Raw genomic sequence first — 144,179 nt, 5'->3', positions numbered from 1 at the left:
TAAATTTAAAAGTAGTTTGTGGAAAAGAATACTTCTAGGATTTTGATAGGGGTTGTATTGAAACTGTAGGGTCTTTCTTGAAAGGAGGGCAGTTGGCAGCCTGGCAGAGGTAAAAGACTTTGATCATCATGATAAGGTAGGGCTAATGTTGCATATACACATACGCAACATTACTACATGGAGAAGGAAATGGCAACCCACTCCAGTACTCTTGCCTGGAGAATCCCAGATGAGCCTGATGGGCTGCGGTCTATGGGGTCGCACAGAGTCGGAGACCACTGAAGTGACTTAGCAGCAGCAGCAGCAACATTACTACAACTGCTCCTTGGAAGAAAAGCTATGAGAAACCTAGACAGCATATTAAGAAGCAGGGACATCACTTCGCTGACAAAGGTCCGTATATTCAACTGTATGTTTTTTCCAGTAGTCATGTACGGATATGAGAGTTGCATCATAAAGAAGTCTGAGCACTGAAGAAATGATGATATCGAATTGCGGTGCTGGAAAAGCCTCTAGAGAGTCCTTTGGATGGCAAGGAGTTCAAATCAGTCAATCCTAAAGGAAATCAACCATGAATATTCATTGGAAGAACTGAGGCTGAAACTAAGGCTCCAATACTTTGGCTACCTGATGCGAAGAGCCCATTCTTTGGAAAATAATCAGATGCTGGGAATGATTGAATGCAGGAGGAGAAGGGCGCAACAGGGAATGAGGTGGTCATTTGGCATCTCCAACTCAATGGACATGAGTTTGAGCTAACTGTGGGAAATAGTGAAGGACAGGTAATTCTTGTGCACTGTAGTCTGTTGGATTGCAAAAAGTTTATGAAAATTTAGCAACAAAACAACAACAAACAAATGTTACATAAAAAGGAAAGAGATGAATATGTTTGGCACCCAGGTGGCTCATGGAGTACCTCTTTGTATTTCACTACTCAGTACTGATCATTAATGAACATTAGCCAAAGCCTATGAAAGGCTCAAATCTCTGAGGAATAAGGATCTAGGTCAACTCCCCACAAAAGTTACCTACACCAGCCACAGTGTTGATTTTGAGAAGAATCTGAAATGGTAATCCAGGAGGAAGATAGTAAATATCACATATATTTTACTGCCAGCTGTTAGGTTTAGGGTAGTTTGTCTCACTATTCTTCCCATTACACATTTTTCCAGTAATGATAAATCAGAATCTTGAAGGATCTGTTATGTAAGGCCAATTTATGTGAAGTGGAGTTGCACTGTAGCAACTGCTGTGGTACATCACACAAATTTTCCTTTAAGGATCAGGGTAGTTGTTCAGTCAATAAGTCATGTCAGATTCTTTGTAACTCCTTGAGCTGCAAGGATCAGGGAAGATCCCATTTTCTAGGAATGTTGCCAGCTAAAGTTGTCTTGTTTGAATATGACTTTGCAGATCATAACAAACTGTGGAAAATTATTAAGAGATGAAAATACCAGACCATCTTATCTGTCTCCTGAGAAAACTGTATGCCAGCCAAGAAACAACTGATAGAACCCTGTATGGAACAACTGACTGGTTCAGGATTGAGAAAGGAGTGTGAAAAGGATGCTTGTGGTCATCATGTTTATTTAACTTATATGGACAGCACATATAAGTTCCAGGCTGGATGAGTTACCAGCTGGAATATAGATTGCCAGGAGAAACATCAACAACTTCAGACATGCTGATGAGGTTGCATGGCAGAAGCAAAGAGGAACCAAAGAACCTCTTGATGAGACTGAAAGAGGAGAATGAAAAACCTGGCTGAAAACAAATTATTAAAAAACTAAGATCATGGCATTCAGCCCCATCATTTCATGGCAAATAGAAGGAGAAAATGTGGAAAGAGTGACAGATTTCTTCTTCTTAGACTATAAAATGACTGCAGATGGTGACTGCAGCTATGAAATTAGAAGATGATTGCTTCTTGGCAGGAATGCTATGACAAACCTAGACAGTATATTAAAAAGCAGAGACATCACTTTGCCAATGAAGATCCATGTTGTTGAGGCTATGATTTTTCCAATAGTCATGTATGGCTGTGAGAGCTGGACTGTAAAGAAGGCAGAGTGCCAAAGAATTGATGCTTTCAAACTGTGATTTTGGAGAAGACTGTGATTTTGGAGAAGACTCTTGAGAGTCCCTTGGACAGCAAGGAGATCAAACCAGTCATTGGAAGGACTGATGCTGAAGCTGAAGCTCCAACACTTTGACCGCCCGATGCAAAGAGCTGACTTATTTGAAAAGACCCCAATGCTGGGAAAGATTGAAGGCAGAAGGAGAAGAGGGTGATAGAGTATAAGATGGCTGGACAGCATCACTGATTCAATGGACATGAACTTGGGCAAACTCTGGGAGATAGTGAAGGACAGGGAAGCCTGGTGTGTTGCAGGTCATGGGGTCATGAAGATTCAGACACAACTAGGTGACTGAACAACAAAATTGTCTTTCTCTCAAAGAATTGTCCTCAATCAAAGGGAACTGCCTACACCAAAGTAACACCCATTTGAAAACAAATTCATGTGGGTGTAAAAAAGTCTGTCCCCCTTGTTTCAATTTTGAACCTATTTGAATTTCAATTCTTGCTTCACATCTCTCTTGCAGAAGTCTTGATTCCAATGGAATCACAGTTCAACCTTTTTCTCAACAGGATCTTGTTGCTGAGATTCTCTTTCATCTGTTGCTGTTGACAGCATTTTTCAGTAATATTCTTAAACATATAAACCTTTTCTCAAGAGACTTCCGGGGAATTAGGTCTCATAAAATCTTTTCAGTTATTTTGAGAACTAATCAATATATTAGAAAGAACATAATTTGCACCAACCAGTCCATTCTGAAGGAGATCAGCCCTGGGTGTTCTTTGGAAGGAATTATGCTAAAGCTGAAACTCCAGTACTTTGGCCACCTCATGCGAAGAGTTGACTCATTGGAAAAGACTCTGATGCTGGGAGGGATTGGGGGCAGAAGGAGAGGGGGACAACAGAGGATGAGATAGCTGGATGGCATCACTGACTTGATGGACGTGAGTCTGAGTGAACTCCGGGAGTTGGCGATGGACAGGGAGGCATGGTGTGCTGCGATTCATGGGGATGCAAAGAGTCGGAGATGACTGGGTGACTGAACTGAACTGAGCATATAGGAGCTAATACTAAAATAGTATACATACACAAGTGAACTTAATTTGCTTTTATTAATTTTATTCATACTTTTACAAAGTACGCTATATATTGTTTAAGCATCTTATAAATATCTGAAAGGTACTATTTTGTAAAATTAGAAGATTACAATTGCTCTCATTAAAGTTCAAGTGTCTTATTTTATAAATTATATTGCCACAAACATTTATCGAGGGTCAATATTTATCAATTTTATTACATTTGAAGAAACATACTATCTGTGTTCACAATGACCCTATGAGGTAGAAACTATTACTGCCCCCATATTACAGATGAATATGGGGGTAAAAGCAAAAACAGAGTTTTCTCTAACTCTTCATACACTTAATAAGGTGACTGGCCTTGAACCAACTCACTAATCAAAAGTTAGCAATTTTTTTTTTTCCGTATAGAAACATAGAGTAAATATTTTAGATTTTGCTGGCTGCATACAGCCACTGTAACAGTCTTTAAAAAAAAATTCCCTACACTTGAAAAATGTCAATATATTTCTAAGTTAACAGGCCACACAAAAACAGGGAGAAGGCTGAATTTGTCCTACAGGCTGTACTTTGTAATCTTTGTGCTATACTGAAAGAAACTACTTTCCTTGCCCCTGGTTACTTGTTATGACAGATCCTAGAAGAAATATTCTAACTTCACTATTGAAAGTTCTTTCTACTGATGTATTTGTTGTCCCTGTAAAACTAGAAATAAAAACTGCTGTTGAGTTGCCTTCTACTTATTATTATAAATATACAGTAATTAAGTATACAATGCTACAATGCAACTAGAAGTGTTTAAGAGTTGAATGCTAAATATTTATTTGAAATTTTTTCAAATAAAGATGAAAATATGAGCAATGTCAGCCTTTATTGTAATATATGTGCTTTTATTTAACTAAAAGCATAGCCTGATGCTGAAAACATAAGCCAATTTATTATATGATAGTATGTCTACACAGAGATAGATTTTTAATCATAAAAATCAGCAGTTTTTCAAATTAACAACTTCAAGAACCATTTTCAATTAGCAATAATATCTTACAAGCATCCAATTAAATCTAAGTTAAATATTTATCTGAAACATTAAGCATGATGGAATGTCCAATAGGTAAGGTGAAATATTTACATAGTCTGAAGATTTCTGCTGGAGAAAAAAGTAGCTTTGTCCTCAGAAAAGCAAATTTTATCTTATGAACCTAATTTCTGCTAGGCATACAACTTGTATTTACTACTAGTTGATAATATATTAAACCAACAGTCCAATCAAATTGACTTCTATATTTGTAGTATGTGTCTACATACGTGGGTGTATGCATTCTAAGTTGCTTCAGTTGTGTTTATGACTTGCAACCCTATGGACTGTATTATCACCCCATGTCTTGTGACCCTATGGGCTGTAGCCCACCAGGATCCTGTCCATGGCATTCTGCAGGCAAGAATACTGGAGTGAGTTGCCATGCCCTGCTTCAGGGGATCTTCCTGACTCAAGGATCGAACCTATGTCTCCTAAATCTCCTGCATTGGTAGGCAGGTTCTTTACCACTAGTGCCACCCAGGAAGGCTTGTTTACACACTCTGTGTGTGTGTGTGTGTGTGTGTGCATATATATATATATATATATATATATATATATATATATATATATATATATATATCTGTATATACACAGATTTTGCTAGTGGTGGTAAAACCTGCCTGCCAATGCAGGAGATGTAGGAGACATGGGTTGGATCCCTAGGTCAGGAAGATCACCTGGAGAGGGGCATGGCAACCCACTCCAGTATTCTTGCTTGGAGAATCCCATGGAGAGAGAAGCCTGGCAGATTCATAGGATCCTACAGACCATGGGGCTTCAAAGAGCTGGACATGACTGAAGCAAATTGGCACACACTGCATATATAGAGTTAGACAGTTTATATATATATATATATATATATATATATATATTCAAGGGAAACACTTGAACACAATGATAAGAAAGCCTATAATTAACTATATGCCACAATTTTATTCATCTGTGTACTATGTTAAAGAATAGCAATTATTTTGTAGTAATGCAGTAGAATGGTAAGTTAGTTGATTATTTGTTGTCATTCAGTGGCTCAGTCATGTCCTACTCTGCAACCCCATGGCATGTGGCATGGCAGGCTTCCCTATACTTCACTATCTCCTGGAGCTTGGTTAAACTCATGTCCATTGAGTTGGTGAAGCCATCCAATGGTCTCATCCTCTGTTGTCCCCCTCTCTTCCTGCCTTCAATCTTTCCCAGGGTCTTTTCTAATGGATTGGCACTTTGCATCAGGTAGCCAAAGTATTAGAGTTTCAGCTTCAGCATCAGTCCTTCCAGTGAGTATTCAGGATAGATTTCCTTCAGGATTAACTGGTTTGATCTCCTTGCAGTCCATTGGACTCTCAAGTCTTCTCCAACATCACAATTCAAAAGCATCGATTCTTTGGCACTCAGCCTTCTTTTATGGTCCAACCCTAACTTCCAAACATGACTACTAGAAATGTCATAGCTTTGACTATTCAGACCTTTGTCAGCAAAGTAATGTCTCTACTTTTTAATACATCATGTTTGCCATAGCTTTTTTTTTTTTCCCAAGGAGCAGGTATCTTTTAATTTCATGGCTGCAGTCACTATTTGCAGTGATTCTGGAGCCCAAGAAAATAAAGTCCGTCTTTCGTTCCATTGTTTCCTCATCTATTGGCCATGAGTGATGGGACCAGATGCCCTGATTATCATTTTTTGAATGTTGAGTTTTAAGCCAGCATTTTCACTCTCTTCTTTCACCTTCATCAAGAGGCTTTTTCATTCCTCTGCACTTTCTGCCATAAGGGTGATGTCATCTGCATATCTGAGGTTATTGATATTCCTCCCAGCAATCTTGATTACAACTTGTGCTTCATCCAGCCTGGCATTTCATGTGATATACTCTTTATATAAGTTAAAAGAGCAGGTTGACAATATATAGCTTTGATGTACTTCTTTTCCAATTTTGAAACAGTCAGTTGTTTCATATCCTGTTCTAATTGTTGCATTTTGACCTGCATACAGGTTTTTCAGGGGGCAGGTAAAGTTGTCTGATATTCCCATCTCTTTAAGAATTTTCCACAGTTTGTTGTGATTCACACAGTCAAAGGTTTTAGCATAGTCAATGAAGCAGATGTTTTTCTGAAATTCTCTTGTTTTTTTTTTTTCTATGATCCAATGGATGTTGGCAGTTTGATCTCTTGTTCCTCTACTTGTTCAAAATCCACTTTGAACATCTGGAAATTCTCAGTTCACACACCTTTGAAATCTAGCTTGGAGAATTTTGAGCATTACTTTGCTAGCATGTGAAGTAAGTGCAATTGTGTGGTAGTTTGAGCATTCTTTGGCATTTTGTTCCTTTGGGATTGGATAAAAAACTGACCTTTTCTAGTCCTGTGGCCACTGATGAGTTTTCCAAATTTGCTGGCATATTGAGTGCAGTGCTTTCAAAGCATCATTATCTAGGATTTGAAATAGCTCAACTGGAATTCCATTACCTCCACTACCTTTGTTCATATTGATGCTTCCTAAGGTCCACTTGACTTTTTTTTAAATTTTTATTTATTATTTTTATTTTTTAATATAAATTTATTTATTTTAATTGGAGGTTAATTACTTTACAATATGATGTCTGGCTCTAGGGGAGTAATCACACCACCATGATTATCTGGGTCATTAAGATCTTTTTTGTATACTTCTTCCATATGTTCTTGCCCCCTCTTCTTAATATCTTCTGCTTCTGTTAGGTCCATACCACTTCTGTCCTTTAGCGTGCCCATCTTTGCATGAAATGTTCCCTTGGTATCTCTAATGTTCTTGAAGAGATCTCGTCTTTTCTATTCTATTGTTTTTCTATCACTTAGGAACACTTTCTTATCTCTTCTTGCTATTCTTTGGAAGTCTGCATTCAGATGGGTATATCTTTCCTTTTCTCCTTTGCCTTTCACTTCTCTTCTTTTGTTAGCTATTTGTAAGACCTCTTCAGACAACCATTTTGCCTTTTTGCATTTCTTTTTCTTGGGGATGTTTTGATCACTGCCTCCAGTACAATGTTATGAACCTCCATGCATTGTTCTTCACACACTCTATCTACCTGATCTTATCCCTTGAATCTATTTCTCACTTCCGCTGTATAATTGTAAGAGATTTGATTTAGGTCATACCTGAATGGTCTAGTGGTTTTCTCTACTTTCTTCAATTTAAGTCTGAATTTTTCAATAAGGTGTTAATAATCTGAGCCACAGTCAGCTCCCAGTCTTATTTCTACTGACTGTATAGAGCTTCTTTGTCTTTGTCTGCAAAGAATAACCAATCTGATTTTGGTATTGACCATCTGGTGATGTCCACGTGTAGAGTCTTCTCTTGTGTTGTTGGAAGAGGGTGTTTATTATGACCAGTGTGTTCTCTTGGCAAAACTGTGTCAGCTTTTTCCCTGCTTCGTTTTGTACTCCAAGGCCAAACTTATGGTTAGTTGATTATACCACCATGTATTAAAAGAAAGACCTATTATGTAAATGTACTAGTGAAAGGAACATACTGTGATTTGGAAAAGTGTTTGGAAGTCATGTAACCTAACCTAATATCCAAGTTAATCCCTACAGTCACCTTCTTTTGCAAATTCATAAACAGCCCAAAGAAAAATAATTCACTGGAAAACATATTCTGTAATCCATAAAGAGAACTTGAAATTCTGGAAGACAATCAAACAAGCTTATTCCCTTCATTTCAGTATTTATTCCAACTCCACTGTTTCATTCTAGTAATCTTGAAAAAATAACAAGAATAAAAAGTATCCATTTATATGTTTATCATCCACAGTCTTTGGTGGTGATGTAAAATCCACACAGTATTATTATTTTGATCAATATTATGTCAGAGCAAAATTCATATGGAGGGAATGGAGAAATTTCAATTCTGAGAGTGATTTGCAGCTTCATTAGCTCCATAAATCTCATCATACTTACTTGATGGATCATCATGCATCAGTTGTGACAAGCCCCAAGCTCTGTAAACATTCATTTTCATCTGTGAAAACATAACTTGAAATTAGAGGATCTTTATGAAAATTTCCAGCTCATAATTCCCAGGGATGTACATCTGACTTAAAATTCATGAGCGGTTTTCTAATGGAGAAGTCTCTCAGTGTTGAAATGGAGATATAATTCTTTTCAAGCTCCTAGACAAAAGCTGAATCTCGGTGACTTCACTTCCTCCATCAGCCTGATTAGGTCCGTACAATCTTATCCAAATAGGCAAGTAGGTGTGTCCATGTAAGGATCTTGCTCCTTATAACTCATCTAAAGGTAACTCATGCCACTCACATGTCTGAGGAGCTTACTGACAATTTAAGTAAAGTACATTCTCTTTGGCAATATTTAGAAGTATCATGTTATTGTAATTAGACTTTCATTAGCATAAATTACAAAATGCACACTTCTATGCATAACTATTACTCAAATCTAGGATTCTTTATTTCTGTAGCCCAGAAATAATAGGACTTCCTTGGTGGCTCAGATGGTTAATCGTCCGTCTACAATGTGGGAGACCTGGGTTCGATCTCTGGGTTGGGAAGATCCCCTGGAGAAGGAAATGGCAATCCACTCCAGTACTATTGCCTGGAAAATCCCATGGACAGAGGAGCCTGGTAGGCTACAGTCCACGGGGTCACAAAGTGTCGGACATGACTTGACTTGAGTGACTTGACTTTAATGCTTCATTGGTGGCTTTCTATACCACCCCTGGGTTGTTTATTCCTGACACTTGTGTGTCTAATTTTCTATCTTTTAAAAGGCAATAGAGTGTGGCTAGGAACATGTTTTTGAAATTATAATCATTCTCAGATAACAACTTCAATCAACTCAATCATATAACATAAAAGACAGGAAGAGCATAAAGTCAATACTTATATATGAAAAGCAAGAAATTCTCATAATTTCAATATTAAAGACTTAAATGACATCTACATGCTAAATTAGAAAAAAAAATTTTCTTAGTGTTCCTTCTCTGAATATAGGCATTTGAGAGTAACCTAATATATACAATTTTATTTTCATAAAAGAATCACCTCTTGATTTATATTTTGCAATTATCTTAAAATATGTATTTTATTTCCCATTTCTAAGTAAAACTGCACTGATAAGATTTTTAATCTTTCTTAAGATAACTATGTTGTTCAAAAATTGTTTTTGGAGCAAGAGCACTCTGAAAATGTTACCCAGACTTCTATATCATGTTACTTTATATATTTTCAAAAGTTCTCAGACTTTGGCCCAGGCTATGCTATGTATTATTCCAATAAGCCTGAAATTTTCCTGATTGAAATAGTGTTATTTATGATATTTAAAAAGGGATATATTTTATCCAGGAGGATATGATTATCTTCTCTGTATCTTTTGGTGTACATTATAATCAGACTTACTGGTGCCACAATTTATAAAATACTTATAAACCTAAGAAGCAAATTCTGAATGACTGCTATAAGAAATTGTCAAGCAAAAACTTTTTTTCTAACTAGTTACTAATCCCATAAATGGTGTTTGAAATAAGATAATGACCAAGGAAAATGATAATACAATTCCTCCAAGCTATTTTTCATTAATAATTTTACCAGCAATTTTTCACTGAATGATGAAAAACAGTATGCTAAATTAAGGATTTTTTCATAAAATCTCAATACAGATAGAAATTTATTATTAAATGCTTTAAAATATTTTAAATGCTTTATGATTTCAAGGAATTGTATCAAATTATATAAGGAAGATAAATAAGTTGAGCATTATATATTAATGTATTAATATATGCTGTATAATTATTATATATTATGTATAATATTGCTAATATACTTTCACAAATTTTAACATGTTTAAACCCGTTATTTGATAATAACCTAGTTTTATTTTAGAGTTACATGCATGTGTGCTAGGTTGCTTCACTCTTATCCAACTCTGCAATGCTATAGACTGTAGCCCACCAGGCTCCTCTGTTCATGGGATTCTGTAGGCAAGAACACTGGAGTGGGTTTCTGGGTACTCCTCAGAAATTCCCAACCCAGGGATTGAACCCTTGTCTCTTTAAGTCTCCTGCTTTGTCAGGTAGATTCTTTACTACTAACACCACCTGGAAAGCCCATTTTATCCTTGAGTCTATTTATGTGTTAAGATAAGGCTAACATAGAAATTTGCTGATTTGTATGATTAAAGTAAGGTAAAGTAGTTTGCATATGGATATAAAGACAAAACATTTCAACAAGAGAGAGGTATGAAACCCTGGAATTTGCCAACACTAAATAGTATATGAAAGTCTAGTGTGATACAGTTCATGGGGTCGCAAAAAAGAGACTATTTAGCGACTGAAAAACAAAACAAAACAAAAAAACAATACTATACGCAGAAAATCAGTGACAAAGGAGTTCAGTTCAGTCACTCAGTCGTGTCCTACTCTTTGTGATCCCATGAATCACAGCAAGCCAGGCCTCCCTGTCCATCACCATCTCCCGGAGTTCACTCAGACTCATATCCATCGAGTCAGTGATGCCATCCAGCCATCTCATCCTCATCCCCTTCTCCTGCCTCCAATCCCTCCCAGCATCAGAGTCTTTTCCAATGAGTCAACTCTTCGCATGAGGTGGCCAAAGTACTGGAGTTTCAGCTTTAGCATCAGTCCTTCCAAAGAAATCCCAGGACTGATTTCCCTTAGAATGGACTGGTTGGATCTCCTTGCAGTCCAGGGGACTCTCAAGAGTCTTCTCCAACACCACAGTTCAAAAGCATCAGTTCTTCGGTGCTCAGCTTTCTTCACAGTCCAACTTTCACATCCATACATGACTACTGGAAAAACCATAGCCTTGACTAGACTGACCTTTGTTAGCAAAGTAATGTCTCTGTTTTTTAACATGCTATCTAGGTTGGTCATAACTTTCCTTCCAAGGAGTAAGCGTCTTTTAATTTCATGGCTGTAATCACCATCTGCAGTGATTTTGGAGCCCCCAAAAATAAATTCTGACACTGTTTCCACTGTTTCCCATGAAGTTCTATGTTCTATTTCCCATGAAGTGTTAGGACCACATGTCATGATCTTAGTTTTCTGAATGTTTTCTGAATGTTTAGCTTTAAGCCAACTTTTTTCACTCTCCTCTTTCACTCTCCTCTTTCACTTTCTTCAAGAGGCTTTTTAGTTTCTCTTCACTTTCTGCCATAAGGGTGGTGTCATCTGCATATCTGAGGTTATTGATATTTCTCCTGACAAACTTAATTCCAGCTTGTGCTTATTCCAGCCCAGCGTTTCTCATGATGTACTCTGCATATAAGTTAAATAAGCAGAGTGACAATATACAGCCTTGATGTACTCCTTTTCCTATTGGGAACCAGTCTGTTGTTCCATATCCAGTTCTACCTGTTACTTCCTGACCTGCATATAGGTTTCTCAGGAGGCAGGTCAGGTGGTCTGGTATCCCCATCTCTTTCAGAATCTTCCACAGTTTATTGTGATCCACACAGTCAACAGCTTTGGTATAGTCAATAAAGCAGAAATAGATGTTTTTCTGAAACTCTCTGCCTTTGTCCATGACACAGCATTAGGTACAGTTAATCTTCGTTTCCAAGGTCAGTTTGTTCCATTTCTTGGCCAGTTCTTGTAATTGTGGCAGCTTATATCATGGCTATAGTCTGCTCATCATGTAGTTAACTCTTTCCACCTGTTGGGGTTTTCAGTATCTACAAGATCGTTCACAGGGTATCATTCAGAATGTTATCTACATCCCTGGAGAGGGAACTAAAGTTTCTTGGCTATGCTTAATGACTAAACTTTAATTTGGTCTCTTTGACTGTTTTCCTCTGTTTCTGCATGTTCTTATTTCTCTGATTCAGCGTATTCTTTGGCTAAACTTTTCCACAGACAAAAGACAGGCAGAGGACATGAGAGGGGGCATGGGGAAGGACCATGGAGTCCTGCTCCATTTCAAGAGGAACTCCATATTCTTTCTGTGTGTGCTAATCCAATTAAACTGTGACTAGAGCCATGCTGCAGCAAACATGGATGGGGAGGAATGGACTTAATACTCTCTCCAGTTTAGCCTATTGCTTATGTTATCACATTCAGTGATTAAAAAGAATCCTTGAGTGATATTTTCATTTTGGCAAGTTGTCTAATTTATTCCAATATTTGGCAGCTCAGTTCTCTCCAGCTCAGCTGAGCCCTGCACAGGAAACTAGCCAATTTTTTTTTTTATTGAAACATTTACGCTAAATTTGGAAATTTTCTAATAAGATGCCTGGGAAAAATGAAGATAGAAAGCCTTGATTATTACTAGCTGTGCTTAAGAAATAAGGAGGGGAATTCCCTGGCAGTTTATTGGTTAGAACTCCAAGATTCCACTGCAGGGTCATGGGTTCATCCCTGGTTGAAGAACTAAGATCCTGCATGTCCTGTAGTGCAGACCAAAAAAAAAAAAAAAAAAAAGAAAAAGAAAAAAAAAGTAACAAAGAGCTTCATACCAGAGTTTCAGTCTATTATTCATTGATGAAACAGATGCTACTAACATGTCACCTGTCTCAACACACAGGGAAGATGACATAGTATATGAGGAACACAGGAAGAGCTAATTTGGAAGATGAAGTCAGGGTGAGAATAAGGATCAGTTTCTTTTTAAATATTATTTAATTTTGTAACATCATGTAAAGCAGAAAATAACTTAATTAATATTTTAAAATATAGACTTATGTTCCAAAAATGATTTAACACCTATAAAATATATTTCTCTCTGCAAAACTCTCTGCTTAAACATTTGTGGGCAGTATTTCCTTGGTCTTCATGTGAGTTTTAGAAATGTATAAGTAAATTGTTTTATGTTCCCAGAGATCAAATTGCCAATATATGCTGGATCAATGAAAAAGCAAGAGAATTCTGGAAGAATATCTATTTCTGCTTTATCGACTATGCCAAAGCCATTGAATGTGTGGATCACAATAAACTGTGGAAAACTCTGAAAGAGATGGGAATATCAGAGCATCTGACCTGCCTCTTGAGAAACCTGTATGCAGGTCAGGAAGCAACAGTTAGAACTGGACATGGAAAACCAGACTGGTTACAAATAGGAAAAGGAGTACATCAGGGCTGTATACAGTCACCCTGCTTATTTAAATTATATGCAGTGTATCATGAAAAACCCTGGGCTGGAAGAAGCACAAGCTGGAATCAAGATTGCCAGGATAAATATCAATAACCTCAGATATGCAGATGGCACCACCCTTATGGCAGAAAGTGAAGAAGAACTGATGAGCCTCTTGACGAAAGTGAAAGAGGAGAGTGGAAAAAGTTGGCTTAAAGCTCAACATTCAGAAAACTAAGATCATGGAATCCGGCCCCATCACTTCATGGCAAATGGATGGGGAAACAGTGGAAACACTGGCTGACTTTATTTTGGGGGGCTCCAAAATCACTGCAGATGGTACCTGCAACCATGAAATTAAAAGGTGCTTACTCGTTGGAAAGACTGTAATGACCAATCTAGACAACGTATTAAAAAGCAGAGACATTAATTTGCCAACAAAGATCCATCTAATCAAGGCTATAGTTTTTCCAGTAGTCATGTATGGATGTGAGAGTTGGACTATAAAGAAAGCTGAGCACTGAAGAATTGATGCTTTGGAACTGTGGTCTTTGAGAAGACTCTTGAGACTCCCTTGGTCTGCCAGGAGATCCAACCAGCCCATCCTAAAGGAGATCAATCCTGAGTGTCCATTGGAAGGACTGATGTTGAAGCTGAAACTCCAATACTTTGGCAACCTGACAAGAAGAGCTAACTCATTTGAAAAGACCCTGATCCTGGGAAAGATTAAAGGAAGGAGGAGAAGGGGATGACAGTAGATGAGATGGTGGGATGGCATCACCGACTCAATGGACATGAGTTTGAGTAGGCTCTGGGAGTTGGTGATGGACAGGGAGGCCTGGCCTGGTGTGGTCCATGGGATCGCAAAAAGTCAGACATAACTGAGTGACTGAACTGAACCGAACCTGTTTACAAATTAAGTTATCCACTGTTTTACTTCCTATTTTATAAGCAAAATACAAAGCAAATTATGGAGACACAAATATACAATCATGATTGCACTATTAGACTAGATATTCACAAGTTATTGAGCAATCCCTACTCCCCTTCTTTGTTTTGCTTGCTGTTCCTTATACTCTAACAGAATTTGACAGAAAGACAAATTAAAACGTAGATATTTGGGTCACTTTTCCAACCTCTGTTAGCTAAGTGGCTGCTGTTGTTTACTCACTATATTCTGCCCTACTGTTTATGAGGACACAAAAATGGAACATAGAAACAGCTGGTTAGGAAAAAGGAAGAAATAGCTAGATTTTAGCATAGTAAACAAAATATGTCCTTATTGTTTATTTTGTCAGGAGTTATCAGAGAAAAGAAAAATAAGAAAGAAAAGTCAATGAAATGTGGCATGCATTACACCTGTCGATATTAAATTGTAAATAAATAAATAGGCACTAGGGGAAAAGAATAAACACTGTTTGCCTTTATACACTATGGTGCACCAGAAATGTGATAGTATAATAAATGCATAACTGCATGAATTATAGGATGAACTAAAATGAATTTATTTACACATTTTTGAAAGTGATTACTGAAGTCTTTAATGTAATTATAAAATGTGTTAGGAAATTCACCTGCCTTCCTTTCCACCCTAGTCTTTAATGTTTTTCTGTTTGATCACTATCCTCCAGTCACAATGGTCATTCTCAAACCTATAACCTCTTAATCTGGAGCTCACATACCATCTGATTCTGCAATTCTCTCTTAGTCCTGTATACAGAAGAATCCTCCCATGGGGTCACTGATAGGCAGAATTCTAAGATGGTCCCCAAGATTTCTCACCCCTCCCCACCAGTGTACATGCCTGCATAATTCCCAGAACTGTGAATTAATTTGAGTGACTACCTTCACAACATGATGTTACCTGGCACAGGTGACCTTAAAATGGGAACCTTACCCAGGTGACTTAATCACATGGGCCTTCTAAAAGGGGAGTTTTCCTTCAGCAAGAAGAGGAAGAGAATATCAGATTACAATTTCACAAAGCAGCAAGTATCACAAAGTGCCAAGTGGGAAAAAGTAAAACAATGATATAATATAAAATAAAAATAATTTATATGAATTGAGAAGATATGTTTATGCAGCATCAGTGCATGCTTTAAAATAAAATACATAAGCAAAACAAGGAACATTAAACCCATTAGAATATCTGCATATAATCAGGAGGTTTGGAGTTGGGAATCCAAGTAAAGGGATAAATCAAAAACAAGAGAGGGGCTTTGCAAAGAACGTAATAACAATTTTTTATGAACTGAAAGATTTTGATTAACTTAGCTTCCAACACATGAAGCGGGGGAAAAGGGAGAGTCAAAAACCAAGAGTCCTACCAGTTTTTATCTCTCTAGGACTTTTACTTACACTCATGCTGTTTTTGTGAAAAACTACTTGCTTCTAAGAGTCAACTTGAATATTACTTTCTCATAAAAGACGCTTTCTCCTTGGAAGAAAAGTTATGACCAACCTAGATAGCATATTCAAAAGCAGAGACATTACTTTGCCGACTAAAGTCCGTCTAGTCAAGGCTATGGTTTTTCCAGTGGTCATGTATGGATGTGAGAGTTGGACTGTGAAGAAGGCTGAGCACCAAAGAATTGATGCTTTTGAACTGTGGTGTTGGAGAAGACTCTTGAGAGTCCCTTGGACTGCAAGGAGATCTAACCAGTCCATTCTGAAGGAGATCAACCCTGGGATTTCTTTGGAAGGAATGATGCTAAAGCTGAAACTCCAGTACTTTGGCCACATCATGTGAAGAGTTAACTCATTAGAAAAGACTTTGATGCTGGGAGGGATTGGGGGCAGGAGAAGAAGGGGACAACCTAGGATGAGATGGCTGGATGGCATCGACTCGATGGACGTGAATCTGGGTGAGCTCCGGGAGCTGGTGATGGACAAGGAGGCCTGGCGTGCTGCGATTCATGGGGTTGCAAAGAGTTGGACGTGACTGAGCGATCGAACTGAACTGAACTGAGAGGTTTTCCCATATGTTCCACTGAAGTTGCTTCCCTCTATGCAAATAGACATTTTTTTGGCATATTGCATTTTTCTTTTCAAAACACAGAACACACTTGTTATAACTTGTGTTTAATGTGATTATTTTAAATATCTACTCTTTGGTAACTTCTGTGAGAGAGGGGACTATATTTCTTTGGTTAGTGATAAATTTATCTATTAATCACGGTGCTTAAAATATATATTTTGAATATATTCAAGGAATAATTTAGTACATTTTGGGCAACCCACTCCAGTATACTTGTCTGAAGAATCCTATGGACGGAGTAACCTGACATCTATAGTCCATAGGGTCACAAAATATTCAGACACAGCTAAATCGACTGAGCACTCCTAGTCTTCCCTGGTGGCTCATTAGGTAAAGTATATGTGTGCAGTACAAGAGCCATGAAAGAGGCAGTTTTGATTCCTGGGTCAGAAAGATCCCCTGGAGGAGGAAATGGCAACCCGCTCCAGTATTGTTGCCTCGCAAACCCATGGGCAAGAAGAGGCTGGTGGGCTACAGTCCAAAGGGTCACAAAGAGTCAGACATGACTGAGTTTATACAACAATGATGGAATGAGTCAAAGCTGTCTCTACCTCCCCTTTCTAGGAGTAAGTGATTTTTTTTCACTTCCTAAGAATGACTTTCATATTCCATCTGCTCTCTTTTGTTTACCTCAGGAAAACCTTCCTGTGGGCTGACGAATGTGAGTCTTGAATCCAAAGATCTAGTGTTACTGTTAATAAGGACCATTAAACCACTGACAGCCACGGGAAGTTGTGTTTTGGTGCCTCATCTTTTCTCTGTGATGGCAATGGATTTGGATGTTGAAAGGACTATTTCAGATACTTGTTGTTTAAAATTTAAAATACATTGCCATGATGATGTATTTCTAAATCTGCCCTTTCATATTTTCTAGTTCTTTACAATGGTTAAAAGTTTTGTTATGGTCTATGCTGGAAGCAATCACTCGTGCTATTGATAAGCCCATTATTTACTATTCCAGAAATATTTTCAGTACTGTTTTTTTCTTATTATCCCATTTACAATCGCACAAGTGCTTCTTTTTCCCATAAAACCAATTAAATAATATTTCAGATTAAACAAAGCCTAAAAGATACAATCTGGATTGCCACATGGCTCCAGAAAAGAAAATAAATAAATATGTATTTCCTAATTTGGATTTTGGATACAAATGGATGTTAGCATAAAAATAATGAAAAGAAATCTCAAAAAAATTATTTTTTTCTCAAAAGTAAACAACCAGAAATATGATTGAATTTATAAGATAATATACTTCATCTCACCTCTTTAAGTGCTAGAAAATGAGAAGTTTCTTTTTATAAAATGTTTATCTTTTTTTCTTAGTAAATTATTTGAAAGCAAAGAACTAAATGAAACAATCCTAAAAATAATGTAACAGTGATGCTTTTTGAATATTCTGAATTCTATTGTAAAGCATCTTAGAGCATTTTATATTCTAGCTCCTTACAAAAATATTTCAAAATGCTCATAAATGCTCGTTAACATATAAGAAATTCATTTTTTTAATGAGACCCTAATGAGGAAAGGAACTGTTTCTAAGTAACTATTCTAAGTGCTCTGTGCTATGTTAATCTCCCCAATAATATCCCCCTATAGACATCTTCATCCCATATTAGGAATGAAGCAAATAGGTTTAAATTATTCCATTTGTTCAAATTTCAAGACCACCATTTGACCAAGAAGTATGCACTTGCCTTGTCTGCACTCTGTCAACAGTTGTGAACTGAGTAACTACTGTGTTCAGTGATGTACAGTTTTGGTCACCAGAGTGCTGCAGGTGGTATGGGATTCAGTTTATAACCCTGTCTTCTCTCTCTTGAAATTGCAGAGAGTTACATAATTCTCCTTTATTGTAGATATAATTAGATAATTTTCTTAATTATATTAATTATCAAACTTTCTCAACTTTGATTCCCTCTCTGGACAAATTCAGTCTCCATGTAATTAGAAATGGCTAAACAGGTAAATAGTACTAGTTTTTTTTTCTTTTTTAATATATATTATATGCCTTTCATTTACTTTTTAAAATAAATCAGATGATTGTCATTTAAACACCTAACTCTCCCACTCTTGTGGGACAGATGTGAATGGTTAAACACATCTCTAATTTTATGTCTGTGGATAACCACAAATTATATAACAAGCACTCTGCTCCTGGAGATGTTAAAATATGGCTCAGAGGGCAGCTGGGTAAGAGCTTTTAGACTGCAAATTGGTATGGCTTTCCTATAGTTCGAATTGCTTTGAAATTTTAAATGAAACAGAAAAAATAAGGAGAGCCAGTTCACCTTTAACAACATAATAGCTAAGAGCCTAGTGTCTCCACTAAATATTGTTGCCAATAAGCTTTGTGCCTTCTGGTTCTTTATAAATCATCCAAGTGACTCATCTTTTTGTTCAGTATATAGCACACAGTAAGTGCAGACCAATTATCTGACTTTAAAAATGGCCCTAGGTCTATTATCTGATGTATTTAAGTTGTGATTCTTATTCATGCATGAAAAATAAATTACCCACCTGGAAATTTGATAGGAAATCTTTGTAATATAAAGTCAAAACCAAGTTTATACAAAGCATATAGTTACTTTGGAATCTACTTTAAATAAAAGTAAACCCAGACAAGTTTCATTACTTCCCAAATTAGGTCTTGGATCATTTGCTTATTCCATTTTGAGTCAGTTAACTATAAGGAAGCATATCACAATTGAAGATAAGCAACTTATTTTCTACATATAAAAGAACTGCATATTTTTCATCCCTTAAAGATGTTTGTTTTTCTAAAGCATTTTAGTTTGATTTAGAATTTCCTTTAACACATTAGAGTGCCACATTCAAATAAGCCTATAATAGAACAACAAAGCAATGACAAAATATTTCATAAGTGAGAAATAAAATGCTTTCATCATTAGTATGGCAACCACTTTCATAAAGTTAAGATGTTCAGCCATGTTTAGAAAATCAAGCTTTTACAATTTTCCCAACGATATCTCCTATTGGAATCGGTGAGGTGCATGTGAAATTCCCCAGGTGAACTAATGATAAAAAGGCAAGAAGAAATTTATAAATGCAAAACTTGACTTGATCTCGGGTAACCTGAATCAGCATTAATTATATCATAGCTCTTACTGGTTTTCTTAAAAACAAATAGTAATCACTTTAGCAAATATATTCTGAGAGCAAAAGCAAGAAGTAAAGAATAGTGACAGTCTTTAAACAATGCCTGATGATGCTTTATTGTTAGTTTTATGATGATAATGCTGATGGCGGTTGTAGTAGTCATACTAATCATAATATTTTGATGATTTAGTGTAGAAAAAATTTAGAAAGAAAGGTAAAAGTAGAAGAAGAACCAAGAAAAGAAAGAAGAGAGGAGAATAAGAGAAAGAGAAGGAGAAGAGAAAGAAAAACTTGGAGGGATGGATGATGAAGTAACTGGCATGAATGTCAATTGCTAGTTATTAGAAAAAATAGTATGCATATATTTATTTAGAATCTGTTGCCATTTAAATGATTAAATATATATGAATATTAATTCAATTCATATAAACAAAAATACCCGTGTTGTATTACTATGATTTTCCAGTTGATTAAATTCCATGTTTGATTTAATTGACTGTTTTAAAACCATTAATGTGGTCTTACTATTACTCTTCAGTAATACATTAGACTTGTGATTCTAGTTCAGCTATTTTAAATGTACCACAGTTTAACAAGAATTATGTTGGATATTTCAAATTTCACTGTGTGGGACACCATCAGCGATCCACCCGTATTGACCAGGATTTCCTTCACTGTTTCTGAGTCCTCTTCTGTGCTTTTATCTCCAAGGATCTAACCCTATTCTTCATAAAGGGAGGACTGCCCTTTCTCTACTAGAGCAGCAGAAAGCTCCAGGAATTGGGAGTTAAGGTCCCCTGGAGCCTGACACCTCTGTTTAAGGTGAAACAAACTCAGGCAAAGCCTACATCCCAGAGCCCAATGCAAAAGTGTCCCATTCCTGTTACTACACTGCTCTCTTCCCTTCTAAGTCCTCTAATCCCCTACTCATGGCTAAGAAGTGCTTTCTTAACAAGTCACTTCCAAATAAAGCTTTGTCTGAGGTTTGCTTTTAGAGAACCTGACCTAAAACAACTGTAAAACAAATACATGAATTGCATTTTGGCTTTTCTTTGCAAATCAAAAATTTTAAAAATGAATCATGAAGAACAGAAAGTCCTCAAAATTAATTCATGTATAAGCCCAAATTGATTTAACAGTTTTTCCTGTTAGTACTGGCCTGGGTATTTTGAATCCGAGGATATTTTGTGTTTCGGCAGTTCAGAGAAAGAGAGGAAGTTGTTAGCTATTTTTATTACTATAAAATACAAACCCTGAAATTATAGAGACATCACACTTACAAACTGAAAGTAATGAGATAGTTGGTGATAATTATGGGCATCAATACATTTTAACTACTGCTATACAAAAACAAAATAAATTAATCATTTTAAAGAGAGCTATGTATAACATATGTATGTATGATAGGAATGACTAGATCTGTATTCACACTATTCAATGTGCCATAACTTTTACTTAAAACTTTACATATTTTGATAGAGAAAAATGAAAGTGAACTTGCTTATACATGGAGATATATGCACTGAAATTTTCTGTCTCCTTGACTTATGATGTTAACATTTTTATATTTTTAACAAACATCCAAAAACATTATTAATATTTGCATGGGGCACAGTCTATAAAAGCAATTTTCGGACACAGTACATAGTCTATAATATTTATTAGGAAAGTTGTGTTATGTGTTTCACATAATTAGCTTTTAGCCAAGAGTGACAAAGGAATAGGTTTCTACTTCTTACTAGGATTATACAAAGAGTGAGTGAAAAAAAAATTGTTTATTCTATGTAATAAGGGAGTCCAGGGATGAATGTGACTACAAACATAGCTGGATCTGTGACTCAATATATATTAATGTCAGGACAGAATTTCTTAAACATTCCTTAACTCTGCTTCTCCTACCTGCATTCTTATACCTTTGACCTGATTCTCAGGTGGGCTGTTTCTATTTAGTAGTAAAACTGGTGACAAGCAGCAGCACTAAGTCCATATTTTCTTAAGTAAGAAATTCTGTAGAAATTGTGTGCCTTTATACTACAAGCTCAACATAAACCCATGTTTGATTTTTATCGGCTCAGGAGGTCAAATAGTAAGCTAATCACTATATTAAAGGGGATACAGGCAATCTAACCTAACCCGAACCTCATACATTAAGAGATGGAGAAGCTGTGTATTCAGAAGAAGGAGGAATGGCTATTACATACATAAAAGCAAAGATTCCCTGGATACTATTAAACCTAGGATGTCACCAGGTTAAAGTCCTGTCTTAAAATTGCCACATAATAGAGTGTTCTCACGTACCTAAGAAATTGATTAGAAGTCAAGCAGAAATCACAAAGGACAAACCCAGGAATTGGAAGAAAATGGTCAATGTAGATTGACTCCAAGTTGATGTGTTCAATCTTACTGCAAAAATGTGCAGTTGAGTGAATCTGACTAGATTGAGGCATTTTCTTTCCTTTCTCTCACTTTTAAACTTCTAAAATGATGTCTCTTATCACTTCTCTTAATATTTTTATGCACATAAATCTTGATTTTTACCTTTATGCACATCAATGTTGGTTGTAACTTACTTTTAACTTTACATTATTTGTGATGTTGATAGATTTGAGATATTTATTTTGTAATATAAATTATAGATAGTTTATTAATTTATTATTTTACTGATCAATCCACTTTTCTATTCGGCAAATAAGTATTTATTAATTGTATACCAAGTTTTGAGAACTATTTTTAAAGTAGAGAATGCAAAATTGTTAGCCCTTATTTCCTCTTCTTAAGATTTCAATATCTAATACACATAAAATATCTGAGCAAAAAATATACTCCACCATTTTCCCTTTTGTAATTCATGTATCCACACAATATCACATAGTAAATGCTCCAAATGTTTCATAAATGGATAAATACAAATATATAATGTGATTATCAAATATATTTTCCACATATATATGAAGGCTTCCCTGGTAGCTCAGCTGGTAAGGAATCTGCCTGCAATGTAGGAGACCCCAGTTTGATTCCTGGGTTAGGAAGATCTGCAGGAGAAGGGATAGGCTACCCACTCAAGTATTCTTGGACTTCCCTGCTGGCTCAGCTAGTAAAGAATTCACCTGCAATGTGGGAGATCTGAGTTCAATCCCTGGGTTGGGAAAATTCCCTGGAGAAGGGAATGGCTACCCATTCTTGTATTTTGGCCTAGAGAATTCCATGGACTATACAGTCAATCCATGGGGTCACAAAGAGTTGGATATGACTGAGCGACTTTTATTTCACATATAGGTCATTGAAAATATTTTAAAAAAATTTTAAATTTATTTCAATCAAATCATGTGTGTGCTAAATCATTTTAGTCATATCTGACATTTTGTGACCCTATGGACCATCACCTGCCAGGTTCCTATGTCCATGAAATCCTCCAGGGAAGAATATTGGAGTGGGTTGTCATGCCCTCTTCCAGGGGATCTTCCCCACCCAGGGCCCAAACCTGCATCTCCTGCAACTTCTGCCTTTCAGGCAGATTCTTTACCTCTGAGCCACCAGGGAAGCCCCAATCAAATCATAATTTTCCTCAAATTAAATGGTTAGACTTAACACTGAAATATATAAAACATTAAATATTTAATTAGGCATGAGTATTCTTTTCCCGTTTGTTTTAGAAAGAATTTCATGGAGTGATTTTGAAAGCTTTTGTGATTTCAAAAATCTGTACTAATTTAAAATGATGAAATTGTTTTTATAAGAAACTCTAGTGGCATTCAAAGATATCAAAATAGCTTTAGTGTTCTTCTATAAAAAATTATTACCAAGACATATATTTATAGACATCATTAAAAAAGTCCCTTTGATGGCAGCGACATCACAGATATCTATAATTTTACATTTTGCTTTTCTTTTTTTTTGTTTTTTGTTTTTGTTTTTTTTTTTTTTTAGTTTTTTATTTTTTAAATTTTAAAATCTTTAATTCTTACATGCATTCCCAAACATGAACCCCCCTCCCACCACCCTCCCCAGAACATCTTTCTGGGTCATCCCCATGCACCAGCCCCAAGCATGCTGCATCCTGCGTCAGACATAGACTGGGGATTCAATTCACATGATAGTATACATGTTAGAATGTCATTCTCCCAAATCATCCCACCCTCTCCCTCTCCCTCTGAGTCCAAAAGTCCGTTATACACATCTGTGTCTCTTTCCCTGTCTTGCATACAGGGTCGTCATTGCCATCTTCCTAATTTCTCCTCATATAGTTTCAGTTCAGTCAGTTCAGTCACTCAGTCATGTCGGACTCTTTGCCACCCCATGAACTGTGGCATGCCAGGCCTCCCTGTCCATCACCAACTCCTGGAGTTTACTCAAATTTATGTCCACTGAGTTGGTGATGCCATCCAATTATCTCATTCTCTGCCATCCCCTTCTCCTCCTGCCTTCAATCTTTCCCAGTATCAAGGTATTTTCCAATGAGTCAGTTTTTCACACCAGCCAAAGTATTAGAGCTTCAGCATCAGCATCAGTCCTTGTTGCTGTTCTTTAGTCACCAAGAAGTGTCAGACTTTTTGTGACCCTATGGATTATAGCCAGCCAGGCTCCTCTGTCCATTGGATATAGATGAAAATCAAATTCAAGGAGAAATAGTTGGGAATTAACAACTTTGGTATGGTTGGTAAATGTTAACACATCATATGTATTTCCCAAGATAAGTCATTATGTATACTTTTTATAGTTTTAATTCACTGTATCCAGAAGAGAGACTTCACTTGAAGTTCCAAGTGAGGAACTTGGAACTCCCAATCCCAAAGAAAAGCAATGCCAAATATGTTCCAACTACCACAAAATTGTGCTCATCTCACATGCTAGTAAAGTAATGCTCAAAGTTCTCCAAGCCAGGCTTCAACAGCACATGAACCATGAACTTCCAGATGTTCAAGCTGGTTTTACAAAAGCCAGAGGAACCAGAGATCAAATTGCCAACATCTGCTGGATCATCAAAAAAGCAAGAGAGTTCCAGAAAAACATCTGTTTCTGCTTTATTGACTATACCAAAACCTTTGACTGTGTTGATCACAATAAACTGTGGAAAATTCAGAAAGAAATGGGAATACCAGACCACCTGACCTGCCTCTTGAGAAACCTGTACGCAGGTCAGAAAGCAACAGTTAGAGCTGGACATGGAACAACAGACTGGTTCTAAATAGGAAAAGGAGTATGTCAAGGCTGTATATTGTCACCCTGTTTATTTAACTTCTATGCAGAGTACATCATGAGAAATGCTGGGCTGGAAGAAGCACAGCTGGGATCAAGATTGCCAGGAGAAATATCAATAACCTCAGATATGCAGATGACACCACCCTTATGGCAGAAAATGAAGAAGAACTAAAGAGCCTCTTGATGAAAGTCAAAGAGTAGAGTGAAAATGTTGGCTTAAAACTCAATATTCAGAAAACTAAGATCATGGCATCAGGTCCCATCACTTCACGGCAAATAGATGGGGAAGCAATGGAAACAGTGCCAAACTTAATTTTTTAGGGCTCCAAAATCACTGCAGATGGTGACTATAGCCATGAAATTAAGGCACTTACTCCTTGGAAGAAAAGTTATGACCATACATTGACATGAATCCACCACTGGTGTCAATGTATGGCAAAACCAATACAGTATTGTAAAGTAAAATAAAGTAAAAAAAAAGAAAAAGAAAAGTTATGACCAACCTAGATAGCATATTAAAAAGCAGAGACATTACTTTGCCAAGAAAGGTCTGTCTAGTCAAACCTATGGTATATCCAGTAGTCATATATGGATGTGAGAGTTGAACTATAGAGAAAGCTGAGCGCTGAAGAATTGATGGCTCTGAACTGTGGTGTTGGAGAAGATGCTTGAAAGTCCCTTGGACTGCATGGAAATCCAACTAGTCCATCCTAAAGGAGATCAGACCCGAATATTCAATGGAAGAACTGATGCTGAAGCTGAAATTCCGATAACTTGGCCACCTGATATGAAGAACTGACTCATTTGAAAAGACCTTGTTGCTGGGAAAAATTGAGAGCAGGAGAAGAGGGGATGACAGAGGATGAGATGGTTGGATGGCATCTCAATGGACATGAGTTTGGGTAAACTCTGGGAGTTGGTGATGGACAAGGAGGCCCAGAGTGTTGCAATCCATGCGTCACAAAGAGTTGGACATAACTGAGCAACCTAACTGAACAGAATCAATGAGAATAGTAAAAATATCTATTTAACTTTTCTCTTTTGATTCTATCTTTCATGCTGCATCATGTGCTCTCTCTCTTTAACATTATGTAGGTGGTTTACAAAAGGACAGTCTCAACAGGGAATATTCTGTAGAATTTCATGACATTTACATATGATCATTTCAGTACATCTGGTGAAATATTTAATCTGTAATCAATACTGGAAAATCCCCTTATATGCTTTTCAATTCAATCTCCTGCCTATGTGCTTGCATGCTAAGTTGCTTCAATTGTGTCTGACTCTTTTCAACACTACAGACAGTAGCCTGCCAGGCTCCTTTTTCCATAGGCTTCTCCAGGTAAGAGTCCTGGAGTGGGTTGCCATGTCCCCTTCCAGGTGATCTTCTTGACCTAGCGATCAAATCTGTGTTTTTCATGTCTCCTGCAATGACAGGCAGATTATTTACCACTAGTGCCACCTGGGAAGCCCATATGCAGATTATTAACTATCTTAGACCAACTAGATTTTCTTACAGAAAATAAAAAATGGCTACAAATCCATATGCATATAATTTAGGCCATGTAGATTTTATGAACATGTAAAAATATAAAGAAATTGAGGAAAAAGGATAAATTCATGATTTTATGGATGATCTTAAAATAATCTAAATATATATATATATATTGGAAGGAAATTAGGTAACAACAGAAACCAGTAAGTTATTAACACTAAAATAGGAAATTAGGCAAAGAAGAAAAAAAAAATTTCATGATGACTAAAGGAGACAAAATTATGACAAACTAAAAAATATAAATGAATGAAATACAATTTTTGTTTTCCTGAGATAAAAGAAAACTGACATAATACAGTTGTGTCAGTGTTTTGAAATGCTTGTAGTCATGTCAGCACTTCATCAGGCTTTCACATTTCATCCTTTGCAGTGAGCCATTTCCCGATCACAAGAGTTAACTACTGAAATATGATCATACTTCAGAACAGGTTAATTATAATTTCATGAGATGTATTTATAAATCAGAATGCAAACATAGCTAAAACAAGAAGTAGAGAAAAAGACCATGCTGCATAGGCAATAATTTAATGTATAATAGTTTATCATAAATTTAGTAGTTTTTTTCTTAATAATCTGAAGACTATTTTAGTTCCAAAACTTCTTGCACATGACATGTAAATTAGAATTTAGTAGGAATGCTAATTATAAAATTATATTTTTATAACTATTAAGGAATATCCCAGAGTGTTGTTCAAAATGATAAATTTTAGAAAAAAATATAAACACTTATTTCATAAATTATTAAAATCAGAAAATTTAAGATTACAAAAAGTCTTAAAAATGAAAATAATAGATTGACAAAAATGTATCTGCATTATAGATGGCAGTTAGTAAATTATGTAGAAATAGGAATGCATAATGAATCTAATAGATGGATAGACAAATACTATCTTTTATACCTTGAACTATATAAGGACAAAGATAGTATTTTATTCACAGCTGTATGTTCATATCTTAAGAAAACTTGACAGTAGACAAGGGCTCACCATATAATTGCTAAATAGATGATTGGATCATTGAGTGGATAGTTACTGAGACTTTGTTACCTCCGAAACTTTGATATTAATAAAATTAGTTGCTATTGATGCTGTTGTGCTGAGTGTGGCCAACTCTTTGTGACCTCATGGACTGTAGCCCACCAAGTTCCTCTGTCCATGGAATTTTCCATGCAAGAATACTAGAGTGGGTCTCCATTTCCTTCTCCAAAATTAGTTGAGGGGAAGTCAAATTTCTGAATCCTTTAAGTCAGGAGTCTCCAACCCTTTTGGTACCAGCAACCAGTTTTGTGGAAGATAATTTTCCTATGGGCTGGTGGGGGGATGGTTTTGGTTTTGACTGCCACTCACATTCTGCTGTGTGAACCAATTAATAACAGACCATGGACTGGTACTCGTTCCTGGCTTAGTGTTTGGGGATTCCTGCTTTAAGATAAGGCCAAAACTCTGATGAATTACTCTACTTAGTAAGATTTTTTCCTGTTGCTTGGAAAATTACTTGTTCATGTTTTTCAAATTTGGCAATAACTTACCAGTAAGAAGTGTGTGTGTGTGTATATTAAAAAGTGCATAAAGAAGGGTGATACACACTGATATTTATATTTCATTTCATCCAAACATATATGGTTGCAAGAAACAGAATAAAAATACACTCTGTTATTTTGTGTTATATTGTACTTCATTAAAATATTTGATTACAAGTTATCAAATGAATTCCAGACCTGAAAATGAGACCAAATTTCAATTTAGAGAAATTCCTAGATTTTATAATTATGACCAGAAATTGTGAATAAATCATAACCCAAGTTTTTTGATATCTAGCAGAACATTTTTCCATCACTATACTCAAAATCCATATTTACATCCAAATGTCAAACAAGCAAATAAATCTGCAAGTAAAAATAGAAATTTCACCTACGAGCAAGCTCTTAAGCTTGAATACTTCATAAGTAATACTGAATGTATTTAATTGATATACTTACTAAATAGTATGTTGCTAAAGGAACTATTAATCATCTCTCTTTAAGCATCCATCCATACAATAATGCAAACCTAAAACTAAAATGCCAAAAAATATTTAAGGCTAAAAATTTAAAATTTCTATTAGAACTTCTGATGAATTTAGAATACTATATTGTCTCATAATATATATTCTGATTTATGTGTCATTCCTCAATGTAAGAATTAGAATTTCAGATAAAGCACTTGGATCAAAACTTCATTTAATAAAACATTCAGTTTCAAAACAGGCTATCTATGTAATTCATCTATTTATTAAGGTTCATTTCCTTTTAAAACAAGTATACCAGTAGACAATTTTTTAGTATTTAATTCCTTGATGTTTTTGTTATAATGCTTGATAAAGATGCTAAAGTATATAATAGTTACAGTAATACTCCTAAAAAATGTGGTAAAATATCTAATAAAATTTTTCATAGAATGAAGTTTACTAACTCTATTTGCTTAAAAATTAAAAATATGAGAGAGAGAGATTCAATTCCACTTTCAGTTTTATTATCATAGAACTATGACATAACAACCCCACTATCAAAATAAGTTGTTTTAGTGTAAGGAGGATTCAATAGCTATTAAGATGAATTGCTAGGTTTTAAATCACAGACTTCTAAAATTTTAATTCCAATCTCTGAAACTTCATTGCAGTTCACTTACAAAAAAATTTTAAAGAAATGAGACTAATGCTTGGGTTAGTAAAGTGAAAGAAAATCTAATTAAAATAAAATAAATAATGGAAATGAATTATACTAGTAAGTAACATATCTTATAAAACTGTGTAGAAACTATCAATTATTTTATTGTGTTTGAAACAATATCAATTTTACAATGCTTTTAACTTAGACTTTATAAATTCATATAACAACATTTTAACAATAGCCTAAGAAAGGTATTTAATGTACATATTATCAGTGCAATGTGTTGCTTTTTAATATTGTTTTTAATTAGAATAAAATGACTAAGTTGGTTTCAAATAGTTTTGAAACTATGACTATACATTCAGTAAACCTTAGAACTGATGAAGGTAAATTCATATTATTTGATATTTTCTATCTCCAAGAACCAGTGTTCTCTCTGTACTTTGTTGATGGGAAATCCCCTGAGATTTAACACTTAAGGTCAAGTTTGTGATTGTGACACATTCTGCGATAAAAGATCATCTATCTAAAGATAGCAAACTGCAAAGAATTGAGAGATTGATTTTACCAAGTTTTAACTTAATAAAAAAGCAACCTGATTTCAATCACACTGGAAGGTGAAAGAGAGTTGCTTATTAAGAACTAGATACGTTGGAAGTCAAGTAACTTTCTTTCTTTGGAGACAAGATACAACTGAAAAGAATGGTCTCTAACAAAACAAAACAAATTTAAAGGAAAGACATTGCTATGTCAAATGTGTGTTTTGAAATTCACCAATAAGAAAAACACATAGGAATCCTTGAATTATTTTCATTTTTTAGGTTGGCAAAGCAAAAGACAATAATTTCATTTTCATCTTTCTTTGGAAAGAAAGGATAGATTCCTGGGTATCCATTTCTTTCTAAGTGTCTCTCAATCTCTCTCTTTCTAATGAAGTATATAGAAACCTTGATCTATCAAATCATGGTTAATGGATAAATTTTAATTATAAATAAACTGGACTGTTGTCTCTTCTCGGTGGAACAGTTTCCTCATCATTGCGCCCAAGTCTGTTTCTCCTGAGGAAACATATTTTCTTCTTTTAGTGATTTTCTCTTAGAAAAGTTCAAAATATGTTTTCTTATTTTATTCACATAAAAGTAGACTTTTAGTAACTAGTTATGCCCAAATAAATAGATAATATTAGGCAGTTATATATACCTATTGCCCTTTACAGCATCAAACCCTGCTTCCATCACCAGCCCCACTGACAACTGGGTGTTGTTTTTGCTTTGGCTCCATCCCTTCATTCTTTCTGGAGTTGTTTCTCCGCTGATCTCCAGTAGCATATTGGGCACCTATCAACCTGGGGAGTTCATCGTTCAGTGTCCTATCTTTTTACCTTTTCATAGTGTTCATGGGGTTCTCAAGGTAAGGATACAATCCAGATAATCATGATGCTGTGATCACTCACCTTAGAGTCACACATCCTGGAATGTGAAGTCAAGTGGGCCTTAGAAAGCATCAGTATGAAAAAAGCTAGTGGAGGTGATGGAATTCCAGTGGAGCTATTTCAAATCCTGAAATATGATGCTATGAAAGTGCCTCACTAAATATGCCAGCAAATTTGGAAAACTCAGCAGTGGCCACAGGACCGGAAAAGGTCAGTTTTCATCATCCAATCCCAAAGAAAGGCAATGCCAAAGAATGCTCAAACTACCACATAATTGCACTCATCTCACAAGATAGTAAAGTAATGCTTAAAATTCTCCAAGCCAGGCCTCAGCAATACGTGAACCATGAATTTCTGGATGTTCAAGCTGGTTTTAGAAAAGCAAGAGGAACAAGAGATCAAATTGCCAACATCTGCTGGATCATCAAAAAAGCAAGAGAGTTCCAGAAAATAAACAAACAAACAAACAAACATCTATTTCTGCTTTATTGACTATGCCAAAGGCTTTGACTGTGTGGATCACAACAAACTGTGGAAAATTCTGAAAGAGATGGGAATACCACCACCTGACCTGCCTCTTGAGAAATCTGCATGCAGGTCAGGTAGCAACAGTTAGAGCTGGACATGGACCAACAGACTGGATCCAAATAGGAAAAGGAGTACGTCAAGGCTGTATATTGTCACCCTGCTTATTTAACTTCTATGCAGATTACATCATGAGAAACGCTGGGCTGGTAGAAGCACAAGCTAGAATCAAGATTGCCGGGAGAAATATCAATAACCTCTGATATACAGATGACACCACCCTTATGGCAGAAATTGAAGGGGAACTAAAGAGCCTCTTGATGAAAGTCAAAGAGCAGAGTGAAAAAGTTGGCTTAAAGTTCAACATTCAGAAAATTAAAATCATGGCATCCAGTCCCATCACTTTATGGGAAATAGATGGGGAAACAACGGAAACAGTGGCTGACTTTATTTTACTGGGCTCCAAAAACACTGCAGATGGTGACTGCAGCCATGAAATTAAAAGACGCTTACTCCTTGGAAGGAAAGTTATGACTAATTTTGACAGCATATTCAAAAGTGGAGACATTACTTTGCCAAAAAAGGTCCGTCTAGTCAAGGCTATGGTTTTTCCAGTGGTCATGTATGGATGTGAGTGTTGGATTGTAAAGAAAGCTGAGTGCTGAAGAATTTATGGTTTTGAACTGTGGTGTTGGAGAAAACTCTTGAGAGTCCCTTGGACTGCAAGGAGATTCAACCAGTCCATCCTAAAGATCAGTCCTGGGTGCTCCTTGGAAGGACTGATGTTGAAGCTGAAACTCCAATACTTTGGCCACCTTATGAGAAGAGCTGACTCATTTGAAAAGACCTTGTTGCTGGGAAAGTTTGAGGGCTGGAGGAGAAGGGGATGACAGAAGATGAGATGATTGGATGGCATCACCGACTCAATGGACATGGGTTTGGGTGAACTCTGGGAGTTGGTGATGGACAGGGAGGCCTGGCGTGCTGTTGTTCATGGGGACGCAAAGAATCGGACACGACTGAGCAATTGAACAGAACCGAACTGAGTAGATAGCTAATGGAAACCATGCTTCTTTAGGTTTTACTGTACAGGTTTTGAGATAGATTCTTTATCTCTTGATGAATGCTTTTTCACTCAATGCCCTTGTTTTGAGCTTTTCAGACCTATTAAGCAAGACTGTCCACCAAATGAGCAAAGGACTCTGCTTGCTCAATTACTTAACCAGGGATTATATTGTTATTAAGAGAAAAAATAGAATTTAAACACCTTTCAACTCTTTTTCCCCCCAGAAAAGTTACATTATTTTTTATAGTTCAAGTTATTTAAATTTTTAAGAGGATAAAAACATCCTGTGAAAAAGAGATTGAAAGAGAGTTACTGATAGATTTTTAATCTTGCACCGTCTAGTGCTTTTTATTTTATTTATTTTTTTTAGCATTTCCTTTTTTTTTAATTTTTATTTATTTATTTATTTATTTATTTATTTTTAAATTCTAAAATCTTTAATTCTTACATGCGTTCCCAAACATGACCCCCCCTCCCACCTCTCTCCCCACAACATCTCTCTGGGTCAAAACTAGGAATTTTTAAAAAATAATAGTTATGAAAATACTATTAGAAAATGAAAAATATAAGAACTTAAGTGATACACATATGGAGGTTTTGCTTTGTTTTTGTTTGTTTGTTTGTTGAAGATACAATGAAACTTTGAGATCCAATGAAAGGTAAGAAAAGTAATCTCTAGTAGATATTGTGTTGAACTCCATTGGATAACAAATCAGAGCTATCAATTGTAACTGTATTCTCCAATAAACTAGTGATTTGTTAATCCTGAGCAAGTGACATCTGGAATATCAGTTCAGTTCAGTCTCTCAGTCGTGTCCAACTCTTCGCAAACCCATGAACTGCAGCACCCCAGGCCTCGCTGTCCATCACCATTTCCCAGAGTTCACCCAAACCCATGTCCATTGAGTCGGTGATGCCATCCAACCATATCATCCTCTGTCATTCCCTTCTCCTCCAGCCCTCAATCTTTCCCACCATCAGGGTCTTTTTCAAATGAGTCAGCTCTGTCTATCAGGTGGCCAAAGTATTAGAGTTTCAGCTTCAGTCCTTCCAATGAACACCACAGAACTGATCTCATTTAGGATGGACTGGTTGAATCTCCTTGCAGTCCAAGGGACTCTCAAGAGTCTACTCCAACACAACAGTTCAAAAGCATCAATTCTTCAGCACCCAGCTTTATTTTTATCGTCCAACACTCACATCCATACATGACCACTGGAAAAACCAAAGCCTTGACTAGATGGATCTTTGTTGGCAAAATAATGCCTCTGCTTTTTAATATGCTGTCTAGGTTGGGGATAACTTTTTTCCAAGGAGTAAATGTCTTTTAGTTTCATGTCTGCAATCACCATCTGCAGTGATTTTGGAGACCAGAAAAATAAAGTCAGCTGTATAATACGGATCAAAATAGAGACAACTGACTTGCTCCACCAAAGAGGTTAATTAACTCTTTTTTATGACATTTTTAAATATCCTCTGTATTAGAAAGTTGGATGAAAGTTGATAAATTGGAAATAATATCAGGGAAAGAATAGTACTATAAATGACATCAAAATTTATTCTAAGAAACTGTATCCGGTGATCATTACACTTCTAATTTACTCTAGTGAATTTATTCAGTTCATTTCAATTCAATCTCTCAGTCGTGTCCCACTCTTTACCACCCTATGAATCACAGCATGCCAGGTCTCCTTGTACTTCACCAAATCCTGGAGTCTACACAAACTCATGTCCATTGAGTCAGTGATGCGATCCAACAATCTCATCTTCTGTTGTTGCCCTCTCCTTCTGCCCTCAATCTTTCCCAGCATCTGGGTCTTTCAAATGAGTCAGATTTTCCCATCAGGTGGCCAAAGTATTAGAGTTTCAGCATCACAATCAGTCCATCCAGTGAACACCCAGGACTGATCTCCTTTAGGATGTACTGGTTGGATCTCCTTGCAGTCCAAGGGACTCTCAAGAGTCTTCTCCAACACTACAGTTCTAAAGCATCAATTCTTCAGCATTCAACTTTCTTTATACTCCAACTCTCACATCCAAATATGACCACTGGAAAACCATAGCCTTGACTACACAGATATTTACTGACACAGTAATGTCTCTGCTTTTTAATATACTGTCTTGGTTGGTCATAACTTTTCTTCCAAGGAGTAAGCATCTTTTAATTTCATGGCTGCAGTCACCATCTGCAGTGATTTTGGAGCCTCCCAAAAATAAAGTCAGCCACTGTTTCCACTGTTTCCCCATCTATTTCCCATGAAGTGACATGACCAGATGTTGTGATATTAGTTTTATGAATGTTGAGTTTTAAGACAAGTTTTTCGCTCTCCTTTTTCACTTTCATCAAGAGGCTTTTTATTTCTTCTTCACTTTCTGCCATAAGGGTGATGTCATTTTCATATCTGAGGTTATTTATATTTCCCCGAGCAATCTTGAATCCAGCTTGTGCTTCATCTAGCCCAGCGTTTCTCATGATGTACTCTGCGTAGAAGTTAAATAAGCAGGGTGACAGTGCACAGCCTCGACGTACTCCTTTTCCTATTTGCAAACAGTCTGTTGTTCCATGTCCAGTTCTAACTGTTGCTTTCTGACCTGCATACAGATTTCTCAAGAGGCAGGTCAGGTGGTCTGGTATTCCCATCTCTTGAAGAATTTTTCACAGTTTATTGTGATCCACACAGTCAAAGGCTTTGGTGTAGTCAATAAAGCAGAAATAGATGTTATTTCTGGAACTCTTTTGCTTTTTTGACGATCCAGTGATGTTGGCAATTTGATCTCTGGTTCCTCTGGCTTTTGTAAATACAGCTTGAACATCTGAAAGTTCACTGTTCATATATTGCTAAATCATGCCTTGGAGAAGTTTGAGCATACCTCTGCTAGCATGTTAGATGAGTGCAATTGTGTGGTAGTTTGAACATTCTTTACCATTGCCTTTCTTTGGGATTGTAATGAAAACTAACCTTTCCAGTCCTGTGGCCGCTTCTGAGTTTTCAAAATTTGCTGTCATATTAAGTGCAGCACTTTCACAACACCATCTTTTAGGATTTGAAATAGTTCAACGGAATTCCATCACCTACACTAGCTTTGTTCATAATGATGCTTCCCAAGGTCCACTTGATTTCATATTCCAGGGTGTGTGACTAGAGGTGCGTGATCACACCATCGTGATTATCTGGGTGCTGAAGATGTTTCTTGCACTGTTCTTCGGTGTATTTTTGCCACCTCTTCTTAATATCTTCTGCTTCTTTTAGGTCCATACCATTTCTGTCCTTTATGGTGCCCATCTTTGTGTGAAAAATTCCCTGGTATCTTTGATTTTCTTCAAGAGATCTCTAGTCTTTCCCATTCTGTTGTTTTCCTCTATTTCTTTGCATTGATCACTGAGGAAGGCTTTCTTATCTCTCCCTGCTATTTTTCGGAATTCTGCATTTAACTGGATATATCTTTCCTTTTCTCCTTTGCTTTTCACTTCTCTTCTTTTCTCAGCTCTTGTAAGGCCTCCTCAGACAGGCATTTGGCTTTTTTGCGTTTGTTTTTTTTTTGTGGATGATCTTGCTCCCTGTCTCCTGCACAATGTCATGAACTCCATCTTTAGTCATCAGGCACTCTGTTTGTCATATCTAGTCCCTTAAATCTATTTCTCCCTTCCACTGTATAGTCATAAGGATTTGACTTAGGTCATACCTGAAGGGTCTAGTGGTTTTCCCCACATTCTTCAATTTAAGTCTGAATTTGGCAGTAAGGAGTTCATGATCTGAGCCACAGTCAGCTCCCGGTTTTGTTTTTGCTGGCTGTATAGAGCTTCTCCATCTTTGGCTGCAAAGAATATAATCAGTCTGATTTCGGTTTTGGCCATCTGGTGATGTCCATGTATAGAGTCTTTTCTTGTGTTGTTGGAAGAGGGTGTTTGCTATGACCAGTGTGTTCTCTTGCAAAACCGTATTAGCCTTTGTAGCTAACTCTATTAGCCTCTAAAGCCTGCTTCATTCTTTACTCCAAGGCCAAATTTGCCTGTTACTCCAGGTGTTTCTTGACTTCCTACTTTTGCATTCCAGTCTTCTATAATGAAAATAACATCTTTTGGGGGTGTTAGTTCTCAAAGTTCTTGTAGGTCTTCATAGAACTGTTCAACTTAAGCTTCTTCAGCATTATTCACTGGGGCATAAACTTGGATTAGCATGATACTGAGTGATTTGACATGGAAACAAACAAAGATCATTCTGTCAATTTTGAGATTGCATCCAAGTACTGCATTTCGGACTCTTGTTGACTATGATGGCTACTCCATTTCTTCTAAGGGATTCCTGCCTGCAGTAGTAGATATAATGGTCATTTGAGTTAAATTCCCCCATTCCAGTCCATCTTATTTCCCTGATACCTAGAATGTTAACATTCACTCTTGCCATCTCCTGTTTGACCAGATAGCATATTGAAAAGCAGAGAGATTACTTTGCCAACAAAGGTCCATCTAGTCAAGGCTATGGTTTTTCCAGTAGTCATGTATGGATGTGAGAGTTGGACTGTGAAGAAAGCTGAGCACCAAAAAATTGATGCTTTTGAACTGTGGTGTTGGACAAGACTCTTGAGAGTCCCTTTGACTGCAAGGAGATCCAACCAGTCCATTCTAAAGGAGATCAATCCTGGGTTTCTTTGGAAGGAATGATGCTAAAGCTGAAACTCCAATACTTTGGCCACCTCATGCAAAGAGTTGATTCATTGGAAAAGACTCTGATGCTGGAAGGGATTGGGGTCAAGAGGAAGAGGGGATGACAGAGGATGAGATGGCTGGATGGTATCACCAACTCGATGGACGTGAGTTTGAGTGAACTCCGGGAGATGGTGATGGACAGGGAGGCCTGGCCTGCTGGAATTCATGGGGTCACAAAGAGTCAGACATGACTGAGCGACTGAACTGAACTGAATTTGCATCGATTCATGGACCTAACATTCCAGGTTTTTATGCAATATTGCTCTTTAGAGCATCGGACCGTGCTTCTATCAAAAGTCATATCCACAACTGGGTGTTGTTCTTCCTAGGCTCTGTCCCTTCATTCTTTCTGGAGTTATTTCTCCACTGATATCCAGTAGTATATTGCACACCTACTGACCTGGTAGTTTATCTTTCAGTGTCCTATCTGTTTGCTTTTTCATACTGTTCATGCGATTCTCAAGGCAAGTATACTGAAGTGGTTTGCCATTCCCTTCTCTGCTGCTGGGACTTCCCTCGTGGCTCAGATGGTAAAGCATCTGCCTACAATGTGGGAGACCCGGGTTGGCCTTTTGGCTGAGATCGCAGATGGTAAAGCGTCTGTCTACGATGTGGGAGACTCGGGTTCGATCCCTGGGTCGGGAAGATTCCTTGGAGAAGGAAATGGCAATCCATTCCAGTACTATTGCCTGGAAAATCCCATGAACAGAGGAGCCTGGTAAGCTACAGTCCATGGGGTCGCAAAGAGTCAGACACGACTGAGTGACTTCACATTCTCTGCTGCTGATGCTGCTGCTAAATCATGTCAGTCATGTCCGACTCTGTGCTACCCCATAGACGGCAGCCCACCAGGCTCGCCCATCCCTGGAATTCTTCACACAAGAACACTGGAGTGGGTTGTCATTTCCTTCTCTAATGCATGAAAGTGAAAATTGAAAGTGAAGTCGCTCAGGAGTGTCCGACCCTTAGCAACCCTATGGACTGCAGCCTACCAGACTCCTCCATCCATGGGATTTTTCAGGCAAGAGAACTGGAGTGGGCTGCCATTGCCTTCTCTAGTGGACCACATTCTGTCAAACCTCTCTACCATGACCCGTCCATCTTGGGTTGCCCCACACGGCATGGCTTGGTTTCACTGAGTTAGACAAGGCTGTGGTCCATGTAATCAGACTGGCTACTTTTCCGTGATTGTGGTTTCACTCCATCTACCCTTTGATGCCCTCTCTCAGTGCCTACTGCCTTACTGGGGTTTCTCTTACCTTGGACGTGGGGTATCGCCTCTCAGCCACTAGCTGCACAAACACTGCATAGTGACCAGCATCTTAGATTTAATGGAAATAGAAATACATTTTGTATATATGTATTCATTTTTACTACATTAACAATACTATGAATCAGTCAAAATTCATCAAGATTCAAACATTTTAGCTTTGGTATGTTTCTCAAAATTATACCTTAATGTCTAATACAGATATAATAAAAATAATTACATATTTCATGAAGTAAATAGCTTTATAATAGGTGTTCCAACTGTTATAATAAAGCCTCAGTATGATTTAATACATGCACCATTTTGGATAAAATTTCTATTAAAATAAAGGACAGTATGCTAAGTATTAAAAGGTATAATTTTTCAAGTTTTATTTGATTACCTAATATCACTTCTATAATGAAACACCAGTGTAACTAGTAACACAAAAGTATTACTACGACTACCTTCCAATCACATTTTTCAGTGTCTTAACTAATTTACATTTGAATCTAGATCATTAAAAATTAAACAGAAACAACAATTCTTTTCACATAATCACTACAGGTAAGTTATAAAACTATGATTTATATTTTACTCCTAGCACAATTAACTTGTGGGTTCTTTTTTTTTTTTTTTGACAAATAACCACTCTGCAAAGCAAAACATTTTAGCATTTCTAAATGAGTGAAGAACTATTGAGAGTATGCCTAGAAGTCTACCACCAAGTTATTACTTTTTTTTTGGAGGCATATATTTGAATATAATAATATATTTCAGTCTTAAATGTTCACTTCTTATTTGATTAGCAATATAGTTAACATGTATAAGATTTGATGAGATTTAATGTGCTTCTAAACCATATTGTTGACTGCATTGTATTTTATCTTATGTCATAATAAAAAGTATTAAAACTATCTTTGGAACACTTAGGTTCTCCTTTTCCATTATTGTTAAAAACAATGTTATGATAAATAGAAATATTTTAGCACAGTCATGATTGTTTCTTAAAAATAGAATTTAGAAGTGTGAAGAATGGAGGAAGATGAAGTATTTAAATGCTAATGCATGTATCAATTTATATTATAGATCTATAAGCCATGTATGAAATAATCCTTTTCTCTTGAACAAATGCTAAATAGCAGCTATCCCTTTAAATAATGTTCAGTTTGCTAAATTAAAATTATCTCTATTTAAGGTGTGTTTTAATTTTACCTATGGATTTATTAATTGCTTTATATATAAAAAGTATTAATTATTTGTATTCAATATCATTTTATTTACCAATAATTATATTGCAACTATATTTGTATTTTGATCAGTTTTAAATTAACTTTTAAAATTCAGTTATTTTAATTGGAGGATAATTACTTTACAATATTGTAGTGGTTTTGCTGTACATTGACATGAATTAATGGAAAATATATTCTGGCTAAGGAACAATTAATATCATCCTCAGAATTGACTTCCTCACAGTGAGAGTATAATTAGGTTTTCTTTCATAAATTTTTGGTGGTTTTTTTTTTAATAGCTTAAATTTAAATTCCCCTAGGAGTTAATTTGAGGTATTAGCATCAACCGTATTTTCCCCACATGCTTAGCCTTTTGTCAATCAACATTTCATTGAATTATATATCTTTTATATAAATGATCTTTTGTATTTCCAATTATTGAATCCTTAGGAATTTTTCTTAATATAGCCATGATTGATCATTATTGAACTTTATGTTTTCAGTTAGGAACTTGATTTTAAAGTACTTGAAATTTATCAGTAGAATCATACAGTAGGAAAAGGGGCCAGGCTCAAACTGATGTTGGAGATGTATAAAGATACTGGATAATAAAGGACTGAGATAAACCATGGTGTTTATATATGTATATATATATATATAATTATATATATATATATATAATAATATCCAGTTAAGATTTGTAGTTGAATTTCGTGTTTTGGAATTCCTCTTTGAAAATATTTTCCCATTGTCTATTTTACAATGAGAGTGCTAGTATACAGAGTTCTTACTAACTTTTTGTTATTTAATTGTGTAATGGATCATCTTCTTTGGATTTATTACATAGAAGCATGATGATATGATGGCTCAGATAGTAAAGAATCTGCCTGCAATGCAGAAGACTCAAGTTCAATCTCTGGGTAGGGACGATCCCCTGGAGCAAAGAATAGCAACACACTCCAGTATTCTTGCCTAGAGGATCCCATGGACAGAGGAGCCTTGTGGGCTACAGTGCATGGCATCACAGAGTTAGACATGACTGAGTGACTAACACTTTCACTTTCATGCTATCAATAGGTGTCTTTATTTGTTCTTCAAGGAAAAGGAAATGGCTTATGTGTTAGATTGTTACCTTGATGTTGAGTGGCAGTTTAAGACATAATCTTGACCATGTTAAGGACACAAATATTTTTTCTTCCTTAATTAGATTTTAATGAATTTTACTCGAGTTTTCATTTTAATTCTTCAATTGATAAATTCTTTAAAAATGCATATTAGCATTTATTGAAATAATCATGTTTTCCCACTTTGATTTGTTGATATCCTAATATATTTCAAAACAATTTGTTTTCTGAAAAAAAAAATACTTAGTCATGTTTTATTATTCTTTAAATGTCTTTGTGAACTTAAATTTAAATTAAAGTTTTCATTTGTTTTGTATATCACCTGTTCCATTTGTGCTGATCTCTGAGCTTAGAGTATCATTAATTTGTCTGTTGTCTCCTCATCCTATTCTGATTATTCTCTTGTTCATGATTTAATTGTTTCACACTTTTCTTTTTTCATTCTGGGAGCACCTCTCCTTTGTCCTTCTCACTGATACTGGTTTTAGGGAAGAAATTCTAATTTTTTAACATCTAAGTGTGACTCTCAGTGCTATTCGAGTTCTAGTTCCTTGCCTTGTCAATTTTGATTTTCCATTCATATTATGATAGCTACACTTTTCTTGTGACTTTACATGTTTGTTTCACAAAGGCATGTCTTATTACATATTGGAGATATAAAATAATTAACTACATCTATCTACATGCAATACAGATTTTTGTTTCATTAGCAAATGAATTAAACAATAGAGCAATTGATTATTTTTTAGAAGTGTGTTTCTTGATCCTTAGCTGTTCTTTGTCTCTCTAGTTTTCCAAGATTTATTTTCCTAGTTCCAATTTTTATTTTCTCTATTCCCAAGGGTGATGACTCTTGATCAGTGGAATTCCCTTTATACAAACTTTCCATATGTATATGGATAAATTTCCTTCTGAATGTTTATGCTGGATCTGAGGGTGCTGTGAACAACTCCCAAAACTTTCAAAGCCCTCAATTATTAACAATTTTAGGCCTGGTGCAAACCTACTCTCCTAGATAGTATTTGCTTATAACTTATTAGACTGACTTCTAATGGTGTAAGTAAATGGGACATGAAAAATGCAAATTGCCATTATGTAAAACCACTCACAAATTCTACTTCCTTTGTCTTATTTACTTCAGGAATAACCACCCCAGAATACTACAATTTTATCAAGCATTCCATTATTCTGTCCAGTTTTTGTTTTGTATAGATTTTTGTTTTCTTTTATAGAATTTTTAAATTATTTTCTTTATGATTATTAGGTAAAAGAAAGTGGGTAGGGAAATGTAATAATATTTCACATAGTTTCTGTCAAGATATTGAAAAAGACTACAGTGGCCCAGTTGTCCTGATGACATCATTCAAGTTTCTCTATATTAGGTATATAATTTTATTTTGTTGCATGGTGTAATGGGTTTTTCTTCATATGAATAGGATTCACCATATTTCTTTATCAAGAAATTGGATTTAACAATTTCTTTATCATAAGTCTAATCTTAGGAAGATCTTTCTCAATCCAATGTCATCTGTATTACAGCTCTGTGTGTTCTACCTAGATGTAATATGATATTCTACACCAGTATTCTTCATTGCAGGCATAAATAGTGTTTTTATCTGTAAAAGTATAGGCATTAGAGGAAAGTTGGAGAGGTTATATCAGAACTAGTGGCCAAAAGATGGAAGCGCTTTTCCTCAGTCACTAAATTTTCTGAAATAATTGCTAGTTTATTTTTCTATAAGATAAAGTTTGCAATTGATATTAATATATTAAAATCCTGCTTGAGTCAGAATGGCTCCAGGATATTATCTGGGAAAAAAAAAGTGATAACTGTTTCATTAATAGAACAATTAAGAAACTATCCAATTCAGAGTCCCACAAGTTCCAGAAGAGACCTGAATTATTCTGAGGTTAAAATTTGGGATAATTTAGGTTAGCGAGGCCATATAGCATCAGATGAAAGTATGAATACTTCTTATTGTCACTTGGAGTTTGTTGAACACTGTAATGTTTCTAAAATGGAAAAAAAAAAAACACAAGTATCTAAATTCCTTAGATAGTGGATAACTGGCAAAATATCATCAATTAAGAAATCAAACTATACTTTGCAACTAGTTGTACATAACTCCTCTGATATAATATTGTGAGAGATATGTCATTCCCAAAACATACCTTCAAACTGCATGACCACGCTAAGGGCTAAACAGAATTACTGCTATCAAAATGACCAATAATTGCCAACGTGAGCATTTCACTTGTTGCTTTTTTCTGTAGATGTTTTAAAAAATTCTGCCTGTTTTCTAGGTAAGATTAGCTTTATTTTCCTATATTTATTAGCTATCATCCTTCCCCATCTTTATTTTCATGTTATGAACTAATTATTCATCATTTTTCCAATAAATCAGCTTATAAGAACAATCTCTGTAGTGAAAACAAGCCAAAAAAAATCCCCAAACCTAATAATCCCCAAACCACATGTGTTGCACATACTGGATTTTTTTTTTCTTTTTTGTCTTTTGATGCTGGTCATGGTATTTTACTCACACAGATATTTTTATGTAGACAAATTAAGAAATATTTCTCTCTGTGTTACTGGATTTTGCAGTTATGCTTAGAAAACCTTCCCCTATTCTAAGATAATAAACTAAACCCTGTATTACTTCCACTTATTACAGAGTTTTGCTTTTATAGCATTTGTGGATTGTCCCACCTGAAATGGAAAGCTAGTAGAGATGAAAGAGAAGCCTACACTAATTTTATTATTAGAGTGGGTGATTTGAATTTTTGTACTATAATTCTGGTAACTTTCAACATTTTTTAGTATTTTTATATGTTATTTAAATGTTATTACCTAAGATAAAACTCTGAAGTAAATAATGAAAATTGTTTGCCTGCTTCTTGTATTCCTTGTATTCCAGATGTTCAAACTGGTTTTAGAAAAGGCAGAGGAACCAGAGATCAAATTGCCAACATCTGCTGGATCATCCGGAGAAGGCAATGGCAACCCATTCCAGTACTCTTGCCTGGAAAACCCCAGGGACACAGAAGCCTGGTAGGCTGCAATCCATGGGATCGCTAAGAGTCAGACATGACTGAGCAACTTCACTTTCACTTTTCACTTTCCGGCATTGGAGAAGGAAATGGTAACCCAACTCCAGTGTTCTTGCCTGGAGAATCCCAGGGACGGGGGAGCCTGGTGGGCTGCCGTCTATGGCGTCGCACAGAGTCGGACATGACTGAAGCGACTTAGGAGCAGCAGCAGCGGCTGGATCATCAGAAAAGCAAGAGAGTTCCAGAAAAACATTTATTTCTCCTTTATTGACTATGCCAAATCCTTTGACTATGTGGATCAAAAAAAACCTATATGCAGGTCAGGAAGCAACAGTTAGAACTGGACATGGAACAACAGATTGGTTCCAAATAGGAAAAGGAGTACGTCAAGGCTGTATATTGTCACCCTGCTTATTTAACTTTTATGCAGAATACATCATGAGAAACACTGGGCTGGAAGAAACACAAGCTAGAATCAAGATTGCCAGAAGAAATATCAATAACCTCAGATATTCAGATGACACCACATTAATGGCAGAAAGTGAAGAAAAACTAAAAATCCTCTTGATGAAAGTGAAAGAGGAGAATGAAAAAGTTGGATTAAAGCTCAACATTCAGAAAACTAAGATCATGGCATCTGGTCCCATTTTCTACTGCTACTGCTGCTAAGTCACTTCAGTCGTGTCTGACTCTGTGCAACCCCGTAGACGACAACCCACCAGGCTCCACTGTCCTTGGGATTCTTCAGGCAAGAACACTGGAGTGGGTTGCCATTTCCTCCTCTATTGCATGAAAATGAAAAGTGAAAGTGAGGATTCTCAGTCGTGTCCTACTCTTCGAGACCCCATGGACTGTAGCCTATCAGGCTTTTCCATCCATGGGATTTTCCAGGCAAGTGTACTGGAGTGGGATGGCATCGGTCCCATCACTTCATGGCAATAGATGGGGAAACAGTGGAAACAGTGTCAGACTTTATTTTTGGGGGCTCCAAAATCACTGCAGATTGTGATTTCAGCCATGAAATTAAAAGGCGCTTACTCCTTGGAAGGAAAGTTATGACCAACCTTGACAGCATATTCAAAACCAGAGACATTATTTTGCCAACAAAGGTCCGTCTAGTTAAGGTTGTGGTTTTTCCAGTAGTCATGTATGGATATGAGAGTTGGATTGTGAAGAAAGCTGAGTGCTGAAGAATTGATGCTTTTGAACTGTGGCATTGGAGAAGATTCTTGAGAGTCCCTTGGATTGCAAGAAGATCCAACCAGTCCATCCTAAATGAGATCAGTCCTGGGTGTTCCTTGGAAGGACTGATGTTGAAGCTGGAACTCCAATACTTTGGCCACCTCATGCAAAGAGTTGACTCATTGGAAAAGACTCTGATGCTGGGAGGGATTCGGGGCAGGAGGAAAAGGGGGCAGCAGAGGATGAAGTGGCTGGATGGCATCACCAACTTGACAGACAGGAGTTTGAGTGAACTCCGAGAGTTCATGATGGACAGGGAGGCCTGGCGTGCTGCAATTCATGGGGTTGCAAATAGACAGACAGGACCGAGCGACTGAACTGAACTGAGCAATAGTACTAGAGCATCAACGCTAAAGAACTGTAGTGATTTACACAGCAACTCAGGTGTTGGAAAATCAGGGTTCTAGTTCATAACCTGTTGTTTTCTAATTGTTAGACCTTTGACCTAAATAGCAACTCACTCCATTATACTTGCTTGAAATATCCCATGAATAGAGAAGCCTGGTGCCCTACAGTCCAAAGAGTCACAGAGAGTCTGACAAGACTAAACAACTAAACACAGAACACAAAGATCTTTGACCAGTTCCATCTTTTCATCAGCTTAGAGTTCCTGCACCTTATTTGAAAAAAGCTTCTCAAAAACCCAGACAGGATAATGGCCCTTTAAAACCATACTGGGTTTTTTTGTACCTTGAAAAGCTTCGATTAGTAGAAAACTGGCTTCTAGCCCAGCTCTATTGTTTGAGTGCAACTTTCCAGGGAAACTGACCTTGTCTTGCTATGTCTAATAACAGGAACTCATTTGTTTCAAACTCAGACAATATCAGTCACTCAATCCTTGCATTATTGGTTTTTGTGTCTGTTTTCATGAAGGACTTGCTTCTGTCTCTGGCTTCTGCTATTCACGCTGTATTAAGTCGCCAGCTTCACTTTTACTACTAGCACATTGCATGCTAGGCTCGCCCAGAATTCTGGAAGTACCTAAGCATCTGAAGGATATCTGAGGCTCTCATATGTTAGCATTTTCTTTGACCATATAGAGCTGCATTCAGACTCTTTCAACTGACCAAATATCATTTGCTTTGGAAAACTACCTTATGCTCTTCCAAACTTTTCTTCCTCCAAGAAAAGCATTTCTCCAAGTGTTCCTTGGATTTATGTATTTATTCAAATGTAAAAGTGGAGCTTGGACTAGATAATTTTTGAGCTTCCTTTGGTTCTGACAGTATGATTTTAGAAATCTATATTTGAATATGTCTTTTTTTAATACATAAATTTTCACTAATGCAATTATGATTTTTATTTCTCTTTAAGGAACATAACTCATTTCAAAGGAACATAACTCATTTCAGGTATTCCTCTCTTATAGAACCAAAGGATAATGTTTTTTACAATCCCAGGACTTGCATTTTGTAATTTTACACTGTCTATATTAACTAATTTAAACCTACCATAGTTAATTGAATGAAAAAGTCATTGCTAATTTTCTTGGATATAAAATGTAATTGACAAGCACAATTTAACTTTAAGGAGGTTATACTATGTTTAATAATCCAAAATTAAATTATTCTTATTCCTTTATTTTATATATTGTTTTCCATTTTTTTGTACTTTATTCTATAGCAGTACACATATTCTTTCATCACAGCATATTTTTCCCTATAATTTTGCTAAAGATTTGCCTCACTTTATCTCTCTTATTATGGCAAACCAATTAATAATAAACTTCCTGTAATTCAAAGAGGAAGACATTATTAATTTGAAATTTGACCTAACTGATACAGATGTGCTTTTTTAACATCTTCTGAGGCTGCTAATACGTGTCTTGTGGTCCCTGTTAGCTAGAATACGGCATTGGTTCATGACAGAACAGTTGGACTCTAGTGAATGAGAAGCTGAAGAAAGAGAAGGAGAAGGAGGGTAAAGAGAGGAAAAAGAAGAGAGAAGGAGAGGGGAAGTAGTAAGAGAGAGAGAGGGAAGGAGGAGAAGAAGAAGAGAAACACTGGGGATATTGTCAACTTCTTGAATAGAAGAGAAAAAATGTCATTTCATCCTAAAAGTTTTGTTTTGTTCCTAAATGAAAGCCATCATAAAACTTTATATAAAGCATAAGTTTTACATAATAAATGGCTTTTCCCCTGCTTTATAACAGCAAAAAACTGCAAAGCCCCTTAAACTTGATAAGAAATTTAATTATATTTTTGCCATCAGTAATTTATGGTTCCAAATTATCCTAAATTGGCAGCTGCTGATGTGAAGTAGAAATGAAATCAGACCAATTCTAACCAAATCAGGCATAAAATTATATTTTAATAAAGTTTGATTCTACTTCCTGTTAACTTTTTCTCTTTATCATGATAAAGAGAGCTCCATCTGTAATTTGTGTACACAGTTGTTGCGTTTTATTGCTTGGATAATTTAGAAATCTGACTGTTAAAAGGAAGATATTCACATATGGAAGCAGAAACCAATGGAAGTTAAAACATACACACACAATGGTGATGCAAATCTACTGCTTAAAAAATAAAAAGCCACTGTAGAAGAAACAATATATTTCTCAACTCTATTGTATTTCATTTGTAGGATTAAAAGTTTGGCTCATCGGCTAGTTTTGGCATTATTCATATAACAGGAGGAACTAAGATGACATAATGGAGACTGTATACTTTTGCAGGGGAAAGTACAATAAATTCAGGGTATCTATTTTTATGAAAAATGAAAATCTAGAAATGTTGATCTGAAATAGACTGCCAGGTATCCTCCAGCAAAGACAAGTTTGTTCAGGATTAGCAGAGAATTGCAGTTTGGGATCACTATGAATAAAGCTAGTGGAGGTGATGAAATTCCAGTTGAGCTATTTCAAATCCTGAAAGATGCTGCTGTGAAAGTGCTGCACTCAATATACCAGCAAGTTCGGAAAACTCAGCAGTGGCGACAGGACTGGAAAAGGTCAGTTTTCATTCCAATCCCAAAGAAAGGCAATGCCAAAGAATGCTCAAACTACCACACACTTGCACTCATCTCACATGCTAGTAAAGTAATGCTCAAAATTCTCCAAGCCAGACTTCAGTAATACGTGAACCGTGAACTCCCTGATGTTCAAGGTGGTTTTAGAAAAGGCAGAGGAACCAGATATCAAATTGCCAACATCCACTGGATCATTGAAAAAGCAAGAGAGTTCCAGAAAAACATGTATTTCTGCTTTATTGACTATGCTAAAGCCTTCAACTGTGTGGATCACAATAAACTATGGCAAGTTTTGAAAGAGATGGGAATACCAGAGCACCTGACCTGCCTCTTGAGAAATCTGTATGCATGTCAGGAAGCAACAGTTAGAACTGGACATGGAACAACAGACTGGTTCCAAATAGGAAAAGGAGTACATCAAGGCTGTATATTGTCACCCTGCTTATTTAACTTATATGCAGAGTACATCATGAGAAACGCTGGACTGGAAGAAACACAAGCTGGAATCAAGATTGCCGGGAGAAATATCAATACCCTCAGATATGCAGATGACACCACCCTTATCGCAGAAAGTAAAGAGGAGCTAAAAATCCTCTTGATGAAAGTGAAAGAGGAGAGTGAAAAAGTTGGCTTAAAGCTCAACATTCAGGAAACGAAGATCATGGCGTCTGGTCCCATCACGTCATGGGAAATAGATGGGGAAACAGTAGAAACAGTGTCAGACTTTATTTTTTGGGGCTCCAAAATCACTGCAGATGGTGACTGCAGCCATGAAATTAAACGACTCTTACTCCTTGGAAGAAAAGTTATGACCAACCTAGATAGTATTTTCAAAAGCAGAGACATTACTTTGCCGACTAAGGTCCTTCTAGTCAAGGCTATGGTTTTTCCAGTGGTCATGTATGGATGTGAGAGTTGGAATGTGAAGAAGGTTGAGTGCCGAAGAATTGATGCATTTGAACTGTGGTGTTGGAGAAGACCCTTGAGAGTCCCTTGGACTACAAGGAGATCCAACCAGTCCATTCTGAAGGAGATCAACCCTAGCATTTCTTTGGAAGGAATGATGCTAAAGCTGAAGCTCCAGTACTTTGGACACCTCATGCAAAGAGTTGACTCATTGGAAAAACCTCTGATGCTGGGAGGGATTGGGGGCAGGAGGAGAAGGGGACGATCCAGGAGGAGATGGCTGGATGGCATCACGGACTCGATGGATGTGAGTCTGATGAACTCCAGGAGTTGGTGATGGACAGGGAGGCCTGGCGTGCTGCGATTCATGGGGTTGCAAAGAGTTGGACACGACTGAGCGACTGAACTGAACTGAACTGAACCATGGCAAACCACATGCAAGTCTCCACAAAGCAAGGGAAGGAAAACATTTTTCTGGAGAGGAAATGGAAGTTGGGAGGATCATACTAAACAAAGAGTCCATGGCTTTTCCTTTACTAAGTCCTTGCCAGGAAAGTAAATACATCTTTCTTCTCCCTATTAGGTTCTGTTACCATCACAGGGAGAAAGAGCTACCCTTTCAGTTCTTCTGGACTCTATTTCACTGAGGTTTCTGTTTATTATTATTATTTTACAATATTTGATCATTTTGATCAAAATCTTTCTGTGAAAGCATAGTTGATCAAGGGTCGTATGTTCTAGTCTCAATGGACTTTTGTCTCTCCATGCCAAGAAGGATCCTTTCCAGATGAAATGTTTCAAGTTAGAGGGAAAGTACACAGATTGGAAACCCATTAGACTCACAAGAAGGAGTAGCACTTTTTAATCTAATGTCCATATGTTGGGGATTATCTGAAGTATTACATTATCATTAAGGTTTGGTGAGGAACTTCCAATAGGACTGGTCCAGATATCTTGAGAAACTAGATGTCATCTGCTTCAGTTCCAAGAAATCTTTGTTTTCAGATTACTAGATGATATGCAGATCTAGTCAGTGTTCAGTACTTCCTTTAGGTTTGTTATGGGAATTCAAGAGACTTACTTTGAGTTGGGTGGCACAAGGGTTGATTAATAGAACTGAATAGGACCTCTCCAGTGAGGTTGAAGGTAATGCATCTGGAGATGCCTTATCCAATAGAGAAAATCTCCAGGTTGCAAGGTGGGATGATTAAGGACTTTTTCTCCAGAAAGTACACTGTGAAAAGACTGCATAATTAAACTATAGCTATTTTTAATAGAAAACACTGGGCCTCTGAAATATTAGAATATTTTTCCTCAGTTGTAGGTCAAAAGAAGCAGGAGCCAAGTACACTGGGGACTCTGTGACTATCTCAAAAGGTGAGAATTGACAAATGTTGGAAGTATGATATTTAGAAGGAAAAATGGCAATGCTTTTGACCAAGGTATTTGAAGGATCCCTACTTCCCTGGTGGCTCAGAGGTTAAAGCATCTGCCTCCAATGCGGGAGATCCAGGTTCAATCCCTAGGTCGGGAAGACCCCTCTGGAGAAGGAAATGGTAACCCACTCCAGTATTCTTGCCTGGAGAATCCCATGGATGGAGAAGCCTGGTAGGCTACAGTCCATGGGGTCACAAAGAGTCAGACAAGACTGAGTGACTTCACTTTCACTTTCTTTACAAAATTTGCTAGTTAAGACTTTTAAAATTTACTCATTTTTAGTGAAGAACAACTGATCTATAGTAGTGACTTCATTTCAGATATAGAGCAGAGTGATGCAGTTATGTGTATGTGTGTTTAGCTGCTGTTGTTCAGTCGCTAAGTCTTGTCCAACTCTTTGGAACCCCATGAACTGCAGTGCACCAGGCTTCCCTGTCCTTCACTATCTCCCTGAGTTTGCTCAAACTCATGTTCACTGAGTCAGTGATACCACCCAACCATCTCATCCTCTGTTGCCCCCTTCTCCTCTTGCCCTCAACCTTTCCCAGATTCAGGGTGTGTCTTTTAAAATGAGTTGACTGTTCACATCAGGTAATCAAGTTACTGGAGCTTCATCTTCAGCACTGGTCTGTCCAATGAATATCAGGGTTGATTTCCTTTAGGATTGACAAGTTTGATCTCCTTGCTGGCCAGGGGACTCTCAAGAGTCTTCTCCAGCACCAAAGTTCAAAACATTATTTTTTTGGCATTCAACCTTGTTTGTGGTCCAACTCTCACATCCATACCTGCATACCAAGTCACTTCAGTGTGTCCAACTCTTTGCAACCACATGGACTACAGTTTGTCAGGCTCCTCTGCCCATGGGATTCTCCAGGCAAGTACACTGGAGTGGTTTTCCATTCCCTTTTCCCTTCTCCAGGGGATCTTCCTGACCCAGGGGTCTCCATCCTTACATGACTACTGGGAAAACCACAGCTTTGACTAGATGGACCTTTGTTGGCAAAGTGATATCTCTGATTTTTAATACAAACTCCAGGAAACAACAGTTAGAACTGGACATGGAAAAACAGACTGGTTCCAAATAGGAAAAGGAGTATGTCAAGGCTGTATATTGTCACACTGCTTATTTAACTTATATGCAGAGTACATCATGAGAAACACTGGACTGGAAGAAGCACAAGCTGCAATCAAGACTTCCGGGAGAAATATCAATACCCTCAGATATGCAGATGACAACACCCTTATGGCAGAAATTGAAGAGGAACTCGAAGGCCTCTTGATGAAAGTGAAAGAGGAGAGTAAAAAAGTTGGCTTAAAGCTCAACATTCAGAAAATGAAGATCATGGCATCTGGTACCATCGCTTAATGATGAATAGATGGGGAAACAGTGGAAACAGTGGCTGACTTTATTTTTCTGGGCTCCAAAATCACTACAGATGGTGATAGCAGCCATGAAATTAAAAGACCCTTACTCCCTGGAAAGAAAGTTTTGACCAACCTAGATAGCATATTAAAAAGCAGACATTACTTTGTCAACAAAGTTCTGTCTAGTCAAGGCTATGGTTTTTCTAGTGGTCATGTATGATGGGAGAATTGGACTATAAAGAAATCTGAGCACCGAAGAATTGATGCTCTTGAACTGTGGTGTTGCAGAAGACTCTTCAGAGTCCCTTGGACTGCAAGGAGATCCAACCAATCCATCCTAAAGTAGATCAGTCCTGAATGCTCATTGGAAGGACTGATGTTGAAGCTGAAACTCCGGTACTTTGGCCATCTGATGTGAAGAGCTGACTCATTTGAAAAGACCCTGATGTTGGGAAAGATTGAAGGTAGGAGAAGATGACGACAGAGGATGAGATGGTTTGATGGCACCATCAACTCAATGGACATTAGTTTGGGTAAGCTCCAGGAGTTGCTGATGGACAGGGACGACTGGTGTGTTGCAGTCCATGGGGTCACAAAGAGTTGGACATGACTGAGCAATTGAACGGAACTGAATTGAACATACAGAACTTTTGCCACAACAGAAATACTCGAATTCTAATTTCAGCATTAACCAAGTAGCCTGTGAAATCCTGACAGCCAGTACTTACTTTGGGTTTTGGGAAGCTTAGAACACTCTGGAGCCTATCCAGATCTAAGTGCAGCCCTTGTTCTGATATTGGCTTTCATAAATATTAAGCCTATGTTGGGCAAACTTCAATTTTTCTTTGTCCCTTTAAGGATAAAAGCTTTGGCAAGTAGATGCTGTCTTCCTAGAGCAAGCTCGAGAATGATATAAATTATCCTCATATTGGAACAATAGAGCCCCTAGGAACTTTCTCTCATCCAGAACAGACTTCATGATTTGCAAAAAATGAGACTTCTGATCAAACCCTGAGGCATTGCTGTCCAAGTGGTTTGTTTTCCTTCCCAAATAAAGGCAAAAAGGTATTGGTTAGCTTCATCAACTGGAATACTAAATTATGTACTACATAAATTATATTAAATCATTTGTTTCTGATGGGAATGGATGTTAATAATTATGAGGTATAGGAACAATGGGGTATCAAGGGATAACAATATTATTTATTGTTTGAAAGTCCTGAGAGTACCTTGGACAGCCAGATCAAACCAGTCAATCCTAAAGGAAATTAATCCTGAATATTCATTGGAAAGACTGCTGCTGAAGCTCCAATACTTTGGCCAACTGATGCAAAGAGTCAACTCATTGGAAAAGACTCTGATGCTGAGGAAGATTGAAGGTGGGAGGAGAGGGGTCGACAGAGCATGAGATGTTGGATGACATCATCAACTCAATGTATATGAGTTTGAGCAAACTTAGAGACATAGTGAAGGACAGGGAAGCCTGGTGTGCTGCAATCCATGAGGTCACAAAGAGTTAGACTTGACTCAGTGACTGAGCAACCTAATCCTTAGAGTTTCTCACCAGTAAAAAGCAAGTGTTATAGGGCCTAGTACAAGGCATAATGAAGACTTGAGTCTTGCAATCTTCTACTATGGGCTTAAAGAGCATCTTTTAGGGTATTGCTTAATTCTGAGAAGAGTTTTTGAGAGATCTATTTGAATGTTGATGGAATGTTCAATGTGAATATTATTGTAAACAGTTGGAGATTTTGTCAATAGGAAGGATATTAGCTAATTCAACAGGGACAAATAAACAGTTTATTTTCCTTTTTCAATGAATCAGCTTTAATACCATCAGAAGCAGAACAAATAAAATATATCAAAAGATCATTTAGTTTAACTAGTTGGTTACTTGGCTGACTACTCTCAAATTAAAAAAAAACTATTTCACCTTTTTCGGAGAAAGGAATTCTAACATGATACTTCTCCAAGAAGTCTCAGCCTAATAAACGAATAAAGAATTAGATAAGGGAAATAAAAGTTTTCATCTCTCAGAGGGCCTAAACAAAAGGAGTTAGGTTCAGAGACATGAACCTCTTGAGGTTCATTAGTGATCCCCACCTTTGGAACTATTTCAGTATACCAAGTCAGGGGTTGTTTATAATACTGTAGTGGGGTTGAGCACTTAAAGTGTGGCTCCAGTGTCAACTAGGGCTGAAAAAGATTTATCCCAAGTCTGGAGAAATGTTTCTGCAAGCTGATTATGAGGGACAACAGGAGAGAACTCCTACAGTTCCTCAGATTCTCATCTTTGAGAATTGGGAGAATCCTGAAAAGGCTGGTTAGAGAGTTCAGTTCAATTCAGTTCAGTCACTCAGTCGTGTTCGACTCTTTGTGACCACATGAATCGCAGCACGCCAAGGCATCACTGTCCTCACCATCTCCCAGAGTTCACTCAAACTCACGTCCATTGAGTCGATGATGCCATCCAGCCATCTCATCCTTTGTCGTCCTCATTTCCTCCTGCCCCCAATCCCTCCCAGCATCAGAGTCTTTTCCAGTGAGTCAACACTTCGCGTGAGGTGGCCAAAGTATTGGAGTTTCAGCTTTAGCATCATTCCTTCCAAAGAACACCCAGGGCTGATCTCCTTTAGGATGGATTGGTTGTATCTTCTTGCAGTCAAAGGGACTCTCAAGAGTCTTCTCTAACACCACAGTTCAAAAGCATCAATTCTTCTGCGCTCAGCTTTCTTCACAGTCCAACTTTCACATCCATACATGACCACTGGAAAAATCACAGCCTTGGCTAGACAGACCTTTGTTGGCAAGGTAATGTCTCTGCTTTTCAATATGCTATCTAGGTTGGTCATAATTTTCCTTCCAAGGAGCGTCTTTTAATTTCATGGCTGCTATCACAATCTGCAGTGATTTTGGAGCCGCCCCCCAAATAAAGTGTAACACTGTTTCCACTGTTTCCCCATCTATTTACCACAAAATGATGGTACCGGATGCCATGATCTTCGTTTTCTGAATGTTGAGCTTTAAGCCAAATTTTTCACTCTCCTCTTTCACTTTCATCAAGAAGCTTTTTAGTTCCTCTTCACTTTCTGCCATAAGGGTAGTGTCATCTGCATACCTGAGGTTATTGGTATTTCTCCCGGCAATCTTGATTCCAGCTTGTGCTTAGAGGTTGGACTACATATAAAGCTTTCAAATTATAACAACCTCTTTTCCAGTGTTCTAGCTCCTTGCAATAATAACAGAAACTAAGAGGGTTTCTATTTTGTTTGCTGCTGTTTAGTCATTTCAGTTGTCTGACTCTGTGACCCTATGGACTGCAGCCTGCCAGGCTCCTCTGTCCATGGGATTCTCTAGGCAAGAATACTAGAGTGGGTTGCCATGCCCTCCTCCAGGTGATCTTCCCAACCCAGGGATCAAACCTAGGTCTCCTGTGCTCCAGGCAGATGATTTACCACTGAGTTTAGGAACCTTCATTTGAAAAACTGAAGATTAAACATTTTGATAGTCTTCCTTTTACCTTGACTATTCTAGAATATGAGAGAGCTGGTTTGCCAGATTTACTCAATTTAGAATGAACATAGCTTACCATTTTATCCTGGTTCTTTTTACTAGAAGGGAAAAGTCCAAGTTTTGTCCATTAATAAACACAGAGTTAAAAACCTTTGTGATGCAGGGAACTCAAACTGAGGCCCTGTGACAACTTGGAGGGCTGGGAGGTGGGAAGGAGGTTCAAGAGGGAGGGGGCATATGTATACTTATGTCTGGTTCATGTTGATGTATGGCAGAAGCCAACACAATATTGTAAAGCAATTACCCTTCAATTGAAAATAATTTAAAATTTTTTTAAAGCTACTAGGATGGAAATCACATCTGAAGACCAGAATTTTCTTTAAAAACAATCTGGAGTTGATTGTAATAGTCATGGACAAGTTCATCAGATTTTTACATGAAGCTTGAATTGTTTTCCAATCAACAGACTTTGAAAAAGCCCTAGGAATTTGCTCAGTGAAGTCACTTAGTGATTGCCCAAGCCTGATCATATAATATGTAAGCAGGCTTTGTCTCATAGTTGCAATTTAAAAGAGCTTTCAGGATTTCCCAATAGTATTTTTTATCTGATGTTGGGCCTGACCTTCATTTACAGGCATATGAACTAGCTGATAAAAGTCAGAGATACTAGGCTGATAAGAGTTTGAATGACTATATTAAATTTCTCAGCAAATCTGTGAGTAACTAGATTACTTTGAGAAAAATCTTCAACTTTCTCACAGTTCATATTCAGGGAATATGGGAAAGTAAAGGTTTAGTTTCTGTGTCCTCACAAGGTTTAATTTTAAAGGGATAGATTCTGACAAATTCAGAGAAAAGAGTAGTAAGGAGAATCTCAGGGAAAAAAAAAAAAGGTAAGATTGGTGAGAGAATTATCATGGGGTATTGAGTATATAAAGGAAGTGTAGGTGGTATAATTGTTGTTTTAGTCACTAAGACATGTCTGACCCTTTTGTGAACTCACGGACTATAGCCTGCTAGACTCCACCGTCCATGGGATTTGCCAGACAAGAATACTGGATTGGTTGCCATTTAATTCTCCAGGGGATATTCCCCACCCAAGGATTAAATTCTCATTTCTTGAATTGCAGGTGGATTCTTTAGCACTGAACCACCCGGAAGCTATAGATAGTATAGTAGGGGAGGAGAAAGATGACACCATAAGTGGATTCTGACCTTGTGGAACCAAGTAAGAGAGACAAAATGGTGCCAGATATGCAGTCTGAGACAAAGAAGTCAAGGTCATTGATATTCTAAAATGCTTTTGGTCAGGTTGGTCTATTTAGTGAGAAATCTCTATGAGGAAGGACCACAGCTTTTAAGTGTAAAATAAGCCAAGATTACTGTAAACAGGGTGCCCTTAAAATATTTAGAAAGCTAGGATCCCATTTCTCAGTGTTTTTTTTTTTTCTTTCTTTTTTCCCTAAAGTAAAGGAAAATTTTCAGAGAACTCAACAACTCAATTCAAATAATGCAAAAGCTAAAACCAGCCAATTCTGAGAAAACAGCTTGGCGCTAGAGGAGCAAGGCCAAAGACTTTTTCAGCCACTTTCCAGAGAATAGACCCATCCCAAAGGAACAGGTTGATGGCTGAACCAGCACAATTCAGCAAAGCATCCTCTGCTCCTGAAGGAATGGGCTATTGATTTCTCAGCCAGCTTTGGTTGAAATAGTACATCCACCAGATTAAACCAAAGTGACAAGTGAGTAATCACATATAGAACCAGGCTTTAACCAAAAAGATGAACCTTAAAATAAATCTTACATAAAGCCTGGAGAACTTCAGACCCAAAAGGGATGTAAGCTCACATCCAGGAGAAAGAAGTACCTCAGTTTCCAGGGATATCAAGAAAAGAAGTTTCATATGTGTGTGGATTTATCTCTGGGCTTTCTATATTGTTCCACTGATCTATATTTCTGTCTTTGCACCAGTACCATACTGTCTTGATGACTGTGGCTTTGTGTAGAGCCTGAAGTCAGGCAAGTTGATTCCTCCAGTTCCATTCTTCTTTCTCAAGATTGCTTTGGCTATAGAGGTTTTTTTTGTATTTCCATACATATCTTGAAGTTATTTGTTCTAGTTCTGTGAAAAATACCGCTGGTAGCTTGATAGGGATTGCATTGAATCTGTAGATTGCTTTCGGTAGTATACTCATGTTGACTATATTGATTCTTCCGATCCGTGCACATGGTATATTTTTCCATCTATTAGTGTCCTCTTTGATTTCTTTCATCAGTGTTTTATAGTTTTCTATACATAGGTCTTTAGTTTCTTTAGGTAGATATATCCCCAAGTATTTTATTCTTTTCGTTGCAATGGTGAATGGAATTGTTTCCTTAATTTCTTGTTTTACTTTCTCATTATTAGTGTATAGGAATGCAAGGGATTTCTGTGTGTTGATTTTATATCCTGCAACTTTACTATATTCATTGATTAGCTCTAGTGATTTTCTGGTTGAGTCTTTAGGGTTTTCTATGTAGAGGATCATATCATCTACAAACAGTGAGAGTTTTACTTCTTCTTTTCCAATTTGGATTCCTTTTATTTCTTTTTCTGCTCTGATTGCTGTGGCCAAAACTTCCAGAACTATGTTGAACAGTAGCAGTGAAAGTGGGCACCGTTGTCTTGTTCCTGACTTTAGGGAAATGCTTTCAATTTTTCACCATTGAGGATAATGTTTGCTGTGGGTTTGTCATAGATAGCTTTTATTATGTTGAGGTATGTTCCTTCTATTCCTGCTTTCTGGAGAGTTTTTATCATAAATGGGTGTTGAATTTTGTCAAAGGCCTTCTCTGCATCTATTGAGATAATCATATGGCTTTTATTTTTCAATTTGTTAATGTGGTGAATTACATTGATTGATTTGTGGATATTGACGAATCCTTGCATCCCTGGGATAAAGCCCACTTGGTCATGGTATATGATCTTTTTAATGTGTTGTTGAATTCTGATTGCTAGAATTTTGTTAAGGATTTTTGCATCTATGTTCATCAGTGATATTGGCCGGTAGTTTTCTTTTTTTGTGGCATCTTTGTCAGGTTTTGGTATTAGGGTGATGGTGGCCTCAGAATACATTTGAATCAGTTCTAATGAGATGGATAAAACTGGAGCTGATTATACAGAGTGAAGTAAGCCAGAAAGAAAAACATCAATACAGTATACTAACGCATATATATGGAATTTAGAAAGATGGTACTGATAACCCTGTATGCGAGACAGCAAAAGAGACACAGATGTGTAGAGTGGACTTTTGGACTTTGAGGGAGAGGGAGAGGGTGGGATGATTTGGGAGAATGGCACTGAAGCATGTATACTATCATGTAAGAAATGAATCACCAGTCTATGTTCAATGCAGGATACAGGATGCTTGGGGCTGGTGCACGGGGATGATCCAGAGAGATGATATGGGGTGGGAGGGGGGTTCATGTTTGGGAACTCATGTACATCCATGGTGGATTCATGTCAATGTATGGCAAAACCAATACAGTATTGTAAAGTAAAATAAAGTAAAAATAAACATTTAAATTAAAAAAAAAAAAGGAAATAAAAAGTTTCAATGAGGTCATCCGTGGGTACCACATCTATTTACTCAAAGACCTGAAGCATTTACAGATATTCTGTGGTCCCCATATGGGTAACCAAATGTTGATCTAAAATAAATAGACTGCCAAATATTTTCTCCAGCAAAAATTAGTTTATTTGGCATAGACCAAAAATTAGGGTCATGGTGAGCCATGTGTAAGTCCCTTCACAGCAAGGGAAGAGGAATGTTATTATAGCAAGGAAAAGTAAGTCAGGAGGGCTGTAGTAAACAAAGAGTTTATAACTTTTCATTGGCTGAATCTTCATTAAGAAAGAAGAGGAGTCATTCTTCTTCCTGTTGGGCCCTGCAATGGTCATAAGGCATGATGACCATCGTCCTCCCTTTTTAACTCCAAATCTATTTAATTGAGGTTTCTACTTATTAAGTTTTTAAAGAACTAAACTAATGTCAGAGAACTGTAATGCCATCTTTTAAAAGTGTGCATCCCGTTTGCTTTTTTCTTGAAGTATATTTGATTTTCAATGTTGTGTTAATTTCAAGTGTACAGCAAAGTGACTCACAAACATATACTTTTCTTTAATTATTTTTAATTGAAGGATAATTGCTTTACAGTATTGTATTGGTTTCCAACAAATATCAATGTGAATCAGTCATAGATTTACCCATGTCCCCTTCCACTTGAGAATCCCTCCCACCTCCTTCCTTATTCCACCCCTCTATGTTGTTACTGAGCCCCAGTTTGAGTTCCCCGAGTCATACAGCAAATTCCCACTGGCTATGTATTTTGCATATGGTAATGTATATTTCATGTTACTCTCTCCATATCTCCCACTCTCTCCCTCCTCCCCCCAGCCAGCTGTGCCCATAAGTCTGTTCTCAATGTCTGTCTCCACTGATGCTCTGCAGATAGTTTCATCAGTACCATCTTTATAGATTCCATATATATGAGTTCAGTTCAGTTCAGTTGCTCAGTCGTGTCCAACTCTTTGCAACCCCATGAATCGCAGCACGCCAGGCCTCCCTGTCCATCACCAACTCCTGGAGTTCACTCAGACTCATGTCCATCGAGTCCGTGATGCCATCCAACCATCTCATCCTGGGTCATCCCCTTCTCCTTCTGCCCCCAATCCCTCCCAGCACCAGAGTCTTTTCCAATGAGTCAACTCTTCGCATGAGGTGTCCAAAGTACTGGAGCTTCAGCTTTAGCATCATTCCTTCCAAAGAAATCCCAGGGTTGATCTCCTTCAGAATGGACTGGTTGGATCTCCTTGCAGTCCAGGGGACTCTCAAGGTTCTTCTCCAACACCACAGTTCAAACACATCAATTCTTCGATGCTCAGCCTTCTTCACAGTCCAACTCTCACATCCATACATGACCACAGGATATGAGTTAGTATGTAATATTTATTTTTCTCTTTCTGACTTGCTTCACTCTGTATAATAGGATCTATGTTCATCCACCTCATTAGGACTGAATCAAATGTATTACTTTTTATGCCTGAGTAATATTCCATTGTATATATGTACCACAGCTTCTTTATCCATTAATCTGTCAATGGACATCTAGGCTGCTTCAACATCCTAGTTATTATAAATAGAGCTGCAATTAACATTGTGGCACATGTATATTTTTCAATTTTTGTTTCATCAGAGTATATGCCTAGTAGTGGGATTGCTGGGTCATATGGTGGTTTTATTCCTAGTCTTTTTAAGGAATCTCCATACTATAGTGACTCTCTCAAATTACATTCCCATCAACAGTGCAAGAGGGTTCCTTTTTATCCACATCCTCTCCAGCATTCATTGTTTATAGATTTTTTGATGATGGTCATTCTGACTGGTATGAAGTGATATCTCATTGTAGTTTCGATTTGCATTTCTCTAAAAAATGAGTGATATTGAGCATCTTTTCATGTCATACACATATATATTATTTTTCAGATGTTTTCTATTATAGGTTATTACAATATATTGGATATAGTTCCCTATGTTATCCAACAGGCCCTTGCTGTTTATCTGTGTGTGGTTTTTTTTTTTTTTTGGTATAATAGTGTATATCTGTTAATCCCCAAATCTTAATTTATCCCCTGTGACTTTTTTACATTCCATATATTAGTGATGTCATATGATAGTCTACACTATGATATTTATATTCACTAGTTCCATAAAGGAATTTTATCCCACCTATATTGTAAATTACACCAACTCTCCAGGATTCTGGTAGTTTCCATTTCCTGGAGAAATATATAAAGTTAAAGTGTTTGTTAGTTGCTCATTAGTGTCTGACTCTTTGCAACTCCATGGACTGTAGTCCTCCAGGATCCTCTGTCCATGGGATTCTCCAGGCAAGAAAACTAAAGTGGGGTGTCATTTCTTTTTCCAGGGGATCTTCCCAACCCAGGGAAAGAATCCAGGTCTCCTGCATTGCAGGCAGATTCTTTACCATCTGAGCCACAGGGAGAAAATTGTAAGAGGCAGTTTAAAAAAATACTGCCCAGGAACTAGAGCTTCACTATCTCCTTCACTACTATTATAAATTATCATCGCCTTGTCATAGCATCTTTCCTCATTGAAGTGATTTAGATGGAGGGGTAACTCAGACCTTTATCTCTGAGGGGTTTGCTACCCTGGTGGCACTTGGTCACTATGCTTTTCATAAGCTCAGATTGCTGCACTTGTTAAATTTAAGGAGGAGAACATCAAAATGGTCCTGATAAATTATTTGGAAACAAATATGCTTTCTGCTCTGTTCTATGGTAGTGATCCTACCTCTTTCTGAAGAACAGAGTCCTTTGCCCCAACAAGATATATTTTCTTTCCTTTTCAGCTTATCTCAGCATAACAGGTCAAGGCAAAAGAACAGTAGCCATGGCTCGTTGTTTACTGGAACTCTTTATATTTTTTCTGCTGAAAGTGTTATCCACCTGTCAATAGAGCTTCTAGACCCATATAACCTTAAATGTATAGACAGAAAACACGAATTATCTGAGTTGGTCATTAGGAATGATGGTAAGTAGGCTCATTCCTACTCTAACCATTTGATTCCCAGACTCATATGTTGCATTTCTACAGAGAAAAGTAATAATAGGAAGTTTATTGGCGTTTTTAACATTTCAGTTTTAAAATAGCAAAACAAATATGGTTGTAGTATATATAATGGGCCACATAGTTTTCTAATTGCTTTACCCATAAAATCTTTAATATTCAAAGCTACCTGTGAACATCCATATCTTCATTTGTTGGCTGAGAAACTTAATTTTCACAGCTAGTAAACAGTTGAAGGTGACATTTGAAAAGTTTAGCTTCTGAGTTCATGAACCAAATCCCTATGTTACACTATCTCTTAGAAAGTTTTTTATACTATTGTATTAACTGAGAATGTTACCTATATTGTGGTTATAATGACATAAATTATATAAATCTCAACTATGTCTATAAAGGAATTGGTAACATTTTCACAAATACTACTAATAATATTCTTAAGTTCACACATATTTTGGACTATCAGTGAATAGTATTTCCATTTTTATGAGGGTGTATAATATCAGATATGCTTTATAGAAATTTAGAAAGATTATCCTATTAATTAGTTATGTTTTATTAGGAAACAATGATTTATGTTTCTTTACCAGATTTAGGAAATCCATCAAATATGTAGGACAGAAAAACTAAATAAGACACTATTTAGAGGTTTTTTAATAAACTTAATGTACAAAGGATAATATGGTAGAATTATCAATAATTTAAAAGAATATCCTAATCTGTATTTCATGTAAATTCATGAAATTTCTGGTTCTCAAATCTTATTGTTCTTAAAATCAACTGTGAGCATTGTAAATATACCCATGCTTGGGCTCCACTACTAGAGGTCTGGAATCAATTGTTCTGGAATTAAGGACAAGGCAATCATGTTTTTAAATTGTTCCCAGATGATTCTAATATGCAGCTGAAGTTGAGAATTCCTGGATTATGATAAAATCCATACATCAAACATCTAAAATTTTAATATATTTCATGTGATTATACAAAAATATTTCATTGTAATACTAAATGAACTGCTGAGTTAAATATCAAAAGGTGCAATGTTATTAATTTGAATATTTTTTACATAGGAGCAAAAACTGTGATTCTGCACTAGTTGAGGTTTTAACTTGAGCAGCACTGCTGGGTGGCACTCTTTTCAGATGAAAATGGGAAACAAGATGAACCACTGAAAGAAATATGATTAACATAAAGCAAACACAATATACTAAAAAGCATTGTGAGGTTACAAAGAGTTAAAGGATATGAAGAAAATGACAAAAAAATAAACCCCTAAATGAGTAATAACTAGATACACTGATTAAGTAAATATGCCTTAATTTGGTGGAAATTATGAGACATTCTCCTAAAAGTATATAGTTATGTTAACTGTTATTGCTTTTCTATTTCCTTTAAGGAAATAAATAGGAACCTTCAATTTTTGGTAAACTTAGAATTGCACATATCTGCTGACCAGTTCATGTAGCTCTATTAAACATTCCTAATTCTATGTGTTGACCAGAATATCTACAAATTAAAGTTTCATAGCTAATAGAATTGGAAACATCCAACTAGGTGAAGTTCAGGAACTGTCTATCTTATGACATTAAAGCACTTTGAAGACAGTAGTTCATTTGATCATAAGGGACCTGATAATAGAGACAGCAACAACAACTGGATTTTGAGAGTTAGACACATTAGATCAGCTCTAGTCATGTAAATCTCAAATTTTAAATTTTAAAGTTCTCTTTTTTTCAGTCTTTTAACTTTTTCTCTGGGGACATTTCTATCTAAGGCCAACATTTTGATGTTTTCTACTTTGCACCATATCTCAGCTATAGAAAACCTTTTTCTAAAACTAAAAAATAAAGTCCCAAATTATTATTTTTAAATATAAAAATTTAACAAAAAATTTAAAAAACACTAACTTTGAGTGTGCCATATTTTTAGGGGATAGTACTCAAAACTAACACATATGCTTTAAAAAAAACATAAAAAATGAATGTTTAAGTAATGTTTAATATTTCTGAACTTGTTTCCTTATCTGTAAAGCAAAATGTGTACCTCATGTAACTATTTTGACATTTTAATTAAGCAATAATTTTAAATGTTTAGTACAGTCTTTGAAATATGTTTATTATATATTTAATGTATTATGACTATTATTGATTATAATTGTTTACCACCATATAGACATTTGGTTGGTAAGTAGAAGTCAAGCATTAATATATCAAAAAGTTTCTATGTATTAGAAAATTTACCAACCACTCGAATTACTGATAAGTTTAGGATTTTAAACATTTCAGATGCCTTTAATATTAACTTTATAATTATAATTCATGTACTCCTATAAGTTGTTGCTCAACCTGGCTAAACTCTTGCTTATAAACCTAAAATAAAATAACTTTAGGAAGTGCAATTTTAAGAGTTGGTTTCTTATATTCTTAAGAATATATTCTTAGGCTAGTTTTAGGATATTCAAAGTACCTTTCAATTTAAAAAAAAAATAATTATTTCTACAAAGCTACTGTAGATTCAGATTATAACACTGCACTACAATCATGGTTCAGATGGTACTGATATTCTTAGCTCATACTTTCATTTGTGTATAACTTCATGACAAGTACCTTTCTGGGTTAGAATTTCTCACTCTCCAAGCAAAAAATATTTTTGTTTTGTTTTTCCTGTAGTTTGTTTGAATAGGCAACAATTCACAAACTGCTAGGATAAAAAAGGGTGTTTTAGAAATGCTGTGAAAAAAATTTTAACATGTTTTTTGCTAACTGTTAATAGTCCTTTCAGCTTATATTTGGTTTATACTTTCATATATAAACTTTTCATTACGTACCATGAAAGTAATATAGTATATTTAAAAAATAGTATAGCAGGAATTCAATGAGGTTTTAGTAAAAATTGATGAGGGTTTTATATGCTATTTGTATCTTTAAAGAAGAATAAATAAAGCAAAGTACTTATAGAATTTTTGTGTGTGTGTGAACCAATCTGAAATTAAATCCTGTATTGAATTTTATTGTTATAAGATGTCACCTGGACTGTTGATCTCTGGAGAATTAATTTGTTTGTGGAAAGACTCCAAGAATAGTTCAGTCTGATAGTAGCAGTGGCAGAAGTCCAGAACTATGTCATATCGGGGCTTCCCATGTGGTTTAGTGGTAAAGAATTCATCTTCAATTCAGGAGACAGAGGCTCAATCCTTGGGTTGGGAAGATTCCCTGGAGAAAAAAATGGCTACCCATCCCAGTGTTTTTACCTGGGAAATCCCATGAACAGAGAAGCTTTGCAGGCAACAGTCTATAGGGTTCTCAAAAGTGTCGGACACAATTTAAAGACTAAACAACAACAGCATGGCATACAGATAAAAACAGAGATTTCTGTTTACAAACTGAACACTAAACTGAGAGAGAAAGTTGTGCCTCTGAATCTCCACAGACCTTATGGGCACCATAATGCATACCTGATAGGCAGCCACTAGGCATGCAGTATTTCTGATAGTTGAGCCCTCAATTCTGTGATGGAGTAGTGGTGTAAACCATGTTAGTTAGTGAAGCTGAGTCTGCTGATGCACTTTCTACCTTCATGAGCATTTCTGTGGTATTTGTGAAGGAACATATAGACTCCCCCATGGAAAAACTGCCCTATAAATAGTAGTTGCTATTTGAAGACTCTGCTTATATTTGCTCTTCTACACAGAGAAGACAACCACCTATAAGCCAGAGAAGCCAGAAACATATACTTCAATTATGGCCTTCAGAAGAAACCAATCTTGTTAACACCTTGCTGTCGACTTCTAACTTCAAGAACTAAAAAAAAATATACTTCTGTGATTTAAATCACCCAATTTGTGGCAACCTTAGCAAGCTGATATGCCAGGTCAAGTTGATCATATTCTTTTTAAAATTGATTGTTTCAAAAGTGACCAAAGCAAATTGTGCCATTAATGGACTTTATTATAACTGATATCTGCCTAATTAAGTGAACCTCAGGATCTGGAATATTAAAAATTACAACAAGATCACACCAATAGTAGAAATTGAAAGGAAAGCAAGACAAAAATACTTAATGAGAATATTGTAAGCCTAGGGGTAAATTATATCTTTCAGCACTTTCTGGACAACTTATTTGGAAGAAGATAGCAGTAGCATCGAAAACAGAAGGGAAAGTTTAGTTTAGTCAACTCAGTCGTGTCTGACTCTTTGTGACCCCATGAACTGTAGCCTACCAGGCTCCTCCGTCTATGGGATTTTCCAGGCAGGAGTACTGGAGTGGGTTGCCATTTCCTTCTCCAGAGAATCTTCCCAACTCAGGGATTGCACCAGGGTCTCCCATCTTGTAGACAGATGCTTTACCATCTGAGCCACCAGGGAAGAAGGGAAAGAGAGTGCAAACTGCCAGCCTGAAATAAGACACTACAAGTGTGGAACTGGTGGAAAAGTTAGAAGTAGCCCAGAAAAAGGCTAGTGACAGATGCAGCAGCTCATCATGAAGGGAAATTTCTGTTAAATACTTTATTAAAAAATATAATTTTATTCTAGATATCTCCAGTGGGCAGCCAGTGCACAAATGTTAAGACAAAATATATGCTACATTCACTGCATGTAGTAGCGACTAGGCTTTATACATTATGAACAAATAAAATATTGATTGGTTTTACTTCACTTTCACTCTAGATTATGGTTTTCATAGTGCATTTCCCAGGATCAACACTGCAACCCTTGTATTTTCTATGATGCTACTTAAAGTTTATGCTCACTGAAATCAGTACTCATTTCTAAGATGATCATTGCTTTCCGGCTTACCACTATGATTTTTGTTTGTACAATAAAGGGAAAGGGAAGTCTCTCAGTCGTGTCCGACTCTTCGGGACCCCATGGACTGCAGCCTACCAGGCTCCTCCGTCCATGGGATTTTCCAGGCAAGAGTGAATAAGGTCACTATTTATAGATGACATAATACATTAAAAAAAAAAAAAAACCCTAATGATGCTACCAGAAAACTATTTGAGTTCATCAATGAATTTGGTAATGCTCACAGAAATCTCTTGCATTTCTATACACTAACAACAAAATATCAGAAAAAGACATGAAATAAACAATCCCACTTACCATTACATTAAAAAAAAAAAAGATGGGACCACAGTATAGAATGGGGAATACAATGCAATATTCTGTAATGGATAAAAGAATCTAAAAAAGAGAGGATATGTATATACGTATAATTGATTCACTTTGCTTTACACCTGAAACTAACACAGCTATTCCTCCAAGAAAAATTACTATTACTATTATAAGTCAACTATACCACACACACACAAAAATCCTTTTAATTTTAAGCAGATTATAGGGTTCAAGTATTCTAGAATTTTTATTTGTAAAGATGCCTTCTTCATTTTTCAAGTTAACACCACTGACTTATTTTTTGTTGATTGTTGAATTTTAATTAATTGTTCTAGCAGAATTTTAAAAATAGACATCTTTTGGTAGCATTAGGCTATTTCTAATTTTCTATTACTAAACATTTAGTTCATATCATTTTGCATACATTTCGTTCACTTTTGCATAGATATTTGTAAAATAAATTTAGAGGAAAAAAAGTTTGTTGCTTTCTGTTGCTTTAAAGTGTATCCAGACTGTGTTGTGTCTAGTTGCTCAGTCGTGTCCAACTCTTTGCAAACCCATGGATTATAGCCTGCCCCCAAGTCTCCTCTGTCCATGGGGATTCTTCAAACAAGAATACCAGAGTGAAATGCCATGCCCTCCTTCAGGGGTATCTTCCCGACCAGGTATGGAACCCAGGTCTCCCACATTGCAGGCAGATTCTTTACCGTCTGAGCCACCAGGGAATATGTAGGCTACATATCTTTTAAACACTTTCACGGCTTCTGATTTCCAAGCTGCCACCTCTCTTACCAAGATCATTGCTATAGCCTCCTAAACAGTGTCTAGCTCTCCAACTCTTTCTCCACTACAACCTAGCCTCACTCCAGTGGTTGATATACAAAAGTCTTTGCTTAAAATCTTCTAAATTATATTGTTTTATTCAAAGAAATTTATGCCTATTAATTTCCCCTTCATTCACCCCATGTCCTGCATAGTTTTCTTGATGTTTCTTGAGCACACCAGACCACAGTGCATTTGTATTAGTTGTTTCTTCAGTAACAAATTTGTTTCCCTGTAAACTGTTGAAGGTCAATCTCTCACCCTCTCTAAGTCTATGTTAAATATCAGCTTCTCAGTCCTGGCTTGATCATACACATGATGAATGTCCAGCCCTTCAGTCAACAGTTGTGACCTATATTATCCTATTCTTTTTTATTTTTTTCACATTGCCTTTATTTCTTCTTTAATCATTTTATCCCACTGAGATGATTCTATCGGACTACATGTTAAGGAAGCACTGATAAGTGTTGTAGACAGAAACAGAACCAAGCCTGTCACTCTGCACAGGGGGTTCCCTTGCAATTTCTCTTTTTTTAAAATATAAATTTATTTATTTTAATTGGAGGCTAATTACTTTACATTATTATATTGGTTTTGCCATGCATCAACAGAGAATTCCAGAAAAATATCTATTTCTGCTTTATTCACTATGCCAAAGCCTTTGACTGTGTGGATCACAATAAACTGTGGAAAATTCTGAGAGAGATGGGAATACCAGACCACCTGCCCTGCCTCTTGAGAAATCTGTATGCAGGTCAGGAAGCAACAGTTAAAACTGGACATAGAACAACAGACTGGATCCAAATAGGAAAAGGAGTACATCAAGGCTATATATTGTCACCCTGCTTATTTAACTTATATGCAGAGTACATCATGAGAAATGCTGGACTGGAAGAAACACAAGCTGGAATCAAGATTGCTGGGGGAAATATCAATACCCTCAGATATGCAGATGACACCACCCTTAAGGCAGAAAGTGAAGAAAAACTAAAAAGTCTCTTGATGAAAGTGAAAGAGGAGAGAGAAAAAGTTGGCTTAAAGCTCAACATTCAGAAAATGAAGATCATGGCATCTGGTCCCATCACTTCATGGGAAATAGATGGGGAAACAGGGGAAACAGTGTCAGACTTTATTTTGGGGGACTCCAAATTTACTGCAGATGGAGACTGCAGCCATGAAATTAAAAGACGCTTACTCTTTGGAAGAGAAGTTTTGACCAACTGAGATAGCATATTCAAAAGCAGAGACATTAGATTGCCGACTAAAGTCAGTCTAGTCAAGGCTATGTTTTTTTCTGTGGTCATGTATGGATGTGAGAGTTGGACTGTGAAGAAGGCTGAGCGCTGAAGAATTGATGCTTTAGGACTGTGGTGTTGGAGAAGACTCTTGAGAGTCCCTTGGACTGCAAGGAGATCCAAAAAGTCCATTCTGAAGGAGATCAGTCCTGAGTGTTCATTGGAAGGACTGATGCTGAAGCTGAAACTCCAGTACTTTGGCCACCTCATGCGAAGAGTTGACTCATTGGGAAAGACTCTGATGCTGGGAGGGATTAGGGGCAGGAGGAGAAGGGGATGACAGAGGATGAGATGGCTGGATGGTATCATGGACTCAATGGACGTGAGTCTGAGTGAACTCCAGGAGTTGGTGATGGAAAGGGAGGCCTGGCGTGCTGCGATTCATGGGGTCGCAAAGAGTCAGACATGACTGAGCAACTGAGCTGAACTGAACTGAACATTAATCTGCTACGGGTGTACACGTGTTCCCCATTCTGACCCCCCCCCCCCTCCCACCTCCCTCCCCATACCATCCCTCTGGGTCATCCCAGTGCACCAGCCCCGAGCATCCTGTATCATGCATCAAACCTGGACTGGCAATTCATTTTACATATGATATTATACATGTTTCAATGCCATTCTCCCAAATCATCCCACCCTCACCCTCTCCCACAGAGTCCAAAAGACTGTTCTATACATCTGTGTCTCTTTTGCTGTTTTGTATACAGCGTTATTGTTACCATCTTTCTAAATTCCATATGTATGTGTTAGTATACTGTACTGGTGTTTTTCTTTCTGGCTTATGTCACTCTGTATAATAAGCTCCAGTTTCATCCACCTCATTAGAATGGATTCAAATGTGTTCTTTTTAATGGCTGAGTAATATTCCATTGTGTGTTTTTTACCACAGCTTTCTTATGCATTCATCTGCTGATGGACATCTAGGTTGTTTCCATGTCCTGGCTATTATAAACAGTGCTGTGATGAACACTGGGGGTACACATGCCTCATTCAATTCTGGTTTCCTCAGTGTGTATGCCCAGGAGTGGGATTGCTGGGTCATATGGCAGTTCTATTTCCAGGTTTTTAAGGAATCTCCACACTGTTCTCCATAATGGCTGTACTAGTTTGTATTCCTGCCAACAGTGTAGGAGGGTTCCCTTTTTCTCTACACCCTCTCCAGCATTTATTGCTTGTAGGCTTTTGGATAGCAGCCATTCTGACTGGTGTGAAATGGTACCTCATTGTGGTTTTGATTTGCATTTCTCTGATAATGAGTGATGTTGAGCATCTTTTCATGTGTTTGTTAGCCATCTGTATGTCTTCTTTGGAGAAATGTCTATTTAATTCTCTGGCCCATTTTTTGACTGGGTCATTTATTTTTTCTGGAATTGAGATGTAGGTGTTGCTTGTATATTTTTGAGATTAATTATTTGTCAGTTGCTTCATTTGCTATTATTTTCTCCCATTCTGAAGGCTGTCTTTTCCCCTTACTTATAGTTTCCTTCATTGTGCAAAAGCTTTTAATTTTAATTAGGTCCCATTTGTTTATTGTTGCTTTATTTCCAATATTCTGGGAGGTGGGTCATAGAGGATCCTGCTGTAATTTATGTCGGAGAGTGTTTTGCCTATGTTCTCCTCTAGGAGTTTTATAGTCTCTGGTCTTGCCTTTAGATCTTTAATCCATTTTGAGTTTATTTTTGTGTATGGTGTTAGAAAGTCTTCTAGTTTCATTCTTTAACAAGTGGTTGACCAGTTTTCCCAGCACCACTTATTAAAGAGATTGTCTTTTCTCCATTGTATGTTCTTGCCTCCTTGTCAAAGATAAGGTGTCCATAGGTGCATAGATTTATCTCTGGGCTTTCTATTTTGTTCCATTGATCTATATTTCTGTCTTTGTGCCAGTACCATACTGTCTTGATGACTGTGGCTTTGTAATCGAAGCTGAAGTTAGGCAGGTCAATTCCTACAATTCCATTCTTTCTCAAGATTGCTTTGGCTATAGAGGTTTTTTTGTATTTCCGTACAAATTGTGAAATTATTTGTTTTAGCTCTGTGAGAAATACCATTGGTAGCTTGATAGGGATTGCATTGAATCTGTAGATTGCATTGGGTAGTATACTCATTTTCACTCTATTGATTTTTCTGATCCATGAACATGGTGTATTTCTCCATTTATTAGTGTCCTCTTTGATTTTTTTCACTAGTGTTTTATAGTTTTCTATACATAGGTCTTTAGTTTCTTTAGGTAGATATATTCCTAAGTATTTTATTCTTTTCATTGCAGTGGTGAATGAAATTCTTTCCTTAATTTCTCTTTTTATTTTCTCATTATTAGTGTATAGAAATGCGAGGGATTTCTGAGTGTTGATTTTATATCCTGCAACTTTACTATATTCATTGATTAGCTCTAGTAATTTTCTGGTTGAGTCTTTAGGGTTTTCTATGTAGAGGATCATGTCATTTGCAAACCGTGAGAGTTTTACTTCTTCTTTTCCAGTTTGGATTCATTTTATTTCTTTTTTCTGCTCTGATTGCTGTGGCCAAAACTACCAAAACTAGGTTGAATAGTAGTGGTGAAAGTGGGCATCCCTGTCTTGTTTCTGACTTTAGGGGAAATGCTTTCAATTTTTCACCATTGAGGATAATGTTTGCTGTGGGTTTGTCATATATAGCTTTTATTATTTTGCGGTATATTCCTTCTATTCCTGCTTTCTGGAGAGTTTTCTATCATACATGGATGTTGAATTTTGTCAAAGGCTTTCTCTGCATCTATTGAGATAATCATATGGCTTTTATTTTTCAATTTTTTAAGGTGGTGTATTACATTGATTGATTTATGGATATTGAAGAATCCTTGCATCCCTGGGATAAAGCCCACTTGATCATGACATATGATTTTTTTAATGTGTTGTTGGATTATGACTGCTAGAATTTTGTTAAGGATTTTTGCATCTATGTTCATCAGTGATATTGGCCTGTAGTTTTCTTTCTTTGTGGCATCTTTGTCAGATTTTGGTATTAGGGTGATGGTGGCCTCATAAAATGAGTTTGGAAGTTTACCTTCCTCTGCAATTTTCTGGAAGAGCTTGAGTAGGATATGTGTTAGCTCTTCTCTAAATTTTGGTAGAATTCAGCTATGAAGCAGTCTGGACCTGGGCTTTTGTTTGCTGGAAAATTTCTGATCACAGTTTCAATTTCTGTGCTTGTGATGGGTCTGTTAAGATTTTCTATTTCTTCCTGGTTCAGTTTTGAAGAGTTGTACTTTTCTAAGAATTTGTCCGTTTCTTCCAATGGTTATGCCCAGTGTCCAAGCTCCCAAAACTGAGAGAATAAGATGTTCACAACAATGCAAGAGCATAAAGGGGTTTATTGCTAGCTTGAGCTAGGGCTCAAGTCTCATACAGCACCGTGGAGTCTTGATGAGAGCCCCGAGCTCAGAATCACAGCTGCTTATATACAGGCAGTCCTTTGTCTCAGCAATAGTGTAGTTGGCCTGTGGTGACTGACTCAACCTTGGCATCATCGGGGACCTTGGTGGGGCTTCCTAGAATTATGATGCATGCTTACAAGAACCTGAGACTTAGGCCTAGTGTGGCCTGTTGAGCCTGTCATGGCTCAGGTCAGGTCCCAACACAATTTGTCCATTTTATTGGCATATAATTGCTGATAGTAGTCTGTTATGATCCTTTGTATTTCTGTGCTGTCTGTTGTGATCTCTCCATTTTCATTTCTAATTTTATTGATTTTATTTTTCTCCCTTTGTTTCTTGATGTGTCTGGCTAATGGTTTGTCAATTTTATTTATCCTCTCAAAGAACCAACTTTTGGCTTTGTTGATTTTTGCTATGGCCTCTTTTGTTTGTTTTGCAATTATTACTGCCCTAATTTTTAAGATTTCTTTCCTTCTACTAATCCTGGGGTTCTTAATTTATTCCTTTTCTAGTTGCTTTAGGTGGAGAGTTAGGTTATTTATTTGACTTTTTTCTTGTTTCTTGAGGTATGCCTGTATTGCTATGAACCTCCCCTTATCACTGCTTTTACAGTGCGCCACAGGTTTTGGGTTGTTGTGTTTTCATTTTCATTCCTTTCTATGCCTATTTTGATCCCTTTTTTAATTTCTTCTGTGATTTGTTGGTTATTCAGCAGCATGTTGTTCAGCCTCCATATGTTGGAATTTTTAATAGTTTTTCTCCTGTTCAATCAGTTCAGTTCAGTTCATTCGCTCAGTCGTGTCTGACTCTTTGCGACCCCATGAATCACAGCACGCCAGGCCTCCCTGTCCATCACCAACTCCCAGAGTTCACTCAGACTCACATCCATCAAGTCAGTGATGCCATCCAGCCATCTCGTCCTCTGTCGTCCCCTTCTTCTCCTGCCCCCAATCCTTCCCAGCATCAGAGTCTTCTCCAATGAGTCAACTCTTCACATGAGGTGGCCAAAGTACTGGAGTTTCAGCTTTAGCATCATTGCTTCCAAAGAAATCCCAGGGTTGATCTCCTTCAGAATGGACTGATTGAGATCTAATCTTACTCATTGTGGTCAGAAAAGATGCTTGGAATGATTTCAATTTTTTTTTATATTTACCAAGGCTAGCTTTATGGCCCAGGATGTGCTCTATCCTGGAGAAGGTTCTATGCGTGCTTGAAAAAAAGGTGAAATTCATTGTTATGGGGTGAAATGTCCCACAGATATCAAGTAGGTCTAACTGGTCTATTGTATCATTTAAAGTTTGTTTTTCCTTGTTAATTTTCTGTTTAGTTGATCTATCCATAGGTGTGAGTAGAGTATTAAAGTCTCCCACTATTATTGTGCTATTGTTAATTTCCCCTTTCATGCTTGTTAGCATTTGTCTTACATATTGAGGTGCTCCTATGTTGGGTGCATATATATTTATAATTGTTATATCTTCTTCTTGGATTGATCCTTTGATCATTATGTAGTGTTCTTCTTTGTCTCTTTTCACAGCCTTTGTTTTAAAGTCTATTTTATCTGACATGAGTATTGCTACTCCTACTTTCTTTTGGTCTCTAACTGTATGTGTCCCTTGTTTTGAGGTGGGTTTTTTGTAGACAACATATATAGGGGTCTTGTTTTTATATCCATTCAGCCAGTCTTTGTCTTTTGGTTGGGGCATTCAACCCATTTATGTTTAAGGTAATTATTGATAAGTATGGGGCAGAGGAGCCTGGTAGGCTGCCATCTCTGGGGTCGCACAGAGTCGGACACGACTGAAGCGACTTAGCAGCAGCAGCAGCAGCATGATCGCAGTGCCATTTACTTTATTGTTTTGGGTTCTAGTTTATACTCCCTTTTTGTGTTTCCTGTCTAGAGAAGATCCTTTAGCATTTGTTGGTGAGCTGATTTGGTGGTGCTGAATTCTCTCAGCTTTTGCTTGTCTGTAAAGCTTTTGATTTCTCCTTCATATTTGAATGAGTTCCTTGCTGGGTACAGTAATCTGGGCTGTAGGTTATTTTCTTTCATCACTTTAAGTATGTTTTGCCATTCCCTCCTGGCCTGAAGAGTTTCTATTGAAAGACCAGCTGTTATCCTTATGGGAATCCCCTTGTGTGTTATTTGTTGTTTTTCCCTTGCTGCTTTTAATATTTGCTCTTTGTGTTTGATTTTTGTTAATTTGATTAATATGTGTCTTGGGATGTTTCACCTTGGGTTTATCTTGTTTGGGACTCTCTGGGTTTCTTGGATTTGTGTAATTATTTCCTTCCCCATTTTAGGGAAGTTTTCAACTATTATCTCGTCAAGTATTTTCTCATGATCTTTCTTTTGTCTTCTTCTGGGACTCCTATGATTCGAATGTTGGGGCATTTAACATTGTCTCTGGGGTCGCTGAGATTGTCCTCATTTCTTTTAATTCATTTTTCTTTTTTCCTCTCTGATTCATTTATTTCTACCATTCTATCTTCTACCTCACTAATCCTATCTTCTGCCTCCATTATTCTGCTATTTGTTCCCTCTAGAGTGTTTTTGATATCATTTATTGCATTATTCATTATCTATTGACTCTTTTTTATTTCTTCTAGGTCCTTGTTAAACCTTTATTGCATCTTCTCAATCCTTGTCTCCAGGCTATTTATCTGTGATTCCATTTTGATTTCAAGATTTTGGATCATTTTGACTATCATTATTTGGAATATTTATCAGATAGATTCCCTATCTTTTTCTCTTTTGTTTGGTTTGGTGGGCATTTATCCTATTCCTTTACCTGCTGGGTATTCCTCTGTCTCTTCATCTTGTTTATATTGCTGTGTTTGGGGTGGCCTTTCTGTATTCTGGTAGTGTGTGGAGTTCTCTTTATTGTGGAGTTTCCTCACTGTGGGTAGGCTTGTACGGGTGGCTTATCAAGGTTTCCTGATTAGGGAAGCTTGTGTTGGTGTGCTGGTGGGTGGAGCTGAATTTCTTCTCTCTGGAGTGCAATGAAGAGTCCAGTAATGAGTTATGAGATGTCAATGGGTTTGGAGTGACTTTGGGAAGCCTGTATATTGAAGCTCAGGGCTATGTTCCTCTGTTGCTGGAGAATTTGCATGGTATGTCTTGCTCTGGAACTTGCTGGCCCTTGGGTGGTGCTTGATTTCAGTGTAGGTATGGAAGTGTTTGATGAGCTCCTGTCGATTAGCATTCCCTGGAGTCAGGAGTTCTCTGGTGTTCTCAGGATTTGGACTTAATCCTCCTGCTTCTGGTTTTCAGTCTTATTTTAACAGTATCCTCAAGACTTCTCCATCTATACAGCACCATTGATAAAACATCTAGGTTAAAGATGAAAAGTTTCTCCACAGTGAGGCACACCCAGAGAGGTTCACAGAGTTACATGGAGACAAGAAGAGGGAGGAGGGAGATAGAGGTGACCAAGATGAGATGAGGTGGAATCAAAAGAGGAGAGAGCAAGCTAGCCAGTAATCACTTCCTTATGTGCATGCCACAGTCTGGACTGCTCAAAGATGTTCATGGAGTTATACAGAGAAGAGGGAGGAAGGAGACAGAGGTGTTTAGGAGGATAAAGGGGGGAATCAAAAGGAGAGAGACAGATCCAGCCAGTGATCAGTTCCCTAAGTGTTCTCCACAGTCCGGAACACACAAAGATATTCACAGAGTTGGGTAGAGAAGAGAAGGGGGAGGGAGGAGACAGAGGTGACCTGGTGGAGCAAAAGGAGAGTCCAAAACGGGAGAGAGCAGTCAAGCCAGTAATCTTACTCCCAAGTAAAAATGGGTACTGAAGATTGGATTCTTAAAGGTACAAAATTGATTACAAATACCAAAAAGCAAAGATTGAAAATCTAGAGTAGAGGTTGGATTTTCAAAAATTCAATATTAAAGGAAAAAACAAAAACAAAGTAACAAAATTATATATATATATATATATATATATATATATATATATGAAGTTTGCTTTAAAAAATAGGGTCTCTCTTTTTTTTTTTTGCAAAGTAATAGTAGGTTATAAAAATGAAAGTTAAAGGAGTAATAGAGGACCTAAAAATAAAAAAAATTAAAGAATGATAATATAAATAGTAAAAATATATCTAGGACTTTCTCTGGTGTTATGGGCAGTGTGGGGTCAGTTCATTTTCAGATAGTTCCTTGATCTGGCTTATATTTCTCAAGATCTATAGGCCCCTTCCTATGCAGTCGGTACTAACTACAGGGTTTTGAACTATTGCACCTGTCACTCCCAAGGAGGTTCCCTCTGTTTTAGCTTCTTCTGTCTGCTGGTCTCTTCAGTGTCTAATTTCCGCTCTGATGTAAGGGGGCAGTGGTGGACACATTTTTATGTTCATTTGTTCAGTCGTGCTGTGGGGAGGGAGGGACACTGCAAACAAATAACACTGGTGTATACTCACAGTGTCTCAGCCACACTGGATTTGCCCCTGCTCGCGGCATGTGTGCTTTCCATGTCTACAGTGCTTAGGCTCTAGGTTGCTCTGCCAGGAACCGTCTGAGGCTGGCCCTGGGCTGTATGCACTTCCCAGGTCTAAGCCGCTCAGGTTCAGGTACTTGGGTACTCCTCAAAGGCACAGACTCGGTTGGGCCTGAGTTTTTTGCCCTTCCCAGGTCAGAGCAGCTAAGGTGACCAGGTGTTTGGCAAGTGCCATCGCTGTGACTTATCACCTCCCCCGTCCCTGCTGCTCAGTTTTCTGGGTGTACAACCGACGCACTTTCTCAGGAGGATGTTGACCGTCCAGAATGCCAAGAAGTCTTGGTTAGCAATGAAGACTGCTTGCAGTTTGGTAGATAATGCCTTTCTGGGGCCGCGATTGCCCCCTTCTGGCTCTGGCTGCCCCCTACTGCCTGGCATCAGAGGGGGATGGGCCAGCCTGCAGCCAGCTAGCTCTGCTCAGTCCTTTGTTCTGTGAGTGGAATTGGCAATGTCTTAGGTTAGGGCTTTTTGTGTGGTAGCTATCCCACAGTCTGGTTTGCTATCCCAAGTTAGTTCCCTCAGATTGCCCTCGGGACATTCAGGCTGGGTCCTTACTCTAAGCAATGCAGCCCACACCTCCCTGCCCAGCCCCCACTTGCTAGTGGCAGATGCAGGCATCTGCACTGCTTCTCCGCTTGGGGAGTTACCGTTGGGCATGTAATCTGTGGGGTTTAATTATTTATTTGTTTTTCCTCCCAGTTATGTGCCCTCTGTGGTTCCAAGGCTCACAGACTCAGCAGTGAGAGTGTTTCCTGGTGTTTGGAAACTTCTCTCTTTTTTAAGACTCCCTTCCTGGGACTGAGCTCCATCGCAACCTCTTTTATCTCTCTTTTTATCTTTATATTTTTTCCTACCTCCTTTCAAAGATGATGAGATGCTTTTCTGGGTGCCTGATGTCCTCTGCCGGCATTCAGAAGTTGTTTTGTGGAATTTACTCAGCATTCGAATGTTCTTTTGATGAATTTATGGGGGAGAAAGTGGTCTCCCTGTCCTATTCCTCTGCCATCTTAGGACTGTCCCCTCTTCTATTCTTAAAAAAAAAAAAAATCATGGAGTCTTTATCACCTATTTAATTTATAATTTATTACAATTTTCCCTCTCATTACAAGATTCATCATAACAGGAACTTTTGTCTGTTGTGTTTACTGACTTATCCTAAGCACCAAAACACTGTAATTTATGTATCAAAAAGTATACAATGAATAATTAATAGGTCGAGTGTTGTGTTCATTTTAAATCATAATTTTTGAACATTTGTCCTCTATTAAGGCTGCAAAAGGAATTCTCTCCACATACTCATGAAGATTGCATACTATTAAATATTTCACTCTTTCCATTGAGGAGAAAAGTGAGAGAAAGTGAGGCAGACCACATTCAGCATGGAGTTGGCCATGAAGTCCTGTCATGTCCCCACTAAACATGAGCTTACTACCATGGAAAACTGCCTTCCTGTCAATTCAGTTCAGTCTTTCAGTCTTGTCCGACTCTTTGTGACCCCATGGACTCATCACGCCAGGCTTCCATGTCCATCATCAACTCGCGGACTTTACTCAAACTCATATCCGTCAAGTCGGTGATAGCATCCAACCAACTAAGCCTCTGTTGTTTCCTTCTCCTGCCTTCAATCTTTTCCAGCCTTAGGGTCTTTTCTACTGAGTCAATTCTTTGCATTAGGTGGGCAAAGTATTGGAGTTTCAGTTTTAGCCCTTCCAATGAATATTCAGGACTGATTTCCTTTAGGATGGATTACTTGGATCTCCTTGCTGTCCAAGGGACTCTCAAATCTCTTCTCCAATACCGCAGTTCAAAAGCATCAATTCTTCGGCACTCAGCTTTCATTATAGTCCAACTCTCACATCCATACTTGACTGCTGGAAAAGCTATAGCTTTAAATAGACATCTTTTTGAGGGTTCCCTGGGGGCTCAGAGGGTAAAGCATCTGCCTGCAATGCAGGAGACCCAAGTTTGATCCCAAGATTGGGAAGATCCCCTGGAGAAGGAAATGGCAACCCACTCCAGTACTCTTGCCTAGAAAATTACATGGATGGAGGAGCCTGGTGGGCTACACTCCATGGGATCACAAAGAGTCAGACACGACTGAGAAACTTCACTTGTTGTTGAAGTAATTTCTCTGCTTTTTAATATGCTCTCTAGGTTGGTCATAACATTTCTTCCAAGGAGCAACTGTCTTTTAATTTCAAGGATGAAGTCACAATCTTCAGTGATTTTGGAGCCCCCCCCCCCAAAATGAAGTCTGTCACTGTTTCCACTGTTTCCCCATCTATTTGCCATGAAGTGATGGGACCATATGCCATGATGTTAGTTTTCTGAATGTTTTAAGTCAACTTCTTCACTCTCTTCATTCACTTTCATCAAGAGGCTCTTTTGTTCTTCTTCACTTACTGCCATAAGGGTGGTGTCATCTGCCTATCTAAGGTTGTTGATCTTTCTCCTGGCAATCTTTCTTCCTGCTTGTGCTCCATCCAACCTGGCATTTCACATGATGTACACTGCATATAAGTTAAATAATCAGGGTTACAATATACAGCCTTGATATACTGCTTTCCTGATTAACACCAGTCTATTGTTCCATGTCCAGTTCTAACTGTTGCTCCTTGACCTACATACAGGTTTCTAAGGAAGCAGGTATTCCCATCTTTTGAAGAATTTTCCATAGTTTGTGGTGATTCACACAGTCAAAAGCTTTAGCATAGTCAATAAAGTAGAAGTAGATAATTTTCTGGAACTCTCTTGCTTTTTCAGTTCTCCAACGGATATTGGCAATTTGATCTCTGGTTCCTCTGCTTTTCCTAAATCCAGCTTGAACATCTGGAATTTCAATGTTCATGTACTGATGAAATCTGGCTTGGAGAATTTTGAGCACTACTTTGCTAGTATGTGAGATAAGTGCAATTGTATTCTAGTTTGAATGTTCTTTGGCATTGCCTTTCTTTGGAATTGGAATGAAAACTGACCTTTTCCAGTCCTGGCCACTGCTGAGTTTTCAAAATTTGCTGAAATATTGAGTGCAGCACTTTTACAGTATCATCTTTTAGGATTTGAAATAGCTCAACTGGAATTCCATGACCTCCACTAGCTTTGTTCATACTAATGCTTCCTAAGGCCCACTTGACTTCACATTCCAAGATGTTTGCCTCTAGTTGAGTGACCACACCATCATGGTTTTCTTGGTCATGAAGATATTTTTTTGTATAGTTCTTCTGTGTATTCTTGCCACAGCTTCCTACTATTTTTCGTTTCTGTTTGGTCCATACCCTTTTTGTCGTTTGTGGTGCTGATCATTGCATGAAATATTTCCCTGGTATCTCTCATTTTCTTTAAGAAATCTCTAGTCTTTCCCATTCTATTGTTTTCCTCCATTTCTTTGCACTGATCACTGAGGAAGGCTTTCTTATCTCTCCTTGCTGTTCTTTGGAACTCTGTATTCAGATGGACATATCTTTCATTTCCTCCTTTGCCTTTCACTTTTCTTCTTTTCATACCTGTTTGTAAGTCCTCCTCAGACAAAAATTTTGCCTTTTTTCATTTCTTTTTTTTTGGGAATGGTCTTTATCACAATCTCTTGTACCATGCCAAGAACCTCCATACGTAATTATTCAGGCACTCTGACGATCAGTTCTAATCACTTGAATCTATTTGTCACTTCTACTGTATAATTATAGTGGAATGATTCAGGTATGACCTGAATCATAGGTCATACATGAGTGGTCTCATGGTTTTCCACACTATCTTAAATTTAAATCTGAATTTAGCAATAAGAAGTTACTGATCTGATCCACAGTCAGCTCCTGGTCTTGTTTTTGCTGCCTGTATAGAGCGTCTCCATCTTTAGCTGCAAAGAATGTATTCAATCTGATTTCAGTACTGACCATCTGGTGATGTCCATGTGTCATCTTCTTTTGTTTTGTTGGAAGAGGGTGTTTGCTATGACCAGTGCATTCTCTTGGCAAAATTCTGTTAGCCTTTGCCCTGCTTCATTTTGTACTCCAAGGCCAAATTTGCCTGTTACCCCAGGCATCTTTTGACTTCCTAATTGTGCATTCCAGTACCCTATAATGAAAAGGACATCTTTTTGGGTGTAAGTCTACAATGTCTTGTAGGTTTTCATAAAACCGTTCAACTTCTTCAGCATTACTGGTCAGGACATACTGAAATCGCTCAGTCGTGTCCGACTCTTTGCAACCCCATGGACTGTAGCCTACCAGGTTCTTCTGTCCATGGGATTTTCCAGGCAAGAATACTGGAGAGGGTTGCCATTTCCTTGTCCAGGTCAAGGCATAGACTTGGATTACTGTGGTATGGAATGGTTTGCCTTGGAAATGAACAGATATCAGTCTGTCGTTTTGGGGATTGCTTCCAAGTACTGCATTTCAGACTCTTTTGTTGACTGTGATGGCTACTCCATTTCTTCTAAGGGATTCTTGCCTGCAGTAGTAGATATAATGGTTATCTGAGTTAAAATTCACCCATCCAGTCCATTTTAGTTAACTTATTCCTAAAATGTTGATGTTCACTGTTGGCATCTCCTGTTTGACCACATCCAACTTACCCTGATTCATGGACTTAACGTTCCAGGTTCTTATTCAATATTGTTTTTTACAACATCAGACTTTGTTTCCATCACCAGTCACACCCACAGCTGGGTGTTCTTTTTGCTTTGGCTCCTTCTCTTCTTTCTTTCTGGAGTTATTTATCCAATGATCTCCAGTAGCATATTGGGTAGCTACCGACCTAGGGAGGTCATCTTTCAGTGTCCTATCTTTTTGCCTTTTCACGCTATTCATGTGGCTCTCAAGGCAAGAATACTGAAGTGGTTTGCCATTCCCTTTTCCAGTGGACCACATCTTGTCAGAACTCTTCATCATGACCAGTCCATCTTGGGTGGCCCTATAGGCATGGCTCATAGTTTCTTTGAGTTAGACAAGGCTGTGGTCCATGTGATAAGGTTGGTTTGTTCTCTGTGATTATGGTTTTCAGTCTATTTACCCTCTTATGGATAAGGATGAGAGCCCTTTGGAAGCTTGCTGATGGGAGAGACTGACTGAGGGGGAAACTGGGTCTTGTTCTGATGGGCGGGGCCATGCTCAGTAAATCTTTAATCCAATTTTCTGTTGATGAGTAGAGCTATGTTCCCTCCCTGTTATTTACTTGGGGCCAAACTATGGCGGAGTTAATGAAGATAAAGGCAAGCTCCTTCAAAAGATCATAATCATGCACTGCTACACTCAGTGCCCCCAACCCTGTAGTAGGCCACCACCAACCCATACCTCTGCCAGAGACTCCTGGACACTCTGCAGCAAGCCTGGGTCAGTCTCTTTGGGGTCACTACTCCTTTCCCCTGGGTCCTGGTGTGCACAAGGTTCTGTTTGTACCCTCCAAGAGTCTATTTCCCCAGTCCTGTGTAAGTTCTAATAGCTCTATGGTGGGGTTAATGGTGACCTCCTCCAAGAGGGTTTATGCCACACCCAAGTCTGCTGAACCTAGAGCCCTTGCCCCTGCAGCAGACCATTGCTGACCCGTACCTCCACAGGAGACAATCAAACACAATTCTGCCTCAGTCTCTGTGGGTTCTCTTGGTCTTGGTGTGCACAAGGTTTGTTTGAGTCTTTTGAGCCTCTCTGGTGGGAATGCGGTTTGATTCTAAACACTCCCACAAGAAACATCTTAAATTAACAAGATTAGAACTAACAATGGACTTCCCTCATAGCTCAGTTGATGAAGAATCTGCCTGCAGTGAAGGAGAGCTGGGTTCGATTCCTGAGTTGGATAGGACTTAGCGACTAAATCACCAGCAGAACTAACACTAGAAAGGTCTTACCTTTCTATTGTAGACCCACTAGCTATTGTAGACCCAATCCTACAACTTAAGTCTTAAGATAACAAGATTAGTCAGAAAGGTCTTACAAGATTAGTCAGAAAGATCTTACCTTTCTATTGTAGACCCACTACCTATTCTAGACCCACTCCTACAACTTATGTATTAAGATAACAAGACTAGTCAGAAAGCATTTTTATTTAGGAGAAACATGTCCTTGATAAAGATACATTGTTATATTGAATAAAACAAAGCAATGTAGGAAAAAAGTTTGTGTTTTTCTCCTTGAGAGCCCCAGATCCTTTCTCCTCTTTGGGGACACTGAGCTTCTTCTCAGCCTACCTATGAAATGACTCTCTCAGTGACTGACTGTTTTAGTTTACTAGGACTGCCACAACAAAGTACACCATAGACTAGATGACTTAGACAAGAGAAATCTGTTTTCTCATAATTCTGTAGGTAGAATCTGAAAGCAAGTTGTTGGCAGTTCTGGTTTCTTCTAAAGTCTCTTTCCTTGGTTTGTAGATAGCAGTCTTTTCTCTTTGTTTTCACATGATCTTTTCTCAGCATATATCACTTTATAACAGGACATAGTCATATGGAGTTAGGATCCACACCCTAATAAATTCTTTTTAAGTTAATTACCTCTTTAAGATCCTATCTCTAAATACAACCAAATTCTGAAGGACTGGAGGCTAACTCTTCATTATATGAATTTTTATGGAAATATAATTTAGCCATAATGCTGATATAAGGTTATGTTTTTCTTCTTAAGGATGATTGTGAAGATTCTTCTCAAAAGTGACACAACTTTTATGGTAGGCCTAATTCTAAGATGACCACCAGTGACCCACAGCCCTGTATTATCCCCTCCCCTGAAGTGAGGCAACATTTGTGACTTGTTTGTGATCAAGGTGACAAAACCTCTTGATTAGATTACATTGTATGTCAGAGTTGATGGGAGAATCACTTCCACAACTATGTTATACTATAAGACTAAGACTCTGTCGCTTACATACTATAGCAGAAGATTCTCTTGATGACCATGAAGAAGAAAAATGCCATGAATTGTGCCATCACAGAGAAAAACTTATTCCAACAATCTGAGGAAGCTTGTAAGCAAATTCTACCTCAATATGAGAACACTATCTGGTTGAAATTTTGATTTTTTGCCTTGTGAAGCTAGAAGCAGAGGGAACCCTGGAAAGCTGGATCTAGTCTTCTGGCTTACAGAAACTTGAGATAGTAAATGGGTATTATTTTAAACCACTAGTTTTTTGATAATTTGTTATGCAGGATAGAAAAGGAATAAGCTTCACTTAGTGAGACGTGAAGCTAGAAGTAAATGAAAACTTAATAGGCCCTAGAGGGGTCTACCTATCTGCTGGTTCCTTCTCAGTGGATCCTTATGTCTTTTTTTTTTTTTTTCCCTGCTTTATTACTATCTTTTAATCAGTCTGACCTAGTCTTTTCCCAGAGCATATAGGCCATCTCATAATTTTAGGTTTTCCTGAATAGCTTTCTAATTGATTTCACTGCCTTATTCTCACTACTTTATGATTCCTTTTGTCAACCTTTCTCACTCAAGTCTCTCCTGGCCATTATTTAGTATGGATGGAGTTTGAGGGCTTCCAGTGCTCCAAGGCAGAATTTATATATTATTTTCCCTTCACCAAAGTTCCTCCCTAATACCATTTTAAATTTGACTTTCTCAGTACTTCTATATATAGAGAAACAATTGTAAATGAAGAACGTTGAAAAATAATTTCAAGCTTAGAAGATAATTTTGCCCCCTCCCCCTTTTCTTTAAGTGAGTGAAAGTTGCTTAGTCATGTCTGACTTTTTGGGACCCCATGGACTATACAGTCCATGGAATTCTCTAGGGCAGAATACTGGAGTGGGTGGCCTTTCTCTTCTCCAGAGGATCTTCCCAACCCAGGGATTGAACCCAGGTCTCATGTAATGCAAGTGGATTCTTTACTAGCTGAGCCACAAGGGAAGGCCAAGAATATTGGAGTGGGTAGCCTATCCATTCTCCAGCAAATCTTCCCAACCCAGGAATTGAACCAGGATCTCCTGCACTGTAGGCAGATTCTTCACTAACTTGGCTATCAGGGAAGCTCCCCCACCCTCACCTTTTTTAACTGGAGTATAATTGCTTTACAATGTTTTTAGCTTCTACTGTACAGCAATGTGAATCAGCTATATGTAGACATTTATCGCCTAATCATATCCCAATAATCTATTTAAAATTTTTGTTTTTACTTGAAATACTAACTTTTAAAATATTATTGACAGTGTTTTCTCTTTGTTTATATATATATATATATGTATAGGATTTTAAATTCAGTTACTTTGTGAAGGGATTTCAATGCTTAATAAACTACTGGAATCTATGGGTTAGTTTAGAGCTAGAACTGAAATAACGTTAGGACCTGAAAATTACAGCCCAATTTGTCAGCATGGAACAAATATGAATGGCAGAGCAGAAAAAAGACTCAGACCTATAAATAACTATATTTGGATACTTTACCACTTTTCATCTATTTCATACTTTTTATTAAAGAGGACCAACTAATATCAGTTTATAAATTCAGTGACTATGATCTTTATTTCTTAATCTTCAGTGGGTTCTGTCTCCCCCATATCATGCAGAGTTTTTAGAGCTGCTTTATGGACTGTAGGGACATCAAAATAAAACTCTCAATAGGATTATTTTTAGGTGATTATTTATTTGTTGTAAGTAAGAGGGGAAGGTGCGATGTCATAGTCTTCACAAAGTCTAACCAACACAGGCTGTGTTTTTAAATTAGATGAGCTGTGGATGGTGATTTAATCATTATATCTTTGTAAAACTTTTGTTAATGTTAAGGTAGCATAAGAAATATTGATCGAGGCATTATCTGTAACAAAAATGAATCTAATCCCTGCATATTCTGTTATCTTAGGGTATATTATTTTTCCCTGACTGCTTCCAAGCTACCCAGGAATGTCAGACTTGCAAACTCACCAGTGTTTAACATCCTTTAGAATTTCTTATACTGGAGATACTATGAAATATTTTTTTAATCCCATGAATATTAAAAACCTATTTGGTGTATTAAATAATGATATGAATTTATGTAATACTTCATACGCAGTGTCTAAGAATTTGATGTGGATTGGTACATGGTTTCCACATAAATTACCTACTTTTAATTTTCCATGAATTTTGTTAATTTCTTTCATATTATCATTTATTGGGTCAAATATTGTTTTCCTTGGATTTCAACCTTCAAAAGTCTATGTTAAAGTTCTGAAATTAATATAAAAATAAATATTATGTAAGTATGACAGCTATATCTTTGATTGGCAGTGTTGATTCAACTTATTTTAATTCTAATGATATAAGATTGCAAAAATATCTACAGCCACATAAATAACATATGTTAAATTTATAACATATAGAGAGAATTTCAATATAATGGCTTTCACTTTGGAAATATAGCAAGTAGAAAATAAACTGGGTAATGATAAAGAAGTGTGTGCTTATTTTCAAATATTTTAATGTTGTCGCATTAAAAAAATATTAACAGAGAAAAATGCATTTCTTCAAAGAAAAATGACCCATTATGAGACATAAAGGATAATAAGAATATGAAAATAGTGTTTTAAGTAGAAATGAAAAAAAATTATGTTCATTATAAGTGACAGAAACAATATTGAAATACCATTTATTTGATTAGAAATGTTTGGTGCTGATCATATTAAGCCTTTATTTAGCTTTATTTGTACAACTTACTTTGTATTTGATCAGTCTGTCATGTGGTATTTTGGTAAAATATTTCAAGTAAAAATGATTTTAACTGATTATTTTATAGTGACTAACAAACTTTAAGAGAATGCTACTAAAATAAGATAGATCTTTAGATTGCAGTTATACAATTACACTTTCATAACTATTTCTTCTGTAGCAAATTATTCTTTGTTGTACTTTTTATGAAAATGATCTGAGAGTCTGTAAGGCAAAAGGGTAAAAAATGCATCATGATTCAATGAAGTGGATAAATATATGAACAAACTTAGTGATGTTAAAACACAGGACCCAAGTATAAGGCTATTAATGATTATAGATTTTAGGATTGCAGACATTAAGTATTCATGAAAACATTTCATGTACACATTGCCAGAAGGTCACCTCCCTTGAGGTCCAGCTCTCTTTCCACTTATGGGAAATAAATGACTCAGCTAGACCAAAGTTGATCTAATTAAGTTAAATAAATACTAAATTAAAATTTCAACATAAACATAACAGCATATTGTGTGAAGGAAAGATGATATTAAAATTTCAAAACAAAATTATTTAAAAGTTATCTTATTAAATTAGTACATTTGATTCTTTCATCTTTTGACAAAATGTTCAAGAACTTATACTTTTAAATGAATGTCATAAATATTAAATCTGGTTAAATTGTTATTAACCTACCTCCTGAAAGGGAAAGTCTCTCAGTCATGGATGGACTATACAATACATGGAATTCTCCAGGCCAGAATACTGGAATGGGTAGCCTTTCCTTTCCCGGTGGATCTTCCCAACCCAGGGAAGGAACCTAGGTCTCCCACATTGCAGGCAGATTCTTTACCAGCTGAGCCACAAGGGAAGCCCAAACCTATCTCCTAAATATTTCTAAGTCTTGTTACCATTATATATCTCATTATATCTTACATACACATTCAGCTGCAAATAGCTTCTCCAGTAACTTTTGATTATTTACATATCTAAACTCAAAGGGAAAATCTTATGTCATTCTGAGAGGTTTTTGTAAGTTTTAATGGAACAACAACTTCATTAAAAGCCATAGATGGATTATTTCTTGTAGTAGAAAAGGTTAAGCTGTATTTCTAGTGCCTGTTTACTTTTATCATATTAACATTAATTGAAACTCATCCTTAGATGGAGTATATATTGTTTAACATATCCCAGAGGCCTGAATTCAAATACTGTAATGTTTTCTCTCTTGTATTACCAGTAACTCATGAACTTCAGTTCACTAATATTTCCTACAGTTAAAAGTTATTGAGCACTAACTGTCCACAGAACAGTGTTATTATACTCAGAATCAAAAACATAAGTTCAAGCAAACAGTAACTATCTAGTATTTCACTAATCCTTAAAGATTATTTTTGTACATATAACTTTAAAAACAACTTTTCACTGGGAAATTTGAACAATTGTAACATTTGAAAGCAATTTTGATGTTCAGTTCAGTTCAGTCACTCAGTCGTGTCTGACTCTTTGCAATCCCATGGACTGCAGCACACCAGGCCTCCTTGTCCCTTACGAACTCCCAGAGTCTATGCAAACTCATGTCCATTGAATTGGTGATACCATCCAGCCATCTCATCCTCTGTCATCCCCTTCTCTTCTTGCCTTCAATCTTTCCCAGCATCAGGGTCTTTTCAAATGAGTCAGTTCTTTGCATCACTTGGCCAAAGTATTGGAGTTTCAGTATATATTACTGAAAATATATTACTATATTATCATTCAGGACTGATTCCTTTTAGGATGGACTGATCTTGCAATTCAAGGGACTCTCAAAAGTCTTCTCCAACACCACAGTTCAAAAGCACTAATTCTTCAGGGATCAGCTTCTTTATACTGCAATTCTCAGATTCATAATGACTACTGGAAAAACCATAGCATTGACTAGACAGAACTTTGATGGCAAAGTAATGTATCTGCTTTTTAATATGCTGTATAGGTTAGTCATAACTTTTCTTCCAAGGAGCAAGTATAATTCCATGGCTGCAATCAACATCTGCAGTGATTTCAGAGCCCCCCAAAATAAAGTCTGTCACCATTTTCACTGTTTCCCAATTTATTTGCCATGAAGTGATGGGACTAGATGCCATGAATTTAGTTTTCTGAATGTTGAGCTTTAAGCCAACTTTTTCACTCTCCTCTTTCACTTTCATCAAGAAGCTCTTCTTCTTTGCTTTCTGCCATTAGGCTGGTGTCATCTGCATATCTGAGGTTGCTGATATTTCTCCCAGCAATCTTGATTCCAGCTTGTGCTTCATCAAGTCCAGCATTTCTCATGATGTACTCTACATATAAGTTAACTATACAGGGTGACAATATACAGCCTTGACATACTCCTTTCCTGATTTGGAACCAGTCTGTTGTTCCATGTCCAGTTCTAACTGTTGCTTTTTGACCTGAATATAGATTTCTCAAGAAACATAAAATAACATAATTTTGATGTTAATTAAGCATATTTAGAGATTTTATTTTGGTTTGGTTTTTAAATTTAAATTAGCTTTATAAGGAGTTTTACCTACAGCCTGGGCAATGAAGGTATTTTCTATTCTACCACACTATTTTAAAATGAGAAAAGGTTAATTAAATATTGTCATTCACTAAAATTTATAGGTCATAAAAAATAGTGCCAAATATCTTATTTATATAATAACTTTATTAGGAATTTTACCTCTAATGATTTGATTCATATGTAAATTACCTCAAAGTAAAATTAACCTGTCACTTCTATAATTATTAATTATGCAATTATTTTATAGGCAAGCAGCAAGAGATAAAAAATTAAATATATGTAACACCAGAAATCAATTATAATATTATTTGCTATACAAGTAATTATGGTCTTAGTCTCCATTTATTTTACCATATTACTATATTATCATAATATATAATTAAATTTATTAATCATCCATTATACAAAGGAGAGAAGCATAGAACAGCTAAATTAAGGAAACCACAGATCATGGCAGTATTAATTTTGTAATATAATAACTTCAGTGTCAAATCATGGTCTCTGCATTCCTATGCACCACCTCATTTATGGTTTTGTTTATCATAATTCACCATCAAAATTAGGACTTCAACAATACAACAATTCTTCTTTAGTAAAGAAATTTAAGGATTGAAAATAATATACTTTAAAATATATTCTCTTTCTCTTTCCTTTAAAGTGATCACTGTCTTTATGAATGAAATAAGGTGTAATTAGAATTAATTTCTTGATCATTTAATATTCTGTTTCTTTTTTATTGAAGTATAATTAATTTAAAATATTGTACTAGCCTAGTGATTACAGCAAAGTGATTCAGGTTTACATATACATATTTTTTCAGATTATTTTCCATTATAAGTTTCAATATACAAGATACTGAATATATTGATCCCAAAATAGTGGGAACAATGTCAGACTTTATTTTTGGGGGCTCCAAAATCACTGCAGATGATGATTGCAGCCATGAAACTAACAGATGCTTACTCCTTGGAAGGAAAGTTATGACCACCCTAGACAGCATATTCGAAAGCAGAGACATTACTTTGCCGACTAAGGTCCGTCTAGTCAAAGCTATGGTTTTTCCAGTAGTCATGTATGAATATGAGAGTTGGACTGTGAAGAAAGCTGAGCACTGAAAAATTGATGCTTTTGAACTGTGGTGTTGGAGAAGACTCTTGAGAGTCCCTTGGACTGAAAAGAGATCCAACCAATCCATCCTAAAGGAGATGAGTCATGGGTGTTCGTTAGAAGTGAAAGTGAAGTCGCTCAATCAAGTCCAACTCTTTGCGACCCTGTGAACTGTAGCCCACCAGGCTCCTCTGTCCATGGGATTCTCCAGGCAAGAATACTGCAATGGGTTACCATTTCCTTCACCAGGGCATCTTCCTTATCAGGAGATTGAACCCAGGTCTCCCGTATTGCAGGCAGACGCTTTAACCTCTGAGCCACCAGGGAAGATGAAACTCCAGTATTTTGGCCACCTCATGCGAAGAGTTGACTCATTGGAGAAGACTCTGATGCTGGGAGGGATTGGGGGCAAAAGGAGATGGGGACGACAGAGGATGAGATGACTGGATGGCATCACCAACACAATGGACGCGAGTTTGAGTGAACTCCGGGAGTTGGTGATGTATAGGGAGGCCTAGTGTGCTGCAATTCATGGGGTCGCAAAGAGTCAGACATGACTGAGTGACTGAACTGAACTGAATGTTATATAGTAAACCTTCATTGCTTTTCTATTTTATATATAATAGTGTGTATCTGTTAATCATACACACCTAATTTATCACTTTTCCAACTTTTCCTTTTGTAACTATAAGTTTCTTTTCTATGTCTATAAGTCTATTTCTGTTTTTTAAACAAAATCATTTGTAGTATTTTTTTAGATCCCACAGATAAGTGATACCATATAATGTTTGTCTCTCTCTGTGTAACTTACTTCACTTATCATGTTAATCTCTAGATCCATCCATGTTGCTGCATATTACAATGTTTAATTCATTTTATGACTGGTTCATATAGACATAATTTTAATCACCCCTATCGGATTCTGAACTACTACATTAGTGTGGCATGTGGAAGAGTTACTTATGACTTTATCAAAAATCGTAAAATACTCAAGTGCACTAGTCTAAAAATGTATTTCTAAAATGAAGCTGAAAAATCGTGGGATAGTCAAACAGGCCTGGTTTCAACATAGGAACCTTTAGATTATTAGCTGAATGTTAGTTAACTTACCAGCTAAGCCAATTTGGTCTTAATGTTTCACAGATGTAATAATAACTTTAAAAATTTCTGCAAAATTTAGAGATAAAGTATGAGATTCATTTGGAGCATGCATGGTGGCTTAGACAGCAAGGAATCTGCCTGCAGTGCAGGAGACCCAGGTTCAATAACTGGGTCGGGAAAATTCCCTGGAAAAGCAAATGGCAATCCACTCTCTTATTCTTGCCCAAATAATCCCATGGACAGAGGAGCTTGGCAGGCTACATGGGGTCAAATAGTCAGATATGACTGAACAACTAACATTTTCACACTTTCATGGAATTCATTTATAGTTGGAAAATAGTAATTCATAGCTACTCTTAATATATTAAACTGAAGTGTGTAAGTATTAAATTACCTGGAGTGATATTGAATGTACTATTGGGAAACTAAAATTTTATTTATAATAATTATGTTCTTCTTGCTTTTGTAATAAAACGTGTGTGTGTGTGTATATATATATATATATAAAACACGTAAGTAAAGCACAGATATAGCAAAGAAGTTGTAATTAATTCTGGAGATGAAGATTTATGATCTATTTTAGTTTGTACTAATAGATTCTGAATATCTTTGAAGTGTAAATATTTTTCCTAATATTAAATGGAAATTAAATAAGTTTCATTTCTGTATATGTCTATCACATATATATGTTGCCTAATTTTTCTTTACATAATTCTTTCAGAATCCACTACACGTATGCTAATGTGGAAATTAATAATTTCAGAATCTCATCTTTAAATATTTATTGATAAAATTAACATGTCAGATTATATTTCAGATGATTTAGATTACTCAATTATAAACTTTTGTTGTTTGGTCAAGATAATGCAATGAATATAATCTTAAACTTTCAGTCATACAGTGAATAATTGCACCACAGGAAAGGTTTTCTTAAACTTTAGTTTCCTAGGATCAGTTAGTTGTGGGTATGTCACACAATTTGCAGAATTTATTGGACACAGTTATCATGCTGATTAATTTTCCTGGTCTGCTTCTGTAATCAGTGTCATCAACAGAGAAGGTAGATTGTAACTAAAACAAAATTGTTGTCCTCATTTAGTCAATAAAGAAAACACAAGATATTGCAAAGTAGTATTGCTTATTTTGGGGATTCCCAGGTGGCTCAATGGTACAGATATCGCCTGCCAAGCAAGAGATGTGGGTTTGATCCCTGGGTCTGGTAGATCCTCTGGAGAAGGACAACCCTCCAGAATTCTTGCCTGGAGAAACCTGGAGGGCTACAGTACATGGGGTCACAAAGCGTCAGACACAACTAAGGGACTAAGCATGCATGTGTTGCTTATTCCCAGAGGAAAATAAACACTTACTTCTTCAGGATACTATTACTTGATTTTCTTTTTGATTCTTTATTCTGAAAAAAAGACACTCTGCACCAACTGTAGCTCACCTCATCTTCCTAAAAATATGTTTGGCCTTCTCAGAAGAGTCAAAAATACGTTGCTATTTAAGATCATTTTGTGGAACATTCACTAATTTAAAGACTATGAATAATGGAAAATGCATTATTTTTACTTTTTAATTTAAGATATTTATTATTGGAGATAATTATAATATAGAATTGCTTAAAAAATTCATGCAAATTTACATGTAACATGGTCATAAGAGATTATAGAGTAGCTAGATATAACAAACAAATAAATTATTGAATATATTTTTTATTTCATTCTTAAAGCCAACAACTTAATTAGAATTGACTTAATGAAAAGTATTACTTAATTTAGTGCATAATTTAGAGATGCCAAAGAGATTCAAGGTATTGGATCTGATACACAGAGTGCCTGAAGAACTATGGATGGAAGTATGTGAAATTGTACAAGAGGCAGCGATAAAGCCCATTTCCAAGAAAAAGAAATGCAAAAAGACAAAATGGTTGTCTGAGGAGGCCTTACAAATAGCTGAGAAAAGAAGAGAAGGTAAAGGCAAAGGAGAAAAGGAAAGACAAACTCATTTGAATACAGAGTTCCAAAGAATAGGAAGGAGACATAAGAGAGCCTTCCTCAGTAATCAATGCAAAGAAATAGAGGAAAACAATAGAATGGGAAATATTAGAGATCTTTCAAAGAAAATGAGAGATACCAAGGGAATATTTCATGCAAAGATGGGCACAATAAAAGGCAGAAATGGTATGGACCTAACAGAGGCAAAATATATTAAGAAGCTGTATACAAGAATACAGAGAAAAACTATACAAAAAAGATCTTCATGACCCAGATAACCACGATGGTGTGGTCACTCACCTAGAGACAGACATCCTGGAATATGAAGTCAAGTGGGACTTGGGAAGCATCACCACAAACAAAGCTAGTGGAGGTGATGGAATCCCAGTTGAGCTATTTCAAATCCTAAAAGATGATGCTGTGAAAGTGCTGCACTCAATCTGCCAGCAAATTTGGAAAACTCAGCAGTGGCCACAGGACTGGAAAAGGTCAGTTTTCATTCCAATTCCAAAGAAAGGCAATGCCAAAGAATGTACAAGCTACAGCACAATTGCACTCCTCCCACACGCTAGCAAAGTAATGCTCAAAATTCTCCAAGCCAGGCTTCAACAGTACATGAATTGTGAATTTCCATATGTTCAAGATGGATTTAGAAAAGCAAGAGGTACCAAAGATCAAATTGCCAACATCTGTTGGATCAAGATTTCCAGAAAAACATCTACTCTGCTTTTTGGCTACTCTAAAGCCTTTGACTGTGTGGATCACAACAAACTGGAAAATTCTTCAAGAGATGGGAATACCAGACCACCTGACCTGCCTCCAGAGAAAACTGTGTAGAGGTCAAGAAGCAACAGATAGAACTGGATGTGGAACAGCAGACTGGTTCCAAGTTGGGAAAAGAGTATGTCAAGGCTGTATATTATCACCATGCTTATTTAACTTATATGCAGATTATATCATGCAAAATGCCAGGCTGGATGAGGCACAAACTGGAATCAAGAGTGGAAAGAAACATCAATAACCTCAGATGTGCAGATTACATCACCCTTATGGTAGAAAGTGAAGAAGAACTAAAGAGCTTCTTGATGAAAGTGAAACAGGAAAGTGAAAAAGTTGGCTTAAAACTCAACATTCAGAACAGTAAGATCATGGCATCCAATCCTGTCACTTCATAGCAAATAGATGGGGAAACGACAGAAACAGTAACACACTTTATTATTTATTTATTTTTGGCTCCAAGATCACTGCAGATGGTCACTGCAGCCATGGAATTAAAAAACTCTTGCCCCTTGGAAGCAAAGTTATGACTAACATAGACAGCATATTAAAATGTAAAGACATTACTTTGCCAACAAAAGTCCGTCTAGTCAAAGCCATGTTTTTTCCAGTAGTCGTGTATGGATGTGAAAGTCAGACTATAAAGAAAGCTAAATGCCAAAGAATTTATGCCTTTGAACCATGGTGTTGGAGAAGACTTTCGAGAGTCCCTTGGACTGCAAGGAGATTCAACCGGTCCATCCTCAAGGAAGTCAGTCCTGAATGTTCATTGGAAGGACTGATGCTGAAGCTGAAACTCCACTACTTTGGCCACCTGATAGGAGGAACTGACTCATTGAAAAAGACCCTGTTGCTGGGAAAGATTGAAGGCAGGAGGAGAAGGGGATGACAGAGGATGAGATGGTTTGATGGCGTCACCGACTCAATGGACATGAGTTTGAGTAAGCTCTGGGAGTTGATAATAGACAGGGAGGCCTGGCATGCTTCAGTCCATGGAGTCAAAAAGAGTTGGACACGACTGAGTGATTGAACTGAACTGAACTTAGAGATGCCAATAATTTGTATTTCTTTACCCAACTAGTCACCTTGATACATAGAAGAAAAAGTACATTGCTCCACATTTTAAACAGCAAGCACTATTTAGTTGAATAAATACATAGTATTAATTATGAACATGTGTATATCACTATCTGTGTATTCTAATGAAGCAATGAAATAGATTAAATATTTTACCACATGTAAAAATCTAAAGCATAATCAAGCAACCAATACTATGAACACAACATTTTATTACATAAATCTATTTTAAAATTTGCCCTATAATTAAAATTTATATTATTTTAATCATAGTAGTGAATATTTTTATCTACTCTAAATTTATTTAATGAAAACTAAAAGAAAGTATTTTTAAAATTCTCATTCCATGAGTTTAAGAGCAATGATAACCTTAGTACATAAATGGAAGTATAAATATTACTAGTTATTGGTGATAATAGTATTAATTGCATTATAAGAGCAGCAGCATTTAATGGTAAATAGACCCTGGGTATGGCAGTTATGAAGACTGATACTTGCTGTGACTCTTGCACAAAATTATTCCAGTTTCTAAAATAAAGATGGGGAACAAAATAATATGCATAGTGTTTTCTGGATCTAAATTTCTATCATTTTGAGGTTCACTCATTAAAAAAAATAGCAACGGCTTACTTGTTTTCAACATAAAATATGCAGATAGAGGTTATTCTAAATAAATGAGTTTAGTCCTCATTCTTGAGTGATGATAATGGGTTGGTCATTAAGAGACAGTAAAGTAATTAGCCTCCAATTAAAATAAATAAATTTATAATAAAAAAAGAGAAAGTAGAACATGTTTTAATGCAAAATTATCTTCCTGTTTGTGTTTACCTGTCCATTATTTCTTTTGAAATGATTTTGTATAGTAGGAATTATATTGTACACTTATAAATAATTCAATGTTTATCTAATTTCTCTATGCCAATGTATGTACTGTAGAAGCATTTAATGTCAATTTTATATTAATTATGAACAAAGGTACCATATTGACTACTAAACCTTTTTAATGCAATTATCTTACATGGATGGGTACGTTGCAATTAGTTAAAAATTTACTGTCAGAAGTTAATTGTGCTTATATGTGAAATACAGAACCTAAAACCTTATTTTAATATTGTAGCCAGAAAATCCCTGCAATTATACTGAAGGGGTACACTTTTAAAAGTCTGGGATGCACAATTTTTTCCTGTATAATCTTGTCTGTGTGTATCACATCTTAATTTGATTTTTAATTTTTAGATAAATATGGGCATAGTGAAGAGTCTGATAGAGTAACCAACATATAAAACCAGAAAAATGCAACCACAACACACACACATATAGAAGAAAAAATATCTGAAGAAGAAAAATGAAGCAAGGGCTAGAAGCCTGTGAAATGAGAACTGTTCATATTTAGTCCAGAAATAGATTAATCATATTTTCCTCCAGCCAATTTTTATCAAATTCAGACCTCAGGACAAAAAAAGATTGACCTTTTTTATCATAAAGTCTTGCAGGATATGTGAATGCATTTTCATTAGCACTGGTTCTAAAATTCTTGGTAACTTTGGTGTTATAATTATGGTCAGAATATGTTTCCTTTATTCAAGCAGATCCACAGACATGTTCTACCCATTGTGCAGTTTTGGTAGCTCCTCTTTGAGTTGTAAGAACAATCAATGTTCACAATTTTTGTTGGCATAAACAAAGCTAGAATCAATTCTATTGATGAAATATTTTTTAATGTACTTTGTTTTTCGTGTTTTTGTTTTGTTTTGTTTCATATCAGAAGCAATAGGAATTATTTTCAGAGAAAGAAGAATTATACTTCTAAAAAAAGTGTAGCTAATGGATCAAAATGTAGGTGAGAAACTTCACCCCCACAATACCTTTAAAGGAAAAGCTGTTTTACATGCAGAATTGGAGGCAACACCAGAAATACTATTCTAAGACAGCAGTAAAACTCTTTTTAAGCCTGCTGCTGCTGCTGCTAAGTCGCTTCGATCGTGTCCAACTGTGTGCGACCCCATAGATGGCAGCTTACCAAGCTCCCCTGTCCCTTGGATTCTCCAGGCAAGAAAAGCCTAGGCTAATGTGAATTTTGGAGGGAACCACTCAGTAAGGGGGCTTCCCAGGTGGCACTAGTGGTAAAGAATCCACATAACAATACAGGATATGTTAAGAGATGTGGGTTTGATCCCTGAGTGGGGAAGATTCTCTGGAGTAGGAAAAGGCAACCCACTCCAGTATTCTTGCCTGGAAAACTCCATGGACAGAGGAACCTGGTGGGCTACAGTCCATGGGGCTGCAAAGAGTTGGACGGTACTGAGCATAAGCACAGATTAAGTATGGCAGCAGACCAACATAAAACTAAATAGAAATGATTTGGAAAGTTGAATTAGAAACAAAAGTTTTACTAAAATAACTAAGAGTTCAAGACATATGTTTGTGTGTATATGTGTTTGTTTGTTTAATATATGGATGTAATTACTATATTACTACTAATGGGAGATTTTCACATTTAGGTGTTGCAAAGTCCTTTTGGGGTCTTAAACCTATATTTCATTAAATAAGAATGTAATATGAAATTTTGTTAGGTTTACATGTACTTGTTTAGCCACATTTTCAAATTAAATTATATACAATTGACTTGATTAAGGCCTTAGAATAAAAAATAACCTTTATTGTCCCCTAATATTAAAAAAAAATGTCTTCCTTGCAGAATAGATTATTCTCATGGAATAAGCACCCATGTCTGAGTTGCCAGGAATGGTAGATGCTTTATGTTTTCCCTACATTAGTCCAAAAAATAAAAAACTGAAAAATAAGTGTTTGTGTATATTTTCAGAAAATAGAGTATAATTAAAACCTGAGAGATAAAATATAAATAAATATAATATACTTTTAAATTTTCTTGATGAACTGTTTGAAAATATTAGCAGATAAAATGAAGGAATTTTCCTCTCCTTTTTCTTTCAGTTCAGTTCAGTTCAGTCGCTCAGTCATGTCCGACTCTTTGCGACCGCATGAATCGCAGCACGCCAGGCCTCCCTGTCCATCACCATTTCCCGGACAGACCGTGTTATAACTCTCAGGTCTCAAACAAACCGTGTTATATCTCTTAGACAAATCTGTGTTACAGCTCCATGTTTCAGCTCTATTTTATTTAGATAATGGCAGGAAAATCCATCCTCAAGGCATGAGGGCATGTCTACCCAAAGACGTGAAGAGAAGAGTGCCCCAGTGTGCAGGAGAGAAAGAGACCCCTAGCCCTTTGGCTCCTCTTTTTATATGTTTTTTCTCCCCCTGGGCCTGCCCTATGTAGATTGGGCTAGCCAGGAGTGCTGTGAGTGAGGTTCTCACTCCGGTCCTCGGACCTTTTTTTGTTCCATTTTCTCGGGCTTTTCTCTTCCTTGTCTTTTAGCCACCTCCATTCTGGACTCCTGTTTCCTATTCTAACTACCTAACAGATCTAAGAGTCCATCTTCACTCCATTGTGATATCAATAAAAACAGGTTGATGTATGACTCATCCAAGTCCTTGTTTGCCTTTGATTGACACCTTAGCTGTTTGAATAATAGGCAAAGGAAGACTTTATTCTGTTATTAAATATGTTAATAGATTCACTATATTTGAAGTGAAGATTTGAGATAATAACATCTATTTTACACCTTTGTGCTTTGTCACTTGAGTTGTGTCTGAGTCCTGTGACCCTATGGACTGTAGCCCACCAGGCTCTTCTGTCCAAGTGATTCTCTAGGCAAGAATACTAGAATGAGTTTGCCATGCCTTTCTCCAGGGAATATTCCTGACCCAGGGATCTAGCCTGCATCTCTTACATCTTCTGCAGTGGGAGACAGCTTCTTTACCACCAGAGTCACATGGGAAGTCCATTTTACACCTTTAGGTGGTTGAATATCTTGGTTATGCCCACTAAGTCTTGTTTTATAGATGACTCTCAGGCTAATTTATATTCACGTATCTAATAAATTATGTAAGCATGTCAGTGGTAATCTCTTTATTCTCTCTTTCTCTTTCTCTTTTTTCTCACTTACTGCAATTTGGAGTTTTTGAGAATCTCACAGTCTATGGTTTTGAACTTTCCTTTTTTCTATAAAATATATTAACAGAAAAGATCTTTTATAATTTTTAATGAAAATGACCTGAACTATGTCAAAGCATGGAAAGGCATTCTGTAATAATCACAGAGTCTTATGTAGAAGGTTTTTTAAAAAGCAATCACAACCTTTGACTTTGACCATAAATATATCCTTAACAGGGTGCCAGGAAAATTTCATTTTTAATTTAAATTGAGAATGTTAGTAGGTGGGATGGATAAAGATTATCGCTTCAACATTGCAAGCTTTCTTCTCTATATCAAGTTTGTATTGTTCATAAGAGTTAAAAATTCATCAAATGTATTTAATTGATTTATCACTATGATATACAAGTAAAAGAGGTGGCTCAACAGTCTGACTTTATGAACTTTACAGCACCTGCCTTTGCAGTTCTTAATTTGGCATTGGTATTATGGTAATACTGTTGTAGCCACCTGTTTTGGGAAACAAAATCAGTCGGAAAGACAATGCAGATGGTGGAGTGCAGTTTATTACACCGGCAAGGCCAAGGCAGAGTCTCCTCTTAGCCAAAGACCCCAACCAGTTTTTGTGAAAACCTTATATACCCTAAGTATACGTGCTCAAACTCACCTTCCCAAATTCCTAGAAACTAGTCTGGACAATGGAGAAGACAATGGCAACCCACTCCAGTATTCTTCCCTGGAAAATTGCATGGGCAGAGGAGACTGGTAAGTTGCAGTCCATGGGGTTGCGAAGAGTCGGACACGACTGAAGCGACTTAGCAGCAGTAGTCTGGACAATGTAAAAGAGAGATATGCTCAAAGTTAACCCATGATTCATGTGTCATAAGCCTAGACAGTTAAACAGTGGAGATTTATCAATAGGCCTGTGGTCATATCTTGATAAGCATAATGGAATTTATGACTTTGTTCTGTTACAGAGATAATTAGCATATTCTTCAGGCAAAGGAGAGTCTAGGTACAAGTCCTGAGGCTCCTTCATCCAGGGGGTCTGGTTTTCCAGTTTGTGCATTGTTTCCATAGATACAGGGCACAGCCCAAGATGGAGTCCGGCTTTCAAGATGGAACCTATTCTGTTTCCTCCTTCAATACCAGTTTTGAAAAAAAAAAAAAAACAACTAAGAATCTATGATGTGAAAGTATAACATTATCAAATGGGTTATGTACAATTACGAAGACCAGTTACATTTTAATATTCAGCCAAATTTGATTTTCTGAAACCATTTTCTTGGTGAAATTCAATTGGACCTGCTAATTAGTTTAGATACAGCTGTTCTAAAACATGCAACTCACTGCATATATAATATATGAAGCTGCAGATTCAGGTCTCTGACTCATAAAAGTGTCAGTGAAGTGTTTTAGAGGGATATCCGGGAAAATAAAGGATTTATTCTTGGGAGATATAGGGTTTCCCCTTTGAAGAAAAGTAGATTGTACTTTGAACCTCCCTTTTGGGATGTTTGTTTGAAATGTTAATTAGAATAACTGGTTTAGCAAGGATTAGGACAAAAGCTAAATGTTGCTGACAGTAAGATATTTTCTCCTGGGAATCTTTCTGTTTTAGTAACTACTGTGGTGTTTAAAGTGGATAAAGCTACTGCATCAGTGCCTGGAAAAAATGTTCCAAAGACCACACCATTTCTGAATATACCATAATATTCACCATTGAACCAGAAACATTTCATTTTTAAAATTACTCATGGTTCAGAAAGTTCCAAAATGTAGTATGTGAAAGAGTTCTTTACACTAATACCTTTTAATTAATGATATATTTGTTTATATGACAGTTTCTTTACATAAGCAGTGTTATTACTTTATAAAGTGTGCTTTTCCTAAAATGTATCTGCAGAGACAATACTTTTTAGTTGCTGAAATCCAAATGTACACACTCTAAAAGCAACACCAAATATTTAATTATTCAGTGATTCATTCAAAAATTATTGAAACTTTAATATGGCCCATGTATTTAAAAATACAAATATGAACTCTGACTTTATGGGATTTATACTTCAGTGACAGCATTGATATAGTCATAGTACGGTACAATGCATGATTTAATGGAAATAAGTGGAGTAGTGTTATTTATGTAGGTAGACGAATTTCTAACACTACTTAGGAGGCATCAAAAAAATTTTTCTGAAAAAGATGTAATCATGAATAAAATATAAAATCTGAGTAAGAATAAGGCAAAGGGGAAACAAATTGGGACATTGAGAAGAGTCATCTTACAAAGGATCTTTATAATCTACAATTTTGAGGAGTTTCCCTGGTGGCTCAGTGATAAAGAATCCGCTGCTAATGCAGAAGATGTGGCTTCAATCCCTGGAAGATTCCCTGAAGAGCTAAATGACAACCCACTCTAGTATTGTTGCCTGGAAAATCCCATGAACAGAGTAGCCTGGAAGTAGCCTGGAAGGCTACAGTCGATGGGGTTGCAAAAGAGACACAACTTAGTTACTAAACAACAGCAACAACTTTTAGACAGGCTCTAGGCACACTAGCGCATTTTTCCCATCTATCCTTTTTTACATCCCAAGATGAAAATCCCCCACATTATTAGAAACCATGTTAGACTTTGTCTCATTAAGTTAACCAAGTATTCAATGAACCCAATAAAAAAGGAAACTCTAGGAGTAAAGGAAGTAGATTGGATGGGGCTGTAAAAAAAAAAAAGGAAGAATAAAGAGTTGATGATTAGAGTCAATTTATGATGTGAGCCTCTAAGTATGTTCTCGTGCTATCCACTGAAACAAGAAAATAGAAGCATGGACAATTTCAGTGGATATGATTAGTATCATTGTGGAAATGCTAAACTTTAAAAGGTTGCTCAATACTTATTGGGAGTAAGCAGTAAAAACAATAACAGATAAGAACCTGGAAGTCAGGGGGAAAAAATGAATTTTTTCAGGGAAAAAATTAGACTTTTCTTGAGAATCATGATCATTTAAGTACTAATGAAATAATCTAATAATTTGTGAGACAATATCAAATATGGGCAGCTATGACTGAACAATATGTTACCAAACCAAATATATCAATGTTAGGAAAGAGAATATTCTATAGAAGAGTCAGAGAAAGGAGATTGAAACTGAATCCTGAGTTTTGCCATCTTTATATGGTAAGGTTTAGGCTGAGTTGACTAAGCAATGAATGAAAGAGTGACTAAATGAATAGCCTATACAAACTGATGGTTTGCAGCTCACCTAATTAATTTGACAAATGCTGCTTGATTATTGACCAAGGGGACTATTAACCAAGGGTCTCCCACTGAGAACTCCTTGGAACTTTTTCAGGGTCAATATTCCTGGCAAATGTCTTGGAGGGTTGAAGACAGAAAGTCAGAAGAGTGCACAAAGGTAAAGATTCTCCTGAGATTCCTGATGCTTGTTTGCATTTTCTTTCTTTTCTTACTCTGTATTGATTATCCTTAAATAAAAGCTTCATGTTAGAATGCACTATAGAGTCTAGTAAATCCTTTCAAATTCCAAACTGGGGAAAAACACATTCATTCTTAATATCTTTGCTGTTAGGTATGGCACTGAAACACTTGCTAGGTCAATCACTTCATCACAGATATAGGAAGTGAGATGACAGTTTTTTATGATTGTTAACAAATCCAATATAATTATAATCAGACAAGAATCAACATCAGAACCTTACTAAATTTGTACTAACTAGAGTTTTTCTCCAGAATCTGGCTTTTGCTTTGCTAAACAGAGATAAACATATGTTATGAGAATTCATATATTTTTTAGTTTTCAAGTATTTGATGGCAGCACTAATCTCTGTTATATTTCAAGGAATGCATCATTCTTTTGTTACTGAGGTATAATTGGCATGTAACGCACTGACTTCAGGTATATGACATAATGATTTGGTATTTGAATATATTACAAAATGAGCTCGATGATAAATGTAGTTAACATTCATCACCAAACTACATACAAAAATTTTTCATATGATGGGGACTTTTAAGGTCTACTTTCTCAGCAAATTTCAAATATACAATAATGTTATTAGCTATAGTCATCATGATGGCTATAGTTGACTGAGGGGCAATCAAAAAGTACAAATTCCTAGGTATAAAATAAATTATGCTTTCTTGAAAGTATTTACCCTAATAGAACACACTGTGTTAGATGTTAAATTTGGTAACTTCTGTGGAATCAACCTTCTTATGCTTAGTGATTTTCAATGTAAAATATTAACTTTTTGAACACATAATAGGAAGATTACTTCATGTTTAGTTAAGTAAAAAATTAAAAAAAAAAAAACTTGTACAACTTCATGACCAAACACAAGCAATAAAACAACAAAGATATTTACACTTTAAATTAGTTGGTTATTTTAAATCCTTTAAAATAATTTCCTATAAGAAATGTCCTATAAGAAATCCTTAAAATTTCCTATAAGAAAAGATTTTAATTTAATATATAGTAGTAGAAAGGATTTTCTAAAGTTGATCAATCTGCATATAACATTGGAATGATCTTTTACCCTCTGATAAAATATAATTGTCAGTGCATGTGTGTGCTCAGTCCTGTCTGACTCTTTTCAACCCTTTGGACTGTAGCCTGCCAGGCTCCTCTGTTCATGGAGTTTATCAGGCAAGGATACTGCTGTGGGTTGCCACTTCATTCTCTCGGGAATCTTTCTGATCCATGGATCGACCTGCATGTCCTGTGTCTCTTGTATTGCAGGCAGATTCTTTACCCATTGAGCCTTTAGGGAAACCATAATTGTTAATATGATCATCTAAAAAGTATCTTGAATGATTACTAGGAAATTAAATATGTGTGATTTCTTTTTTTCTTTAGATAAATTAACATTAAAATTTAGAATTCATGTATTTAAATATTGTTACTATTAAAATAGAAAATAAAAAATATATAGTTAAATATATCTACCAGATTTGTAAAAGTTTCAAAAAAAAAAAAAACAGGGAATTTATTTTCTTTTTGTTAGAAATGCTATAGCATGATCCCTGCATATTTATTCTAAAAATATATATTTGTGACACTAAATTTTGAAAAGTGAAAAGAAACAACATAGGAAGGGAAAGAGATGCTGAAACAAAAACCAAAGTGTTTCTGCTTTATTAACATAATTATAATATATTATATAAAACCATTTAAAAAAAAACACATTAGTATCAATTTCCTTACAGTTTTAATCCTAACATGAGAGTCACTCAACTTTGACAGAGTCCTAATTTCTAAGGAAATATTTACTACCATTGCATTTTTACAACTATTGCATTAATTTATGACTATTTTAAATGAAGCTCTATTGTATAGAACTTCAGAGGTACTCCAGAATCTGCTCTGTACCTAAGTTACCTAAGAAACTGCAAAAAATCTAAGATGTTACACTACATGTACAGTTATATATTTATATATCTATTCATAACATAAAACTACAGATAAAGATATCTATCTCCATATCTGTAGATCTATGTGGATACTAGCAGAGATCCCAAGTCTGTAGTCAGAGGCCAGACATTACTTACAGTAATAGCAATGGGTGGTGTAACATGGCAGCATGGATGCACCCTGCCCATGTTATGTGTGGGTGTATGTGTGCTCAGTTGTGTCTGACTCTTTGCAATCCTATGGACTGTCACCCATCAACCTCCTCTGTAAATAGGATTTCCCAGACAAGAGTACTGGAAAGGGTTGCCATTTCTCTCTGCAAGGGATCTTAATGACCAGGGATGGAAACTGCATCTCCCACTTGGCAGGCAGATTCTTTACCACTGAGTTACCTAAGCCTGTAATTACAGCAGGGTTTTCCTATAGGAGAATAATATGGAAAAATAAATTGCTGTGCTTACAAAGAAAAGATAACTCTCACTATCCTCCTGAGAGAGGAAAATAATTATAATCTTCTCAGTATAAACATATTCTCTCCTTTAACAGAGAGGACACAAAAAATTACTTTGCTAACAAATGTCTGTCTAGTCTAGGCTATGGTTTTTACAGTAGTCATGTATGGATGTGAGAGTTGGATTATAAAGAAAGCTGAGAGCCAAAGAATTGATGCTTTTGAACTGTGTTGTTGGAGAAGACTCTTGACAGTCCCTTGGATACCATGAAGATCAAATCAGTCATTCCTAAAGGAAATCAGTCCTAAATATTCATTGGGAGGAGTGATGCTGAAGCTGAAGCTCTAATACTTTGGCCACCTGATGTAAAGAACTGACTCATTTGTAAAGACCCTGATGCTGGGAAAGATTGAAGGTAGGAAGAGAAGGGGATGACAGAGGATGAGATAGTTGGATGGCATCACTGACTCTATGGACATGAGTTTGAGCAGGTTCTAGAAGTTAATGAAGGACAGGGAGGCCTGTTGTGCTATAGTCTATGGGATCGCAAAGAGTCAGACAGGACTGAGCCACTGAGCTGAACTGAACAAAAATGAAACGATCCTGGATCTTAATCCTTTGAAATTTAAATAAATCTCTCCAGGAAGAAGATAAGGTAAATGTCTACATTTTACAACCCAGGGTTTCATCCCTTTGGAATATAAATGCATAGGAAGATAACTTTCTAAATTGCCCTGGAGGTCTACAGGCTATTCAGTCACCCTTTCTGTTAATCTAGGTCACTACCCTGGAATGCAACTATTTAGTTGTTGGGAGCCTAAAGGAAGGTTTATTGTCCTTTGGATGGTATAATAAGGAGGCAAATGACATCAAATCTGATACTCAAGGCATGTAAAAGCAAATGTTTTTGAGGGTAGTTAAACAAAATATTCTGTCTTTGTAGCATATCAATCTCCATGACTCAGGAGGCCAGGGCTTTGCAGAAACACAGAAATCCAGGACAGATTTATCTTCCCACATTAAGCACTTTTTATGCTTTGTGTAATAGCCCTATTTGTATTGATCTGTGAATTCATGAGCATGTAAAAAGCATAAAATGTCTCAAGTCAAACATAATCTCTCATGACTTTTCAAGAATTGGCTTGATAGAATATTTGCATTGAGAAAGGTTGCAATGAGTTATTTAGACACAGCTTTATTCAGTCCAGATTGTTTTCTATCAGCAATGATGAGGAGATATCATACTAATTTCTCAATAGCTATAATCTATCATAGCAATTTACTTCTCACATTATTTTGAAGATTGCTTTTAAGATTTTTGTTTATTAAGTAATTCTTAAGTGAAGTCGCTCAGTCGTGTCCTACTCTTTGCAACCCCATGGACTGTAGCCTACCAGGCCCCTCCCTCCTTGGGATTCTCCAGGCATGAGTACTGGAGTGGGTTGCCATTTCCTTCTCCAGGGGATCTTCCCAACCCAGGTCCCCTGTATTTCAAGCAGACAGACACTTTAACCTATGAGCCACCAGATTTTTGTTTATTATAACAAGTTAATCATTCAGGTTGATTGCTAAGAGTGAGATAATATCTTTTAGAAGGAATGAAGGGAGAAAAGTAGGAAGGAAGGAAAGAAAGGAGACAAACTGCCTGGCAGCTTACAGCTGACAGCTAAAAGTAAGAGCTAGGCTATAATATTCTCAAAGAAACGTAAACAGTCTTCACAGAATATCAAGAATAATCAAGTAAAGGCCCTAATTATTTTAGGTTTTACTTCCCATTAAGACAATTTTCAAAATGTCAATATTAAAGCTAAAATTATTAATAACATTGATCAAAAAAGGTTTTAAAAGATGAAACTATTGCAAGTTGATGATAATTAAATTGTTCAGAATCTTTTAAATGTGAATCATCTATCCTCATTTCTGTTAACCACAATAAGACAAAAATATATTTAAAAATATGGTCTTCCCTGGTAACTCAGGTCGTAAAGAATATGCCTGCAATGTGGGAAACCTGGGTTGATCCCTGGATCTGGAAGATGCCCTGGAGAAGGGAATGGCTACCCATTCCAATCTACATACATATATCTCATGTGGTTCATAAATCTTATGTGTACACATCATTATAATTTTACAAAGTGGACATAATTGTATAACCTCTACTCTGATCATGTTATAAATGATCAACACCTTGGAAGCCTCTTTTATGCCACATTTCAGTCTATCTATCCCTCAACCCCCATCAAATGTAGCCACTATTCTTATGCATAATAGCTTTTATGGAAGTAAATACACAATTGTTGACTATTTAGCTACATATATATCATAAGCACGTGGAGAACAGCTCTCTGATTAAACAGAACCAGGCCACTAGGTTGGCCTAAAAGTTTGTTAGAATTTTTCCAAAACATCACATGGGAAAAAAAAAAAATTCGCCAAACCAATACATAAATATAAGCATCCTTGTACTCTTCAAAAAAGAACCAACCACTGTAACCAACCCTTGTCACTTTTTAGTTCTTTCAGCAAAAATGAATATTTCTAGATATAACTCTTATTCATGGTTTTCTTTTATTGCTAATAAAAGTAAAGTTATCCCAAAACAAATTCTGTGTGATATCACTAATATATGGAGCCAAAAAGATGCACAAACACAGCAAAATGAAAACAGACTCAGAGGTATAGAGGACAAACTGGAGTTTCCTAAAGGGGAAAGGGATGAATGAAGTAAGTAAAAGGAAACCAGTAGGTCCCAACCTTTGGTTGTAATTAGTCACAGGAATGTAATATACAGCATAAGAAATATGATCAATAACATAATTAATAACTTTTTGGGAAACTGATGATTACTAGACTTATCATGGTGAACCATATCATAATATATGCAAATGTCAAATCACTATGTCATACACCTGAAACTAACATAACTTTGTATATCAACTATGTATTGGGTTGGCCAAACAGTTCATTCAGGTTTTTCTGTGACACAGTACAGAATTTTTTGATCAACCTAATCTATATGACATGAGGGAATAAAAAAAGTAAATTTATCCAATCTCTTTTTCTTGGTAGCATTTAGAAGGCAGTATTCTGATCTAACTCTGTGCAGGTGACTATTTTGTCCTTAAAAACCACTATTACTGTTTTTTGGGTTTTTTTTCCCTTTTTTTTTTTAATTTAAATTTTATTTTTTTTTACTTTACAATACTGTATTGGTTTTGCCATACATCAACATGAATCCACCACAGGTGTACATGAGTTCCCAACTCTGAACCCCCCTCCCACCACCCTTCCCATATCATCTCTCTGGGTCATCCCAGTGCACCAGCCCCAAGCATCCTGTATCCAGTATTGAACCTAGACTAGCGATTCGTTTCTTACATGATAGTCTACATGTTTCAATGCCATTCTCACAAATCATCCTGCCCTCTCCCTCTCCCACAGAGTCCAAAAGTCCGTTCTATACATCTGTGTCTCTTTTGCTGTCTCGCATATAGGGTTATCATTACCATCTTTCTAAATTCCATATATATGTGTTAGTATACTGTATTGGTGTTTTTCTTTCTGGGTTACTTCACTCTGTATAATCGGCTCCAGTTTCATCCAATATATTCTTTTTAATGGCTGAGTAATACTCCATAGTGTATATGTACCACAGCTTTCTTATCCATTCGTCGGCTGATGGACATCTAGATTGCTTCCATGCCCTGGCTATTATAAACAGTGCTGCAATGAACATTGGGGTACACGTGTCTCTTTCAATTCTGGTTTCCTCACTGTATATGCCCAGCAGTGGGATTGCTGGGTCATAAGGTAGTTCTATTTGTAGGTTTTAAAGGAATCTCCACACTGTTCTCCATAGTGGCTGTACTAGTTTGCATTCCCACCAACAGTGTAAGAGGGTTCCCTTTTCTCCACACCCTCTCCAGCATTTATTGCTTGCAAGCTTTTGGATCGCAGCCATTCTGACTGGTGTGAAATGGTACCTCATTGTGGTCTTGATTTGCATTTCTCTGATAATGAGTGATGTTGAACATCTTTTCATGTGTTTGTTAACCATCCATATGTCTTCTTTGGAGAAATGTCTATTTAGTTCTTTGGCCCGTTTTTTGCTTGGGTCATTTATTTTTCTGGAATTGAGCTGCGTAAGTTGCTTGTATATTTTTGAGAATAGTTGTTTGTCGGTTGCTTCATTTGCTATTATTTTCTCCCATTCTGAAGGCTGTCTTTTCACCTTGCTTATAGTTTCTTTTTGTTGTGCAGAAGCTTTTAATTTTAATTAGATCCCATTTGTTTATTTTCGCTTTTATTTCCAGAATTCTGGGAGGTGGATCATAGAGGATCCTTCTGTGATTTATGTCTGAGAGTGTTTTGCCTATGTTCTCCTCTAGGAGTTTTATAGTCTCTGGTCTTGTCTTTAGATCTTTAATACATTTTGAGTTTATTTTTGTGTATGGTGTTAAAAAGTGTTCTAGTTTCATTCTTTTACAAGTGGTTGACCAGTTTTCCCAGCACCACTTGTTAAAGAGATTGTCTTTTCTCCATTGTATATTCTTGCCTCCTTTGTCAAAGATAAGGTGTCCATAGATATATGGATTTATCTCTGGGCTTTCTATTTTGTTCCATTGATCTATATTTCTGTCTTTGTGCCAGTACCGTACCATCTTAATGACTGTGGCTTTGTAGTAGAGCCTGAAGTCAGGCAGGTTGATTCCTCCAGTTCCATTCTTCTTTCTCAAGATTGCTTTGGCTATTCAAGGTTTTTTGTATTTCCATACAAATAGTGAAATTATTTGTTCTAGCTCTGTGAAAAAATACCGCTGGTAGCTTGACAGGGATTTCATTGAATCTGTAGGTTGCTTTGGGTAGTATACTCATTTTCACTATATTGATTCTTCCCATCCATGAACATGGTATATTTCTCCATCTATTAGTGCCCTCTTTTATTTCTTTCATCAGTGCTTTATAGTTTTCTATATATAGGTCTTTAGTTTCTTTAGGTAGATATATTCCCAAGTATTTTATTCTTTTCATTGCAATGGTGAATGGAATTGTTTCCTTAATTTCTTTTTCTGCTTTCTCATTATTAGTGTATAGGAATGTGAGGGATTTCTGTGTGTTGATTTTATATCCCACAACTTTACTATATTCATTTATTAGTTCTAGTAATTTTCTGGTTGAGTCTTTAGGGTTTTCTATAGAGGATCATGTCATCTGCAAATGGTGAGTGTTTTACTTCTTCTTTTCCAATTTGGATTCCTTTTATTTATTTTTCTGCTCTGATTGCTATGGCTAAAACTTCCAGAACTATGTTGAACAGTAGCGGTGAAAGTGGGCACCCTTGTCTTGTTCCTGACTTTAGGGAAATGCTTTCAATTTTTCACCATTGAGGATAATGTTTGCTGTGGGTTTGTCATATATAGCTTTTATTATGTTGAGGTATGTTATTTTATTCCTGCTTTCTGGAGAGTTATTTTTAATGATAAATGGATGTTGAATTTTGTCAAAGGCTTTCTCTGCATCTATTGAGATAATCACACTATTATTGTTTAGTTAAAACAAGTTTCTTTTAATTCTGAAAATGTCTTTTTAAATGTACTAGATGGCTTACAGGGATTACACCTAGTGAAAGTTTTGTAACTGTTTTATATGTGTGTGTTACTTTATTTGTCAGCTTAGCTTGTGAAAAAACGTTTGACATTTAACTTTGTCCATTCACATAGTTACAGCTACTTAAGGAAAATTTTGAGTATAAACCTGACTCTGAATTGACCCTGAAGGTCAGTTGATCTGGAATGTGTTAAATCAACAAGTAGATTCCATTTACAACATTTAAAAATCCTTAACAAAATATCAAAACAGCTGATTCCAGAAATAGAGTATTATATAGAAAATAGTTTTATTTCATATTTGAATTTAATTTCTATGTAATACATTTACTTTGTTTCTTATCATATATGTTTCTCTTTTGTGTATTAATGTAAAGGACTGATTAGGAAAATGAGAAAAATTAAAACATCCAATTTTTTAACTATCTCTGATATTTTCATCTTGGGTGTATTTCTTTATTTGACAAATTTATTATATATAATGTGACTGCTATGTTCTTGACCTTTATGACAGAGGTGTCGATCTTACAGTAAAAACTATTTCCTGTAAATATATGAATTTGGACTTCAAGAAATAATAATAATATATAAATATAAGTGGTATTTATACATAGTAACAGAAAATTGCAAGTTTCTATGAAAAACTATGATATTGAAACTTATCCTCTTTGTTTACTAGTTTTATTAAATGTTAAAATAAATATTAAGCTATGGTTCTAAACCTATATGAAAGACTTATGAAAAAAGAACCATAGTAAATAAGGACAGGCAATGAAATACAAACTAAAAACTAGACTAACAGACATATTTTCTATATTCTAATTTCAAGGTTAACACTTACTAGCCAGGATAATCTGAAGAAGTTATTTAATGCTCTGAGATCTAATTTCCAAATTTGTAAAATGGAGATTGATGAAAGTTGTGAATTATCAAGTAAAATAATGTATCTATAACTACTCTGTATATGATGTCATTAAACAAATATGCTAAAAGTTTGTTTTCAGAAGTGCAATGTTCATATTATAACTATCATGAACTTCATTCACTTAAAAAAAGATTCTTCCTCTTCTAGTACATCATTCATTTTCACATATAGTACTTTGGGTTTTCCTCCCTGATTGCAAACTAAAATATCACTGATATCAGTGTTAGTTGTACACTTTTATTCTCATGCATGAAAGTTATTTTCAATTTCCATTTTGATTCACATATTCTCAATACTGATAATGTACAAAGCCCAGTGATATTATTACTGGTGACAGTGTTTTGTCAGATAAATGACATGTCAGTTTTCATTTATATTTCTGAATGCCTGGCAAAGACTGACAGCTGCACAGAGCTTATAATTTGGTGTCTCATTATCTCAATGAATGGAGCAATTTCCATAGGAAAATACATTTGAAATTAAACATTGAACATTCAGATAATGCTTTTACTGATTTAAGGAGAGACTAAGTGTTGCAGAGATATGGTTCATAGTTCTGACAGTGTGTTTAAAGAAACAGGGAATGTCAACTTAAAACAATTCAGAGAGATGGTAAGCATTCCACTTTCCTGTGTTAAAGTATTAGATATGGAAATATATTTGAACAACACAGCAGTTATTAAAGAACATTAATCTGGAATTTCAAAGATATTTCTTTAGGCTAATTTTCTGGGAATGATTTTATACACCTCCTATTAGAACTAGACTGCCAAGTTTGCTAAAGACTCTGCTAAAAATTGGAAGTTCCAAAAAAGCAATACATCACCTAAGCTCTCCGGGACCATGGAACTTGCCACTGTTAGGAAATTACCAAATTAGGATGATGAGTGCTGGGTCAGAAGACTACTGCAAAACTGTTGCATAATAGCTGATTTTTCTATTGTGGCAGTTGGGTATAAAAGATAAACAACCAAAGAAATGGACACAATGTGTCCTGCTTCTCTTAGCACACAATGCAGATCAAAATTAACATATTGTATAGAGAGTTTTGATAGTAGGGATCTAAATTGCATGTGAATTCCAGGTAGTAAGGAAATTTAGAAACTAAGATATATAGCTTCTTTTTTATATATTGTATCAGTTCAGTTCAGTCGCTCAGTCTGTCCAACTCTTTGTGACCCCATGGACTGCAGCATGACAGACTTCTCTGTCTATCACCAACTCCAGGAGCCTATTCAAACTCATGTCCATTGAGTCGGTGATGCCATCCAAACATCTCATCCTCTGTCATTCCCTTCTCCTTCTGCCTTCAATTTTTCCCATCATCAGGGTCTTTTCAAGTGTCAGTTCTTCACATCAGGTGGCCAAAGTACTGAAGTTTCAGCTTCAGCATCAGTCCTTCCAATGAATATTCAGGACTGATTTCCTTTAGCATGGACTGGTTGGATCTCCTTGCTGTCCAAGGGACTCTCAAGACTCTTCTCCAACACCACAGTTCAGAAGCATCAATTCTTCAGTGCTCAGCTTTCTTTATAGTCCAAATCTCACATCCATACATGACTACTGGAAAACCATAGCTTTGACTAGGCAGATCTTTGTTGGCAAAGTAGTTTGGGCTTTTTAATATGCTGTCTAGGTTCATCATAGCTTTTCTCTGAAGGAGCAAGTGTCTTTTAATTTTATGGATGCAGTCACCATCTCCTGTGATTTTGGAGCCCCAAAATAATGATGTCTGTCACTGTTTCCATTATTTCCCGAGCTATTTGCCATGAAGTGATTGGACCTGATGCCATAATCTTAGTTTTCTGAATGTTGAGTTTTAAGCCAGCTTTTTCACTCTCTTCTTGCACTTTCATCAAGAGGCCATTTAGTTAATTCTTCTTCACTTTCTGCCATAAGGGTGGTGTCATCTGCATATCTGAGGTTATTGATATTTCTCCTGGGAATCTTCATTCCAGCTTGTGCTTCATCCAGCCCAGCATTTTGCGTGATTTACTCTGCATAAGTGAAATAAGCAGGGTGACGATAGACAGCCTTGATATACTCCTTTCCTAATTTGGAACCAGTCTGTTGTTCCATGTCCACTTCTTGACCTGCTTCTTGACCTGCTTCCTGACCTGTATACAGATTTCTTAGGAGGCAGGTCAGGTATTCTGTTATTCCCATTTCTTGAAGAATTTTCCACAGTTTGCTGTGGTCCACACAGTCAAAGACTTTACCATAGTCAATAAAGGAGTAGCTGTCTTTCTGGAACGCTCTTGCTTTTACAATGATCCAGCAGATGTTGGCAATTTGATCTCTGGTGCCTCTGCCTTTTCTAAATACAGCTTGAACATCTGGAAGTTCACAGATCAGGTGCTGTTGAAACCTACCTTGGAGAATTGTGAGCATTACTTCGCTAGCATGTGAGATGAGTGTATCATATATATATATATTTACGTATATACATATGATAAAAAAGAGTTTGGAAAAGCTACTTGAGCAATCCAGTCCAATTATAGTACCTATTACTACTTTTTTGATGAGATGGTAAATGGATTTATTTCCTTAATTTCAATTTGATATTTCATTGTTAGTATAAAGTATTATAACTAAATTATGTATATTAATTTTGTATTCAGCTAGTTTTCCAAATTCATCAATGAACTCTAACAGTTTTCTGATAGTGTCCTTAGGGTTTTCTATGTATAACATGTTATCTGCAAACTGTGGTAGTTTTACTTATTCTCTTCCAATTTGGATTCTTTTTCTTCTCTGATTGCAATGGTTAGACTTCCCACTGTGATGAATAAAAGTGATGAGAGTGAACATCTTTATCTTGTTTCTGATTTTAGAAGAAATGCTTTCAGCTTTTCACTTTCAAGAATGATGTTAACTGTGGGTTTGTCATGTACGATTTTTATTATGTTGAGGTATATTGCCTCTATGCCCACTTGCTGGAGAATTCTTATCACAAATGGATGTTGAATTTCATCAAAAAATTTTCTGCACTTATTGAGGTAATCATATGTTTTTTAATTCTTGAAATTGTTTATGTTGTATCACACTGATTGATTTGTGGGTATTGAAAAATCCTTGCATCTCTGAGGTAAATCCCACTTGATTATGGTATATGATTCTTTTACTGTATTGTTGGATTCAGTTTGCTAGTATTTTTTGTATCTAAATTTATCAGTGATATCAGGCTTTAATTGAGTTTTTCTTTTCTGTTTTATTTTTGTCTCATTTTGGTATTAAGGGGATGGTGGCCTAAGAGAATGAGTTTGGAAGTTTTTCTTCATCTGCAATTTTTTTTTCAATTAGTGAAGGACAGGTATAAAATATTCTTTAAATGTTGCATAGAATTTACCTATGAAGCCATCCAGTCCTGAACTTTTGGTTATTTGGAGTTTTTAATCATACATTCAATTTAATTACTTGTAATTGGACTATTCATATTTTCCATTTCTCCCTGGTTTAGTCTTGGGAGACTGTGGATTTCTCGGAATTTGCCCATTTCTTCTAGATTTTCCATTTTATTGGCATAGACTTACTTATAGTAGTCTTTTATGGTCCTTTGTATTTCTGTGGTGTCACTTGTAACTATTCCCTTTTCATTTATAATTTTATTTACTTGAATTCTCTCCCCTTTTTTTTCCTGATAAGTCTAGCTAAAGGTTTATCAATTTTGCTTATCTTTTCAAAGAACCAGATTTTAGTTTCATAGATCTAAAATTCCATTTCATTTATCTAAAATTCCATTTTATTTACTTATGCTCTGAGCCTCATGGTTTTTTTCCTTCTACTAATTTTGGGTTATGTTTGTTTCTCTAGTTGCTTTAAGTGTAACAACAGGTTTTTTATTTGAATTTTTTTCTTATTTCCTGAGGTAAGATTTTATTGTTATAAATGTCCCTATGAGCACTGCTTTTTCTGTGTCCTATACATTTTGGACCATTGTGTTTTAGTTATCATTTGTCACTGGTTTTTTTTTTTTTTTTTTTTTTACTTCTCTTTGGCTTCATTAGTGATCCACTGATTGTTTAGTAACATATTGTTTAGCTTCCACATCTTTGTGCTTTTTAAATTTTTTTCCTGTAATATTTTTCTCATCTCAAAGCATTGTAGTTGGAAAAGATGCTTGATGTTGTTTCAATTTCCTTAAATTAATTGAGACTTCCTTTCTGGCACAAGACATGATCTATCCTCGAGAATGTTATGTGTGAACTTGAGAAAAAATATATTTTGCTGCATTTAGATAGAATGTAAGTCCATTGGTCTTACATGTAATTTAAGATTGGTGTTTATTGATTTTCTGTCTGGATGATCAGTTCATTCATGCAACTAGGGTGTTAAAGTTCCCATTATTTTTGTGTTACTGTCAGTTTTCCTTTTTATGGTTGTTAGTATTCACCTTATATACTGATGTGCACCTATGTTGGGTGATGTATATTTATGACTGTTATATATTCTCCTAGGACTGATCACTTGATCATTAGGTCATGATCTTCTTTGTCTCTTGTAACAATCTTTATTTTAAATTCTATTTTGTCTATTAGAGATCAGCTACTCCAGTTTTATTTTGATTTCTATTTGCATAGAATACCATTTTTCATCCCCTCACTTTCAACCTATATTTGTCTCTAGATATGAATTAGGTCTTTTGTAGACAGCATATATATGGGTCTTATTTTTGTATTCATTCAGCCAGTCTATGTCTTTTTGTTGGCATATTTGATCCATTTACATTTAAGATAATTATAAATATGTATGTTCTTATTGACATTCTGTTAATTGTTTTGGATTCGTTTTGTAGGTCTTTTTCTTCTTTTGTTCTCTTGTCGAGTTAATTTTTTTTAGAAGGAAGACAAGAGTTAATTAACTAGCCTAAGATCCATTTCTTTCCATTATAAAGTACACACAGAATAAAAGAAGGTAGATGGTTAGGTTTAAGTGCTTTGTAAACCTGATGATATGGACTAATATGAAGACTAATGATATTTGTTAAAAGGAGATTCTTTAACCATGGAGTGCTTTAGATATGATTGTCCTAGCTCACAATTTTGGTTGTGTTTGTTTTTTTTTTTTTTTTTTTTTTTTGGTAAAAACAAAACTAGATACTATGTAATCCTGGAAAATGCTACTTATCATAGAAACTGCTTGAACATACAATGCATATATGTCACGTCTTCAAATTCTCCTTGTTGCAAGAAGTAACCTCATTTATCTTAGAAAACTTCTATTAATGTTTGCTAGAAAGCACATCTGATGTGGAAAAGACCTGATAGATCACACTCAGAACACCTGGCATCTTTCTACTTTGCCTGGGCCTCTTGATTTCTTGTGTTCTTGAATTATTAGTAACATTTTATATTGATTTCTGAGTCTGATTTAGCGACTGTATCCTTTATTTTCTTAATAGCTCAGTATAGAAAATCTTAAATCCTAAACAAAGTATGAAACATAAATATTATATTTGTTTTGTAAACCTCCTTCAGTTTTAAAACAACAAAAAGCTATTTTTGTTCTAAAACATAAGACTGGCTATTACAGTAAAGTAGGTTTATAGTCACTATGTCTATTTTGTGAGCTGTAGCCCACCAGACTCCTCTGTCCATGGGATTTTCCAGGCAAGAATACTGGAGTGGGTTGCCATTTCCTTCTCCAGGTGATCTTCCTGACCCAGAGATACAACTCACATCTCCTGCATTGTCAGGCAGATTCTTTACCACTGAGCCACCTTGGAAGCCCATCACAGTAATACTGAATATTCTAAAGAGATCATACTGAAAATTCAAAAATGAATTGGAGAAGAAATGTTGCAACATCAATCCTTTATTTTCAGCATCTTATTTTTTTGAGACTTTGTTCTAATCTCTTTAGGAGCTCATATTCTTGACTATCACGAACTTATAATAAAAAAATAATTATTTTAGGAAATTGGATTTGTATTGAAACTTGTATTTTCAAAAACTAGTCATTAATAATGATTTAAAGAATCTATCTTTCTTTTCTAAGGAAAATGTGCAGAGGAGTTTTTAATTTGAAAAGAACTATGACATGTCATTGAAAATAGAAGTAGTTCTAGAGTATAGAAAGTGATAACAGTAGTGAACATTAAACATTAAAATTAACATTAAATTGAAATAAACACAGAATATCTGGAGATGGATCAACCCAATTTGATGATGTATTAGTAGATTATGGGCTGGAATATATTAGGTCTATGATTCAGAAGTTGACTGACTGCAATATAAATACTAATGTTTAAGAATCAGTTCAGTTAATTTCAGTCGCTTAGTCGTGTCCGACTCTTTGCGACCCCATGAATTGCAGCACTCCAGGCCTCCTTGTCCATCACCAACTCCCAGAGTTCACTCAGACTCATGTCCATCGAGTCCGTGATGCCATCCAGCCATCTCATCCTCTGTCGTCCCCTTCTCCTCCTGCCCCCAATCCCTCTCAGCATCAGAGTCTTTTCCAATGAGTCAACTCTTCACATGAGGTGGCCAAAGTACTGGAGTTTCAGCTTTAGCATCATTCCTTCCAAAGAAATCCCAGGGCTGATCTCCTTTAGAATGGACTGGTTGGATCTCCTTACAGTCCAAGGGACTCTCAAGAGTCTTCTCCAACACCACAGCTTCTGGGCATATTCTTGAGTGTGCCTCCAGTGTTCTTGCAAGCATTAATCTTTTCTAACAGCTTACAGTTGAAGACTCAGGACAAAACTGATTTTTTTTTTTCCAAAATAGAATAAGGTGCAAATAGATAATCCAGGCAGATTCTGTTTGGAATACCATACAGGTAATGCACTCACCATCTGTTCAAAGTTAAGACAGTCCTCAATTATTAATCTTGGGTTTTGGGATAAGACTCCAAATGTCAAAGAACCATACTTGTCTCCTAGAATACATCAAGGAGAAATGAAATTAAGTAAGCTATTGAAACAGGAACTGGCTGTGGAGAAGAAAAAACCACATATATGAACTTCAACAAAACTATGGTACTGCTCAGGCTAAATAATGTAGTCATGTTCTATGCTTAGTAGCTCAGTTGTGTCCAACTCTTTACAACCCCATGGATTGTAGTCTCCCAGCCTCCTCTGTCCATGGGGATTCTCCAGGCAAGAAAACTGGAGTGGACTGCCAAACCTTCCCCTAGAATGTAGTCATAGGACCACCATAATTTGAAAAAGGGACACCCAGAGAAACACAGAACAAGTTTGAATTCACTTCGACATGCAAATAGGTCAATTATATGAAGATAACAAATATACATCCTTTAAGATTTATGTTCTAAATTTTATTTTATTTTATTTAACATAAATTTATTTATTTTAATTGGAAGTTAATTACTTTACAATATTGTATTGGTTTTGCCATACATCAACATGAATCTGCCACAGGTATACACATGTTCCCCATCCTGAACCCCCCTCCCTCCTCCCTCCCCATACCATCCCTCTTCATTTCTTCAAATTTGTTATAGGCTATACTTTCCTATATGATATTTTCTCTATACTTAGAAGTTGGACAAATTCTCTGTAACACTATAACACTTAAAAAAGTGAACACATACTATCTATTCCATCAAATGATTTCAGCAGCAAAAGTATCCTTTTTTCACAACAGTATGAAATGGCAACCCACTCCAGTACTCTTGCCTAGAAAATTCCATGGATAAAGTAGCCTGGCGGGCTACAGTCCATAGGGTCATGAAGAGTTGGACATGACTGAGCGACTTCACAACTTCACAATGGACATGTCTACTCCTCCGAAGAATAATTATGTGCCTAATAAGAATCCCTCAACTATTTAATTTGTTTGATGAGACTGTTAATGATTTTCTTATTAAAGTACATTTTTCACCAAAAGGCATGATTCAAACTGTTTGCCCTTCACTGTCTCCTATTTTCAGTCTTTTCAAATTCTGCCCAGTATTAGATCAATTAAATGCCATGATGGACTAATAAATGGCTTTTATCAGGGGTCATCATACTTAATTATAATACTATAGAACGATTACTTGGTCATTAACATCTTGTTCAATGAAGCCTCAGGTTATCTTTATCAGAGTGTCTAATACAGGCTAACAACGGAATATCCTGACAACATACACTATCACCTTCCTGTAGGAAATCATTAGCAGAAAACACATGACAGTTGCTGCTAATTCTTTCTTTAACTACAGATTTAATACTTAAATATTCAGGTTAAACCTTTGCCCCCTTTAGAGATTTCAGAGTAACTTGCAGTTCCCCTTTTCAACATGACCCAATAGTGCTTATCAATGACCTGTTACCACCTGAAACTTAGGCATTACTCAATTGGAGATTTATAACTTTTAATAAAATTATAGTGCCTGTTTCTGTAAATGTATTTCTTCAACCCACTTCTATAAGACACAAGCTTGTTTTGTACTCTGACCTCTGCATGTTTCTCTAATCTTCAAATAATACATTTTGTCACATTCTTTTTTATGATTGAAATGTAGTATTAATGAATGAGAAACTTTAAAACTGAGACCCAAATTGTAGGCAAGTAGGAAGGGACATCCTTTTCAGTCATTTATCTGGTAAGAGGTGTTAAAAAAAAAAAAAACAGCCAGGCTTAAAAATATCCCAAGCAAACAAAACCATTTAAACCACTTAAGCAAAACTAAATCTAACTTACTTCATGAATTTAGTGAAACTTAGGCTATTTCTTGTAAATACTCACTGATAATCATAAAATAAACTTAAATGATCTTCCAAAAATGGTATAATTACTTTCAACCAATCCCATGTCATCTGGAAACCCCCAATGTAGTAGCCAATCATTATAAAAATTTCAACCTCCTGTTGTCACATTATAAGCTGTCTTATAAAGTCATGTTTCTGAGCTTCAAATTGATTTTGCATTTGAAGGCTCAAAATCCAAGGACTGTTCTTTTGTGCACAATAATCTCTTGCCAAATACTGTTTAACTGGTCTGATATTAATTTTACTTTTTCTGAATTTTTGAAAGATACAAAAACTTGTAGGATTTTAAGCAACTGTGATACATTTTCATTGGAATTTCACTGTGCACTGCTGTACTCTGACAATATTCTTAGTATCACCAACATGATTTTTGTGCATGCTGAAAAAAGTGGAATGAAGTGAAGTTTAGTTGCTCAGTTGTGTCCAACTCTTTGTGACCCCATGTACTATAGCCCACCAGGCTCCTCTGCCCATGGAATTCTCCATGCAAGAATACTGGAGTGTGTTGCCATGCTCTTCCTTCTCCAGGGGAACTCCCAACACAGGAATTGAACTCAGGTCTCCCACATTGCAGGCAGATACCTTACCATTTGAGCTACCCAAAGAATTATGCTGGTAAAGGTTATATTTATAAAACAGAGGGTGAAGATATGAGCCTGGAATTTTATCACCAGATTTACCTATGTTACCTTCCTTATGTCTTGGAAAATAGTAGTGATATGCTTTTATGGAGTTGAAATATTCACAGAGGATACATTTTGAAAGCAGAACTGTATTATTAAAATCAAGGTTTCTTTTATGTTCTCTACAGCTATTTTTATAAAGTATCTCCAAATTAATATCTTGAAAAAGAGGCTACCTTGTAACATTCTTTTGGTCTTTAAAGCCAACACAAAGTTTTCTAAACTGCTGTTCAAGGGGTGAGAGTTTAAGAAAAACAATTTGCCTTATGAAAGCACACTGACAAATAGAATTTCAGTTTCAAGGTGTATTTCATTGTTCATGATAGGTAATAGTTTATTTCTTATTATTTAGTGTATTAAATAAGATTTCTCATACTAGTAGTATATTAGAAATATAATTGTCCTCTCATCATTTAAGCTTATATGAATGATGTTCAATACTGAAATCAGACTGAATATATTCTTTGCAGCCAAAGATGGAGAAGCCCTATAAGTCAGCAAATCGAGACCGGGAGCTGACTGTGGCTCAGACCATGAACACCTTATTGCCAAATTCAGACTTAAACTGAAGAAAGTAGGAGAAACCACTAGACAATTTAGGTATGACCTAAGTTAAATACCTTACAATTATACAGTGGAAGTGAAAAACAGATTCAACATATTAGATCTGATAGACTGAGTGCCTGAAGAACTATGGATGAAGGTTCATGACATTATACAGGAGACAGGCATCAGGACCATCCCCAAAAAGAAGAAATGTAAAAAAGCAAAATGGCTATCTGAGGAGGCTTTACAAATAGCTGTGAAAAGAACGGAAGTGTAAAGCAAAGGACAAAAGGAAAGATATACCCATTTGAATGCAGAGTTCCAAAGAATAGCAAGGAGAGATAAGAAAGCCTTCTTCAGAGATCAGTGCAAAGAAATAGAGGGAAAAAATAGAATAGGAAAGACAAGAGATCTCTTCTAGAAAATCAGAGATACCAAGGGAACATTTCATGCAAAGATAGGGACAATAAAGGACAGAAATCATATGGACCAAACAGAAGCAGAAGAAATTAGGAAGAGGTGGCAAGAATACACACAAAAACTATACAGAAAAAGATCACGACCCAGATAATCATGATGGTATGATCACTCACCTAGAGCCAGACATCCTTGAATATGAAGTCAAGTGGGCCTTAGGAAGAATTACTACAAACAAAGGTAGTGGAGGTGATGGAATTCCAGCTGAACTATTTCAAATCCTAAAAGATGATGCTATGAAAGTGCTGCACTCAACACGTCAGCAAATTTGGAAAACTCAGCAATGACCAGAGGACTGGAAAATGTCAGTTTTCATTCCAATCCCAAAGAAAGACAATGCCAAAGGATGCGCAAACTACCACAAAATTTCACTTGTCTCACATGCTAGTAAAGTAATGCTCAAAATTCTCCAACCCAGGCGTCCACAATATGTGAACCATGAAGTTCCAGAAGTTCAAGCTGGATTTAGAAAAGGCAGAGAAATCAGAGATTAAGTTGCCAACATCTGTTGGATCATCAAAAAAGCAAGAGAGCTCCAAAATACATCTATTTCTGCTTTATTGACTATGCCAAAGCCTTTGACTGTGCTAATCATTACAAACTGGAGAAAATTCTTCAGGAAATGGGAATACCAGACCACCACAAGACTTCTTTACCTGCCTCTTGAGAAATCTGTATGCAGGTAAAGAAGCAGCAATTAGAACTGGACCTGAAACAACAGACTGGTTCCAAATTGGGAAAGGAGTATATCAAGGATGTCTACTGTCACCTAGCTTATTTAACTTATATGCACAATACATCATGAGCAATGCTTGACTTGATGAAGTACAAGCTGGAATCAAGGTTGCCGGGAGAAATATCAATAACCTCAGATATGCAGATGACTTCACCCATATGGAGAAAGCTAAGAAGAACTCAATACCTTCTTGCAGAAAGTTTAAGAGGAGAGTGAAAATGTTGGCTTAAAGCTCAACATTCAGAAAACTAAGCTCATGGCATCTGGTCCCATCACTTCATGGCAAATAGATGGGGAGACAGTGGAAACAGTGACAGACTTTATTTTTTGGGCCCCAAAATCACTTCAGATGGTGCCTGCAGCCATGAAATTAAATGATGCTTGCTCCTGGAAGAAAAGTTATGACCAACGTAGACAGCATATTAAAAAGCAGAGATGTTACTTTGCCAGCAAAGTCCATCTAGTCAAAGCTATGGTTTTTCTAGTAGTCATGTATGGATGTGAGAGTTGGACTGAAAAGAAAGATGAGCACTGAAGAATTTATGCTTTTGAACTATGGTGTTGGAAAAGATTTGAGAGTCCCTTTGCAAGGAGATCCAGCCAGTCTATCCTAAAGGAAATCAGTCCTGAATATTCATTGGAAGGACTGATGCTGAAGCTGAACTCCAATACTTTGGCCACCTGATGTGAAGAACTGACTCATTGGAAAAGACCCTGATGCTGGGAAAGACTGAAGGTAGGAGAAGGGGACAACAGAGGATGAGATGGTTGCATGGCATCATTGACTCAATGCACATGAGTTTGAGTAAACTCTGGGAGTTGGTGATGGACTGGGAAGCCTGGCGTGCTGCAGTCCATGGGGTCACAAAGAGTCAGACATGACTGAGCTACTGAACTGAACTTTAACAAAATATTATATAATTTTATGTATTATAAATTACTTTTGCATATTTTGACATTGTGCCTAGCATACATATCTTTAAAATAGTTCCTGCTGAAAATTATTATATACAAAAATGTTGGAATAAAGCTACAAAATGCTTTAGGACAGATTAATGGATTTATTTATATTACCCCAATTTACATTCTATAGTATCAGTCAAGTTGTAACCTTATGAAATTTTAGAGATTTATGATTTAGAAATCATTTTCACTGCTCTTTGATTTTTCAGTATAGCAGATAGTTTAAGGATTACTATTATCATTAAATAAATGATAAATTTAAGTTCTGTATATGACAGGAAATACAGTCATAGAACAAATCAACAAACAACAAGGATCTTGAGTTCAATTTGAATTTAAAATTGAGAAAATTGAAATTAAGTCTACTAGTAATCAAATGTCTGGAAAATAACTGATGATGACTAAGATGATATTAGCAGTGGAACAAAGAATCCTGAGAAATAGCTATAGGTCAATAAAGTACCATATATGATGAATTTATAATAATATACTGACCCATATGCTTGTGCATATATACATATAATCCCTGGTTGCTCAGACAGTAAAGAATCTGCCTACAGTGCAGGAGACCTGGATTTGATCCCTGAGTTGGTAAGATCCCCTGGAGAAGGGAATGGTTACCCACTCCATTATTCTTGCCTGGAGAATCACACAGACAGAGAAGCCTTGCTGGCTATAGTCCACGGTGTCGCAAGTAGATGGATACAAATGACCGACTAATACTTTCATATATATAATACTGTTGTATATACAAGGGCATATATATTAAGTGTACCTATATACTGTAAATACTTACTAAAATATAAATATATATACATATATGCAAGTGTATATTTCCAATTAATATAGAAATCTCTATATAAATACATTGTATGTACATATATATACACTTTATACATATATGTATATGTTGGTATGTGTTTACACTTAATATATAATGATATTTTATATATGTATATTTACATGTTGTAAAATAGCTGACATATATCACTGTATATTTATATTTAATTGTAAAGATATGGGAACTAGTATTACTGTTACTTTTTGAAAAAAAATTGTGGGAATTTAAACAAATTGCTAAAGCACAGAAATTCAGACTGCTATCTGGCTAACTACAGAGCCACATACACCTGTTAACAGCAATAGTTAAGGATAGTAAGGAATAAAACAGAAAATGGATTAGATTATATTAATATTATATTTGAATATATCTTGAAAAATACTGAATAATACTCTTTATTTTTAAAATATAACATATGTTAATTTGTACACTGATTTGCATTGTTTATGCTTTTCAAGTTTCAGAATCTTGATTATTTTTATGGAAGAAGTATAGAAATGTAAGTATAGTCTGTAATAACTATAGTTCCTCAAAGAAAATATATATTTGGAAAACTTACTGTATAACAATGAAATAATTGCTGAGCTGGTTTTTACAAGGCATTAAGCATAGAGATATTTATAACTAAGCATGCATCCTGTATGGTCATATAAATAGTGACTAGTTTAAAAATAAATATAAGATTTTCATCCTTGGTAATCTGTGGTGGTGGTGATTAAGTCATTAAGTCATGTCCAACTTTTGAGACCCCATGGACTGTACCTGCTAGGCTCCTCTGTCCATTGGATACTCCAGGCAAGAATACAAGAGTGGGTTGCCATTTCCTTCTCCAAGGGAATCGGATCGAAATTGGGTCTCCTGCATTGCAGGCAGATTCTTTACCAACTGAGCTATGAGGGAAGACCCCAGAAAATATGTATTAGTTCAGTTCAGTTCAATTCAGTCCCTCAGTCATGTCCGACTCTTTGCGACCCCATGAATCACAGCCCGCCAGTCCTCCCTGTCCATCATCAACTCCTGGAGTTCACCCAAACTCATGTCCAACAAGTCGGTGATGCCATCCAGCCATCTCATCCTCTGTCATCCCCTTCTCCTCCTGCCTCCAATCCCTCCCAGATTCAGAGTCTTTTCCAATTGAGTCAACTCCTCACATGAGGTGGCCAAAATATTGAAGTTTCAGCTTTAACATCAGCCCTTCCAAAGAACACTCAGGAGTGATCTCTTTAGAATGGATTGGTTGGATATCCTTGCAGTCCAAGGGACTCTCAAGAGTCTTCCCCAGCACCACAGTTCAAAAGCATCAGTTCTTCGGTGCTCAGCTTTCTTCACAGTCCAACTCTCACATCCATACATGACCACTGGAAAAACTGTAGCCTTAACTAGACGGACCTTTGTTGCCAAAGTAATGTCTCTGCTTTTGAATATGCTATCTAGATTGGTCATAACTTTCCTTCCAAGGAATAAGCATCTTTATATTTCATGGCTGCAATCACCATCTGCAGTGGTTTTGGAGCCCCCCAAAATAAAGTCTGACACTGTTTCTGCTGTTTCCCCATATATTTCCCATGAAATGATGGGATAAGATGCCATGATCTTAGTTTTCTGAATGTTGAACTTTAAGCCAGCTTTTTCACTCTCCTCTCTCACTTTCATCAAGAGGCTTTTAGTTCCTCTTCACTTTCTGCCATAAGGGTGGTGTTATCTGCATATCTGAGGTTATTGATATTTCTCCCAGCAATCTTGATTCCAGCTTGTGCTTCTTCCAGTCCAGCGTTTCTCATGATGAACTCTGCATATGTTAAACAAGCAGAGTGACAAAATACAGCCTTGACGTACTTCTTTTCCTATTTGAAACCAGTGTGTTGTTCCATGTCCAGCTATAACTGTTGCTTCCTAACTTGCATACAAATTTCTCAAGAGGCAGGTCAGATGGTCTGGTATTCCCATCTCTTGAAGAATTTCCCAGTTTATTGTGACCCACACAGTCAAAGGCTTTGGCATAGTCAATAAAGCAGAAATAGACGTATTTCTCGAACGCTCTTGCTTTTTCAATGATCCAGCATATATTGGCAATTTGATCTCTGGTTCCTCTGCCTTTTCTTAAACCAGTTTGAACATCTGGAAATTTGCAGTTAACGAATTGCTGAGGCCTGGCTTGGAGAATCTTGAGCATCACTTTACTAGTGTGTGAAATGAGTGCAATTATGCGGTAGTTTGAGCATTCTTTGGCATTCCCTTTCTTTGGGATTGGAATGAAAACTGTCTCTTTCCAGTCCTGTGGCCACTGCTGAGTTTTCCAAATGTGCTGGCATATTGAGTGCAACACTTTCACAGCATCATCTTTCAGGATTTGAAATAGCTCCACTGGAATTCCATCACCTCCACTAACTTTGCTCATAGTGATGCTTTCTAAGGCTCACCTCACTTCACATTCCAGAATGTCTGGCTCTAGGTGAGTGATCACACCATCGTGATTATCTGGGTCATGAAGATCTTTTTTTACAGTTCTTCTGTGTATTCTTGCCACCTCTTCTTAATATCTTGTTTCAATTAGGTCCATACCATTTCTGTCCGTTATCGAGCCCATCTTTGCATGAAATGTTCCTTTCGTATCTTTAATTTTCTTGTGCTTAAGGTGGTCCAATTTTTATCAAACACACAGGAAGCAAAAAAGTTGCTTGTTATTTACTTCAGAAACGTAAAGATTTCAGTTTAGTTTGAAAGATAAGCTCTTTTAATTCACATTCACCTACCTTTCTCATATACAAAAATCCAGGTAGGATGTAAGGTGCAGAATAATGTCAATTTACAGTCTTCATTTACTTAAGTTTTTGGAGCTTCTGAAAGTTACTGAACATTGTTTAAGTTCTAAAGTTTTTATATCTGCTGCTGCTGCTAAGTCACTTCAGTTGTGTCCGACTCTGCGGGACCCAATAGAGGGCAGCCCACCAGTCTCCTCTGTCCCTGGGATTCTCCAGGCAAGAATACAGGAGTGGACTGCCATTTCCTTTTCCAATGCATGCATACATGCTAAATCGCTTCAGTCGTGTCCAACTCTGTGCAACCCTATGCACAGCAGCCCACTATGCTCCTCTGATATCTATTTTCCTTTTATTTTTGATTATTATATCTACCTATTTTTCTTTAAATGTAGTCTACATGATTGCACATATTTAAGGAAAAGTTAAAGGCTTAAAATATCAATTCTCACTTCTCTATAATATGCCATGAAAGATACTGTTACTATCATTAAGAGAATAGTCATTTTAATAAATTGTGTTGGAAAACTGGATATCCACATGTCAAAGAATGAAACTGGACCATACAGAAAAATCAGTTCAAAATGTATTAAAGACAAGGGCCCGAAATTATAAAACTTCTAGTAGGGAATATATGAAAACATTCTTCTTGACATTGGCCTTGGAACTTTCTTTAAAATGACACCACAAGCTCAGGCGACAAAAGCAGAAATAGTTAAATGGGAAAATAATTTTCTTATTAAAAATGTATAATCAATGAGCAAAAAAGACATAGATTCATTTTTTAAAAAATTATGTATTTTCCTAATTATTGTGTGTCAAGCAACCTCCTGATGATGTCATAAACCAAATAAAGTTCCTTTCCAGATAAAACACTTGTATATGTATAGGAAATATGTCTTGACCTTGCATTTAAAAAAAAAATTTAATGCTTAAAATTTCAGATAATTTTTCCATGGTATTGTTTTCATGGAACTCTATTGCAAATATGATTAATTTCATCAGTTTTTAATTTTTTACTCTATATAGAAAAACTCCAACACAATTGCACTCATCTCATGCACTGGCAAAGTAATGCTCAAAATTCTCCAACCAAGGCTTCAGAAATATGTGAACCGTGAACTTCCAGACCTTCAAGCTGGTTTTAGGAAAGGCAGAGGAACCAGAGATCAAATTGCCAACATCCACTGGATCATCAATAAAGCAAGAGAATTCCAGAAAAACATCTATTTCTGCTTTATTGACTATGCCAAAGCCTTTGACTATGTGAACCACAATAAACTGTGGAAAATTCTGAAAGAGATGGGAATTCCAGACCACATAACCTGCCTCTTGAGAAATTTGTATGCAGGTCAGGAAGCAACAGTTAGAACTGGACATGGAAAAACAGAGTGGTTCCAAATAGGAAAAGAAGTACGTCAAGGCTGTATATTGTCACTTTGCTTATTTAACTTCTATGCAGAGTACATTATGAGAAACGCTGGACTGGAAGAAGCACAAGCTGGAATCAAGATTGCCAGGAGAAATATTAATAACCTCAGATATGCAGATAACACCACCCTTATGGCAGAAAGTGAAGAAGAACTAAAGGGCCTCTTGATGAAAGTGAAAGAGGAGAGTGAAAAAGTTGGCTTAAAGTTCAACATTCAGAAACTAAGATCATGGCATCCCGTCCCATCACTTCCTGGCAAATAGATGGGGATACAATGGAAATAGTGGCTGACTTTATTTCTGGGCTCAAAATCACTGCAGATGGTGATTGGAGCCATGAAATTAAAAGACACTTACTTCTTGAAAGGAGAGTTATGACCAACCTAGACAGCATATTAAAGAGCAAAGACATCAGTTTGTCAAGAGAAGTCTGTCTAGTCAAGGCTATGGTTTTTCCAGTGGTTATGTATGGATGTGAGAGTTGGACTATAAAGAAACCTGAGTGCAGAATAATTGATGTTTTTGAACTATGGTGTTGGAGAAGACTCTTGCGAGTCCCTTGGTTTGCAATGAGGTCCAACCTGTCCATCCTAAATGAGATCAGTCCTGGTTGTTCATCGGAAGGACTGATGTTGAAGGTGAAACTCCAATACTTGGCCAACTGATGCGAACTGCTGATTCATTTGAAAAGACCCTGATGCTGGGAAAGACCGAGGGCAGAATGAGAAGTGGCCGATAGAGGATGAGATTATTGGATGGTGTCACCAACTCAGTGAACATGGATTTGGGTGGATATAGGAGGTGGTGATGGACAGGGAGGTCTAGCGTGCTGCGGTTAACGGGTTTGCAAAGAGTTGGACACAACTGAGTGACTGAACTGAACTGAGACAATTAAAAGTCAAATTTCAAATGATAATGTGTCATATATTTCTCAAATCTTTGGTATTTTAGGTTAAAAATCAAATCCCAATTCTACATTAAGCTCATAGTTCAACTCTGTTGATGTTCGGTGAGATCAGGCATCCGTGACTTGGCCACAGATAATGCATTCCTTGTGTGTATGTGTTAGTTGATTAGTCATGTCTGACTCTTTGCAACCCCATAGACTGTAGCCCACCAGGCCCCTCTGTCCATGGGACTCTCTAGGCAAGAACACTGGAATGGGTTGCCATTTCCTTCTCCAAAAGGAACTATAGAAAGAAAGGGAAGTTGCCTAGTTGTGTCTAACTCTTTGCGACCCCATGGACTGTAGCCTACCAGGCTCCTCCATCCATGGAATTAGGGCCTTGCAATGATTTTAGCTTAACAGTCTCATTTACCTGTACTAGATTCTTATCTCTTGTAGGTTAAAATGTAGCTTGCAGTTATCTTCTATCTATGACCATTTTCCCCTTACACCAGGAACAGTATCTGATGCCGCTGAGTCCCTGTCTTCCTTAGGGAGCCACTTTCATGCTAAACACATTGAACCATGTGAGAAAAAAATTATAAAAGTACAGGGAAAGGCACACGGGTGCTTGCTGTTAATCTATAGCACTTCATCTTAATATGTCTTTTTTTGCACAAACTATTTACCCCAGCAAGATTCAAAGCATAGATTTTGCATCACATGAACAAGTGACTTCTCTTTCCGAGTAGATAGCCACACCTGCATGTCCTGGCACTTCTTCACCTGCCCATCTAAAGTCGTACATGGTAGTAATTGTAAGATTTAAGTTCAACCCTTGGGCCCCTTAAGATTTCACATTCTGACGAAAATTTGTGGCGGTCTTTTTACTAGCTAAATTCAATAATCTATAGATCTATAATTCATGCTTCCTACTGAATATGAGGAGATATACTCTAATACTTGATTTCCTACAAACAGATCAATTAAGGCATGGAACATATTATCTTGAATTGCTCAAGTTCATAGAAATGTTGATTTTGGCCACTGGTCTCTTAGGGCATTATGCGGTCTCAGTCACCGGAACTCAGCATTGAAATTGACTTCTCTCTGTTCTCAAACTTAACACTATGCCCTCAGTTGTTCATTTTTGTCCAATTCTTTGTGGCCCCATGGACTGTAGCTTGCCAGGTTCCTCTGTTCATGGGATTTCCTAGGCAAGAATACTGGAGTGGATTGCCATTTCCTAATCCAAGGGATTTTTCCAATCTATCGATGGAAACTGGTTTATTACATCTGCTGCCTTGGCAGATGGATTCCTTACCACTAGTGCCACCTGGGAAACCCTCACTGTTATGACACAAATTAAATTACTAGACTGTACAGAAGTTTGAACATGTAGACACATATAACACTTTAAAAATCATGCATTTCCAAAATAATACATATATTTGTAATATAAATAACGTGTGTCCATTTTTATGGAGCCATTGAATAAAAGTTGCCAAGATGATACAATTGACTTGGGTTTTGACATTTGCTACCTATATACTGTGGGACTTGAACAGTTATTTTCCTTCTCTGAATTTCAATATGCCCTCTAAAGTGCGATCAGTAAGTTTTCATCAGCTACTTTATTTAAAGCCTCAAATATTTTATTGCAAGCCTCAAATAAAGTAATGAATAGAATATACCTTTGAAATATAAATTATTAGCCTATGAAAAATATTAAGATGAAAAGTGATTCTCTAGGACATTCAACCTAATCATTTTATCATTAATGAAATTCTACTTTGGTCTATAAGATATAAAATAAACATTACATTTAATAAACTGGAAAACCTTGAAAGTGACCCTGGGTTCTTGATTTAAGAGTATAAATTTCCTGAACTAAAATGCCATTTCTTCCCCTCACTTTTTATAAATTACAACAACTTCATTCTAAACTATGGTATCTAAAATATCTTATTCTCAAATCCAAGATTCTAAGATATGATATTAAGTTCAAATATTATTGAATTATTTTTCTTTAAAACTATTTATTTTGTTTAAATCACAATTGTTATTATTTGTAAACTGGATAACAAGTATAGTGGAATTCTCTGAAGTACAAAATTGATTATGTTTCCACTCCACCCCACCCCTCCCAGAGGAAAATTCTTGCAACCATTTCATGCAGTTCAGATAAGCTCTATTTAACTAGCTGGCTAGGTGTCTAGATATTAACTTTCACACTGATCATTTACTCTTCACTCATTGGAAGTCTTGCAATTCTGTTGTGTTTGTGATTGAGACTTGCACAGCTGTTACAACAGAAGATTAAGTTGCCCCAACACTAAACCGAATGATTGATAGCCAAGGTTTTCATATAGCAAAGTGCAGTTTTGTTACATAATTAACAGAATTATATGCAACACTATTTCTGTTTCCTGACTATATATTCTGTCTGAGTTATGAAAGAAATTATAAACTAATTTGTGGAAACAACATCTGTTGTGAACAGGCACAAAGCTCTAGTAAAAAAGGAATAATTTATTTCCTTCTGTTTTGTAGCTATTTATAAGATCAAGAGAAAACAAAAGGCTTTTCATGGTCTATAGTCCTCTACAAAAATATTTGTCTGTGCTTCTATATTCTGAAAAAGCACAATGCTACAATTTTTGTTATGCTAAGAAAAAGTAAAATATTTAATTTCCCACAGATTTATTTTGACTTAATATGCAACAACACGTTAATTTTATCAGCACATTTTGAAAATGATGGAGTACATCTAAATGTACTCTAAAGCATTGTAGTTCTCAGAACATAAAGAAAATGATACAGTAATTTGACAACTCCTTCACAGATAGGACAATAAATAAATTATCACTATGAAATTTCTAACTCTGTTCCTTTGAATCCCACTCCTTTCTATTTCATTCATACAGATTCTATCAATACTTTAAGTGTCTCTTTAAACAAGATTTTATCCCAAGATTGGGTGAATTACACCTGGTGTAAAACAAGAGGGATTGGGGGTGTGGGATTTTGGTCAAACTATGGAGTGTGTGCTTCATAAAGTCTTCATATTGTGTTATACATTGTTCAGACTAAAACATCATATATCTCTGAATCCCTTGACTGTCTACTGGCTGTTATTATTATTTTTTAATCTTTAAAAATAATTTATAAAATCATAAAGAAGATAGTAAATTATATATGTTCATATTTATGTTACTTTACAATTTCTTTCTTCTTTCCTGATGAAACTTCTTTTTATCATTTTCTTTCTGTTTGAAGAACTTCCAATGGTCAGTTTTTAGGTCTGTTAGTAAATTCTTTCAGTTTTCCATCATCTGAGAATGTCTTTATTTCACTTTAATTTCTAAAGAATTTTTCTTTTTTTTCTTGATAGAGAATTCTGGTCTGAGTTCTTTTCTTTCACTACTTGAATAATGCTGTACCACTCCCTTCTGGCCTCCTTGGTTTCAGATTAGAAATCATCTGTGATTAGAATAAGTATCCTCTAAGTTTATGTTCTAATTCTCTCTGGCTGCTTTCAATTGTTGTTGTTGTTGTTGTTATTGTTTGTTTGTCATTTGTTTTCAATAATTCAATTATGATATGTTTTGGCATAGAATTCTTCAGATTTATTGTTTGAGGTTTGCTTAGTTTCTTAAATCTGTTGAATCTTTTGCCAAGTTTGCCATTTTGAGGCCATTTTCTTCAGATACTCATTCAGTCCAGTTCTCTTTCTCAGACACAGATGACACAATATGAGACCTTTTGCTATCATGCCATCAATCCTTTAGTCTCTGTTAATTTTTTCTCCAGTCTGTTTTCTTTCAATGACTGAGACTAGGAAACTCAAGAGATTTGTCCTCAACTTCACAGCAAATAGATGGGGAAACAACAGAAACAGTGACACTTCATTTTCATTTTCATGGGCTCCAAAATCACTGCAAATTGTGACTGAATCCATGACATTAAAAGATACTTGCTCCTTTGAAGAAAAGTTATGACAAACCTAGACAGCATATTTAAAAGCAGAGACAGTACTTTGTTGACAAAGGTCTGTCTAGTAAAAATTATGGTTTTTCCAGTAGTCATGTATGGATGGGAGAGTTGGACCACAAAGAAAGTTGAGCACCAAAGAATTGATGCTTTTGAAATGTGGTGTTGGAGAAGACTCTGGAGAGACCCTTGGACTGCAAGAGTCAATTCTAAAGGAAATCAGCCCTGAATATTCATTGGAAGGACTGATGTTGAAGCTGAAACTCCAATACTTTGGCCACCTGAGGTGAGGAACTGACTCATTGAAAAAGACCCTGATGCTGGAAAAGATTGAAGGCAGAAGGAGAAGGGGACAACAGGGTATGAGATTGTTGGATGGCATCTCCGACTCAATGGACATGGGTTTGAGAAAGCTCTGGGAGTTGGTGATGGACAGGGAAGCCTGATATGCTGCAGTCCATGTGTTGCAAAGAGTTGGACATGACTGAGAGACTGAACTGAACTGACTGAAGGAAATAATAATAAGACAAATAAATTGATATAGACTTGGATGGATGACTTCATTTCATATAAATTTAATAAAGATATCTACTGCCCCAGAATTAATCCACAAATTAAAGATGACCCCCAACAAAATTCCTACAGAGCTTTTCATGGGATCAATGCTGATTTAAATATTCACAGATGCATAAACGTTCAAAGATAGTCTGGATAATTTTGGAAATGGAAGAGGAAAAAGAAAATGATAAGAATAAAGAGATACTAGAGAATAAGAAGGAATAGAAGGAAAAAAGTAGAGATTAAGAAGCAGAAGTAGAGGATGAATGCTACTGGAAATCAAGATTTTTAAATCTTGATTTTTTAAGTATAAAAAATCAAATTTTATATACCTAAAATTTCTATTTGGTATTTACACAAGTTGCTTCAATAGACTAATTGAACATAACAGACAGCTAAAAACATAATACTTTTAATGGTATAACAATAATAGATTTAAATCAATGCTGCAGGGAAAATTAAATATTTATTAAATTTATTATTATGTATTAAAGACATGTTTTACAAGAATGATAGCATATGTTTTATAGAAACCAGAAATAATCACATAGATAAACATACATTCAATGAAAATTTTTATTGAGTATTTGTATAAAAAGGTTTTACAAATCAATAAGAAAAAACTAGTGACACTAAAGACTACTGGAGCAAGGATTTAGTCACTTCTCAAAAGATGGTTTCCAAATGGATAGTGGATATATAAAAATGCAAACACAATAACAATGAATTATACTTCATGATTAAATCAGGCTTCCTTAGTAGCTCAGATGGTAAAGTGTCTGCCTGCAATGTGGAAGACCTGGCTTCAATCCCTGGGTCAGGAAGATCCCTGAGTTGGGAAGATCCTCTGGAGAAGGAACTGGTAACCTATTCCAGTATTCTTGCTGGAAAATCCCATGGACAGAGGAGCCTAGTGGGCTACAGTCAATGGAGTCACAGAGAGTCGAACACAACTGAACAGCTAACATTTACACTTTTTGTAATTAGAATACAATCTGTGAATTCATCAGAAGAGGGATCATGCTTATTTGTTGGCACATTATTCTCAGTTTCAAACCTAGTGCATTTACACAGGGCTCAATATTTTTTAAATGTCTAAATTGAATATGGTCTATATTGTTCAATAAATAGGTGTTATTTTTTGAGCAAAATGTTTCAAAGCAAATTTATCAAAATGTCTTCTGAAGTAAATAACACATTAATAGTTTTCAACAATTATTTCATAAGACTCTACCAAGAAAAAAATATAACATGCATTTCAATATTGATAAATATTTTAAAACCAATTTCCATGGAGCAAATATTTGGAACTACTTACAATAGTTTCATATTAATCTAGTAATGCATGTTTATTTGTGGGTCACAGATGACTTAAATTTTAATTATTGCCTAGGGTATTGTCAGGGAATGTTTAACAGGAGGATTCCTGTGTGCTGCTTTCTGTCTCTCATAAATCCTCCGTTCCTTATCAGTTCCTGGTAACAGGAATGAGTGGAACAGCATGCTGCTTCCAGGACTGAGGTCATAGGATGAAACACATGCCTGGATTTCCTTCAGTAAACATTCTCTTTACGACAAAACTGCTTAGTCACTACCCTCTTTCTTGAGATATGGATTGTTTTCTGACTTTATGACCATTGTTAAGTCCCTGTTCCCTTGATAACAGTTGCTGTACATTTGGTTTTCTGATCTTTATCACTGTTGAAAGAAATTCCTTGTACAATAGCCTATATATACTCACAGAAAGATCATTAAAGCACCCTTGCTCCACCAGAGACTTGGGTCCCCGTGTCTTTCTTTCTCTCTTTCTCTCTCTCTCCCCCTCTGGCTAATTCTCTGGTGTGTGGAAACCCGCTGAGCTCACTCTCTTGCCCTGGCTTTCAAGACCTCCTTGAGAGGATGTCCTGTGCCTTCATGAGCAGCACAAGCCCTGTTCTAGGGTTTGATTGGTTCTCTGCATAAAACAGGAAATGCTAGCTTTTTTCCCTCTTTCACTTTCTTATCATCAACTCTGGACCACCAGGTTCTGGTCTATTAAAGGACCACAACAGGGTATGATTTATCTTTTTAGGTCTATGGAAATAGATCCTTTACAATAGACAGACACATTTATATACATGTGCTAGACCAAGAAAGGGCTTTGTAAACACCAGATAAAAATCAAATTGCCTTGTTATCTTCTACTGTATTCATATAATAACTTGTGGATCTCAGTGAGCTTTGGACTCTGTGATCTCTACACTATTTTTATAGCTTAAACAATCCATTATTGTATACTTATGAATTTTGAAAAAGAGTAAAATTTTTTATATACAGTATTATATATCCTTGTTCTCAAATCTTTCTCCGTTTTTATTAAAAAAAATAAGTTTATCTTGAGGGAATGCTTCATTTTCTTATGCATTAGTTTCTCTATTTTTATTTTTAAGTGAAAGACATACATATTTACATATCCTTGTAGACTTAACTGTAAACTGATTGAGAACATAAATGTAATATGCATTAATATCTATGTTAGTGTAATTATATTTATTGATAAAATAGTTTATTAATTATTTGGATATTTGTTTTATTTTCTATTTTCATTTATCCTTCATAATGTAGATGATATTAGTATTATCATTTATATAACTTATGAAGAGTATGTGGGCAGAGACTCCCAAATTTTAGTGATATGGTTGCATAAACAAAAATTTTATTTTTCTTAATTGATCTAATTTAAAAAACCCATAAATTTGACTAAAAGATAGTAGCAAGGATTAAAATAATGCAATTGTAAGCAATTATTGGAGAACTTTTGTAGGATCTCACAGAAGTGGAAAATTTAATCAAAAATGCAAATGTCATAAAGCAAACTATTGACAGATTGATTTTTAAAATTCTACATTTCTGATTTGTCAGGCAGGACAGATGAACTCTGGTAAAAGAAAAACTTGATATCTGGTGTCTTAAAACAGCAGGATTTATCCTTGCACACATTGATTCCAAAACAGATATTCCTGACTTGTAGGTGGTCCTCCCTCAAGCAGTGATTAAAAGCAAGGCTGCTTTCATCTTATGGGATTTCACAGTCACTGAACTCATTAGAATTGTGTGGTGTAGGCAGGAAAGAGAGTATATGAATGATTGCATGAGTGGTTTGTACCTAAATATATGTTATGAATTGGTAAAGCCACTATAAAAAACATGATTGGAAAATTTATATAAAAATATTCACAGATTAAGAAATATATAATAAATATGAGAAAAGATGTACAAGTATAATGGTAACAAAGACATAAACTATACACTTTTTATAAAGTTTTTAAGATTAATATCACTTTAACAAGTGTATCTCAAAACTGCTGCTAGAAAAATGAACTGATCATCTTTATGACATGAAGTTTGGTGGTTGCCATTACATTTGAAAACAGAAAAACACTATGACTTACAAATTTTCCATCTAGGAATCTGTCAAAGAAATAAAGCAGTCATTAATTAAATCCAGTGATACTGAAGCAGATTTTACAACAATGAGAAAAATCAAATCATTAAAAATGATTTAGTACCATTCTTGTGGTTTTTGCTAAATTGTGTCCAACTCTTTGTTGTTGTTCATTCACTCAGTCAAGTCTGACTCTTTGCAACCCCATGGACTACAGCACCCCAGGCTTCTCTCATCCTTCAGCTTGCTCAAAATCATGTCCATAAGTTGGTGACGCCATCCAACCATCTCATCCTCTGTCATCCCCTTCTTCTCCTGTCTTCAAATTTTCCCAGCATCAGGGTCTTGTCTAATGAGTTGACTCTTCACATCATGTAGACAAATAATCGGAGCTTCAGTATTAGCATCAGTCTTCCCAATGTATATTCAGAGTTGATTTCCTTTAGGATTGACTGGTTGGATCTCCTTGCAGTCTTAGGGACTCTCAAGAGTTTCTCCAACACCACAGTTCAAAAGCATCAATTCTTCAGTGCTCAGCTTTCTTTATAGTCCAAATCTCACATCTATACATGAATACTGGAAAAACCATAGCTTTGGCTAGACGGACATTTGTTGGCAAATTAATGATTCTGCTTTTTAATACACTGTCTAGGTTTGTCATAGATTTTCTTCCAAGGAGAAATCATCTTTTAATTTCATGGCTGCAGTCACCATTTGCAGTAATTTTGAAGCCCAAGAAAATAAAGTGTGTCACTGTTTCCATATTTTCCCATCCATTTGCCAGGAAGTGACGGGACCTGATTTCATGATCTTAGTTTTTGAATGTTGAGTTTTAAGACCGTTTTCACGCTAATATTTCACCTTCATCAAGAGGCTTTGTAGTTTCTCTTTACTTTTGTGCCATTAAAGGGTTATCTTATGCATATCTGAGGTTGTTGATATTTCTCCCAGCAATCTTGATTCCAGCTTGTGCTTCTTCCAGCCCAGCATTTCTCATGGTGTGTTCTTCATAAAAGTTAAATAAGCAGGGTGACAATGTACAGCCTTGATGTACTCCTTTCCCAATGAACAACCAGTCCATTGTTCCATGTCCAGTTCTAACTGTTGCTTCTTGACCTACATACAGTTTTCATAGGAGGCAAGTTGGGTGGTCTGGTATTCCCATCTCTTTAAGAATTTTCCACAGTTTGCTATGATCCACACAGCAAAAGGCTTTAGTGTAGTCAATGTAGCAGAAGTAGATGTTTTCCTGGAATTCTGCTTTTTCCGACTCATTGTGACCCCATGAACTGCAGTACTCCAGGCTTCCCTATTATTTACCATATCCCTGGTGTTTCCTCAGATTCATGTCCATTGAGTCAGTGGACCATCCAACCATCTCATCGTCTGTCACCCGCTTCTCCTCCTGCCTTCAATTTTTCCTGGCATCAGGGTCTTTTCCAATAAGTCAGCTCTTCACATTATGTAACCAAAATATTGGAGCTTTAGCTTTAGCATTAGTCCTTCCAATGAGTATTAAGGATTGATTTCCTTTAGAATTGACTGGTTAGATTTCCTTGCAGTCCAAGGGGCTCTCAAGAGTCTTCTCCAGCACCACAGTTTGAAAGCATTGTAGCCTGATGCTGAATGTTCCTTTGAGCATTATTTTTTGTGACATTAGGAAATTAAAATATATCAGAAAAACTTTAAAAATGGAGAATTTTATCATCTTTTTTTTTTGTATTTTTTCCTGACTTGTACTTGTCACTCATCATCAGAGTTTTATTATAAACTACATTTTAAAATTTTTACTTGCTACTAAGTTCTTGCTAGTAAAGTAATGCTCAAAATTCTCCAGCCAGTCTTCAGTAATACATGAACTGTGAATTTCCTGATGTTCAAGCTGGTTTTGGAAAAGGCAGAGGAACCAGACATCAAATTGCCAACATTCGCTGGATCATAGAAAAAGCAAGAGAGTTCCAGAAAAACATCTATTTCTGCTTTATTGACTATGCCAAAGACTTTGTCTGTGTGGATCACAATAAACTGTGGAAAATTCTGTAAGAGATGGGAATAGCAGACCACCTGACCTGACTCTTGAGAAAATTGTATGCAGGTCAGGAAACAACAGTTAGAAATGGACATGGAACAACAGACTGCTTCCAAATAGGAAAAGAAGTATGTCAAGGCTGTATATTGTCACCCTGCCTTTTTAACTTCTATGCAGAGTACATCATGAGAAACGCTGGACTGGAAGAAACACAAACTGGAATCAAGATTGCCGGGAGAAATATCAATAACCTCAGATATGCAGATGACACCACCCTTATGGCAGAAAGTGAAGAGAAACTAAAAAGCCTCTTGATGAAAGTGAAAGAGGAGAGTGAAAAAGTTGGCTTAAAGCTCAACATTCAGAAAATGAAGATCATGGCATCTGGTCCCATCACTTCATGGGAAATAGATGGGGAAACAGTGGAAACTGTGTCACACTTTATTTTTTTGGGCTCCAAAATTACTGCAGATAGATAGTGACTGCAGCCATGAAATTAAAAGACGTTTACTCCTTGGAAGAAAAGTTATGACCAACCTAGATAAGATATTCAAAAGCAGAGACATTACTTTGCTGACTAAGGTCCGTCTAGTCAAGGCTATGGTTTTTCCAGAGGTCATGCATGGATGTGAGAGTTGGACTGTGAAGAAGGCTGAGCACCAAAGAGTTGATGCATTTGAACTGTGGTGTTGGAGATGACTCTTGAGAGTCCCTTGGACTGCAAGGAGATCCAACCAGTCTATTCTGAAGGAGATCAGCCCTGGGATTTCTTTGGAAGGAATGATGCTAAAGCTGAAACTCCAGTACTTTGGCTACCTTATGTGAAGAGTTGACTCATTGGAAAAGACTCTGGTGCTGGGAGGGATTGGGGGCAGGAGGAGAAGGGGATGACAGAGGATGAGATGGCTGGATGGCACCACTGACTCAATGGACGTGAGTCTAAGTGAACCCCGGGAGTTGGTGATGGACAGGGAAGCCTGGAGTGCTGTGATTCATGGGGTCGCAAAGAGTCAGACACTACTGAGTGACTGAACTGAACTGAACTGAACTGAAATCCTTTGGGCTTTCCAGGTGGTAAAGAACCAGCCTGCCTAAGCAGGAGACATAAGAAGCATGGGTTTGATCCCTGGTTTGGAAGATCCCCTGAAGAGGAATCTGCTATCCCCTGGAGGGTATGACAACCCACTCCAGTATTCTGGCCTGGAGAATCCCATGGACAGAAGAGCTTACTGGGCTATGGTCCATAGTGTCACAGAGTCAGACACAACTGAATTGACTTAGCACACTGGCGCACATGTCTTTTGAATCAGGAAACTGTCATGACTCTTTTTCATGTACTACATTTTCAGCTCTTAAATTTTGTCCTTTACCTTGAATTTTCTGCAAAATAGCTCTCAGCTAAAAAGAGATATTTAAAATAGACATAATTTATGCCGATAACAATATTTTAGACAATTCTATAAATACGTACTTGCTCCTATTATAACTACTATCTTTTGACACAAAAATTTTAAAGTAATTACTTAAGTAGTAGTGTATCCAAATGTTTAATTATAATGCTACACACTGAAATATATATCATTTAAAATGTAACTACTTAAATATTCTTTTCATAAATATCTAAGCATTTAGCTCTGATTGTTTTATCTTTATGCAAAAAGATAAAAATGAATTTCTTGAGGCTTTCCTAGAGGCTCCGTGTTAAAGAATCTGCCTGCCAGTGCAGGAGACACAAGTTTAATCCCTGATCCAGGAAGATCCCACATGCTGCGGAGCAACCAAACTCATGTGAGGCACATCTAGTGAGCCTGTGCTTGCAAGCCTGGTAGCTAAAACTGTCTAGTCTTCTTGCCACACCTACCGAAGCCTGCATGCCCTACAGCCTGTGCTCTGCAGCAAGAGGAGCCACCACAATGAGAAACTCGAGCACTGTAACTAGAGAGCAACTAGAGAAAAGCCTGCACAACAATGAAGACCCAGAACAGCCAAAAATAATTAAATAAAATTAAAAATTAATTCCTTTTCAAGAATAAGGTTTAGTAAAAATTGTTTCATGTATTTAAATGTAAATGTACATTAAAAGTCTAAATTAAACCCAATTTAAATGTAAAGAAGAAAATATTGTTTTATGTAAAACAGAATTACCAATTGATATGAAATAACTTTGAGAAATACTTTGAATTTACATGTTATGATTTATGAGATATGAATTTTAACTTGATATTGCAAGTTTATATCTGTCCCTTAGTCTAGCATTCCTTGCATTTTCTTTCTAGCAATATGCAGTTAATAAAAACAATGGGTCCTTTATAATAAAACACCAACATGCAACAATGTTTCATTTTAATTGCTTTTTACACATTATCCTTTTTGAATTCTAGAGCTTATTAGTTTTGTTGAGTGGATTTTTATCTCCCTTCCCTTACTACAGGGACAGCTATTTTATTTGGGCCTCAGAGATGTACACCATTTTCCTTTCACCTGAATTTATAAACAAGAACAACGATTTTTTGGCCTCCTTTTTAAGGAAACAAAATTGACTATTTGCCTTACAATCCAACTACATCTGGGTTGTTTTCTATAATAACCTGGCACAGAGAAGTGAAAAGTGATACGTCTTTGGGCTGCTTTGATCCAATGAGTGACCATTGCACTATGGAAGATCTCCCAGAGACCTAATCATGTTTGATATTTTTTTAATTGAGTATAGTTGATTTGCAATATTGTGTTAGTGTCAGCTGGACAGCTATAGCAAAGTGATTCATTTATGCTTATATATATACATATATAGATGCATATAAATATTTATTGTTTGATTCTATCCCCTTATATTTTAATATAAGATATTGAATACAGTTTTCTGTGCTATACCATAAATCCTTGTCATTTGTTTTACATATGGTAGTGCATTTCTGTTAATCCCCTACTCCCAATTTACCCCTTCCCCCTTTGGTAACTATAGGCTTGTTTTCTGTCTGTGAGTCTGTTTCTGACTTGTCAATAAGTTCACTTGTACTATTTTTTAGATACCACATATAAATGATATTATATGCTTGTCTTTCTCTGTAAGATTTCACTCAGTATGATAACTTCTAGGTCCATCCATTTTGCTGCAAATGGCATTATTTTATTCTCTTTTATGGCTGAGTAATATTCCATTGTATGTCTATGTATATACACATATGTATAGATTGTGTGTGTATATATATATATATATATACACATATATTCACACATATACCAATATCTTCTTTGTTTTTTTGGCCATAGCATGAGATCTTAGATCCCTGATCAGGGATCAAACCCATGTCCCCTGCATTGGGAGTGTGGAGTCTTACCCACTGAACCACAAGGGAAGTCCTATATACTTCTTTATTTAGTCATCTTTTGATGTCCACTTAGGTTGCCTCCATGTCTTGACTATTGTAAATAGTGCTGCTATGAATAGAATTTGAGTTTTTGTCTTTTCCAGATATATTTCCAGAGGTGGAATTTCTCAATCATGTGGTAACTTGATTTTTAATTGTTTTTTTTTTTAATAAGCTTAATACTGTTTTCCACAGTGACTTCACCAGTTTATATTCCTACTAACAATATAGAAGGGTTCCCTTTTCTTGACACCTTTTCCAACATTTATTGTTTGTAAGCTTTTTGATGATGGCTATTCTGACGAATGTGAGGTGGTACCTCTTTGTAGTTTTGATTTGTATTTCTCTAATAATTAAATGGACAGGGAGGCTTGGTCTGCTGTGATTCATGGTGTCGCAAAGAGTCAGACACGACTGAGCGACTGAACTGAACTGAACTGAATAATTAGAGAAGCTGAGCATCTTTGCACGTGCTTATTTGCCATCCGTGTATCTTCTTTGAAGAATTTTTTTTTTTTTAATTAAGCCCTTGTTGGTTGCATTATTTGCAAATATGTTTTCCCAGTTCATAGATTGTTTTGTTTTGTTTATGGTTTTCTTTGCAAATGCTTATAAGTTTAAATAGGTCCCATTTGTTTATTTCAGGGTCACAGGCCAGCCCCCACATTCTCCTTTCCAGGTTTTGAAGCTCCTTATCTGTCCTGATGGAAATCCCAACTGGTGAAGGAGGTTCCCAGGGAGGGAGACCTTACCTCCTTCACCACTATCTTCCAGGGGTACAGATCCTGTCCTGATTCCTCCTCTTCTCCTTTTTCCTTGATCTAACCTTGTTATGTGGTGGTCATTCCTGCAACTTCCGCAAGATTTCAGTACGTATTCTGTGAGAATTGTTTCACACATAAAAATATTTCTGAGGTATTTGTCAGAGGAGGTGAGCTCCAAATTCTTCTACCCTTCCATTTTGATCTCCCCCCGCCTTCCATCAGAATTTTTTTTGAATGATAAAATCTGCAGCATGTCGTTAAGAGATTATTATAACAGTTTAAACTGCCTTAAGTATAATTTAATTTGCTTGTACATATAAGACATAGATCATATTTAAGAGTTTGCTTGATACAGAGCCCCTATTTGAATTTTCTGAGCCATGCAGCAAATTCTCATTGGCTATCTATTTTAAATATGGTAACATAAGTTTCCATGTTACTCTTTCCATACATCTCACCCTCTCCTCCCCTCTCCCCATGTCCATAAGTCTATTCTCTATGTCTGTTTCTCCACTGTGGCCCTGTAAATAAACTCTTCAGTGCCATTTTTCTACATTCCGTATATATGTGTTAGAATACAGTGTTTATCTTTCTCTTTCTGACTCATTTCACTCTGTATAATAGGGGTGGGAGGGAGTTTCAAAAGGGAGGGGATATATGTATATCTATGGCTGATTCATGTTGAGGTTTGAAAGAAAACAGCAAAATTGTGTAAAGCAATTATGTTTCCATAAAAAATTAATTTAAAAAGTTTGTTTTACTACTCTGACTCTGAAGCACTCTGTACCTGAGACCATGATTGAACTGAGGTCCATTTGGAGTCCAGTTACTTTTACATTATATCTAAACCTAGTGAACCCAATCAACCACTGTAAATTTATAACACTGTGAACCATCAGAGAACTGGGTAAGTCAGACTGAAATTCC

The sequence above is a fragment of the Ovis canadensis genome, chromosome 1, assembly GCF_042477335.2.
Source record: "Ovis canadensis isolate MfBH-ARS-UI-01 breed Bighorn chromosome 1, ARS-UI_OviCan_v2, whole genome shotgun sequence".
NCBI classification, from domain to species: Eukaryota; Metazoa; Chordata; class Mammalia; order Artiodactyla; family Bovidae; genus Ovis; species Ovis canadensis.
Note: the sequence above shows the minus strand (reverse complement) of the source record.